General features: G+C 47.4%; 5 protein-coding genes across 30 annotated transcripts; 3 read left to right on the forward strand and 2 right to left on the reverse strand.

Moving 5' to 3' along the window:
* Positions 1-509: 509 nt before the first annotated feature.
* Positions 510-8,355, reverse strand: LOC135976534 (butyrophilin-like protein 1). Its single transcript, XM_065572683.1, has 4 exons — positions 8,209-8,355; positions 5,709-6,116; positions 3,303-3,587; positions 510-2,334 (listed from the first exon to the last, which is right to left on the reverse strand). Exons 1-4 carry the CDS (start codon positions 8,267-8,269, stop codon positions 2,300-2,302), a joined length of 789 nt encoding a protein of 262 aa, XP_065428755.1. The 5' UTR covers positions 8,270-8,355; the 3' UTR covers positions 510-2,299.
* Positions 8,356-19,549: 11,194 nt separating this feature from the next.
* Positions 19,550-38,415, forward strand: TRIM45 (tripartite motif containing 45). 9 transcript variants are annotated; one of them, XM_005292707.5, is made up of 7 exons: positions 19,612-20,035; positions 21,589-22,067; positions 25,214-25,947; positions 27,481-27,610; positions 32,875-32,989; positions 34,912-35,038; positions 37,999-38,333. In XM_005292707.5, exons 2-7 carry the CDS (start codon positions 21,592-21,594, stop codon positions 38,148-38,150), a joined length of 1,734 nt encoding a protein of 577 aa, XP_005292764.2. In that variant the 5' UTR covers positions 19,612-20,035; positions 21,589-21,591; the 3' UTR covers positions 38,151-38,333. The 9 variants fall into 9 exon arrangements, with proteins under 9 accessions (XP_065428784.1, XP_005292764.2, XP_065428777.1 ...); XM_065572698.1 differs by having other exon boundaries at positions 19,794-20,217; XM_065572724.1 differs by having other exon boundaries at positions 19,879-20,035; positions 21,592-22,067.
* A 7,018-nt stretch (positions 38,416-45,433) lies between these two features.
* VTCN1 (V-set domain containing T cell activation inhibitor 1) lies at positions 45,434-87,420 on the forward strand. The gene is made up of 6 exons (XM_005292751.4): positions 45,434-45,698; positions 74,051-74,115; positions 78,203-78,550; positions 84,849-85,127; positions 86,293-86,459; positions 87,112-87,420. The coding sequence occupies exons 1-5, from the start codon at positions 45,667-45,669 to the stop codon at positions 86,412-86,414; spliced, it is 846 nt and encodes a 281-aa protein (XP_005292808.3). The 5' UTR covers positions 45,434-45,666; the 3' UTR covers positions 86,415-86,459; positions 87,112-87,420.
* Positions 87,421-89,250: 1,830 nt separating this feature from the next.
* On the reverse strand, positions 89,251-116,566 carry CTC1 (CST telomere replication complex component 1). Of its 7 annotated transcripts, none has more exons than XM_005292706.4 (24): positions 116,408-116,566; positions 116,146-116,303; positions 113,955-114,204; positions 111,475-111,674; positions 106,607-106,751; positions 105,930-106,223; positions 105,619-105,747; positions 105,018-105,247; positions 100,058-100,232; positions 99,778-99,978; positions 99,368-99,494; positions 99,052-99,166; positions 97,575-98,037; positions 97,069-97,158; positions 96,350-96,493; positions 95,962-96,032; positions 94,124-94,233; positions 93,027-93,192; positions 92,578-92,664; positions 92,325-92,502; positions 91,739-91,803; positions 91,330-91,495; positions 91,072-91,198; positions 89,251-89,721 (listed from the first exon to the last, which is right to left on the reverse strand). In XM_005292706.4, the coding sequence occupies exons 1-24, from the start codon at positions 116,468-116,470 to the stop codon at positions 89,558-89,560; spliced, it is 3,918 nt and encodes a 1,305-aa protein (XP_005292763.2). In that variant the 5' UTR covers positions 116,471-116,566; the 3' UTR covers positions 89,251-89,557. The 7 variants fall into 7 exon arrangements, 6 of the variants coding, with proteins under 6 accessions (XP_005292763.2, XP_023965777.2, XP_065442769.1 ...); XM_024110009.3 differs by having other exon boundaries at positions 94,079-94,233; XM_065586697.1 differs by lacking the exon at positions 92,578-92,664.
* A 9,430-nt stretch (positions 116,567-125,996) lies between these two features.
* On the forward strand, positions 125,997-141,551 carry TNFRSF1A (TNF receptor superfamily member 1A). Of its 12 annotated transcripts, none has more exons than XM_065586735.1 (11): positions 125,997-126,131; positions 126,310-126,420; positions 134,278-134,452; positions 134,983-135,111; positions 135,473-135,619; positions 137,523-137,601; positions 137,834-137,916; positions 138,142-138,264; positions 138,571-138,608; positions 139,488-139,638; positions 140,213-141,551. In XM_065586735.1, exons 1-11 carry the CDS (start codon positions 126,051-126,053, stop codon positions 140,479-140,481), a joined length of 1,386 nt encoding a protein of 461 aa, XP_065442807.1. In that variant the 5' UTR covers positions 125,997-126,050; the 3' UTR covers positions 140,482-141,551. The 12 variants fall into 12 exon arrangements, with proteins under 12 accessions (XP_065442807.1, XP_065442798.1, XP_065442800.1 ...); XM_065586726.1 differs by having other exon boundaries at positions 125,998-126,131; positions 137,834-137,925; positions 138,571-138,617; XM_065586728.1 differs by having other exon boundaries at positions 126,000-126,131; positions 138,571-138,617.
* Positions 141,552-141,692: the final 141 nt, after the last annotated feature.

A 141,692-nucleotide genomic window follows, 5' to 3' on the forward strand; every position in this document is an offset into this window, starting at 1 on the left:
TAAAGTGCTTTTCTCCCACCCCCTCACTTTCAAACTATTTTATGTTCTCTTCCCCCTACTTTTCCAGTGGGGGATGTGAGGTGGGGAAAAAGAAGTGAAAGTAGGAGAGAGAGGCAGACCAGCAATCCTGAACCTGGGAAAGCCAGAACTCTTCAGTTTCTTTTTGACTTAATAGTATTTGGGTTTCTGGAAACTGAAGTTTTCATTATGGTTTGACATCTTGAAACAATTGTTTCCATTTTGTTTTAAAACCCTGATATTTTTCAGTTGAAAAACTTCAAGGGAACTTACCTATGAATCCTTTAGTGGTATAAATGGGCTTTCGGCTAAGGCAATGAGTTTCTGTCATTCATGTTGCCCAAGTACACATTATGCATTAGGGGTTTCACTGCAGCACTATCAAAAAAGTTGATATCCCCTTCTCACAAGTCCCAGTAGTGGCAGAGGCTTTTGTCAAGAGGCCAGGAACTTTCCCAGCTATAAAAGTAAAGGAACCAGGTCTTCTCCTACTGTAGTCTGAAGAACACAGACTAGGGTTTGCATATGCAGCGACACAGATGGGCAGGCAGAGATGTGGGGGACACACAAAGCAAGATCTAATCTGGGGAGTTTCTCCCTAATGCTGTTAACCTGTTATAAGAAGGGAGAGATCTCTCAAGTTCCACAATGTAGGAATAAATACAGGGAAGGGGAGATTTTGAATAAACTGCATTTTATAAATAGAAATGACAATTGCTTATCCCAAAAATCAGCACTATTGAATATTTTAAATTAGACACTAACTAGACAAAATACACTTAAAACGCTGCATTGGCGCAGCCGCACCACTGTAACGCTTTAATGGAGACGCTATAAGCCGACAGGAGAGCGCTCTCCTATCAGTGTAGTTAATCCACCTCCCTGAGAGGCAGTAGCTGTGTTGGTGGGAAAAGCTCCCCTGCCAACATAGCACTGTCTACACGGTGGGTTAGGTCGGTAGAACTACGTCACTCAGAGGTGTGTTTTTTTTTTCACACCCCTGAGTGATGGAGTTACACCAGTATAGGTCTGTAGTGTGGCCTGGACCTTAGGCTGGGATTTTCAGTGGAGTCTAAGGCAGGTCTACACTACAGAATTCCTTTCGTATAACTACATCGCTCAGAGCTGTGAAAAATCCACACCCTTGAACAACGTAGTTATACCAACGTAAGCACCAGTGTAGACAGTGCTATGTTGGCAGGAGAACTTTTCCCGTTGACACAGCTACCGCCTCTTCTGGAAGTGCATTAACTATGCCCATGGAAGAGCTCTCAGCTTAGAGTGTCTTCATTCAAATGCTACAACAGCGCAGCTGCATCGGTGCAGCGTTGTAAGTATAGACCTGCCCTCGGGTTGTTAAGTGCTTAAATCCCATTGCAGTTTAGTAGGAGCTGGATGCCTTGCTCGTTTGAACATCCCAGCCCCAGACAGGTCAACAAAAGGCATGTTGTAGATAATGATACACAACTAAACAGCCTTACTTGTAATGGTTGAACTCTCAGACATCAGTTTTGAACCTGCACCTTGAGTGCCCAAATCCTCTATTTGGATGTTGCAATCAGCAATTAGGTACCTAACTGCCATTTATATGCTACTTTGAGTACCCAGAGACAGGATTTAGACACTGTTACAGTAGCTATGTTTGAAAAATGTACACATGAACAAAGGTGAGTGTTCATCCACTGCTTCTTGTTTTGTGCCTCTGAAAGTTTTAACAGTCACTACTGCCAACACTGTGCATGTCTACAAATGAGGAGTTACACACACCAATACAAACGCTGGCTGTGTCATTCTGTAGACCATGTGTACTGTTTCAAGGCAACTAATTCATTTTTAAGCCTTTTGTTTCGTGACCAAGATGTTAACTTTGAACCTGACACAGACAGAGCTACACATGTGGGCGTGTATACACAGATAGACATGCTGATAAATATTTTCTAGCTATAGGTAAATTGTGCCAAATGGACACTTTTTAGACACATTGTTTTGTGACTATTTTATTTTGGGGTTTTACCTAAGGCTCTTTACGGTATTTCACTCAGAGAAACGGGGTGAAGATAGATTCAGTCTGTGCGCAGTAGGACCAAGAGAGAAGCTGGAAGATATTGTCTGGAACCTGCAAACCTCTGATGCCCAAGAAACCACTGTTTAAGGCTTCTCTTACTACCTTACTTACTGGCTAAGCCTGACTGTCTCATTTCCCTGCTCCTTAGACAGACAGGTGTAATGTAAAGCCATGGTGGCTCCTATTTGCAGATGACTGTTCTCTCCAGGCGTGTTTCTAGTAGTGGTCGGACATGTGACTGTATCTCCTCTCTGAAAAAGGAAAAGAGGAGAACAGTGGTTGAGTGTTTGGATGTGGCCTGTGAGCTGTGCCAAGATGCTGCAGTGCTAGGACCTGCAGGTAGGTAGCCAAGAAAGAGTTCCTATCCCCAGTGAATGTCCTGTTGTGGGTCAGGGACCTTGCTAGAAAAGTTTTGGCTTTTGCTGTGCACAGCTTGGGGAAGCACCTGAAAGTTGTAGACTCTGCTTCTTTTGTGCATACAACTTTCTAGCATTTCTGCTCTTAATACCGAGCCTGAGGCTCTGATGTATACCAAGTATGATGGATTTTGCTGCTTGAAGGCTGGAGTACCCAAACACCAGCTACACCAGCAACTACCCAGGAGCCTCAGAGCCATGTCTTATTGGTCAATTTGCATACAGAAAACTTCATTAAGGTGGGGACTGAGACTGCTGCTGCTCCACAACTGAGCCTCCTGCTCCCCCTGCCCTTCTGGGATATGCAAAACCCTTAACCATTAGAAAACCAGGACAGGCTCAGGGAAGGTCTTCTCACATATCCCATGTTATGGGGACGGAGGATAATATCTCATACGTGTATGGTGGAGGAGTCCACTCAGCTGGTAATTAATACTTAGGGCCCAAATCCACAAAGGTAAGTAGGCCCCTGACTTCCATTGATTTCAACAGAAGTGAGGAACCTAAGTATGTTTGTGGATCTGAACATAGCTCTTTATATAGCACTCTTTATCCACAGATCTCAAAGTGCTTTATAAAGGTGGGTCAGTATCATTATCCCATTTTTCAGCTGGGGAACTGAGGCACAGACAGCAGAGTACCTTCCCTGAAGTCCCACAACAGCTCAGTGGCGCAGCAAGGACTAGAATCCAGGTCTCCTGTGTCCCAGTGCAATGCCTTATCCATTGGACCACACTGTTTCTTACAGTGAGATCATTGGGTGAATCCCATTTTTACTGTCATTCCCCAGAAAAAGGACTCACTTGGGATCTTGTGGATGGATCTAACTGGCCGATTAAGCTCATCCTCCTCTTTAATGTGGCAGATGTAGATCTCATAGAGTTTCACAGGGTATTTCAGGATGGACAACACTCGGTGAGCGCCGTCCTTCTCCTCCTCCAGGATTTCCACTGTGGAGTAGCTGGTCAGATCCTCCTCCTTTCGGTTGTGCCATGTCACTTTGGGCATGTGATACCATCCCTCAGAGATACACTGGGCCACAATTTTATCATTGATTGTGCTGAACTGCACCTGTGGCTCTTCAGCATCTAATTATAGTGGAAAAACAAAACAATTAGTATGTTTCTAATGACGCCCCCAGTAGTAATTGCTCTGTTAGTGATCTAACAGAAATGTTGTTCTGTCTTAAAATTAAGCTGGAAATGTCTGTGATGAATGTCTGTAACATAATGGAAAGTGCAGCTAGCCAGTCATCCTCACTGTCCTCCAACCCCTGCCCTCTCCCAGGGTGGCTCTAATTTGCTGAGGGGAAGACTGAGCCATGTAACTGGGACAAAGCAGCTGGAATCGGAGCCTCACCATGGGTACGGATTTAGAGTTCACAGCAAATCTGAAGAATTAAAAATAGAAACTGATCAAAAAGAGGGAGGAATAACTTTAGAGGAGTCTGAGGGTATGGCAGGATCATACAAATGACTCCACTAATCTCTGAGAGCAGCTTGAGGAGCTCTTCATTTTTTCTGCACCTCCTTCCAAACTGCCTGGCCTGGGGGAAAGCACAGCAGGCACATTCTTGAGGGTTACTTCATGTAGGAAAGTGCCACTCAGTAATGGCCCCATATTTATGGGTGGATCCAGAGATCCATTATAAGCCCTATTTTAACCTCCCTCCCTCTGGGCTCAGAGACTGTACAATATAATTTGTAATGGTTAATATTAGCATAAAACTTGGAAGGGATATAAAAGCTCATGCTTCAGGGATTAAGCCAATCTCTAACTACTAGAGGTTAGGAGAAGACTTCCCCAGTGGGTTGGGTGGGTGGATTATCCCACATCTACCTACTGTGCGGGGGAGGGGAGGTCTTGTACCTTTCTCCGAAGCACCTGGTGCTGGCCATGGTTGGAGACAGGAAACTGGCCTGGCTGGACATTGGGTCTGATCCAGCGTGACAAATCCTACTATTTGGACTCTGAAGTGTGTGTGATCACTTTCACAGGACAGTAGACTTGTCAGGAAAGTTGAAGGAAATTGATCAGTATTTGAGAGATGTCTTTGGAAATCCCTCTTGTTTGAATTTTAAACTAAGTATATAATATTTTAATGGGGACCCCCTCTAACTTAAAAATGAATTAAATGTCCATGTTGTCCCATCAATCCCACTTCGAAGGCTCTGCGAGCCTCATTAGCCCAGCAATCTCCTTGTAAGTCTCATTGAAAGTTAATGGGACTTAGATGCCTCAGGGTGGGATTCACACAAGAGATTTAACTGCCACTGAAGGCACTTAGGCACCCATGTGGTTAAGTGTCTGCCATCCAGGGCCAGCTCCAGGCACCAGTCTGGCAAGCAGCTGCTTGGGGCAGCTGAGCCGGAGAGGGGTGGCAGGTCCAGCTATTCGGCGGCAATTTGGTGGATGGTCCCTCACTCCCGCTTGGAGCGAAGGGCCTCCCACCGAATTGCCACCGCAGATCGCGATCGCAGCTTTTTTTTTTTTTTTTTTTTGGCTGCTTGGGGCGGCCAAAACCCTGGAGCTGGCCCTGCTGCCATCAAAGTCCCCAAGGCACCTAAATCTCAGTGTTTGGGCCGGTATGCAGCTGCCTAAATCCTGACATCGCTCAGCAGCTCAGCACCCAACTCACATGTAAGACCCAGCGAGACTCACGAGCTAAATGTCTTGCCCCTGTCTATCTTGCCTGCCGGGCTGGTCAAGTAGGTGTGCTCAGAGCACACCTAACACCACACAAAAGATGCCAGAGAAGGTGATGATTTCCCCACCCCCCCAACCTTTAGCCCAGGGGTTAAGGCACACATCTGGAATGTGGGAAACTGAAGTTCAAGTTCCTGCCCCACATCAGGGAGAGGGGAGATATATCCAGGTCTTCTATATCCTCAGTGAGTCCTCTAACCACTGGGCCAGCATTTAGTGTACATTGGTGGCTTTAATCATCAGCTAGGGATCAACAATCAGCTATGCCCAGGTTAGGTTTCTGCCCCTTTCCTCAGAGCTGTTTATTGTCTTCACAAAGACAGAAAAGGGTGCAAAAAGTAACACAACTGTCTGTTTAGGTGTGCAGCCTCTGGTCCTCTAGCCTCCAGGTAGGCCCCATTTCGGCCCCACAAGGACCTGAACCAAGCTCTCAGGAAGTGAGAGGCTAGTGCTGATCAAAGACATACACTCTGAAGTAGAAATGGAGACAGAAACATTCTTACCATCCACGAGGAGCTTGATTATCCTTTCTCCCCTTCCCTTTAAGCTGGTAGCTGTGCATTTGTATATTGCCTGGTCAGGAAAATTCACATGTTCCAATAAGAGTGAAAGACTCCCCTGAGAAATGGCCTCCCAGTCTACCTGGACTCTCCCCTCGTACTGGGAACTTTGCTCTTCCAACTGCTCCTGGTTGTTGCTAAAACTGTAAACCACCTTCGAAGAAAACTCATAGAAATCATGCAGTGTTAAAAAATATTGATAATATTCCCGATCATCTTCCACCTCATATTCCTCCTTGATATCCTCCCTCTCCCAGGAGAAGAAAAGGTCATCTGTGCCATCCACGAAGGAGAAATAGCAGGGTAAGGTAACAGCGCTGTAGGGTCGTGCCCTTAATTCTTCCACAGCCTCTGGGAATGGCACACAGAGTTAGTAATCATTCAATCAGGCAGCGACCAACACTGTGCCCGGCTCTGGACTTCAGATTTACAGGACTGCTACTCCAGAGCTGCCCACCCGGCCTCTGTGTGGCAACTCCTTGTGCCACTGTTACCTGCTTCCCATTTCACATGGTCTATATTACTTATGCCAAAGGCCTGTGCCAATATTTCCCTAGACCCAAGGGACCACAGGCACCACAGACTTAGGGGGACCAGAGTTACTGGCATGAAAAACGTGGTGTCATAGGTGGTGGGAAGGGGTGAGCATAGGGTGAAGAAGTTCAGGACAGGGCGGGAACGTTCATAAGGGAGCAAGGTGCCTTTCCCCCCTGTAGCAGCGCAGCCGGGCTAAGAGTGGCTCTGACGCTGGTTGACAAACTAATGGGGTTTGTAAGCTGGTAAGAGGCTAGGCTGGGCCTCCAAAACTGGCAGCTTTCTGGTTTCTAAGGGCACCTCCTCACTGGGTTGGGAGTAGTGGGAAACAAGCACGATAAGAAGGGTGGGTAAGGGCTGGTCAAGTTCTCCAGCTCAGCATCTCCTTCAGGGCGCCAGTCTGCATCGGTTACCAAAATTGGCAAACACTTGGGGGGGGGGGATTCATTCATCCCAGTGCAGGGACAGAGGGGAGGCAGTTTGCATCTCCCCTGTTCAGGGCCCAGTGTGGTCCCTGATGCAGGTTAGGGCAGCCCAAGTTGCACTGCTGCTTCAGTAGCCCTTAGAAGGCTTTGCCAGGGCTATGAACCACAAGATGCTGGTCTGCTCTTGCCACCCACCCTTCCCATTTGCCTTCATCCCAGATCCAGAACACTCCCTGTGAATGAGGTTGCTATGGGGTATAGGAGCCACCTGTACCAGCAGTATTCCCTGGGGTAGATTTACACATCTTCTTGCCTACCTCAAGGGGGCTGCCAAGAATGAAGAATGAAGTGTCAGAGACAGACTCTGAAAACAGGGACAATTCTAGTTTCCAGACACACATGGTCACCCTACTCATAAAACAGCCTACTTTATCTACTGTGTTTATAGAAATCTCAAAACCACAGACAACCAGATACAAACTTGACTCTTCCCGCTCTCCAAACACTAGATGGAGGCTCACAAGTATCACAGGAGACAGGCTGACTCCAGATGCTTACCACTTGGAATGGGTGGAGGCAGAGGTACAGTTTTTTGTGATACTTTGGCCATAATTCCCATCATTTCATGCATTTAGATTTTTTTTTGACCATGCTCGTATTGTAGAATTGCCTGGCCTTCCAACACTGGGTTGTTAGAAAACTATAATGTTCTAAGTTGGTTTGTTTGTTAATTTATCAGTGCAACCTTATAATCTTAACTCCAGTTTAACAAAGTCTTTTCCTGGGCTAAGCAATTTGTAAGGTGAGTCATGGTAACAGCCTGCCGAAAGCATTTATTTATTATGATATTTATCGTGCATTTCTTAATTCCAAGTACTTTACAACATTTTAAAAACTAACAATAATTTAGAACTACTCATATTCCAATATATTCATAGAACTGTCCATTTGCCAGTAAACAACCCACCATGCTAGTAGGAAGGCGCAAACACTAAAAGGAAGTGAGATCATCTCTGGTGATATACAATGGTGTAACTAGGAGAAACTGGGTGAAATTAAACACAGCAAAATTTAGGCTGAATCTCAGGAAATGCTTTCTGACAGTGAGATGTCTGAGGCTGTAGAATAGTCTCCCTGGAAGAGGGGTGGAAGCCCCTTTGCTTGTTACATTGAAAACTAGACAGGACAAAGACTAAAAAAATATTCTATAGGGCATAATCTTGCCATGGTGCCCAGATGGGGACGGACTAGATATGACCTAATAGGTCTTTTACCTCACTAACATCTGTGATTCCAAGTGTCTGTGAAGATAATTTCATTTTCCCTCCTAACTTGGATGTGATCATTCAGCTGCACATTGAAATAGCAATGTCTCCATATATTTCAATGGTTAGACATTCAGGCAAATGCATAATTGCCTCATGAGCATTTCATCTGAACTCAGAAAACACAAAACACCCTTGTCTCTACCCTCATCCACTCACCTGAGGGAAAGCTCAGCAGCAGGAGCAGCGAGGCGTGGACGGACACCACAAGGAAGACCATCCTGAAACCTCAGAAAGAGGGTTTGTGCCTGGACTACTGCCCCAGCTCCCAAGTACTCTGTGCCTGCTAGAAGGTCTCAAGGGAAGAGGTTATACTGGGCAGACTTCCAGGATCTCTTGGCAGGCAGGACTGGCATTGACAGCTGCATCTCAGGCTTCTCTTCCCTGTGCTTCTAGAATAATGTTGTCATAAACATACAGATAAGGGTAGCATAAAATCCCTCTTTACCCTGTAAAGGGTTAATTCCTCTTTTACCTGTAAAGGGTTAAGAAGCTCAGATAACCTGGGTGGCACCTGACCAAAAGGACCAATAAGGGGAGAAGATACTTTCAAATCTGTGGGGGAAGGTTTTTTTTTTGTCTGTGTCTCCTGGAGTCAACAAGGAACCAAGGCAGGGAAAATACATCCCCCCTAAGCCATATCTAAACTAAGCATCTAATATTGCAGAAATAGTAAGTAATAGCAAAGAAATGTGTTAGATTATCTTTTGTTTTAGCTTGTGAATTTTCCCTCTGCTAAGAGGGAGGTTTATCCCTGTTTTTGTAATTTTAAAGTTTTGCCTAGAGGGGAAATCCTCTGTGTTTTTGAAACTTTTGTTATTCTGTAAAGTACTTACCATCCTGATTTTACAGAGGTGATTCTTTTACCTTTTCTTTAATTAAAATTCTTCTTTTAAGACCCCGATTGATTTTTTTCATTGTTCTTAAGAGCCAAGGGTTTGGGTCTGTGTTCACCTGTACCAATTGGTGAGGATATTATTCTCAAACCTTCCCCAGGAAAGGGGGTGCAGGGCTTGGGGGAATATTTTGGGGGAATAGGACTCCAAGTGGTCCTTAGGAGAAGGGGAACAGAGCTCATCTGTGGAGCCAGCTCCTTCAGCTGCCACCCCCTGATTTTTGGAACAAATTAGTCCACTATTAATAATAAAATTATTAGTCACAAGCCTACAGTCAGCAATCCGGACCAGCAGACTCCTCCTATGATTTCTTGCAAAAGGCTGAGACCAAGCCAAGGAGGAGGGCAGGGAACAAGCCAGTTCCCATCTCGAACCAGGTAGACATTTCTACTCTGGCCATCAGATGCTATTTCTGCATCTTTAGATAAATAAGAAAGAGGCACCTGTCTGGGTTAAAGCCAGTACTTACCTTTGGTCACTCCACATCCCTTGGTATAGGCAACCAAGTGCAGGTGAGGATGGTGAGAAAGAAGCAGGAAGTAAGGTGCTGGAGAGGAGACATCCCTCTGTGTGCCAAGAGGCACCCCCTAGGAGCCGTAAGGCAGGCTGAGCTCTTGCCGTGATGAACACGAAACAGGGCTTTCCACTCTTCATTAAAAATGAACCATTTTTCCTCTTTCCTGTTTTAAATTCAGTAGTGTTTAAAAGCAAATAAAACGAGCTGCCTTCTCCGACATGGAGCTAGTGTGCCCCTTGTTCTGGGCACATTGCACACGAAGGGACTCTGTGTTTCTTGGTCTTGGGGACCCCATGCATCTATGGGCTGGGTGAGGAGGCAGGAAACAGATCACATGTCCAGGGAATGAAGATCAAAAATCCCACCAGCAGCTGTGGACAGTCAGCCTATCTCATGTACATTGATGTAAATCAAGAGCAACTCCACAGAAACAATGGAAACATACCAGTGTAAAATGATGTGAGATTGGGGTCAGGACCTGGGCTTTCAGAAAGACACTTTCCTCACTTAAGACAAGAGAGTTTGGAATATTATTCCTGACCGACAGATTGCTGGTCACTGGAGAATTAGTAAAACAGGAGTAAGTGCAATGTACATTAGAGAATACCAAACAGGGTGCAGGGAAGGAGTTGGGTGAACGAGATGCTGGGGTTGGGTTTTGGCTCAAGTAATCAACTAGGCAGGAAGATTATGCTAGATTCTTTCAGCCAGGGCACAAAAATATGCAACCCAATTCACAGAAGATTTTCTGCCTGTTAATACATATGGCAAACAGTCTGATACTAGGAACGTGCCCATCTGGGAAATACTGCCTACAATAGGAAACTGAAAAATCTATGATTTTCTTCATAGTTGCTTCTCACCAGCCCTTCACCCTCACCTCCACCACAGGGCCTCTTGCTGCCATCACATTGTCAGGGTGAAGTACAGCACAGGCCAGAACCCATTTCTTCTGGGTCCTAGGATGTGACCCTAAACACAGGGTCATCTTTTCTTCTTCCTACAGCCACTGTTACCTTCACAGCATGCAGGCAGTACACTGAACAGGGGTAACTATTGCCCAGGGAAATTCAGCTGGGTCTCTCAGCATGCAGGCAACCAAAGCCAGAATTAAGAAAAAAGAGCCACAGTGGTTAAACAACAAAGTAAAAGAAGCAGTGAGAGGCAAAAAGGCATCCTTTAAAAAGTGGAAGACAAATCCTAATGAGGAAAATAGAAAAGAGCATAAACTCTGGCAAATGAAGTGTAAAAATATAATTAGAAAGACCAAAAAAGAATTTGAAAAACAGCTAGTCAAAGACTCCAAAAGTAATAGCAATTTTTTTAAAAATACATCAGAAACAGAAAGCCTGCTAAACAACCAGTGGGGCCACTGGACGATCAAGATGCTAAAGGAGCACTCAAAGACGATAAGTCCATTGCGGAGAAACTAAATTAATTCTTTGCATCGGTCTTCACTGTTGAGAATGTGAGGGAGATTCCCAAACCTGAGTCATTCTTTTTGGGTGATAGATCTGAGGAACTCTCCCAAATTGAGGTGTCATTAAAGGAGGTTTTGGAACAAATTGATAAACTAAACAGTAATAAGTCTCCAGGACCTGATGGTATTCACCCAAGAGTTCTGAAGGAACTCAAATGTGAAATTGCAGGACTACTAACTGTCATCTGTAACCTATCATTTAAATCAGCTTCTTTGCCAAATGACTGGAGGATAGCTAATGTGACGCCAATTTTTAAAAAGGGCTTCAGAGGTGACCCTGGCAACTACAGGCCAGTAAGTTTCACTTCAGTACTGGGCAAATTGGTTGAAACTATCATAAAGAACAAAATTGTCAGACACATAGATGAACGTAATTTTTGGGGAAATAGTCAACATGGTTTTTGTAAAGGGAAATCATGCCTCACCAATCTACTAGAATTCTTTGAGGGGGTCAACAAGCATGCAGACAAAGGAGATCCAGTGGATATAGTGTATTTAGATTTTCAGAAAGCCTTTGACAAGGTCCCTCACCAAAGGCTCTTAAGTAAAATAAGCAGTCATGGGATAAGAGGGAAGGTTCTCTCATGGATTGGTACCTGGTTAAAAGATAGGAAACAAAGGGTAGGAATAAATGGTCAGTTTTCAGAGAGGTAAATAGTGGTGTCCCCCAGGGATCTGTACTGGGCACAGTCCTAATTAACATATTATTAAACAATCTGGAAAAAGGGGTAAACAGTGAGGTGGAAAAATTTGCAGATGATACAAAACTATTCAAGATAGTTAAGTCCCAGGTAGACTGCAAAGAGTTACAAAGGGATCTCACAAAACTGGGTGACTGGGCAACAAAATGGCAGATGAAATTCAATGTTGATAAATGCAAAGTAATGCACATTGGAAAACAATTTCAACTATAAATACAAAATGATGGAGTCTGAATTAGCTGTTAACACTCAAGAAGGAGATCTTGGAGTCATTGTGGATAGTTCTCTGAAATCATCCACTCAATGTGTAGCGGCAGTCAAAAAAGCAAACAGAATGTTGGGAATCATCAAGAAAGGGATAGATAATCAGACAGAAAATATGATATTGCCTCTATGTAAATCCATGGTACACCCACAACTTGAATACTGCGTGCAGATATGGTCACCCCATCTCAAAAAAGATATATTGGAATTGGAAAACATTCAGAAAAGGGCAACAAAAGGAAATGTTATTTACTCCTTTTCATAATACAAGAACAAGGGGCCACCAAATGAAATTAATAGGTAGCAGATTTAAAACAAACACAAGAAAGTATTTTTTCACGCAACGCACTGTCAACCTCTGGAACTCCTTGCCAGAGGGTGTTGTGAAGGCCAATACTATAACGGGGTTAAAAGGGGAGCTAGATAGATACATGGAAGATAGGTCCATCAATGGCTATTAGCCAGGATGGGCAGGAATGGTGTCCCTAGCCTCTCTTTGCCAGAAGCTGGGATTGGGTGACAGCACATGGATCACTTGATGATAACCTGTCTGTTCATTCCCTTTGGGGCACCTGCCATTGGCCACTGTCAGAGGACAGGATACTGGGCTTGATGGACCTTTGGTCTGACCCAGTATGGCCGTTCTTATGTTCTAATTAGTACCTACGTTTCCAGAAGCAATATTGCTAAGTAAATGAGACTTGGTTTCTACTTATATTTGTGTCCTGGGTTCTATTCCCACCTTTAGCTGAACTGACTCACTTTCCTCATATATAAATTAGGGAGAGTGATAGATGTCTGTCTTGAAGAACAGGGATATGAGGCCTTGGTCAATACACGATTGCCTGGAAATTTGTAGGGCAGGTAAAAGAAGCATGAACTCCTTGTGGTGCCTAATCCAGTGCACAGGGGTGCTGGAACAATTTTTATAGCGAGGGTGCTGAGAATTATTGAACCAAACTGTAAACCCTGGATATGATGGGAACCACTTCAAGCCAGGGCGTGCGGCAGCACCCTAGTTCCAGCACAGGGGTGGGCAAACTACGGCCCACAGGCCGGATCCAGCCTGCCAGATGTTTTAATCCGGCCCTCGATCTCCTGCTAGGGAGCAGGCTTGGGGGCTGCTCCACACGGCTCCCAGAAGCAGCAGCATGCCCCCCTCCAGCTCCTATGCATATGGGCATCCAGGGGGTATGGGCATGGGTATATGGGCATGCCCCTGCTCCAAGAGCCACCCCCACAGCTCCCATTGGCCAGGAACCGTGGCCAATGGCAGCCGCAGGGGCAGTGCCTGTGGACGGGACAGCGCACAGAGCCATTTGGCCGTGCCTCTGCGTAGGAGCTGGAGAAGGGAGATGCCGCTGCTTCCGGGAGCTGCTTGGGGTAAGCGTCGCCCGGAGCCTGCACCCTTGCGCCTCCCCCTGCGCCCCAACTCCCTCTCCAGCCAAGATCCTCCTTTCACCCTCCGAACCCCTCAGTCCCAGCCCGGAGCACCCTCCTACACTCCAAACTCCTCATCCCCAGTCCCACCCCAGAGCCTGCACCCCCAGCCGGAGCCCTCACCCCCTCCTGCATCCCAACCCCAATTTTGTGAGTATTCATGGCCCACCATACAATTTCTATTCCCAGATGTGGCCCTCAGGCCAAAAAGTTTGCCCATCCCTGTTCCAACACCTATGCCAGTGCACTTTTCTCTAAGCTACAAGATACTGTGGGAGGGGTGTCTTTCTGGCCATTCTTTTTCAATTCTTGTGAGCCAGACTACACAGCTCTGAAACATGAGCAGCATAAGCTTGTGCAATTCAGTTCTGATGCTGAGCAGTTCCTCTACAAGCCAAGACTCGCTCACTCTCCAGAGCCAATCCAAATGTCTAATAAATTCTTATTAATAAATTTTTAGAGCTTGACCCTGATGCCTGACACCTGATCACAGCATAGGCAGTCTGGGGATATAGGTTGCATCTGGATTCTCCCCACAATTTTCTCTGTAGCTCGTCACAAAAAATATGTATAAAAAGTTTGAGATTTTAAAACCAGGAGAAGTGTTTCCTGCATACCCACAATCATAAAGCACATTGAGAGCCACGGGTGAATGAGCACTATGTAAATGTAAAGCATCAAATCAGATTATGCTTAACTTTAAATCTATGCTCAAGTGATTTGCTGAAGAGAGATGAATAACTGATGTGCTTAAAATTAGGCATATGCTTTTAAGTGCTTTGCTGAACTAGTGCTTTCAGGGGCGGTTTCAGGATAGGCTGATGTAAACAGATAAAGGTATTGGCTGGGTGTCTGGGGAATAGACAATACAAACCAGTTTGCATGGAAACAAGTAGTGAAGCTTCAGAGATTCTCAATGGGAAAGTAAACAGACTCCAATACGCAAGGGTGATTTGCTGAACTGAGACATTATAATAGCAGAACATATTGTCAAGATCAATAATTATGAAGCTTGAGATTTACAAACTGATGGCAATCCTGAGTTACTAGGGTTTAACATCTGGACTTTTCAAACTGAAAAGTATCACATTAGAATAATAGAAATGAAGGTCTGAAAAGGACCTCAAGAGGTCATCTAGTTCATCCCCCACTCTGAGACAGGACCAAGTAAACGAAACCAGTCCTGACAGGTGTTTGTTTAACCTGTTCTTCAAAACCTGCAATGACAGGGATTCCACAACTCCCTTGGTAACCTGTTCCAGTGCTTAACGACCCTTATGGGTAGAAAGTTTTTCCTAATATCTAACCTAAATATCACTTGCTGCAGATTAAACCGATTACTACTTGTCCTAACCTTAGTAGACATGAAGAACAATTGATCACAGTTCTCTTTATAACAACCTTTTACATATTTGGAAAGAGTTCAGAGGATGGCAACAAACATGCCAAGAGGTTTAGAAGAGCTGACCTATGAGGAAAGCTTGAAAGAACTGGCCATGATTAGTCTAGAGAAGGCTGAGGGGGGGGCATGATAACAGTCTTCAATTTGTTCACATCTTTCTTAAAGTGTGGCACCCAGAACAGGACACAGTACTCCAGATGAGGCCTCACCAGTGCTGAGAAGAACAGGACAATTTCCTGCCGTGTCTTGCATACAACTCTTCTGTTAATACACCCCAGAATGACATTTGCCTTTTTCACATTGTTAGCTACTATTCAATTTGTGATTTACTATAACCCCCAGATCCTTTTCTGCATTACTGCTGCTTAGCCAATTATTCCCCATTTTGTATTTGTGCATTTGATTTTTCCTTCCTAAATGTATGACTTTGCTCTTGTGTCAAAGAGAGAGACCAAGCAAGTAATCCAGCTCCTACTGAAATGATACATCTAATATTACAGAAATAGTAAGTAATAGCAAGGAAATGAGTTAGATTATCTTTTGTTTTAGCTTGTGAATTTTCCCTATGCTAAGAGGGAGGTTTATTCCTGTTTTTTGTAACTTTAAAGTTTTGCCTCGAGGGGGATCCTCGGTGTTTTATATCTTATTACCCTGTAAAATTACCTTCCATCCTGATTTTACAGAGGTGCTTCTTTTACTTTTTTCTTTATAATAAAGTTCTGTTTTTAAGAATCTGATTGGGTTTTTAGGGTCCTAAAAACCCAAGGGTCTGGTCTGTGCTCACCTTGTTTACCTATTTGGTTGGTATATTATTCTCAAGCCTCCCCAGGAAAGGGGGTGAAGGGACTTGGGGGGGGGATATTTTGGGGAAACAGGAACTCCAAGTGGTCCTTTTCCTGAATCTTTGTCTAACTCACTTGGTGGTGGCAGCGATACCATCCAAGGACAAGGAATTTGTGCCTTGGGGAAGTTTTTAACCTAAGCAGATTGAATATAAACTTAGGGGGTCTTTCATGCGGGTCCCTACATCCGTACCTCAGAGTTCAGAGTGGGGAGGGAACCTTGACATGGTGGCAGCACGGTGGGATCATTTTGAACCAGAAGCACAAACCTCAGGATATTAAAAGGACATTTCGTTTTTTCTTTTGGCTGCTTGAAAGCCAGGAAGGTTTTTTTTTTTTAAAGGACATTTTTTTTTTTTTTTTTTAGATGAGAACAGCTGGAGGGTTTTTTTCTTTGCCTGGAGGCAGATTAGTTAAGTCCTGCAAGAAAATTCATAAGCTAAAACAAAAGATAATCTAACGCATTTCCTTGCTATTACTTACTATTTCTGTAATATTAGATGTATCATTTCAGTAGGAACTGGAATACTTGCTTGGTCTCTCTCTTTGTCTCGGAGAGAACAACAACACACACAGCACAAAGCAAAAAACCTTCCCCCATAGATTTGAAAGTATCTTCTCCCCTTATTGGTCCTTTTGGTCAGGTGCCAACCAGGTTATTTGAGCTTCTTAACCCTTTACAGGTAAAGGAGGGATTTTATGCCACCCTTAGCTGTATGTTCATGACACCTTGTCTTTATTTAATTTCATTTTATTGATTTCAGACTAATTCTCCATTTATCAAGATCATTTGGATTCTAATCCAGTCCTCCAAAATGCTTGCAACTCCTCCCAGCTTGTTGTCACCTGCAACTTTTATAAGCAGATTCTCTACTCCATCATCCAAGCCATTAACGAAAATATGGAATAGTACCAGATCCAGGACAGACCCTTGTGGGACCCCACTTGATATGGCCTCCCAGTTTGATAGCGAACCAATGATAACTACTCTTTGAGTACTGTCTTCCAACCAGTTGTGCACCCATTTTGTAGTAATTTCATATAGGCCACATTTCCCTAATTTGCTTATGGAAATGCCACATGGAACTCAATCAAAAGTAAAATCAAGATATATCATGTCTATAGCTTCCCCACTATCTACTAGGCCAGTAAACCTGTCAAAAAAGGAAATCAGATTGGTTTGGCATGATTTGTTCCTGACAAATCCCTAGATGGAACTGCATCTACTCACCTGACATATGTTGGGTCAGTTCAGTACACAGCAACCCACATTCAGCATCATGTCAAGTCTTGCACAACTTTCCACACAGTCAGCACAGACAGTCACTGATCCATATTGGTCTTCGGCTACCAACTGTCACGAGCACAAAGCAGCAGCGGTGGAACCTGCACAAAGCCAACTGGGAGAAATACAGCAAGACACTAGAATGGAGTGTCGTAACAATACTGCCCCACCACATCCCAACAGAGCAGGCTTACTGGCGTTTCTGTAGAGCCATCTACAAAGCAGCCACCAGAGCCATTCCACCTGGCTATCACCCTGTGTACATCCCCTGCCTTGAAGAAGAGTGTGCCGCTCTACTCAAGCAGTATGAGTCAACCAGTGACCTGGACGCGGCCAACCACTTAGTCGAAGTTTTGAGCTGTGCTTGTCAAGCCAGATGGGAGGAAAAGACCAAGAACCTGGACTTTACTTGTTCCAGCCAAAAATGCTGGAGTTTACTTTGTCGCCTTGAAGTAGCCCAGCAACCACTGACACCAAGCTGATCATGTGTGAGCGCTAACCAAGTAGCCAGTCACCTCCTTCATATGGAAAAGACAACCCTGGAAAAAGAAGTGAAGAGTCGAGTCCAGAGCAAGTGAAGGGTCTTCTGCAAGCAGCACAAATCCAGAGCTTGCCCTGACCCTTTCACAGTGCCTGAGCTGGACAGAGTGCTACATAACATCAAATCTGGCACTTCTGCTGGCTATGACAACATCCTTCCAGAGCTCCTGAAACATCTTGGCCATGCGCCTGCTCTTGGCTGGCTCAGTTCTTCACAAGGGTCACCAATGAAGGAAGACTGCCGAAACTCTGGCGTATGTCAAAAGTCATCAGCCTGCCAAAACCTGGTAAAGACCGAAACCAGGTATCAAGCTACTGCCCAATATCGCTGCTTTCTGAGTGTCTCAAGGTTCTAGACCGCCTAATTTTACAGCGAATAACACCAGAAGTGGAGAACCGGTTGAATGTGGAGCAAGCAGGCGTTTCACAAGGTTGAAGCGCATGTGACAAAGTACTTACACTAACCCCATTTTTTAAAACAGTTTTCAAAGAAACCTGAAAAGAGGCACTATTTTCCTTGGCCTCACTGCAGCATATGATATGGTATGGCACACATGTCTACTTGTTAAAATGTCAAGAGTCCTCCCCCATGGGTTACGGATGCCATTGAACTGCTACTCCAAGACAGATGGTTCAGGATGCATGTGGGTGAGAAAACAAGTACTTGGAAAAAACAGATGAATGGGTTATCCCAGGGGTCTGTTCTAGCACCAAAATAAATGGTCAGGGCCTGAATGCATAAAAGGAGTTAGGTGCCTAAGTCCCATTTTTGGGACCAGTGTGATGCACAAAACTTCTACCAAGCCCTATAGGTGCCTAAAACTGACTTGCATCTGACGAAGTGGGTATTCACCCACGAAAGTTCATGCTCTATAAGGTGCCACAGGACTCTTTGCTGCTTTTACAGATCCAGACTAACACGGCTACCACTCTGATACTAAAAGTGACTTGGTGCCTATGTTTTTGCATTAAAAATTCCCTGGGTGCTTATGTTTCTGCATGTGGGCATGCACACTGCTGCCTCACTCCAGGTACCCAGGCACCTATCTTCCATCGAAGCCCCAGAGTCATTCACAAACCGGGAGAAGATAGGCATTCGACCCCCTAGATTACAGGTGAGCCTGATCCAATAGGCATGCTCAGATGGAGTTCACACAAAAGAGGTTGGGAGGTGGGGTGGTGAGGAAAGAGAAGGAGGGGCTTCCTCAAAACTTTTAGCCCAGTGGTTGGGGCACTCACCTGGGAGGTGGAAGACTCCCCAGTTCAAGTCTTCCCTCCACCTGAGGGGGAAAAGGGATTTGAACAGGGCTCTGCCACCGTTTGGGTGCGTGCCCTAGCTACAGGGCTATGAGATACTCCGATGTGAGGAAAAAGAATGAGTACTTGTGGCACCTTAGAGACTAACCAATTTATTTGAGCATAAGCTTTCGTGGGCTAAAACCCACTTCATCGGATGCATGCAGTGGAAAATACAGAAGGAAGATATATATACACAGAGAACATGAAAAAATGGGTGTTGCCATGCCACCTCTAACGAGACTAATCAATTAAGGTGGGCTGTTATCAGCAGGAGAAAAAAAACCTTCGTAGTGATAATCAGGATGGCCCATTTCAAACAGTTGACTAGAAGGTGTGAGTAACAGTAGGGGAAAAATTAGCATGGGGAAATAGGTTTTATTTTGTGTAATGACCCATCCACTCCCAGTCTTTATTCAGGCCTAATTTAATGGTGTCAAGTTTGTAAATTAATTCTAATTCTGCAGTTTCTCATTGGAGTCTGTTTTTGAAGTTTTTTTGTTGGAGTATTGCGACTTTGAGGTCTGTAATCGAGTGACCAGGGAGGTTGAAGTGTTCTCCGACTGGTTTTTGAATACTATAATTCTCGACGTCTGATTTGTGTCCATTTATTCACCCCCCCCTCCCATTTGTTAAATTTTGAATACCTTACAACACCCCAGGGGCGCTGGAACAATTAACCCAACTGTAAAGCCTGTATATGATGGGACCCACTTCAAGCCAGGGGGTGCACAGCAGTAACCCCAGCACCCCTAGTTCCAGCACCTATGCAGTACCCCGAGCCAGGCGCCCCGCAAGAGGTAGTCCTGGATTGCCTGCCCCTAAATCCCGCCCTGTATACAGCTCTGCAAAGCAGCCCCTGAACTGTGTTTGTGCTGTCAGCTCCTTGGGGAAGGACTGGCATCGGCCCAGCTTTAACCCAGCAACCCCGTGCCTGGGGTCTCCGGGGTACGGCTAATACCGATCTCCTGCTGGCCCGGCAGGGTGGCTCTGCCCTTGGCGCCCGGAGAAGCTGTGCCCGGGGAGGGCGGTATCTGCGTGGGGGTCCCTGGGTGTCTCCCCAGGGCAAATGTCGCTAGCTCGTGGGGCTGGCACCGAGCCGGCTCGCCCTGCAGGCAGCGCCGCTTCCCCTGGGAAGCTCCGCGCAGGTGCCAGCTTCCCGGAGAGCCCCCGGCCCGCCTCTCCCAGCTGAGCGGGCGGAGGCCCGCAGCGTCCCCATGACTTTGCTCAAGGTCCTGCCACAAGTGGGGCCGCGGCGCGATTTCCCCCGAGACTCCTGGGGCGGGCGCCTGAGGGGGCCCCAAGGGCTCCCGCTGCAGAGAGGTAAAGGGCGGGGGGGGGCATTGGGGCAGACACGGGGCTGGCGCTTCCCAGACCGGACAACGGCGGGCGGAGCAGGGACTGGCCCGGGGGCTGCGGGGTGGCTGAGTTGGGTTGCGCCGGGGCTGCGAGCGGAGACTGGACCCCCGGGCCCTGCTCATGCCGCGCGGCCTTGGCGCTGCTGGGTAAGTTGCGCTCCGGGGCTGGGGGTGGGCGGCCTGTGAGAGGGGCCCTGACCCAGCCACTGCCCCCCTCCCCCCCCCAGCTCACAGCGCGGGGCAGGCAGGAGCAGAGCACCCCCGGCACCCCCCGAGAGTGTCCCCGTGACCCTGAGAATGGCCCCCCTCCCCCGACAGCGCCTCGGCACCCCGCCCTCGGGAGCGCCCCTGTTCCTGCTCTGCGACGGCCCCATACCCCCTCCTGAGAGTGCATCATACCCCCACCCTAGAGTGCCCCCTGCCCAACAGCAACACCGTGAGAGCATCCTCTGTGCCTCCCCTAAGAAGGGCTCCATACCCCATGCCCAACTGGGACACTGGGAGATCCCCCCATACCGCCTCGCCTGACAGCACCACACCCAACAGCAATGCCACGATACAGTCCTTATACCCCCACCATCCAATAGCGATGCTGCAAGAGCAGCCCCATATCCTGGCTTGACAGTACCCTGGCTGTACCCCCCACCCAAGAGCACCTCCCATGCCCCCTTGGAGCATCCTCAACCCCCCTGCTGAGAACATCCCTATGCCTCCTGATAATGCTCCCCTAACCACCACCTGGTAGTGATGGCAGAGGAGTGCCCACTGAGAGCACCTCCTGTGCATTTGACAGTAACACAGTGAGAGCAACCCTGTACACTCGATAGTGACACTATGAGAGTGCTCCCCATAGCTCCCACCCAAAAACACCTCCCATACATCCTGCCCAAAAGTGCCCCCATATCCCCAGAGTGCTCCATGTACCCCCACCCAACAGCGATGCTGCGAGAGTGACCCCATATCCCCTACCTGACAGTGGCACCACGAGAGTGCCTGTCCCCCCTGAGAGCGACTCCATTTCCCCCACCTGGCGGAGATGCTGTGAAACCTTCGTAGTGATAATCAGGATGGCCCATTTCAAACAGTTGATTAGAAGGTGTGAGTAACAGTAGGGGAAAAATTAGCATGGGGAAATAGGTTTTACTTTGTGTAATGACCCATCCACTCCCAGTCTTTATTCAGGCCTAATTTAATGGTGTCAAGTTTGTAAATTAATTCTAATTCTGCAGTTTCTCATTGGAGTCTGTTTTTGAAGTTTTTTTGTTGGAGTATTGCAACTTTGAGGTCTGTAATCGAGTGACCAGGGAGGTTGAAGTGTTCTCCCTGGTCACTGGGAACAAGCTAGTGACCCTCACTTGCACTGGGATGCTTGGAAAGGGTCACTAGAGCAGGCCCCATCCATGCTGTAAGAGGGGTTCTCTCGGGGCCATGCTGGACCCTTTCATGGCAGCCCTGGCACTTTTTGTACATAAATTGCATGGATTGGATTTTATTTTCATTCCATAATTTGAATTTCAGAAGATGTCCGACCCACAAGAGCAGCAGCGGCAGTTTGGAATCATGTCCGAAATCCCTGGTGAAGTCAGGGGCCTAGCCAGAACTAGGTGCCCGTTGTGCACAGAGCTCTTCTTGGCCCCCAAAATCCTGCCCTGTCTACACACGTTTTGCATGGCCTGTCTTGAGCAGCTGGAATCCTTTTCAGTGCTCGGCTTCCAGGCGGAGGATTCAGACTCTACCTCAGATGGGTCGTGGCTCCAGGATCATCATCAACCACTGCTCAGCGTCCTTTGTCCTGTCTGTGACACAGAGGTGGATTTGCCACCAGGCGGCATTAATGACTTGACCACTGACCACCTGGCCATGAATGAGGTGTTACTGGAGACCCTGCAGGCGCAAGGCCCAGGAATGCTGTGTGACCTCTGTGTGGATGGGGAAGCCGTGAAGCACTGTCCCACCTGCAAAGCCAATCTCTGCCACTTCTGCTACCAGGCTCACAGGTATGGGAGGAAGCACCAGAGGCAGAGAGCAGATGTGTAACTAAGCCCTTCCAGGCATGAAAACTCCATTGCTGTTTCTGGTCTTACACAAGTATATGTACTATATATACGGAGCCACCTGTCCATGCATGCATGGTAACCAATTAGGCCAGAAGTGTCCACTTAGGTGTTCGGTGTCTGATTTGAGCCTGATTTTTGGAAGTGTTGAGCACCCACCACTCTAAAGGAAGTGAATGGGAGGTGTGGTTGCTCAGCATCCTTGGAAATCAGGCCGTGGATGTCTCAGGTGGGCCCCAAATATTGAAACACCCAAATTAGTGAACAACTGTGAAAATTGTACAGTGCCTCGCCCATTGTGGCCACGGCTGTCAGGAGCCTGCCCACACATTCTCTTCCTCCTCATAGCCCAGGTGGGGACAAACAACAGAGTGGACCGTGTGGGAGAGCTGCACTCATCTACCTAGGCTGATCTGGTCCAGAGACATCATCCACCGGTCAATAAGTCCAAACTTTGGTAGATGCTCCAACAGACATTTGTTTATTTTACATTTAAGTGAATGTAGTACAGCAGAAAAATAAGAGATTGACAGCCCTGGAGACTGAAACCTGCTGTTCCCAGAGCAGGTATAGCCCGGGCAGTGGCAGTGCAAACTCCCTGCTTATCCAGTCCTGTTCTGGAGGGACCCCAGCTCGAGAGGAGAGAGGGCAGTTCAGCCTCCATTGGGCCTTCAGCCCTTGGCCTGTCTACTGAGGTTGCCTGCAAAGAGGCAATTTTTAAAGCAATAATTGTTTGTGTGTATGTTTAAAAGTTACTTCTGGGTGAATTTGAGAACTGGTGTGGAAAATTTCAGCCCTAGAGAGAAAAGGGTAGTGTTGGACAAATCCTGATGTTAGCGTAACTACACGGCTTACTTCCAGTCAACTCTGTCCATGTATATACTGCTCCTGAAACTGTTCCATCTGAGTGTCCACAAACATTCATGAACGTATCCTCATAGCGCCCTGCAAGCCAGGCAGCCAGTAGCTGTAACACAAGCAAATTTCCCTTTGCTTTGCAGCATTTAAGGCAGTTGTAGAATGAAGCTGCAGTAGAGTGAGTGAAAATTGAAGAGGTGTCAGCGGGGGGAGGGGGGGGGTTTCCAGGTGAGGTTTGAAAAGAGCTGAAGAGATGATGAGGCAGAAGTACAGGGTGGCTGCTACAGATGTAGGTGCTGCAGAGGAGGTTCTTGCATCAATAGTGGTGTGACTGTGTGAGGAGACAAAGAAGTGCAGTGCTAGAGGAGAAAAGAGATGAGATCTGTGAGGCTAGCTGGAATATATACATGGTTGGTGGGGACTGGAAAAGGACTTGGTTTAGAGCCATTTTGGCAGTTCTAGACTGGCCAGGGAAGTCCCCTGGCTGGGGTAGTGCTCTGGGCCTGTTTCCTCCTTGTTTAGTGCCCTCCAACATTGCCAGAATGCTTCAAAGAGTCCTTTGCATTACCAAGAATCAGGCTAACTTCTCTACTGCCTCGCCCCTGTGTAGACACTTATACCTGTGCAACAGGGTCTTGATTCCCAGTCGCCCTGCACTTTGTACAATCAGTTACACCAGGGCAAAATGTTACTACTCTACCTGGGTAACCTCTTACACCAAATTTGACTACACAAGATGCTGGACAGCAAGGAATTGAGCCCCAGAACGGCAGCTTTTCATACTGATATAAATAGCCATCCAAGGACCAAGGTGCAAGGCAGTAAAGAATCCAGCCTAAGGGGCCTGAGTCCAGTCTCATCTACTGATATCACTTTTACACTGAGGTCACTCCATTATATCAGTGAAGCTGCTCCCGATCTATACTGGTGTGAGATCAGGCCCAAGGAGGACCACTGGGAACTGGGTCATCAGGAGCCAATGGAGTTTTGTGAACATGGGAGTGCTGTTGTCATGCTGCTTGGTGTACCGGTGTGGGATTTCAGCAGAGGTGACATCCAGGGAGTGTTACAGAAATGGCACAAGGTGGCTGTGCAGACATAACACAAGTGAGAGCACGAGAAGAGTTCAAAGAATGAGGCAAAAGGAGAAGTCTGAGAGCGCCCTGCTCTGCCCTGTGGCGGTTTTGTGCTGCTCAGGTGGTGTAAAGCAGCTCTTGAGCTATCTTACTGTCTCCTGCGGGATTTCCCCTGCATCGGAGAATCCTTGGCTGGTATAGAGCCATCTTAGCATATCCTGCCCCTCCTCAGACACTCACCCTTTGGTGTAGGGGGTATGGCCAGTGGAAGGAGGCATGGTTAGGAGTCCCTAATGCCCTGTGGATCCCCCAGCTGCTAAATGTCCCCTGGGGGCTGTTGGCAGGCAACGTAAAATAGAACAACCTTGAGACTGCTTTGCTGTGTGTTTGGTACTGGCCTGGCAGCTGGATGGCCCCAGGAGCTTTCTGCCCTGCCCCCACCTCAGCTGTGCTAAGCAGGAACAAGCCCTGAGTCTAGAAGAGAGATGGCATTTGGATTTAAGAATATTTAGTATCTTACCATAGGTCCTTGTTTGACTCTTGCCTGGTCCTGATCTCCCATCTTCCCTTCAAGGGTATACGAGTTTTTGTTCGAGTGAATAAAAGGCGGGTAAAAAGAGACAGATTGACAGGTAAGGAGCCTGACATCCCTTAGACATCCATGGAAGAGGCAGTGGCTGAGCAAACTTACTCCATGCTGCTGCCTGCCAGCCCTCACCTGGTGGCACCCACCATCTTCCTGCTGCACTCATCACAGTGGGCTCTGGGGTCCTTGCAGCTACCCTGCTTCTGGCAGGCTCTGTAAAGAGAGACTACCTGTACTAATAGTGTGACAGCTACCCCCCTGGTCCTTGTATAACATTCTCCCATCTGAGAACAGCATTGTCAGCATGCAGGGAGCCAGAGAGCAGCTGCTAATTAGCACAAAGTGGGGGCAGGTTGTAGATGATGTCATCTTTCATGTGGAGGTGTGACTCAAGGAGATTAAAGATCCCATCATGCAACATTGCCATCTATTGAATCAGTCTGGAGTATCATATGTTGTGGCTTGTGGTCCATGCAGGTCACAGTGTGTGAGGGGGTCATCGACAGCTCTGTAGGAATCTGCAGGTCACATGTTGCAAGCCCAGATTTATCTCTTATACTTCCTTCTAGGAGACAGAAGAAAACAGCTTCCCATGCTGTGGTGGATCTAGAGGACCTGAAGGGCTACAGCCGGACTGAGAAGTCCATTCTATGTCCTTCCCACCCTTCAGAAGACCTGACGCTGTTCTGTGAGCAGTGTGAGCAGCCTGTGTGCCGGGATTGTGTGGTGGGCGAGCACCGGCATCATCCATATGCCTTTACTGCCAATGTCATCCACAAACACGGAGATTCCATGCGGGACCTCCTCAAGAGCACCCAGCTGCACGTGGACACCCTAGAAGGGGCCCTACGCCATATTGAAGGAGTCAGCAATGCCATCTGCAGTCATGTGGAGGCAGTGGCTGGGGAGATCCGCACATTTGCAGACGGATACATAAGGGCTATTGAAGAACACCGGGACCGGCTGCTGAAGCAGCTGGAAGACTTGAAGGTGCAAAAGGAGACCCTGTTGCACTTACAGAAGGCACAGCTGGAGCAGCTGCTGATGGACATGAGGACTGGGGTGGAGTTCACTGAGCGCCTGCTGACCAGTGGCTCAGACTTGGAGATCCTTATCACCAAGGGGGTGGTGGCGAGCCGGCTGAGAAAGCTGAATAACGCAGATTATAGCATCCACCCTGGAGTGGAAGATGGGATCCAGTTCTCTCCCCATGAGAAGGCTGGCCAGTGCTGTGGCTATGAGGTTTTTGGGACCATTCTCAATAAGGCAGTTGATCCAGCCAAATGTGTCCTGCAAGGGGAAGGTATGGGGACAACTTGATTCTGATTGACCAATGATAAAATAAAAGTGGGAGGGATTGGGGTGAACCCTACAAAACCCTATTATAGATGTCATTCCTTAACTGAGGGTGTGCATAACCACCCTGGGGGCAGCCCTAGAGACCAAAGACCATAGTTAATCCAGAATAGGTACAGGGCATGCAATAGTAGGTAAAACTTCTTTCCCATTGCTTCTTGTCATTGTCCCTCATCTCTGAACTGGATAGACCAACTCTGTGGCTGAGCAAGTAGTTCAGTCTCCCTGATACATGTAGTCGTTGGCCTCTGCTGAAACTGACCACAGTGGGGACCAGTTAGTGCATATTGTAATGTAGACAACTGTCCACCAAGAACTTTGTGAGACTGTCAGATGCATTTCATGCAGGCCACTGAGCATCTGTCAGATAGCACTAACTTTGGGTCACTCATAGCCTGGGCTAGATTTAAGAAGGAAGGTTCCTTGTCCCATTCTGCCACTTCCATATTGACTACAATTGGAAGTGAGGCCTGCCAAGATGACAGCTCCCAGTATGCAATGCTCTGTCTTGATCGAAGTAGAAGGTCACATTGCACGATGGGACATATCATCTGCAGTCTCCACCTCCATGTTAAAGAGGAGGAAGGGGACTGTACTGGGCCCTGGACAGCAGTTAGGCTATCCCTATCCTATAGATTTATTTCACTGTACATCTCTAGTGTCACTGCTTTTTAAAAGAAGAAATAACTGCTATTTCTTTCCTGAAGCAGACTGGTGATCATTTTACACTGGTAAGTCCGGGGTTGTGTTCCTTAGTCTAGGATCCTCTCTTGCCTGTGAGCTGTAACATACGAACTCTGTCAGGGAAAGGGAGGGAAAGAACCATGGTTGTCCCAGCCCTTTGCAATCAAAAAGCCACTCGTGTGCAAGGCCAGCATCCTATAGAGGCAGCTCACACCAAAAGCCCTGGTCTCTGCTGCAGCCCCTTTACACCAACAGTGGCCCTAAGGGACTGGAAAACCAGTGGAACCAGCCCTTGGAGAATATCTCCATTTCACGGGGGAAATCCTGCTTCTGTAGAGCCAGTGGAATGGCTCTGTATCCGCAGGGTGTGTATTGGGGGTGTAGCTGGGTAAGGGGATAAAACTGGAGTGTCCTTGCACTCTGGCTCTTTTCAGCTGTCACCGTGTTCACTTCAGAGCTGAGCCTAAATTAGAGCAGCGCTTGTTCTGAGGACTGAAACAATCGCCAGCCGAACTCACAAAACAAGGGACTGCAAAGGAGCGTGCAGCCCACTTCTGAGCTGCACCTTCCAATCAAGGCACACTTGCCATCTGTGGGAGGACTTGGCCAGCAGGACACTAGCAATGTGTTTGGTTTTACTTTTCATGGAAGGGGCTCAGCGAAGGGGAACCTTATAAAATCCTGGTTAGACAGAGTGAAGTACAGTGCGGGTGTTGGAAAGCTGCTGGCTGATGTCAAGTGTGTCTCTCCTCAGTCCTGTCTGGAACAGTACGGGACAGTTTGCTCTGTCTTTCAGATCTCCACAGTGCCCGTCAGAAGCAGCTGGCCAGCTTTACTCTGCTGTGTAATGATGCATCGGGAGAGCAGATGGGGAAAGGAGGAGAGCCCATCCGGGTCATGATCATCCACAAAGACAAGAAGGACTGGTTGGTACCTTCCCTGGGATGGCCAGAATGGTTTTGTTTGCCTTCTGTCTTGCTTTAAAATCTCTGCTACAGGCTTCCTCATCTCTGTCTCTATGTACCTCCATGTTTGCAGTCCCCTGTAAGTAAAGAGCTTCCATGGGCAGGCCAGGACTTACAGGGAGAATAGCACAATGGTGCTTCACCCAAGAGCTGTGGGCCCAAGTGCAGCCCTTATGGAGCTCTAAAACAGAGCTACCACCTCATGATTTTATCATAATAGTTGGGCATTTTTAAAGGCATAGTGGGTGTAAATCACTCTGATCTGGCAGCATTTTACACCTGTTGCACACTGGGTGTCTGCACATGATCCAAGGTAACAGAGAACGAGGACTTTTGTTTCTGTTAACACCTATTTAAATTAAATGAGAGATTAACATTTTGTATAAAGGATGCCTTTGTTCAGGCATCAGTAATCTCTGTCCTTCAGTTAAGGTGACTGAGCTCAAAGGAAGCTTGAAAGCCTACCATGAAAACCAGAGAAACCCAAACTTGACATTCCAGGTATTACTAAGACAAAAACACAAGCAAAAAATTTATTTTGAAAGATGCTTTGAGGCCAGCTTTGGTATCAAAAAGCAGCAAGAAAGGGCACAAGTCCAATTTAAAAAAAGCTTTTGCGGGTCACCTTTAAGAATGTAATCTGCTCCATTTTATGCAAGTTAGGTACAAGCAAGGGCAAGTTGCCAACATGGCCATTGTTTGGGTGTAGAAGAGAATATAATGCTAAAACTCTCTGTTATAGGGAAGAATAAGATCAGTTAGCATTCAGGACTCCAGCTTTTGCCATATATAGTCTGTGATGGGGTTTATGCCTTGATACAGAGCAACACCACAACAGTTGCAGCATAGTCAAAAATCAGATAAAGGATAGGAAAACAACACTACATACGTAGCTATCTGTTGATCAAGGAGCACTGTCAGAGGACACGTCTCCAGTCCTTCCTCCTGCACTCTGCATCAATCAGGATGAATGAGATGTGTATACCACAATGCTTAGAGGGGAGAGAGGGGAGTAATTTTGTCTGGGGACAGAGGTGGCTGAAGTCACATTAGCGTGATTTTTCATTTCTGTGTATATATGATCACTTCATCCACTGCTGAAATCCAGTCACCCCTAGGGTGAGACATAGCAGCTATGTAGTAACATAAAGCAACACTTATAACACAGTTTATGACAGGAAGTGAGGTAGGCAACTGTATTCGGTCAAACCAATAGGGGAAAACCAAACCAGGATTTCGGAAAGATTATAAATGGTCATGCTTCAGGGCACAATCAATTCTAATTAATGGTGGTTAGGAAGAAATTTTCCCCTGAGCAGGCTGTTCCATAATTGCCTGCTGCTGGGTTTCTTGCATCTTCCTTTAAAGCAGAACAGTACTGGCCACCAGCAGAGGCAGGCTACTGGACTAGTTGGACCACAGGTGTGATTGCGTATGGCAATTCCTATATGACTACCTCATGATTTCACTGGGATTTTCGCCACCTTGGTTCCCTGTGAAACCAGTATTGGGTTAATTTCATAAAGGAACAACCTGCCAGTAATGATCAAAAATAGGGTCACAATGTTAAAGATAAGAGTCATAGGCCACATCTTGGTTCTTAAGTTAGATGACTCAGCCCTCTGCCCTTCTTGTGCCTGCTGCTTCCTAACTGGCTTTTCTGCAAGCAGCTACTCTCTGAGACTGAGGCCTGGTCTATACTACAGAGTTAAGTTGATGTAAGGTGGCTTACAGCAATCCAATTATGTCAGTGAATACACTGCAGCCTTGCTCCTGCCGATGTAAGTGCCCTACTACGCTGACATAATGACTCCACCTCCATGAGAGCCATAAGGCTTATGTCGTGTAGTTGGGGTGATGCAGTGTCTGTGTAGACATTGCCTTACTTACATGGCTGTTGGCTAAAATTCTTGTCAATTTCATAGCTCCATGCTGGTGCTATGAAATTGACAAGAAAATCGCTCACAGGGCTGTCACCCTGCGGCAGGTGGGGACTCCCCACTCCCAGCCGGGCTGCTGCCCAGACTCCCTGGGTCCCAACTCCCCATTCCCAGCCGGGCTGCTGCCTGGCTCCCCATGCCCGGCTCCTCACTTCCCGCCGGGAGCCCAGGCTCTGGGTTTGGAGCTCCCCATTGAGGTGGTGGGGCAGCTGTCCCACTCCCAGCAGGGAGCTGAGAGCCAGGATGGCTGCCCTACTCCCAGTGGGTAGCGGGGAGCTGAGAGCAGGGTGGAGACAGCCAGGCTCCTGGCAGGGAGCAGGAGCTGAGAGTGGGAGGAGAAGCTGGGAACTCCAAACAGAGCTGAGAGCCTGGGCTCTCAGCCCCCCACATTGCCTCTCTTAAATCAGTGGAAGTGCTCCTGGTGAGGACGCACACCACTGACAGAAGGAGGGCTGTGACTCACCACAGTGAGTGGTGGCTGTAAGTCGACAGCAATGTCAGAGCATCATCTGTAGGTCGACTTAATTTTGTAGTGTAGATATGCCCTGAGAAGTGACACTGTTTCCAATGCCTCTGACCTTATGGGATAAGATGTCTTTCCTTTTCTCTTGTATTTTTCCTCTGATCTCCTCTCCGTCTTTGTCCCCTCCCTTCCTTGGCTCCCTTCCCCAATTCTTCTCCCAGTTTCTCTCTTCCATGTTGAGATGGTAGTAGTAGTTGTAGAGTCTGATTTAAATGTTTACTCTGGCTGCTTTGTTGCCACTTCAGTGATTCAAAACAGCTGTAAAACCAGATTAACTGCAGAGTGTCACAAAGCAGCAAGAGTGTACCAGTTTAACTGGGCCCATATGTCTCATGAATGATGCACTGCCGTGCCACCACTCAGATATCAGATGCAAATAGAGTTGCTGGCAATCCCACTGAGACAGCATGTGCCTTGCTGTCCAAGGGACTGGGGGACAGTTCTGCAGAGTGAAATGATCCTTACAAGAGCATGGTCTGAGAAAATTAATAGATTCAGAGATTCCAAGACCAGAAGGGACCATTGTGATCATCTAGTCTGACCTCCTGTATAACACAGGCCATAGAACTTCCCTAAAATAATTCCTAGAGCAGATCTTTTGGAAAAATATCCAATCTTGATTTAAAAATTGTCAGTGATAGAGAATCGACCACAATCCTTGTTAAATTGACTAATTAGTCTCATTTAAAAATTTGCACCTTATTTCCAGTCAGATTTTGTCTAGCTTCAACTTCCAGCCATTGGATTGTGTTATTTCACTGCAAGATTGAAGTGTTCTTTATTAAATATTTGTTCCCCATGTAGATTCTTACAGACTGTAATTGAATCACGCCTTCACCTTCTCTTTGTTAAGATAAATAGATTGAGCTCTTCGAATCTGTTACTATCTGGCATTTTTTCTAATCCTCTAATCATTGTCAGGTCTCTTTTCTGAACTCTTTCCAGTTTAATTAACATCCTCCTTGAATTGGAGAGATCAGAACTGGATATAGTATTCCAGCAGCAATTGCACCAGTGCCAAATATAGAGGTAAAATAACCTCTACTCCTGCTCAATATTCCCCTGTTTATGCATTCAAAGATTGCATTAGCCCTTTTTGCCACAGTGGGAGCTCACGTTGAGCTGATTATCCACCACGACCCCCAAATCTTTTTCAGAGCCACTGCTTCCCCAGACAGAGTCCCCCATCAAGTAAGTATGGGCTACATTCTTTACATCCTTGATGTAGGATTTATATTTACATTTAGTTGTATTAAAACACATTGTTTGCTTGTGCCAGCTTACTAAGCAATGCAGAGCACTCTATATCAGTGACCTGTCCTCTTCCTTATTTACCACTCCCCCAATTTTTGTGTCATCTGCAAACTTTATCAGGGATAATTTTATGTTTTCCTCTGGGTTATTAATAAAAATGTTATAGCGTAGGGTCAAGAACTGATCGTGGCAGGACCTTGTTAGAAACACACCTGTTTGAGGATGATTCCCTGTTTATACATTTTGAGACCTATCAATTAGCCTGGTTTTAATCCATTTAATGTGTGCCATGTTCATTTTACATCTTTCCAGTTTTTGTTCAAAATGTCATGTTGTACCAAGTCAAATGCCTTACAGAAATCTAAATATATTACATCAACGCTATTACCTTTATCAACCAAACTTGTAATTTCATCAAAAAATATGTCAAGTTAATTTGACAGAATCTATTTTCCATAGATTCATGTTGGTTGGCATTAATTATATTACCCTCCTTTAATTCTTTATTAACCAAGTCCCATATCAGCTGTACCATTATCTTGCCTGAGATCGCTGTCATATTGAAAGGCTTATAATTAACCATGTCATCCTATTTACTCTTTTTAAATATTGGAACAACATTAGCTTTCTTCCAGTCTTCTGGACCTTCCCTGATATTCCAAGACTTATTGAAAATCAACGCTGATGGTCTAGCGAGCTCTTCGGCCAACTCTTTTAAACTCATGGATAGAGATTATCCAGACCTGCTGATTTAATGAGTAATGTCAGTGCTGATGTACATTACATCCATGACTGAGTGGAACAGTGAATGCTTGTCAGGGAGAAGAGTGGTGTGGTCTCCGCAATGAAAGCTTCAGCTTTTCCATACTGGCTGCAGGTGATGTCTCCATCCTCTCCTGTGTGGCCCATGTTTCCAAGCACTGTGATGATACAGCTCTGAGCAGAGTTTTTTATTGTGAGAACTTGCAGTGGATACAGCTTGCAAAATATGCACAATCTTTTGGACTGGCCCTGCTGCTTTCCAGGCTCACTAGTAAGAGTGAGAACTGGTCTTTAGCCTTTGCCCGTAGGAACTGAAAAAGCTCAAGTTTTCCTTCTTAAGGTCAAGAGCTTTGCCACTTCCTCTTGCATCCATGAAGTAGGAAAGAGAAGACTCCTGTCTGAAATCCAGAGGATGCTCTGACATTGCATCTGTCTTCCTCCCTCTGCTACAGTTTTTCTGCTTCTCCTCTTTCAGTACTCACAGGGTTGTTGCAAATCATTGCAGTATAACTGACTTTCTTTGATCTCCTTCGTATGGTACTGTGGCCTCTGATAGCAGGTATGTGTGTGAAATCTACGGCACATGCATCATCATTCAGGGGTCTTTTATACATGTACATTTTAGATCCCTGAACTGGGGCATGGGGTAAGAAGCTTCCTATAAATCTAATCCACAAAGTGATTACCAATTAGATCAGTTTTCTACAAGTTACTGACCTTGTTTCCCTCTCTTTTTGTATTTATAGTATAATCAAGCCCAGCGTGTGTGATAAGAGGGATGGGACTTACCACATTTCCTACATCCCTGAGGAGCTGGGCACATACACTGTCTGCATCTGTGTCAAAGGGCAGCATGTACAGGTAACCTTTCAACTCACTGTGATTGATGTAGCTCAGGGGTTCTCAAACTTCATTGCACCGCAACCTCCTTCTGACAACAAAAATTACTACATGACCCCAGGAGGGAAGACCAAAGCCTGAGCTTGCCCGAGCCCTGCTGCCCCTGGTGCGGGGGCCAAACTCCAAGCCCAAAGGCTTCTGCCCAGGTGGGGAGCCTGGACCCTGAGCCCTGCTGCCCAGGGCTGAAGCCAAAGCCTGAGCCCTGCCACTGAGGGCTGAAGCCCCTGGGTGGCAGGGCTTGGGCTTAGGCCCCGGGTGGTAGGGCTTGGGCTTAGGCCCCAGGCGGTGGGGCTTGGGCTTTGGCCCTGGGCCCCAGCAAGTCTAACACCAGCCCTGGCAACTCTATTAAAATGGGGTCACAACCCACTTTAGGGTCCCAACCCACAGTTTGAGAACTTGCATAAGGGGCAGGGCAATAGTGAGTCAAGCCCAGTGAGCTATTCCCATAGGTAACCCCTGCACCTCCTAGCTCCATCTGCTCTAATCACAGACACTTTCTTCCTTCTCTGTTATGTAATAGGTATTATTCCGTCGATACCCCATCTGCATGCCCTGTTCTTCCCAGTGGAACTGAGGAACTTGACTCATCCCTTGCACCAGCTTTTTTCCCAATTCCCACAGCACCTAGTTAAAATCATTCCCCCACCTGCTGGTCTCTCCCAGTAAAGGATCCTCCTGCAGCCTCCTGGAAAGCACTCCAATCCTGGCCCTTCCAACTTTGCTGCAGCCTGCTTTGGCCTCTCTCAAAACTTCCATGATACCCAAGCTCCCCGCTGATCTATTGCACCTCCCCGCTGCTGATTCCCTGGTCTGCCTCCTGCTGCCCACTCAGCCCTGGCTGATTCCCTTTCTAATTATCTACCCATTATCACTGCCAAGTTTTTAATTGCCTTTTGTGAGGGATTTTGTCAAAGGGATTTTGAAAGCCCAAACAAACGATCATCAGTTCTCCTTTATCTGCTATTTTGGCTTGCTCAAAAAAATCTAGTAGATTGCAGAAGCTGGGTTTTCGTTTGTGGAAGTCATGCTGGTTTTTCCCTTTCACATTTTGTTCCTCTGGCACAGTGGTTCTCATACTTTTTTTTTCGCGGACTGCTTGAAAATTGCTGAGGGTCTCAGCGGACCACTTAATGATCTTTCCAAATGTTGTTTGTACCATTAGCTAACTATTGTAAAGCTCTTTGGATAAAAGCTCTCTATAAAAAAACTTAATAATAAACTTTTTTTGTTCTACAAATAAAAGTACACAACACATATTTTCATATCAGTAGTCTTACCTTTCTAATGCGATGGATGTGCCCTCTCTCGCCCACCGCAGCTGCCCCTGAGCTGGGGTTGGGAAGGAGAGGAGGGTTTCCCCCGCCACAGCAGCCACAGAGCTGGGGCTGGGAAGGAGGGCCGTCTCTCCCCGGCAGCTGCAGCCGTGGAGCTGGGGAAAGTTGCCTCTTTCTGTGGCCGCCGCAGCCCTGCATGTCCCAAATTCCCCCCACCCCTCTTCTAACCCCACTGTACCCTCCCACCTGCCCCGTATTCCCCCCAAGGCCACCACCTCACCTGTGCGTCTTCTCCAGGATCCAGGTATCTAATTAGTGGAGCCATGCCTGTGCAGCTCCACTAATTAGGTGGGTGGCCCTTCATTCTCTCGTGCTCACACCTTAGAGGCAACTATCCACGGACCATCTGAATTGAGCTCACGGACCACAGTTTGAGAACCTCTGCTCTAGCAGATTTGGTATTAAAGTCAGGTTCACTGGTCTGTAATTGCTAGCATCACCCTAGTAATTTTTTTTAATTTGGGTACTTTTGACACCCTCCAGTGCCCTACTACAGTAGCAGGGTATGCTGGGCACACGATTGCCTCTCTGTTCTCTTCTGCTCTGCAGGGCTCACCATTCACTCTGACTGTGAAGAACAAATTCCGCAAACACCAGGGTGTGTTTCATTGTTGCACGTTCTGCTCTAGCGGAGGCCAGAAAGCTGCTCGCTGCGCTTGCGGTGGGACCATGCCAGGTGAGCACTAAGGCCCAGCTCCTCATAGATTCCAAGGCCAGAAGGGACCATTGTGGTCATCTAGTCTGACTTCCTGTGTAACACAGGCCATAGAGAAGATCCAAATAATTCCTAGAGCAGATCTTTTAGAAAAACATCCAATCTCATTTTAAAAATGGCCAATGATAGAGAATCCACCGTGACCCTTGGTAAATCGTTGTCAGGGACCACAGGTCTTGAACGTTGGTCCATAGGGCTCTTAGGCACCAGTAAGTTCAGACATGCCACCCAGTGACTGCTAACAGTCCTCAGAACTAGAAGCTGAACTCTGACAGAGGACTCCAGTCCTGGGATCTGACTGGCGGAACTCTGGGGGTCCTGACTGTGTCCTTGCTTGTATTTAAACAGCACAGGAACAGGAAGTTGTCCATGCAGCTGGATTGGCTCTGCTTAAGACTATTTCCCTTGTACTACCTGCTTCTACTGCCTGACTCTGATCTCCTGGTAACCTGACCCTGCCTGCCTCCTGGCACCTGTCAGTTTGCCCTCTCTCAGACTCTGATCTCCTAGTATCTGACCTTGCCTGGCTCCCGACTCCTGCTCTGACCACCAGGTCAGACCACCCATCGCCTGGTCATGACAGTTGTTCCAAATGTATGCTATATTTTCTATCTGAATTTGTCTAGCGTCAACTTCCAGCCACTGGACCATGTTATACTTTTCTCTGCTAGGCTGAAGAGTCCATTTTTGAATATTTGTTCCCCATGTAGATACTCAAAGGTATTCTGGTGCCTAACTCCCACTGAAATTCTTTCAGAGTTCAGCTTGGTCACTCATTTCATCAGCGCTGGTTTCCATGGCCCTGCACAAGACTCATGTTTGTCTTTGTAAGGTTTGCCTGTTGTAAAAGTAGAAATGACTTCTTCCATCCCCCATACTTGACATGTAGACAGCTCTGGCAGGAGCACACTCCCTGTCCGCGAGGTCCAGGGGGTGGTACAGGCTGGCACGGTGGGATTCAGCAGAGCTAAGATTCGTGATACATCGCAGGCAGTGCGAAGAGCATGAACAAGAAGGTGTACGTTTCTTAACAGTGGATGTCATCACGGTTCTACAGGCTCCAGCGCTCCTCTTCACTTCACTCACATCTTCACTCCCTCTTGCTCTGCTCAGCAAGTCCAGCTGAGATAGACTCCTGGAAAAGACTGGTACACACTTCAGGGACTAATGCACCACAGCCAGTATTTGCAGTCACACCCCAAACAGCGTTTTCAAAGCAGAATAGGATTTATTAGTCAGCTGGAACAAAGCACTGGAAGTCCTTAGGTTAGCACGGAGCAATAAAGTTTAAAGCATAATCCATTCAGGTCAAGCCAGAGCAATTGACCAACCAACCTGTAGTGAACTCCATTTCCAGGCTCTCGCTCTCGCTCTCACTTCCTCAGTCAGTTCCAGTAGAGTCCCAGCCTCTTCCAGAAGCTAGCTCTTTATTCCTGCTGGACACATCTGTCCTTTGTTCTCCAGGCAGGGCCACGCGCAGTTCACAGCCTTCCTGGCCAGAGCTTCCTGCTGGAGCTTCCTGCTGTTGAGTGTCAAATCATGAGTCACTGGAGCGTGCATTGTCTCTCTAGACGCCTCGTTGATCTGATCTGATCGGTTTCAGCCAGTGCCTTAATGACTCTTGGTATCCTGCTGTTAATTGATTTATTTCATTAGACTGATTTAACACTTGGTAAAGGTTTCAGAGTAGCAGCCGTGTTAGTCTGTATCCATAAAAAGAACAGGAGTACACAACACAAGTACTCCTGTTCTTTTAACACTTGGTAAAGCAACCCACATCCTTTCATGTATTTATACCTGCTCCTGTATTTTTTACTTCATACATCTGAAGAAGTGAGCTGTAGCCCACGAAAGCTTATGCCCAAATAAATTTGTTAGTCTCTAAGGTGCCACAAGGACTCCTCGTTTTTTTTGCTGATACAGACTAACACGGCTACCACTGAAATCTATTCCAGCAGTTCTCAAACTGTGGGTCGGGACCCCAAAGTGGGTCTGGAATCTGTTTTAATGAGGTCACCAGGGCTGGTGTTAGACTTGCTGGGGCCCGGGACTGAAGCCTGAGCCCCACTGCCCAGGGCCAAAGCCCACGACCCACCGCCCAGGGCCAAAGCCCACGACCCACTGCCCAGGGCGGTGGGGCTCAGGTTATAGGCCCCCCACCCGGGCTGAAACCCTTGGGCTTCGTCCCCCTCACCTGGGGCAATGGGACTCAGGCAGGCTCAGGTTTCAGTCCCCCCCTCCTGGGGTGGTGTAGTAATTTTTGTTGTCAGAAGGGGGTCGCACTGCAATGACGTTTGAGAACCGCTGCTCTATTCATTCCACCCGGACAGGGAGGTGACACACACGCCTTTGTCTCTTAATCTGCCCTGAAAACAAACTTCATCCTCTCCCTCCCACCCCCCAAGTGGGTAGCAATGCAACATATGGGGGGAAACTGGGGCATACATAGGCCTTATAAAAATATTTTTAAAAATTTCCCTTTAATTACAGGAGTAATAAACCACTGGAATAGTTTACAAGGGCCATGGTGGATTCTCCATCAATAGCAATTTTTACATCAAGAAAATCTGCTCTAGGAATTATTTGGGGGCAGTTCCATGGCCTGTGTTATACAGGAGGTCAGACTAGATGATCACAATGGTCCCTTCTGGCCTTGGACTCCATGAATCTATTAATAGCTTTTTGTTGGGGATTACTAAGGGGGTCAACCCGTGTTTTGTCCCTGTTTGGCTGAAGGATTCTGGCCCTGCCAGCCCAAAGCAGGAGCACCTCATTGTGTGTGCCATGCCCTCTCAACAGGGCTCTCTCCGGCTGGTCAGCCGGCTGGGGGCACACTCAGGAAGTCACTAGAAGCTGGAACTGTCTCTATGCTATTTTCAGCAATGCTAATGGTGTTTCTCCTCTATCCTTGTGACGGGTAGGTGGGTACCAAGGCTGTGGTCATGGTCACAAAGGTCACCCCGGCTGTCCCCACTGGTCCTGCTGTGGCAGAGCAATTGAAAACTCTGAATGCTCAGCTGTGCCGCCTGGTGAGAACTTGCAGAGAAGCCTGCTCAAAACTGTGGCGCTCTGACTGGCGGGTAGAGGCTCCTAGAGCTCGGGGGGTCTCCACTGGCTGGGACTCAGGCCTAAACCAACAGAAGTGCAGCGACTGTCACGTGGCCATCATTGCCAGGGAGCACCTTACCGAGATACAGAGCTGCTGTGTGGGCTGGAAAGGGAGACATGTTAAAATAAAAATGTGCCTTATATTCCATCCTGGGGCTGTGTGTGACAAGTTATTTCGTGTACCGTTGGGGGAGCCCTGGGAGTCACGTCACTGACTTCTGCTCAGTGAGGAGAGAATGAGGAATTCCATAGTCAGTCTCTAAACTCCATGCCTGGGAGAACAGACTCAGGGAGGAGATATCAGCACAAACAGCTTCCTCCTAAAAGAGGGTCAAGACGCATCTTGTTCTGTGGGGTCAACGTTCCCTTCCCCTGCTCCATTCTTAAAGGATGGTTACAGTGAGGCCAAAGATGCTGATTGTGTCACATTCCAAAAGGTGTTCTGCACATGTTTAGAAAAGCCTTGGCTGCTTACATATTTCTTATGCCTCTAGCCAGGGCTAGATCCTGATCGCAGATGGGTGCAATACTACACAATCTCACTCAACGGATCTGCTATTTTGTTTGCAATCTTTACTCTCCCTAGCATCTCCAGGTGTACTGGCTTGGGCTGTATCTTTTTAGATCGCACAAATGAAGCAGGATTGATCTAGAACTGGGGTGGGGAACCTCTGGCTCGTGAGCCAGATCCGGCCCCCTGCTTAATTTAATCCGGCCCATGACAAGTCTCTGCACTGTGGGCCGGGAGCCCTGAGCATCAGCGACCCCCCCATGGGGCTGGAGTTGCAAGCTCTGGCTTGCCCCGCTGTGGGGGGAAGTTAGGGTGCTAGGCCAGTCAGTCGGCTGCCCCTGTGGCCCCTAAGTACAGGGGCGATCAAGAAAGCTCCTAGTCCACATGGTCCTACCCCTGCCCGCAGGCGCCGCTCCTGCAGCTCCCATTTGCCGGGAACCGCGGGGGCAGCGCCTGCAGGGGCAGACAGCACGTACTGCGCAGAGTCACCTGGCCGCATTGTGGCTGCTTCTGAGAGCGGCGCGGGGCCAGGCCAAGTGGGGGAGCCTGCCTTAGCCTCACTGTGCTGCCAACCGGGAGCAGCCTGAGGTAAGCGGCGCCCAGCCAGAGCCTCCACCCCAACCCCCTGCCCCAGTCCTGAGCCCACTCCCGCACCCTGAATCCCTCATTTCTGGCCCCACCCCGGAGCCTAGGGGAAGCCCCAAGCCTCCGCACCCCCCCCCCCCACGGGGCTGTGTGTGGCCTGTGACTGATTTTTTCTGTGGGTCAGTGGCCCCTGATAGAAAAAAGGTTCCCCACCCATGGTCTAGAAAATACTTGGTTGAGGGGAATCCAAGGAAAACTCAAGGTGCTAGAGTAAGGGGTATTGATGGTTTGGTTTTGTTCAACATCTTCATTAATGATCTGGATGATGAGATGAATTGCACCCTCAGCAAGTTCACGGATGACACTAAGCTGGGGGGAGAGGTAGATATGCTGGAGGGTAGGGATAGGGTCCAGAGTGATCTAGACAGTTGAAGGATTGCGCCAAAAGAAATCAGATGGAGGTTCAACAAGGACAAGTGCAGAGTCCTGCACTTAGGACGGAAGAATCCCATGCACTGCTACAGGCTGGGGACTGACTGGCTAAGCAGCAGTTCTACAGAAAAGGACCTGGGGATTACAGTGGACAAGAAGCTGGATATGAGTCAACAGTGTGCTCTTGTTGCCAAGAAGGCTAATGGCATATTGGGCTGCATTAGTAGGAGCATTGCCAGCTGATCAAGGGAAGTGATTATTCCCCTCTGTTTGGCACTGGTGAGGCCACATCTGGAGTATTGCGTCCAGTTTGGGCCCCAGAAAGGATATGGACAAACTGGAGAGAGTCCAGTGGAGGGCAACAAAAATGATTAGGGGGCTGGGGCACATGACTTATGAGGAGAGGCTGAGGGAACTGGGCTTGTTTAGTCTGCAGAAGAGAAGAGTGAGGGGGGATTTGATCGCAGCCTTCAACTACCTGAAGGGGGGGTTCCAAAGAGGATGGAGCTCGGCTGTTTTCAATGGGGGCAGATGACAGAACAAGGAGCAATGGTCTCAAATTGCAGTGGGGGGAGGTCTAGGTTGGATATTAGGAAAAACTATTTCACTAGGAGGGTGGTGAAGCACTGGAATGGGCTGCCTAGGGAGGTGGTGGAATCTCCATCCTTAGATGTTTTTAAGGCCTGGTTTGACAAAGCCCTGCTTGGGATGATTTAGTTGGGGCTGGTCCTGCTTTGAGCAGGGGGTCGGACTAGCTGACCTCCTGAGGTCTCTTCCAACTCTAATCTTCTATGATTCTATGTTGGCATGTCCTTTCACCTGAATCAGTATAGAACCAAGTTCCCAGTGTGACAGTAGGGGACACTGTGCTGCTGGCAGTGAGATGAGATGCAGAAGTGCAGCCACCTGTTGCTTGCATTTATGAGGGTGAACTGGGAGCACCTTGCACATTGTGGGAAGCTAGAACCAAGTAGCTGGCATCTTCATGCTACTATTCTGCTATTCTTCACTGGCAGAGTCTCATTAGAAGTTACAGCGTTTTCCATACAAGAAGGGGTCTCAAACACTCTGCCCACAGACAGCTGGGGGAATTAGCCTGAGTGATATAGAATAGCAGATGTAACCTTTTTTTGTAGGTTATTGGTTCAAATGCAGCCCGGGTTGGCAGGGACAGAAAGTCATTATCACTTACACATGTGAGGCTGAGCTGTGAGTGTATTTGACTTTTATCTACTTTTCTTAACTGTTCACTAGCGGGCCGCTCTCCCCAACCGGCTGGAGTGCAGGGGGGAGGGCGGTGAGCCCGCCGCGGCTCTGCTGGCGGACAGAGTGCCGGGGGAGGGCGGCGAGCCTGCCGTGGCTCTGCTCTCCCCGGCAGCCAGAGCGCCGGGAGGAGGGCGGAGAGCCCGGCCGGGGCTCCGCTCTCCCCGGCACTCTGGCCACGCCGTGCCGTCCCCCTCCAGGTGCTGCCCAAAGCACAAGCTTGGTGGGCTGGTGCCTGGAGCCGGCCCTGGCTCTGGGAACCAGACTACTCAGGTTGTCTTAATCTGCAAGTTGCTGCCTCTGACATCTGTGAGCGAAGGTTGGGCGCGAGCACCTTCTTTACCCAAACTAAAAGCTATCTGTTTGTCTCCCTACCGAAGTAAGTACCCTGGCCTACAAAGGATAACCTCTCCCTGTGATGCATGTAGCCAGTTCTTATCAATTTAATAATATCTTTACATTTGTAAGCATCCTGTGTGACACTTTGTCCCCACCTTGTTACAGAGGAGACACCTGCACACTGGGCTCTCATCTGGAGACTTCACTTCTGTTTGAGCTTCAATTAATGCAGATAACAAGAACAAAGTCCTTGCAGACGGACAATGTATTTTCTTTTATTTGGTGTAGTGCATACACCTGTCACTGATGTTCTTCAAGGCACTGTTTGTGGGTGTTACCCCTGTGTATAAACCTCAGGATCTACAGTGAGTTTGGGTTTAGAGCTGGGTGTGGTACAGGGATTGCAATGCACTGCTCGCACTGGTGGATGAGCTGCTATCAGGGTCAAGTGCCCATGCCAATTCTTTCAGACTTGTCGGCTGCATTCAATGCCAGTGACTACAAGGAGTTGTTCTGCCTGGATACCCCGGCAGGGTGGATAGTGCTTCTACTCATGAGCAGCCCTATGTGCTGTACATTTATTTAATGAACGTAGTCCCTTTTTCTGTTCACAAATTATTTGCCAACAGACTTCAACTGGCATGCATTGTTCAAATGGTTCGACAAATACATGTTTTCTGCGAACATACTTCACCCAACAGGTTGTTCACAAACTCTTTGCCACTGCTATTGCTCCAAGTGGTCATTGTTCCTAATTAGCCATTTGGGCTGCATGGTTGGCCATGGCTTTGGCTGGATGGCTTTGTTCTGTTCCTGAGTGAATGACTCCCAAGCCCACTAAGAGATTTCAAAATGGCTGTGTGATACCGCAGAAGCAAATGCTCCAGTGGATACACATTCACACAGACAGTCATGACAGTTTCCCTTTCTGCAAACATTCTTGCTGACAAAATTTCACTGGCGCAAAAGTTTATGCAAAGTAAATAGAAGGCGGCAAATATGAGGATTGGGGCCAAACCTGGGAGGCCTTTGTGAGGTTTTGAGTAAATGTTCCTGAATAATTTCTAGCAGTACACAGCCATCTCCACTCCTTTCTTTGTTGAGATCCCAGGTTTCCCTTGGCTCCCCAAGGTCAGGACTCTCACTGCCTTCCTCCCTGCCTTCTGGTGCTGGTTGAGGCGGGGTGGAATCAGCAGGGAGTCTCTTCACGCACCCCTTACAGGTCTGGGGAGAGGAGCAGCTGGGATTCTCTTTACCCATAGGCCAGGGGTGTCAGCAGAGTCTCTCTCCACACACACCCAAGGCCTGGGGAGATAAGGCTGGGAGCCGAGGAGGAGATGCAGAGGTCTCCAACAACCTCCAATATTTCTAACAACCTCTTCCTGGCCAAACTTCAGGGCCAGTTCTCCATCCTCCTCCTCCTTGACCTATCGGATGCCCTGGACACTGCTGATCACATCTTGAAATCCTGCCATCTCTTGGCTTTTCATGACTACATCCTCTTCTGGTTCTCCTCCTACCTCTCACATTACTCCTTCAGCATCTCAGGAGAAAGTCATTGGCCCTGAGACATGGTAAAGCCTTGCCACAGAGATGAAGAAGTCTCCTGTGTTTCACTGATAACTCATAGGGGTTCTGTAACTAATAGTTCTGTATAAAGAGTGAGAACCCCTGATAGCAGAGCGTAGGAGGCATTCCACTGTGTTTGGGAAGTGGACTGTAACCTGCTCATTGAAGAGTCTGGCTTTGTGAAGTGATGTAATGTGTGCTGTAATCCTGACCACTGCTCCCCTCTCCTTCCCCAATTGTTTAATTAGCTCTGAAATGACAAACCTGGTCTGCATGCTTGGTCAAGTGGCAACTTTCATTCAGTTGTCGGTGAGAGCAACAGGATGTATCTTTAGGTTCATTTCACACTGGGTCACATCAACCTCAAGTTATTTGCTTCCACTGAAATCCTGATTGTTAGAATCACACCCATTTTTCATCAATGGAAAACTACCAAATAAATATAATATCCATTTTAAAATAAAAAAAATAATGTATGAGACAGTGTCCGTATAGGAAAGAAACACTTTATAATTTTAAATAATCATAATGATCAGACAGCCATAGTAATTGTATTGGTAAGAAAGCATGTATACCCTATGTTTTCATTAAGCTACTATAGGAAAAAGTTTAGAGCAAAGGACTGGCCACCGGGAGAATCAGGTTCTCCTCACAGCCCTACCACAGATTTTGGACAAGTCTTATAGCATTCTAGTCATCAGAATGTTCAAATCTGGGGATCTAAAGCTAGGACCTCAAATCTAGGGGGGAGGGATAACTCAGTGGTTTGAGCATTGGCCTGCTAAACCTAGGGTTGTAAATTCAATCCTTGAGGGGGCCATTTAGGGATCTGGGGCAAAACTCTGTTGGGGGATTAGTCCTGCTTTCAGCAGGGGGTTGGACTAGATGATCTGCTGAAGTCCCTTCCAACCCTCATATTCTATGATTCTACAGTGGCACCTAAATGAGTGGCTGGATTTGGAGAGGGGGTGACCCATTGAAGTCGATGGGAACAGCAGATGCTTAGCACCTCTGAAAATGAGACCATTGGATGGCAGCCATAGTCTTTTCCAAGCCAATCCTTGCTGTCCCATGGCCTTCATCCCCTCTGACCTGTCCTGCTTCCTGCACCACAGCTGGGCACGTTCTCTCGGTGGCTTCCCTAATGGGGAGCTCCTAATAGCTGCATAAATGGAGTGTTTTAGAAGCTGTACCATGGCCTGAAAAACAAACTACAAACTTCTGCACACCAGGAAATGCACAGTTAAGGTATTGCTGCATATAGAACACAAGCACATATCCTTAATTCTGACCCCTTTAGCCCCCTACCCCGAGCAGTCCCTGACATTCGTCTTTGTGCCTTTGTCTCTAGTGCCTTTGTGTCCAGTGTGATCTCTGCCAAGCAGCAGCAAGTACTCCCTGAATCAGTGGTGCTGCCCTAAGGATCATGTGTCATGGGGGACTGTATGAATAGGAGTCCCTATTTGGAGATGTGGTTGGCACAAAGAAAATGGCAATTTTTGTTAGGATGGGCAAGGTATTGGAATGTTCCCAGTTCCCTACCACAGCACAGGAAAGCCCTGTACAGACATTAACTAATTTATCATCACATCAGCCCAGAGCAGCATAGGAATAAGTGTTGTTATCCTCATTTTGCAGGCATTTGCAGGCTTCCTCCAAATCCAAACTCACACAGGCTCCCTCACCCCAATTCACACACAAGGGACAGGGCACAGAGTCCCCCACACAAATTCAGGCTCTCCTAACTCACACAAGCAGCTTGCACTCCTCTGCTCTCCACACAGGTCTTCTCTCTGTTCTCCTCTCCCCCTTTGCCTCTTAGAGCTGCCCCTCCATGTCAGTGCTGCAGGCTCTGTGCTTCCTGCTAGCCTTTGCGGGCTCTGCAGGCTGCAGCCTAGCAGACCTGGCACCAGTAGCCAGGATGGGGAGGGGATGGAAAACAGGAAATGGTTTGGTCCAGGGGCATTAAATGGAGAAAAGCAGCAATAAGAATGCATGTTTTAGGGGAAGAAGAAATGGCTGTTGCATTTTAAGTCCCCAGATGTAGGGTGGGCAGAGTTGGGAGAATCACCAGGGAGGAAAAAAGTTGGGTGCCAGAGAGGGAACGTGCACTACCCTCTACTGTGATAGAGCCTGTGGCTTCACGTGACTCCTTTGGTAGTAAGCATGGTATCGGGAGATGCTGGGGAGCATGCCCAGTTCAGATGGGGTCTGTGAGGAGGCTCAGTGGGGATGAGGAGCGTGCTCAGTGTAGATTGAAGGTCTGTTGATTTTAGCAGCAAGCCTCTAGCAAACTCTACTGAGTATAATACAGACCCCTAATGGTGATTTTTGCCATTTTCTAACTTGGCCATATCTGAATGGATTTGCATGGGACCAGCAAAAGGCCCCTCTCTGACCTAAGGACTATACCCCTTCCAATTTTCACATCCCTGCTGCAAATTTTGGAGGCTCTAAGAATTCCTCAAAAAAAAAAAAACGTTAGAAATGTTTTTATAATGGGACATGTTAGGCAACCTTAACATAGGAGTCAAGGCTACTGTCCTATAATACTGAAAAAGCTGTGCCTTGTGTATGATGGGAAACCTGATAATGTCCTGTTGGCTTCCTCATACCTCAACTTTCCCCACCTGGAGTCACCACTCCTTACCTGAGTTCAGCTATTTAAGCAGAGTAGATGGAACTTAGACGAATGTATTTCAAAGGGAAAGAGGCTGCACTGAATACTGCATTGAATTGTTATGCACCCTACGCTTCGCCTGTCTGAACCAATCCCATTACTATGGCTTCCCTGGGTCAGATCATTTTCTGGAGGTACCGTACAGTCTTTATCTGCTTTTGGAGATAAGGGAGGGAGGGAATTGTTCTGTGTTTATTTAATTATGGGAGGTCTGGGCTCCACTGCCACATCTGGCTATTGTGCTGTCCGCCCTTGGAGACTTTTGTTCAGCTTTGGCAAGGGAATTCTTTGCCGTTTGGCTCAATATCATGCTCTTGGGCTGCTTTTAGTGTTTGTATGTTTTGAGTTGTTGTGTGGAAAGTATGAATGCCAAGCCAGTCATTGATATAAGACATAGACTTAAACTGGTGTAGTCATGCTCCCAGATCCCAATGGGATATAGTTAGTGATTACAGCAAAAATGAAAACTTATTTCCAGTGAAATGAGTAAGTCTTGCTTACAACATTTCAGAGCTGCATGTTATTAGAAGGGAGGGATGTAAATGGCATTGGAGAGCCTCTATATTTCCTCTGTCAGCATTTGGAAAGGTGTGCAAATCTCCCCCAAATCAGTGTATTAAAGAGAGTAATCCACAATCCATACTGCAGTATATTTTCTGTGTCTCTCCGCACAACAGTTCATTCCTGTGTAAGAGCTATGCTGATGAGGAGGTGTCAGGAAAAGAAAAAGGATTTCATCTGTTTGTTCAATAACGCTTCTACCTTTTGATCTATTTGGCAAAGCCACAAATCAAAATCAAATACACACAGAGAATAGATATCCTGGGAGATTCATAACAGGATACAAAGTCTCACACCTAGGTCACCTCCAGGTCAGTAATGGCTTAAAATGATTTATATCAGACAGCAATTTGGTGGCTCCCATGTGAAAATGAATTGGAAGACTCAGTCGAGTTTCTAATGGACAGATGCCAGTCTCATAAAATCACTACCACAAATAGCGCTTTGCTGACTGTCTTTGCAGAGCATGGACATTGAACTCTTTTTCGTCTCCCTAAACATGGCTCTTCTAGGCTGGATTAAAGCGGGTTAGCACAGTGGCATGTAGGAAGCCTATACTAGTATTTATTCTGTTGATAGGACTTCAGTTCTCAAGGCTATCAGTCCAGCACTAAATTCCCCAGTGGCAGAATGCCCAGTGCATGAAACTCTTAGAACAACCTAGTTCCTGCGAACCTTGCCACATTTTCTTGAATTCCTTGTGTGAGGAATAGCCTCCACTTGCTACGAGATAAATAATCACTGTATATATAAAGCACCTAACCTGGCCTGCCAAGGTGCTCAGGTCACTGTACATCAATTTCATAATAAACTGTGAAAGCAACAATATAATACTCTGTAGTGATAGTAGTATAATGTAATAGCATAAATGTTGAGTGAACGTCTTATTTTCTGTGCATTTGGAACGCACATAACAAGCTGCTCTGTTATTAATGGGCGTGTAGTCCTGACTAACTACCTACAACCAGCCTGACTGGTTTTGTCAGAGGAACAAATGAGCCCTCATCCCTTAATTCTTTCAGAATAACCATACTGGCTGTGTTGGCTAATGTCTGCTTCCTATGGACAGTAATGTCCAGCTGAAGCAGCAGAAGGAGACACCGGAAACTTGCTTCTCAGAAAAGAAGGGCTTCTGAAGGTCCCTACCTCTTATCCAGGGCCGACTCCAGGGTTTTGGCTGCCCCAAGCAGCCAAACAAAACAAAACAAAAAAAGCCGCGATCGAGCTCTGTGGCGGCAATTCGGCGGGAGGTCCTTCGCTCGGAGCAGGAGTGAGGGACCGTCCGCCAAATTGCCGCCGAACAGCTGGACGTGCCGCCCCCCTCCAAAGTGGCCGCCCCAAGCACCTGCTTGGTAAGCTGGTGCCTGGAGCCGGCCCTGCTCTCATCACTAAGCTTGATGTTTCAGATGGTTAGAAATGGCTAGGGAGAGTTAACTCTTTGCATCCAGGTTAGAACTGGAGATGTAGGGGAATTAAAATCCCTGCTGTTTATCACAAGTCAACTGATCTTCTTTAATTATCAAATGTCCCAAAACTTCTTCAACATAGTTAAAATTGCCCAGCGCTGCCTGGTGCCCTTCCAGAAGGTGGAGAATGGCTAAATTTAAGCTTCTGAAAGCCAGGAAAGCCTTCAGTCACAACACCTTGTGCTCTGGTCCCATTAGAATGGATAACATGGTTTAGTGGGGATTGTGCTTGAATACCACACAGCATGAGGTCAGAAATTGAAAGCGTAGTCCACTTTCCCCATCTGGCTAGTAAGAAGTGTAAGGACAGAGCCAGAGATGTCCTATTCTGGCCAGTTACGAATACTGCCATGGAAGAGAAGATCCAAGAGTGGAGAAAGCAAACTGCAAAAGAACCGTTGAAACCATGTGAGATTCCTGATTGCCCTTGCTCATGTTTGGTTCAGATCCATTTGAAGTCAATAGAAAAGATTACCTCTTATTGTGGACTACTACACATTTTTAAAAAATTGAATTGTTGCAAAGCACATCAGGTAGCAGATTGTGAATCACACTTTGTAACACACTATGGGACTCCAGCTAAAATTAATAAAGGATCAGAGGCAAAAATTTCAAAAGTAACTAGGGATTTGGGGTGCTTTAATTTTTGGATGTTTTATTTAGGGTACCCAAAGGGACTGGCTTTTTCAGAGGGTGAGTACTCGATACTTTCTGAAAATCAGACCCTTTTAAAGGTGTTTCTAGCTGGGCTCCCAAAATTTGAGAAACCCCAAATCACTAGATGCTTTTGAAAATCTCAGCTGCAATTCACTAGAGGTTCTTTTGACAATCCTCTTTGCTATATCAGTTTGTGCCCTGGTGGATTAAGGATTCAGCTAAAACATCTCATCTCACTTACCCTTGGGAGCAGAAGGGTAAAAAGCTTAGTGCCAACATCTAACAAGCTTCTTGAGCTAAAGTCAATTAACCTTGAAGTAGTTGCAAAAGAGCTATTCACTCAGAAGCTGGAAGTCATATTACAACACTTATGCTAAAAAGATTTACCTCAACTGCAAGTAGTAGAATGATTCCAAACAGGGAGTGGTCCAAATTTTTAGAGGAGGATGGCAGGCCTGATTGTTTCTCCGGTATATCTAGGGCAGGGGCCGGTAAACTTTTTGGCCTGAGGGCCGCATTGGGTTTCGGAAATTGTATGGAGGGCCGATTAGTGGAGGGGGTCTGGCCTGGCCACCATCCCCTATCCGTCCCCCCAGGACTCCTGCCCCATCCAACCCCCCCCCCCGCTCCCTGTCCCCTGACCACCCCTGGAACTCCTGCCCCTGACTGCCCCCTGCCACCCCATCCAACCCCCCCTCTCATTCCTGACGGCCCCCCCAGACCCCTGCCCCATCTAACCATCCCTTCTCCCTGTCCCCTGACTGCCCCTGGAACCCCTGCCCCTGCCTGTCCCCTGCCACCCTATCCAAACCCCGCTCCTTCCTGACTGCCCCCCCAGGGACCCCTGCCCCATCCAACCACCCCTTCTCCCTGCCCCTGACTGCCCCCTGCCGCCCCATCCAACCCCTCCTCTCATTCCTAACTGCCCCCCCAGGACCCTGCCCCCATTCAACCCCCCTGTTCCCCACCTTCTGACCGCCCCGACCCCTATCCACACCTGCGCCCCCTGACCACCACCCCGAACTCCCCTGCCCTCTATCCAACCACCCCACTCCCTGCCCCCTTACCACACTGCCTGGAGCACAGGTGGCTGGTGGCACTACAGCCGCGCTGCCCGGCTGGAGCCAGCTACGCCGTCACTATCGCGCAGCACAGAGCACCGGGTCAGGCTGGGATCTGCAGCTGCACTGCCCCAGGAGCTCGCAGCCCTGCCGCCCAGAGCATTGTGCCAGTGGCAGAGCGAGCTGAGGCTGCGGGGGAGGAGGAACAGCAGGGGAGGGTCCGGGGGCAAGCCTCCTGGGCCAGGAGCTCAGGGGCTGGGCAGGAGGGTCCTGCGGGCCGGATGTGGCCCACAGGCTGTAGTTTGCCCACCTCTGATTTAAGGGAAATATCCCCTCCCTCACATCTATAGGGCCCCCGGCACTCACCTGTTGGAGCCCTAATACCCAGCAACCACCTATATTCCTTTAACTGCTGCTGTCCGCATGTTCTACTATATCAGACAGTATTGCTGCATACAGGGCTCATACAGCTTCAGGGATGGATGAAGACTAAATGTGGCTCCGATCAAAGTCATGGGGCCTATAATTTGCTCTTGTATTTTGAGGGTGGTGGTGACAGTCACACCACTTGTGAGCCCCTTCAGTTAAAGAATTTGGGAGCCCATTCGGAAGGAAGTTTGATTCTGCTTTAATCTGCTTCAATCTGATTACACCAGACTTCCTCACCAAGGGCTGGCAGGGAGGACTCTGTGGGGCACTGAATACTTGCCACACTAGTAACCCACCTAGGTCTGGTATCAGATGGGGGTGTGATGCTGACAGGCCAGGTGCCAGCTCATGCCAGAGCCTCAGACCGCATAAGATGGCTCCAAAGTAAGGGGCTCGGGTTTCCGGGACCGTTCTGGCAGAAGGACACTTTCCAGGATAGTAAAGCAGAGAAGAGCACATACTTGCCAGAAACGCAAGGACGAGCTGAAGTTCCAGAGACAGTCACAGGCAGTACTGTGAGACACCAAACTGAGAGGGTGGTGGGGCGGCAGGCCCCTTTATACCAGCACTATCAGTGCGTGACTCCAGGGCTGACCCGATGGATACCTCTGAGAGAGAACTTTCCGGCGGCTGTTCTCAGGGTGAGCACACACCTACTTTGGAATGGCCGTGAGCAACACATTTCAAAGAACAAGAGTTATGGAAGGTCAGTAACCGTTTTTTTCTGATGGCCTGCCCTGAAGTAGGCACCTCACAGTGGTGAGCCTCTCCAGACAGCATGACAGGAGGACACCATTTGGAAAAGTATGCCACTCTGCCCCCACTGGTGTGACCTTGTACCACATGTGCAAGGTCAGGCCGGTGGGGGATGGGGCGGGGCACGCTTGAGAATGGCATCCCCGGTGTGGCGTTGTGGGCCAGGGATTCGGTTTGTGGTTTGTATATGCTGGTTCAAGCTGGGACCAAATGACAAAGAAGGATTTTTGGTATAAATGGCTGAGTTTAAAGTGACACAGGGCCTTTTTTTCTGAGCAAGCAAATAGACAGGACCTTTTGTCCAAAGAAAGGTCAGCATCCCTTGGGCTACAGCCTATCGGATTCCCCATGTGGAAGATAGGTGACTTCTGCTATAATTAGTAGGAAGCCTGTAGGAACTCTTATTATTTTTTGTTTTCTCTGTAATGCGTTTGCCCTAAGAATAAATGTTTTTTGCTTTGTGAAGTCTGGTCGGTAATTGATATTCACTGTTGTAGCCCCTGGGGAAAGAATTAATGCCAGATGCTGAACCCTGGTCAGACTTGCTGGGAAAATTATTGTCAGGTACAGAGGGACTGCAAGTCTAAAATCCCAGTCTGGAGGGAGAGAGACATGGGTCTCTGCCCACGGGAGGTGGCAGCTGGAAGCCTGAAATCAAGGGATCTCAGAAAGGAAATCCAGGTGCAATTATCCTGAAATTGTGACAGGTTGATTTCTAAGGGCCAGATTCTGTCACTTACACTGAGTAGCACCTTACTCTTAAAGTACTCCCACTGCCCCACTGATTTCAGTGGGACAGTCACAGGGTGGCCGGCCCCTTTAAGGGGAGAGATCCAGCCCCACCTGTGATACATTTTGCTCTCCTCCTCAGGTAGGGAAAATGAAGGCTATGTGGCTGGTGGGTCATGTGACTCAATCAGGCTTTTACAATATCTAGCTCAGAGGCTGGGGAGAAAGGTGGAAGTGGTGGTTGACTTTTCCCTAGTCCAGGGGAGCTGTAGTCTGGCTCTAGAAGAGGGGAGGTTGCCACTGGGAGATAACCACTGGGAGTCATTGCTTTGGTAAAGAGTGAGACTTGCTTTAAATAGGGTGTGAGTCCCAGAGGAGATGTGAGACAACTTTGGTTTATGCTGTATTTGGACTGCCAGCAGGGAAGAGCCAGGAGGGTCAGCACTCTGGTCTGAGTGAGAAGAACTATGAGTTGAGCCCAGGAGGGGACAGAATACCTTTAGTTTATGTTAACTTGGGGCTGTTGTCAAAAGCGGTGTTTATTTTGGACTTTGAATACCCTGAAAGGGGATTGAACTCTGAGAGTGACCCAGCTGGAGGGCTGAGCCACATGAATCCCTAGGAGAGATGGAAAACTCTGAGGGGCAAATGAGGAAGGGGTGCTGCGGAGCCATCCTATGCCACAAACGGGTGTTCTGGAGGCAGCAACCTTGCTACAGTGACTGTTCATGGAGTGAGGAGTACTCAGTGTGAATAAGGTGGCAGAGGTTGAATGATGGGCAGTGAATGAAGCAAGGGTGCACCCATTGAATATTGAGAATCAAAAATGATTAAGACTTTTTTTAAAAAAATAATGAATCTAGCCCTCGTCTTAGTTGGCTGAGCAGGTGAGCAGGGCCGGCTCCAGGCACCAGCTGACCAAGCACGTGCTTGGGGCGGCACCTTAGAAGGGGCGACCAATGTTGGGGTGGCGGGGGGCGCTCGCGGTGTTTTGGGTTTTTTTTGTTCGGCAGGGCGGCGCTTGAGGGGTTTTGTTTCGGCCGGGCAGTGCGGGGAGTGTTTCGGTGGCGGCGTGGCGCTGGGGGCGGGGGGAGGGCTTCGGCGCTGCGGCCCGGCCCAGTGCTGAGCAGGGAGGGCGGGAGTTTGGGCAGCCCGGCCCAGCGCTCGGGGGTGGGGGGTTGGGCGGCCTGGCGCGGCGTTCGGGGCGGGGTTTTGGGCGGCCCGGCCCGGCGCTTCAGGGGGGGGGGCTTTGGGCGGTGCGGTGCTCGGGGGGGGGTTGGGCGGCCCAGCGCAGCACTTCGGGGGGGGGGTGTGTTACTGCGTGGTGGCGCTCTTCTTTTTTGCCTAGCGTGGCAAAAAAGTTAGAGCCGGCCCTGCAGGTGAGTAAGGGGGAGTATGGTCTACTTCACCCCTTGCTTAGCTAAGTAAGATCTAACCTGGGGTCTGGTGCAGCCCCTGGCCTCTGGATAATCCCCCTCTTTAGGCAAGTGGAGAGGTGCAAGGAAAGGGAGTCTTGGCTTCACCCACCCTGTACTCAATGGCCTAGCATAAGGGGAGAAGGAAGCTGCACCCTTCCAAGCGTTACAGTGACCTACTTTCCTCTCCTTGGAGCCAGAGGACCATAGAGGAAGAATTGTACCTCAGAAGATATAGAATAGATATAGAAAAGAATAGCTCTTTTGCTCATGATTTGTGTCAAGCTGAATTAGGATTGTCACTGGAATTTAATTAAACACACAAAATGGCATATCCAATTTATTTTTAATAAACAAAACAACCTTAAATGTTTTGGAAACATAAATTTAGCTTATCAAAGGATGTCCTTTACTCTTTTAAAACTAGTAGATCTTCCCTCGCCCCTCATTTTTATTCAGACTGGAAGAGAAAGACAAGTGTTCCTGCTTTTTCAACTGCAATCAATATCTCAGCTTTGAATGTACTAAGCCAAACGAAGAAAATATTTTTTTCTGGGCCTTTGGAAGATGCTATTTCTGTCAAAAGCTGAGTTAGCATTTCAACAAGCTCTGGTTCCAGGTGCTTAGCTAGTGACTTCCACCAGTTCAGTCACAGTGTTGTGACTTTTTGAAACATCATCAGCAAACATGTACTGCTTGAATGGTTCACCTCCAGCCCTGAAACTTATTATGGTTGGCATGATTGATGGGTGATTATCAGATGCCCATGTCACAGCAGCATCTTCTTCTTCAACAGTTAGGCATGTATCCCGGTACTTTGGGTTAAGAATATAGGCAAGAAAATGAGGTGGAGTAAGTGCTTGATCCATCCACTTCTTTACTGCTTGCCATTTAACTTTGTTGTTGGATATTTCTTTCTTCAGTGTCTCTAGAAGTTCTCTCCAAAGTTCACCAGCATCAGCACTACAGCAGCAATCTTTCTTCAGTTTGTCCAAGGTTATGAAATAGGTTTCAGTATATTGAGACTATCTCCTACATTTCTCTGTATCCAATGTTGACTACTTTAGCTATGATAGTGCCATCTATTTTGTTACAATTTTCTTCACAAATTGTCATCAGAATAGGCCAGTTCTTAATAAATATCTCAAAACAGTGAGCTACTGAATTCCATTGTACATCTTGCAGGAGAATTAGTTGGGATCTTCCTGCTCTCTTCAGTGAAGCTGAAGCAACGTGACTGTTGTAGAAGTATTTTTCAATTTCAGCATTTTCCTTTTTTTCTGGAGTTGTACTTAAGGCTTTGGCTAAATGGTGCATCATATGAACGTTGTACTCGTATGTTATACATCTCAGATTCTCTTCATTATCTTTGTCAGATTTCTAACCTTTGCTCACTTGCAGCATTATCTGTGACAAAGTTACGCACTTGACACTTGAATTTTTGTTCAGATTGTTACAGCTTTTACTTCTACTTCTCTATTCTGCTATATGGGCATTTCCTAATACATCAGTTGTCACACAAGCACATATTACTAAATCATTGTGTACATTGCTCCACTCATCAAGACTCAGATTAATGAATTTCCCTGTTTTTTACACACTGTTCAATTTCCTTCTCATACACTGTATTCAGTAACCTTCCAGCAATATCTGCCTTGTGGGGTGGAGGATAGCCTGATCATAATGACTGAACCATGTCAATGAAATGTTTATTCTGAACAAGACAAAAGGGAGAATGTGTTGCATAAATGAACCAATCAATCTTTGCATCTATGGAGTTTTGCTGGTCCTGATTACAAACTCATCCATGATTTTATTGGATAATGAAGAAAGTAAATAACCTGTATATAAAAAAAAGACTATCTGATATATGTTTAGTTGCAGCACTAGTGGTAGTACCAGCAGATGACTCTGAAATTGTGGACATGTAGATGATGTCAAAGCTGGACCATGAAACAAAATGGTAACAAAAAAAAGTCACTCTCACTCACTTAAAAAAAAGAAAACATTTCAGAAGTCCAGCAGTGACAGTAAAAATGTAGCTGATAAATACTCCCACAACAAACATCCCAATTACATTTTGAACACAAACATTTTGAAATTCGTAAGTAATCAATCCACTCAAAGCACAAATTTATGAGAATAATGTAAGTCATCACTTACTGTCATGTAAGACATGGCTAGCAGGCCACAAGAATGATGCAAAAATAAGTTTACTAACCTGTTGGTCCAGATATTTCAGTCATGTCCACATCATCATCGTCACACTCATTGCCTTCTGAAGAGCATTTTTCATAATATTGTTTCATTCTAATAACCCAAATCTCTCTGTTGCACTGTTTGAATCTCTCTGTTGCACTGTTTACATTTGCCACATATTCCTTTTATTACCAAGAGTTACAGGAGTTTCCTCAAAATATTCCCAAATAGCATCTTTCTTTTTTTATGACCTGCAGCCAGGGCAGGTTTTTCTTCCTCCAGTCCCCACATGTTGAAATCAACACTAGGGGCTGCACTCTGAAGAATGTTGTCTCTTCTTCCCAGTGTCCTGCTTTGACACCAGTGTTGCTTCTTTCTTGTTGCACACTCTGCTCCTTCTCCCTTGTTACCTAACTTCCCTGCCCCACCCTCACCCCCAGAAAAACAAAACAACTAACAATAATCCAAGATTTCTACTCCTGTAAACCACATGCTTTTTGCACTGCAGTATTTGAATTGTTTAGAGACAGAGAGGGAGGCAGTTGAGAAATTACTGGATTTCTGTTTCTTTGTATCTCTTTCTGTGTACACACACAAGGAGACAAAGCAAAGCCATTTACATGAAGTAACCAGAACTGTCCAGAGGCAAGGGTTGAGAGTTACTGGGCAGGTCAGTGTTTTTCCATGAGCTCGAGAGTAAATTTCCATGGTGGGTGGAGTAATAAATATTCATAATTTGAGAACTGCGCCAATCAGAACTCAGGTAGAGAGGCTATCACATAGGAATGTGAGACCACTCAGGTCAGCTCAGTGGATGGTCCTGATGATACATGATGGTGTCTCCTGGAGTCAGAGCCCAAGGTCCCAATGCCTGTAATGACTTTGACAGTCTCTTGAACTCAGTAGCACAGCCCCTGGTTTCCCCACAGAAGCAAGCTGTTAATACAGCACACAACCTATTGTGCCATATTTATGAAGCTGGACCTCAAAAGTTGGATGTTTTTCCGCTGGTTCTTTCTCTATATAGAAAAGCAGCCTTTAACTCCAAGTGTTTGATAGAGGCTCATGGATTCAGCACTTTTTTTTATTTAAATGCTTTACAAGATTATAATAATCGTGGGCCTTAACATATTTTTTATAAAATTCAGATTTCACTTAAAGCAGATTTATTTTTAATAAGAAAAACATGTTATAATTTAAATAACAACAAATCTGTTTTATTTTATTTTTTTTAAAGTAATTGAATCTTTACCCACCCTGATCTCCTATCTCCTATTTTGGGCACAGCTGGAGAGGTAGCAGGCATTAGCCAGGAGTCATTTACTGGGCCAGGGCATCCCTGACTGATGGGAAGGGTAATTAAAGAGGGACTCAGTGGCCTTGCCAGCCGAGGTGGCAGTTTCCATGTGTAGCATGTGGGCCACCCTGGCCAGGAGCTCCTGGAATTGTTTGTATTCATCATGTGGTAACACCACAAAGGAGTCTGCCACAGAGTGTCTGGCCCCTTAAGGGAAGATGGGGGGGTGGGGGTGGGCAGTGCACCTGTGACAATCTTAACTTACCTCCCCAGGAGGGAAAATGAATTTGGTTATGTGACTAACTCAGGCCAAGCCTAGAGATATAAGTGAGAGGATTGAGGGAGAGTAGAGAGTCCTTCAAAGAGGAACTGCTGAAGCCAGCTGCTGGAGGAACTGATGGGGGTGGGGGAAGAAGTTTGCTGGTTAGTAGTCCCAGGAAGGAGGGCTGTGTAACCCCTAAACTTAAGTGGGAAGTTACAGGCCATGGAGGCCAGGACTTAAAGTTATGGTCCCATGAAAGAGAACCATGAGACCCTAGACTTGAAGGATGAACTATGGGTTGGGGAGGCTAAAACTTAAAGCCAAAGTCCTGAGAAAGAGAGAATTGTGAGACCCTAACCCTGAGGAGAGACCAGAAAGGAACTTTGATGGGAGCTGAACAATGCTGAATAAATTAGACCCCAGGAGATGGGGAATATTCTTTCCAAGATTTGGCTGTGACTGGATTATGGTTATGAGGGGGCACCCAGGTATGGCACCTAGTTACAGAGCCAATGTTGTTGCCTGGAGAGTTACATCTCCCTCGGGAGATCCCTTTGGACCTGTCCTCGTGCTCAATCTGATGATCCCCAAAGTCATCTCACTGGGGGGTAGGAGGAGGTGGTGGAGCCTGCTCCTCATGTACTGGTAGTTGAGGCTGGACTACCTGGAGAGATACAAGAGATGAGGGGACAACTTCCAAAGCCATAGGGGGAGGTGTTTGTGTTACAGGTGGAAAGATAGTCCCTCTGTCCATGGCCTTGATATAGGGCTTCAAAAGTAGTTAGAGGAGCTCTTGCACAAAACCTTCTCATTTGCAGGGACAGAGGTGCAGCTACTCTGAGGAACAGTAGCAGGCAGCATTTTCCCTGTGCCAAGGACCCTCAAAGCCCACTTCACATGTAAGTGAGGGTGACTCCTGCCAGCCCCAGAACAAAGATACCCATGCCAGAGGGCATGGTGACAGTTCTGCGCTAGAGGAGGAGGCTTCCATCTCAAAGGGCAGATTGGCACAGAGTCTCAATGTGGAGGGAGTCAGTGGGATGCAAAATGGGGGAAGTGTGTACTGCAGGTGGTTCTGGGGACCCCTGCACCATCACTCAGGCTGGAGAGGTCAGTTCTGGTGCATCATCCCTAGAACAGTGCCGGCGCTGCTTTTTCTTTTGAGTGGCGGGAGCAGCTGGGTGAGGATAGTGATAGTGCCAAGTTACCAGTGTTGGGCTTCACTATTGGAGGAGACATTGATCCTTCCTGGGGGAACAGGAAGGTTGACACCACAGGAGTAGTCTGGAAGCTGTTTGGGGCTGATGGGATGATGTCCCAAACATGGGTGCCAAGTCTGAGGACTGGAAGGGTCTTGGCAGGGATCACTGGTGAATGTGGTCCCTGAGGCTTCCTGATCTTCTATGCCCCCACTGTGGACTTCATGGACTTCGATGACCCCATGCTCAAACTCCATGTAGAGTCCGGTGCAGATGTTGGAGCAGGAGCCAATAACTTGGCTCACTGGGTGGCTGTTTGCTTTGGTACCCTGGATTCCCCTTAAGGGCCCTGTGTGGAACCCTGGCCCCTGAAGTTTCAGCCTCTGTCTTCAAGACATCTCCAGTGAGGTGGCCCCAGAGCCAGAGCGCTATGTCCTGATGGGCTCAAGCTGTGCAGTGGGCTGGAGAGTGGGACACCCCTGGAGAGAAGAGGCCTATCACTTCATGAGGCATTAGGCTCTGGAAAGATCAAGGAACATGATTCACGTTGTGGCACTCTGGACTTTCTGGCACTCTGGACTGGGCATGACCTCAGCACTAAGCCAAACCCTGGTGGGGAGAAGAAAAGTTCTCTAAATTCTATCTAAACTCACTATCTATATCTAACTTAATTATCTTGACTTAGATTGAACTATCACTTAGATTGAACGATCTTTGGGGAAGGGACTGTTTTATTCTGTGTTTGCACAGCACCTAGCACAGTGGGGTTCTGGTCCATGGGTAGGGCTCCTAGGCTCTACCAGAATAGTAATAACAATTTTTAAAAACTAACTGTAGAAAGGGGCACTGGGTGAAGGTCTGTGGACACTGGCAGGGGTCGAGCTTATGATCTCTAACAGCATATTAACTATAAATGTTTCAATTGTCCAACTCTATCAGTGTCTAAACAACAAATTTGAGGGGAATTTTTGATAAAATAAAAACAAACAGTGATTTCCCAAACAAGACTTCATTGTATTACTTAGATTATTAAGAGCCACCGCTAATTCTTATGTTTGAGAAAAAAACATTTAGATTTACGTGCATAAGTGTCGACTCCATGGGTGCTCTGGGGCTGGAGCACCCACGGGGAAAAATTAGCGAGGGCTCTGCACCCACCAACAGCCAAGCTCCCCCTCCTCACTTCCTTCTCCCCCCCCAGCACGCCGCTCCTCCCCCGCTCCTCCCCCTCCCTCCCCTCCCTCTCCGCATAACAGCTGTTTGGCGGTGCTTATGACTTTTTGGGAGGGATGAGGAGGAGCAGGGACACGGCGCGCTCAGGGGAGAAGGCGGAGAAGAGGCAGGGCAGGGATGGGGACTTGGGGGAAGAGGGTGGGGCTGCGGTAGGAAAAGGCGGGGTGGGGCGGGGACTTTGGGGAAGGGGTGGAATGGGGGTGGGGCGAGGCCGGTGCAGGGGCAGGACCAGGGGTGAGCACCCACTGGGCAGAGGGGAAGTCAGCGCCTATGTTTACCTGTTGGAACATTTGAACTTGTGCTCAATAAGTAAAATATGGTTCTTATGTTACCACATTAGCAAATGTTAAAAGTTCAGTTATTTTGGGAAAAAATAAAAAACCTACCATTTCTGCAGTCCTCGTTGACTAGGGTAACATGATAACTGACATTAACTACAAAACTCAGCACATTGTGTTCAGTGATATTTGTAATCCATGTTGGATAAACATTTAATGTCCTCAGTTACAAAACATAATTTTCAATTATCTCATTAGTAGAGCTGAGCAAATAATGGATTTTTCAGTTTGCTGGCAAGTCTTAAAATATATAGATATTGTTTTCTGTTGAACTGAAAATGAAATTTTCAGTAAATTGAAATGTTCAAAATTGGTTTTAGGTCAAATGAAATGTTTCATTCTGATTTTGAGTATTTTAAAACCCTTTTTTATTTTTAAAAATTAAATTAAAGGAAATTTCCAAATGAAAAGTCATTTTGAATTGAAAAATGGAAACATTTCATTTAGAAAATATGGTAATGAAATGCTTCAAATGTTTTGGAATTTGTTTATTTTTTTTTTCAGACCAAAACAATTCAGTGAAATGTACATGAATTCTTGAAATGTTTTGGTGTTGCCAAATCTTCATCTTTCATAAAAAAACAAAAAGGTTGAAAAAAGTCACCCAGCTCTATTCATTAGCTGAAAGTTTCTACTGCTAGGATATTCATCTTTGAAAATCTATCATATTAAAGACAATATCAGCAGTGAACTTGCAAAAATATATTCTTACTTATATGTAGATGTGACTAAGTTTCAAAGTAAAAAAAACCCCAGTATCTGGATTCTACCATTCCAGCATAGACAGACACCATAAACATTTTGCAGCTCCAGAGGACAATCTATCCACTCAAGCCACTTCATAGCATGACTGAGGGAGGAATCAACATTATCAATACAATCAATTTGCAAACACCTAGAAGATAATGAGGTATAAGTAACAGTCAGCATGGATTTGTCAAGAACAAATCGTGTCAAACCAACCTAATAGCCTTTTTTGATAGGATAACAAGCCTTGTGGATAGTGGGGAAGCAGTAGATGCAGTATATATTGACTTTAGTAAGGCTTTTCATACTGTCTCACATGACCTTCTCATAAACAAACAAGGCAAATACAACCTACATGGAGCTACTGTAAGGTGGGTGCTTAACTGGTTGGAAAACCATTCCCAGAGAGTAGTTATCAGTGGTTCACATTCGTGCTGGAAGGGCATATCGAGTGGGGTCCTGCAGGGATCAGTTCTGGGTCCAGTTCTGTTCAATATCTTCATCAATAATTTAGATAACGGCATAGCGAGTACACTTACCAAGTTTACAGACAATACCAAGCTGGGAGGGGTTGCAAGTGCTTTGGAGGATAGGCTTAAAATTCAAAATGATCTGGAAAAACTGGAGAAATGGTCTGAAGTAAATAGGACGAAATTCAATAAGGATAAATGCAAAATACTCCACTTAGGAAGGAACAATCAGCTGCACACATGCAAAATGGGAAATGACTGCGTAGGAAGGAGTACTGAGTAGGAAGGGTCATAGTGGATCATATGCTAAATATGAGTCAACAGTGTAACACTTGCCAAAAAAGCGAACTTCGTTCTGGAATATATTAGCACAAGTGTTGTAAGCAAGACACAAGAAGTAATTCTTCTGCTCTACTCTGCACTGATTAGGCCTCAACTGGAATATAGTGTCCAGTTCTGGGCACTACGTTTTAGAAAGATGTGGACAAATAGGAGAAAATCCAGAGAAGAGCAACAAAAATGATTAAAGGTCTAGAAAACATGACCTATGAGGGAAGATTGAAAAAATTGGGTTTGTTTAGTCTGGAAAAGAGAAGACACAGAGGCGTCATGATAACAGTTTTCAAATTTGTAAAAGGTTGTTACAAGGAGGAGGGAGGTAAATTGTTCTCGTTAGCCTCTGAGGATAGGACAAGAAGCAATGGGTTTAAATTGCAGCAAGGGAGGTTTAGGTTGGACATTAGGAAAAACTTCTTAACTGTCAGGGTCATTAAGCACTGGAATAAATTACCTAGGGAGGTTGTCTGTCATTGGAGATTTTTAAGAGCAGATTGGACAAACACCTGTCAGGGATGGTCTAGATAATACTTAGTCATGCCATGAGTGCAGGAGACTGGACAAGATGACCTATTGAGGTCCCTTCCAGTACTATGATTATATATGGAAATAATGACAGCATCTAATTAATTTATGATTTTTGCTTACATACAATGCTTAAAGCCCTGCTGACAACAATGGCAAAGGAAAAATTGGTGTCTGGCACTTTTATGGTCACTGTGCCAGTAGATTTCAGAGTAACAGCCGTGTTAGTCTGTATCCACAAAAAGAAGAACAGGAGTACTTGTGGCACCTTAGAGACTAACAAATTTATTAGAGCATAAGCTTTCGTGGACTACAGCCCACTTCTTCGGATGCATCCGAAGAAGTGGGCTGTAGTCCACGAAAGCTTATGCTCTAATAAATTTGTTAGTCTCTAAGGTGCCACAAGTACTCCTGTTCTTCTTTTTGTGCCAGTAGAATGGACTTTCATAATTTAAGGTGTCCACAACCATAATCTGTGAATTTCTAAAAGCCCTTATTAAACTACTTGACCCCCAAATAAAACATTTGATAATATAGGGTCTTCATTTTGCCAACCTCAATCACTTGTGTAAATATTTATGGGATTAGGCTCAGAATATTGAAAGAATTCTAAAGAAAAGATTGGAGGCTGCCATTACTACAGAGGTACAGTTAGGTTTCGATCTGTAGCACCTGTAGCCATTGCTGAAAATTTCTGTGTTGTTAATGAATGGTGGCTATTTCCCAGGTGACTACTTCCATACCCTGTTTCCCCGAAAATAAGACATCCTCCGAAAATAAGGCCTACTTACAGTTTTGCCTCTCGTTGTAATATAAGGCATCCCCTCGATAATAAGACCTCCCCGATAATAAGGCAAAAAAATGTGTACCGTATTCTTCTTCATTGAAAAATAAGACATCCCCTGAAAATAAGACCTAGCGCATCTTTGGGAGCAAAAATTAATATAAGACACTGTCTTATTTTCGGGGAAACAGGGTAGTTTTTCTTACATTTTTAAGGCCAGAAGGAACATGATCATCTAGTCAGACCTCCTGCACAACACAGACTATAGAATTTCACCCAGTGATTTCTGCATAGAGCTCAGTAACTTGTGGTTGAACTAGAGTATCTCTGTTACAAAGATATCCAGTGTTACTTTAAGATTTCCTATTTTGTAATGTGTGAGTCTTTTTAACGACGGTACTTCTTGTTTGGAATTGCCATCTGCAACCTTACAAATGTACCTCAACAGAACTTTTAGTTTATGGTATCTACTCCACTATTCTGGTCAGGCCACTGCTTCTACTCTGATATCCTGCCTACCAGATCAGACCACTGAACCCTCCTGCTGTCATACTGGATGAAACCATTAGACTGGTATCTCAATTCCTGCCACTGGTCTGGGTCAGATCATTGGTCCATCTAATCTGGTTGTCTACAGCTGCCAGTCCAGATCAAACCACTGGTCCATCTAGTCCTTCCTTTTTGTTTCTAGCCATGGCCAGGGTCTGGCCTTCAGAGGAAGGTGGAAATCTGTATAATACTCCTGGCTCATTATTCTGTGCAAAGCATATAGGGATAGGGTGAGAGTTAAGGAAATTCTTCCCTGACCTCTACAACAATCATCTTAAAACATGATACAGGAAATTTGATTGCATAAAATCTGTTCCTGTTTTGAATGCTGCCTGTATGTCTTTAGTGCACCTGACTTGGGCCCCTTTCTACATCGAGGTCTGACTCTGTTTCAACTCTGTCTATATTTTCTGTATTCCAATGGGGTATCTCAATAGGTTTTCTTCATCTGCCAGGAAAACAATTACAGGTGAAACCAACTCCTGGTCTATTGACCAATCCCTGCTACCAGCATACAAATAGCACTGAGATAAATAGCTGGAGTCTATCAGAGCTCTTTGGCCCACAGCTAGTAGTCAGAAGCCTTTGATTTCACTAGCAGGAGGCTCTACATGGCTCGGTGCCATGAGGAGCTGAGCAGGAGAGTGATTTTAACTGACACTCAAGCAATTGCACTTTGGAGAGGGGTTCAACATGCACCAGTCTGCTGTGAGAGGAGGAATGTCACAGCCCAGTCTCCTGCACCAAAGGGGGGTCTACTGTGTAGGTACATTATTTGCCAGGCCCTGAAGGCCCCAGCAGGAGTGAAGTGTCCCCGGAAGTGGGAGTACAGAGATTGTGAAGGCAGTGAAGTGACTGTCCAGTCTCCCCTGAAGTGAAGAATGAATGAATGCAGAGGACAGCAGAGCAAAGGAGCCCTGTCACCAAGCAGTGGGGAGCCAGGTTCTGTGGGAGAGAATGGGGGAGTAGGAGGGTTGGACTGAATGGCATCAGGAGGGAGAAGAGGGCAAGCAACAAGTATGGACAATGCAAATATGTTTTGAAGAAGCATCCAAACATTTGAGTACTTCTCCGACATTAACCCCAGCTCTGAACCTTTTGAGGTTCCCCCATCATCAGCCAGTCTGCTCCCCACAACAGACTTCTGAAAGGCACAGGTGCGGGCCTGACACTGATGTCATTTTTGTGGCATTGAATAATAGCCACAATTCCTGGCAATTCCTGTCCTGACCGTTATCTCCATCACCTTCTCTACACTAGAACTGAGGCACTGTACACCAGTTGACTGGTTTGTCCCATTTGTTACACAAACAGGTCTGTGGAGCCACACGAGCCATCGCTGAACCAGTTAAGGATTTGCCTGGCATCTGAACTAGCCTAAGTTCCCTCTAAGCTGTGCGGCCGCCCAGCCGCACAGCTGCCTACTAAGCCCCACTCAGGGGCTCAGAGGCGCCCCCTCCTGCCAGCCCCAGCACGGACCTCCCCCAGCCTTGCCAGCCCAGGTCCACCGGAGCTGCTCAGCTGCTGCAGCCGGGGAGAGGTGCCTCTCCCCCTGCCCCGAGCTGCTGCAGCAAGAGAGGGGGGAGTCCTCTCTTCCCACCACAGCCCCCGGGCAGCCTGCACCTCCAAACCCTCATCCCCAGAGCCTGCACCCCCACACCCCAACACTCTGCCCCAGCCCTGAGCCCTCTCCCACACCCCAAACTCCTCATCCCTGGCCTCACCCCAGAGCCCTCACCCCCAGCCAGAGCCCTCACCCACCCCACCCCAACCAACCCTCTGCCCCAGCCCTGAGCCCCCTCCCACACTCCAAACCCTACGGCCCCATCCCCACCACATGAATTTTGTTTTGTGCACCAATATGAAGGTGATGTGTCACACCTCACCTCCATATTGGTGCACATAACAAAATTCATTCCGCACATGGACTTAAAAAATTAGAGGGGACACTGGCACTAGCCCATCTCTTAACCCATTCAGCTGCAGCAGGGTCTTCTCCCGGCAGGAGTGTGGGAGAACATGTCAGGAGAGGCGCTGCTAGCTCGGCTCCTCTGGAAGCTGCGTTGGCCAGTGACCCCAGCTTTAACTAGCTGGCCGTGACTGCTCTCTCTGTCCCCACACCACGTCGTATCCCAACCCCCAGAAATGCCTCAGCAGCTTGCAACAAATGAACTAGCTGTGGTTGGTTGGCTGAGGCACTGCATAGCTGGAGCCAAGGGTATTAGTGGAGACAGAGAGGGGAAGCACTTTTAGTGCTTTTAGGGGTGGTTAATGTGAGGGGCATTTCACAGGGAGGGATATGGCTGAAGGGGACAGGGGTGGGGGGCGGATAAGGGGATTCTCAGCCAACATTCATAGTTGAATGTCTATGCAACCAGAGGAGTGTGGCTGGGAGCTCCACTCTTTAAACTCCCCTGTGGTGGGAGGCTATATGTTAGTGACCTCCAGCTACAATGGCACATAAATAATTGGATGTCAGTTAATGTCAATCCTCCAGAAAGGGCTGGGCTGTGTAGCATGACTTGTAGCATGACTGAGTAATGACTAAGGAGCTTTTAAGTGTAGGTGCATAGATATTATAGTTGTCCAGGAGGAACAAAATATGTTAATATGATGTTGCACTCTATATTATTTTATGAAAATATGCTAATGAGTGTGAATATAATGTAACTGGAATATGCTGTATGCAAAAGGTCTCTTGTAAGGTATCATTACAAAGCTTATAATCTACTGAGTGTGATCATCCTATTTGTATAAATGTATCATTCTTGTATCTAAAACTAGAAATATAAAATATAACTCTGAGGGCCTATTGTAATTATGCAAAGTGTGAGCCATTAATGGTGGTTTGGAATCTTGATGGCTCCCATCAACCAGGACAATTGACGGTGGATGGCTCTGTTTGCTTGCAGGCCTTCCTGTGAGTCAGGCTGGGAGGAATGAAGGCTTGGGGTCTCACAGGACATGTGACCATGTCACCTGGTACTGAAATCCATCTTAAACCTGGTGCTTTTCCAGTTAGAAGGAGGGGTGAGGACCCAGAGAGACAAAAGATTCCCACCTTGTGCCAAAGCTATATAAGGAGGTGAAACAGAACAAAGGGGGCTGCAATCATGAAAAATCCTCTAGCTACCACCTGAGCTGGAACAAGGGCTGTACCAGGGGAAAGGATTGTGCCCAGACTAGGAAAGCATCCAGTCTGTGATAGAAGCTTATTGAAACATCTGAGGGTGAGGTTTTATCTGTATTCAGTTTTCTTACTGTACTAGGCTTAGACTTGTGTGTTTTATTTTATTTTGCTTGGTAATTCACTTTGTTCTGTCTGTTATTACTTGGAACCACTTAAATCCTACTTTTTGTATTTAATAAAATCACTTTTTACTTATTAATTAACCCAGAGTATGTATTAATACCTGGGGAGGGGGGGCAAACAGCTGTGCATATCTCTCTATCAGTGTTATAGAGGGCAAACAATTTATGTGTTTACCCTGTATAAACTTTATACAGGATAAAACGGATTTATTTGGAGTTTGGACCCCATTGAGAACTGGACATCTAAGTGCTGGAGACAGGAACACTTCTTAAGCTGTTTTCAGTTAAGCCTGCAGTTTGTGGGATGTAGTTCAGACCTAGGTCTGTGTTTGCTGCAGGCAAGCGTGTCTGGCTCAAACCAGGCAGGGCACTGAAGTCCTAAGCTGACAGTGAAAACAGACTCAGAGGTAGTCAAAGCTCATCGGGTGGCAGTCCCAAGGGGGTTTCTGTGATCCAACCCATCACAGTTAATCATGGCAAATTTTTCTCGTGTAGACTAGGCAACTGTGACAGATTGCACCCCTATATTCACGCCTTGCACACTATTGTAATAATCTTTGTGCAAAGTATGCCCTTGTGAGGCATCATTTAAAAATTTATAATTTGCTGGTCATTATTGTCCTGGTAAAATGTGTGTGGCAAAATTGTATGAAAAGTTATAAGATTCCACTGGGGAGTGGCCAAACCAGTTCCTCAGAGACAAGGGGCAAGCTAACGTCTCAGTCAATGGGCCATTATCTCCTAGATGGCTATTCATTGGCAGGAAAAGGGGCATGGGCAGAAAAATCTACATCTTAGCAAAGAAACAGCATGAGGTTCCTGTCCACCCAATCTGCCTGTCAACATGATCCCAGCTAGCGATGCTTCTTAATTTTGACTAGACATCCTGTTTTTAAAGGGACAGTCACATATTTAAGCCCTCCTGCAGGTGTCCTGACTTTTTCTTAAAGACAGGCAAATTGTCCCATATTTTCTGTCTTCCCCCTCCCTCCCCATCAGTACTGGTAGGTCTCTGCTCACCAGCTACCCACCCACCAGGTGAGTGGGGGATCCAGTGGCCGACGATGGAGGTGGGTGTGTGTGACATTATTGACATAAACTGACTGTATAGATCATTGTTGCAACCAGGGTCCTATGGTTGCACCAGTTCTTGTACAGAGGAAGCCAAGTGGGGTGTCTATGGAAAGGTCATAGTTAGCTGGTTATGATTATGCTGTCTGTATGTGTATATCATTTTTGTATTTGAAGTTATGAATATTGGTTATGTACTTGTTTGATTCTAAGTAGTCTCAGTGAAGCATTTGGTCAGCTTCTTGAGAAAGGACTATTCTCAGTAAGTGCCCAATCAAGAAACACTTAACTGACAATGGACTTTGGAAGACACCAATCCACATCTGAGCTTTCCTGGGAACGTTCAAACTAACATGTAAACAATGGCGTCGGCCTGCAAAAAGCTGAATCATTCATAGACATGTGACTTGCCCAGGTGGCTATAGACTCCATCTTGTTGCTGTGATTTTGCACAGGAGAACAAAGGGGTTTCTGCCCACAAGAGAGAGAATATAAAAGGCCCTGGAAACCCCTCCATTTTGTCTTCAGCTGGCTCAAAAGATAGCCTCTCCACCCTAAAGAGATGCCTGAAAGAAACTGGAACAAAGGACAGTAACTATGGGGGTGTGAGTGATTGCTGGACCCAGACTAGGAAGGAGTCTAGTCTGTGAAAGAAGCTTATTGGAACACCTCTGAGGGTGAGATTTGCCTGCATTTAGTTTCCTACTGTATTAGGCTTAGACTTGCATGTTTTTGTTTTATTTTGTGTGGTAATTTACTTTGTTCTGTCTGTTATTACTTGGAACCACTTAAATCCTACTTTTTATTCTTAATAAAATCACTTTTTGCTTATTAATTGACCCAGAGTAAGTAAGTAATTCCAGTGTTATAGAGGGCGGACAATTTATGAGTTTACCCTGTATAAGCTTTATACAGAGTAAAACAGATTTATTTGGGGTTTGAATCCCATTGGGAACTGAATATCTGGGTGCTAGAGACAGGATCACTTTCTAAGCCATCTTTAGTTAAGTCTGCAGTTTTTGGGGGACGTGGTTCAGACCCTGGGTCTGTGTTGGAGCAGACTGGCGTGTCCGGCTCAACAAGGCAGGGTTCTGAAGTCCTAAGTGCCAGGGAAAATGGGCTCAGAGGTAGCCTCAGCACATCAGGTGGCAGTCCCCAGGGGGTCTCTGTGACCCAACCCGTCACAGTGTGTATGGCCGGTGGCAGGGGGAAGATGCAGTGCGTGGGACCAGCCACTCCCCCTGCTGGCCCATCAACGCAGCCCTGCTGCGTGCCAGCTCTCAGCCAGCAGGGCCCCGCCCCCCATCCCATTTCCAGCCAGCGCTGACTGTGTGCTGTGAGCTGGTGAGTGCAGGTAGGCGCCAGGCGGCAGCCGGTTATGTGTCACCTCTGCTGCCCACCCATCAGCCCTTTACATGCTCCCCCTCTTGCTGTCCTCTTCCTGCTTTGCCCCTTCATCACCCCAGCCCCACTGCTCCTCCATATCCCCCTGGCAGGGCGCGTCCCGCTTCCAGCACTGTGTGAAGAAACAACCCCTGATCAGAGCACTCAGCTCACCAGCAGCCTGGCTGGCAGGCTTCTTCCTTCCTCCACTATCTCTGGCTGGGCTGGCACCCCGACCCTCTGGCCTGGGATGCTGGCCAGAAGGAGCCGAGCCCTGCATGCAGGGCTGGCTCCAGGCACCAACATAGCAAGCAAGTGCCTGGGGCGGCCAATGAAGAGGGGGGTGGCACGTCCAGCCGTTTGGCAGCAATTCGGCTGCGGGGCCGTCACTCCCTCTTGGAGCGAAGGACCTGCCACCGAATTGCCGCCGTAGAATGAAGCGGTGGTAGAGCTGCCGCCGATCATGATTGTGGCTTTTTATGTATTTTTTTTGTGTGCTTGGGGCGGCAAAAATACTAGAGCCGGCCCTGCCTGCATGTGCCAACACCCTGCACAGCACTGGCATGAGGAAACCTCTCTGCCCCTCAGCTAAACTCTGGAGTGGTGGGGGAGGGAAGCGATTTCCAGTCTGTTCATGCCCCAAACCTGCAGCCTCCAAAGCATCCCCCCAGGCAGGGGCTTAGCAACCCTCTTCAACCCTCCCCGCCCCGTCTTGGGTCCTGCCCCCAGGGAGTGCAGGGCTGCTCTGTCCTCTAGGTACCCTCCCCTGCTGAGCCACCTCTCTGGCCCGGTTCTCTGAAGCCCCTGCAGTCAGGTTCCCTGGGCTCTGGTGCACAATGCATCTTTAGGGATTAACCCCTTCCTGCCCATGCTGTAGCTGGAGGTGGTTGGTTTATGTCGGTGGCCAGCAGCAGCCTGGAGGTGTTAGCTGCCTTTCAACACTGTGTGGGCAGGAAGGGACAATCTATTTCCAGCCACACTGGGACCAGGGGAGGGAGAGAGAAACTCTGCAAAGACACTGGCCAGGTCATCCATTCCCTTTCCTCCTCCCCTGTGGCTGGAAGCAGCTCCCATCCTTTCTCTCCCACACAGTGCCGAAAGGCTGCTGCTGGCCACATTCCGGTGTGAACCCTGGCAGAAATCGGGGGGGGGGCATGTGACCCTGCGTCCTCCCGCATGTGTTGCCTCGGGAAGACACAGCACCAGGTACCAGGAGAGGCAGGTCTGTCCCGGGGGCCCAGACAGGCATGGAGGGCGGAGATTGCCGAGCAGGGAGGGGCAGGTCAGTCGGTTACCCCCCCTGTGTGAGAGAGGTGTACATAAATGTGTGTGTGTCACCCCTGCTTGTGCGAACCCTAAAGCCTTAAAGATAAGAAGGTAAATAAAAAGAATCCAACTACACAGTATTTCTGTTTAACAGGGGCTCAGTCAATGTGATTTTAATTTGAAAGTTTGTACTGCATAGTTCTGATTGATTGCTGTTGAACTCGCTTTAATAAGAGTAATTTTATCAGGTGTCCCATATTCAGCATAGGGAAATATGGTCACTCTATTCTTAAAGAGGGCAGAGGTCTATAAAAAGAAAGGGGAAACACCCTAAGGGACCCGTTCCTCTTTGCTCACTCTCTGTCCATCAATTCACTGCACTATAAGAAACAAAGGAAGCAGCCATTAAACACCAGAAGGGGTCTGTTGAGTGCATATGGTAAGATCATGTGGTGCATGGACATGCACAAGTCCATGGGTCCAGATCTAATGCACCTGAGGGTGCTGAGGGAGTTGGCTGATGTGATGCAGAGCCGTTGGCCATTATCTTTGAAAACTCATGGCGATCATGGGAGGACCCAGATGATTGGAAAAAGGCTAATGTAGTGCCCATCTTTAAAAAAGGGAAGAAGGAGAATCCGGGGAACTACAGACTCACTTCAGTCCCTGGAAAAATCATGGAGCAGGTCCTCAAGGAATCCATTTTGAAGCACTTGGAGGAGAGGAAAGTGATCAGGAACAGTCAACATGGATTCACCAAGGGCAAGTCATGCCTGATGGACCTGATTGCTTTCTATGATGAGATAACTGGCTATGTGAATATGGGGAAAGCAGTGAACGTGATATACCTTGATTTTAGCAAAGCTTTTGATAAGGCCTCCCACAGTAGTCTTGCCAGCAAGTTAAAAAAGTATGGATTGGATGAATGGACTATAAGGTGGATAGAAAGCTGGCTATATCGTCGGGCTCAGCAGGTAGTGATCAATGGCTCAATGTCTAGTTGGCAGCCAGTATCAAGCAGAGTGCCCCAGGTGTTGGTCCTGGGGCCAGTTTTGTTCAACATCTTCATTAATGATCTGGATGATTTGCACCCTCAGTGAGTTCACGGATGACACTAAGCTGGGGGGGAGAGGTAGATATGCTGGAGAGTAGGGATAGGGTCCAGAGTGACCTAGACAAATTGGAGGATTGGACTAAAAGAAATCTAATGAGGTTCAACAAGGAGAAGTGCAGAGTCCTGCACTTAGGAAGGAAGAATCCCTTGTACCACTACAGGCTGGGGACCGACTGGCTAAGCAGCAGTTCTGCAGAAAAGGACCTGGGGATTACAGTGGATGAGAAGCTGGATATGAGTCAACATTGTGCCCTTGTTGCCAAGAAGGCCAACTGCATACTGGGCTGCATTAGTAGGAGCATTGCCAGCCGATCGAGGGAAGTGATTATTCCCCTCTATTCGGCACTGATGAGGCCACATCTGGAGTATTGCGCCCAGTTTTGGGCCCCTCCACTACCAGGGGGGGCGGAGCAGCAGAAAAAAAAAAAAACACCTGTGGAGCGGCTGGAGTGGCAAAGCAGAAAAAAAAAAAAACCCTGCAGGGTGGCCAGAGCAGCAAAGCAAAGCAAAAAAAAAACCAAAACAAAACCTGCAGGGCGGCTGGAGCCAGGGTGCAGGGAGACTCCCTGTGCTGCAGACGTGCAGTGGAGTGCGTGCCCAGTCTAGCGGGGGGGGAGGGGGAGGAGGAGGGAGCGGGAGGGAGAGGGAGAAAGAGAAGGGGGGTGGCCAGGGCTTCAGCGGGGCACTCACCATGTGGCCCCTCCCACCACTCCACCTGCCGGGAGGGCTCTGCGCCGCTCTGGTCAGCTAGGGGGGAAGGACGCGGGCTGCCTTGCCGAGTTTGCTGCAGGGCGCTCCCCTCCTCCGTGCCGCCGCCCCCTACAGGGCGGCCGGAGCGGCAAACCAAAAAGAAAAAAAAAGGGTGGCCGGAATGCCGCCCCTTGGAATGTGCTGCCCCAAGCACGAGCTTGCTCGGCTGGTGCCTGGAGCCGGCCCTGCCCACCACAGAACGGATGTGGACAAATTGGAGAGTCCAGCAGAGGGCAACAAACATGATCAGGGGGCTGGGGCACATGACTTACGAGGAGAGGCTGAGGGAACTGGGCTTGTTTAGTCTACAGAAGAGAAGAGTGAGGGGGGATTTGATAGCAGCCTTCAACTACCTGAAGGGGGTTTCAAAGAGGATGGAGCTCATCTGTTCTCAGTGGTGGCAGATGACAGAACAAGGAGTAATGGTCTCAAGTTGCAGTGGAGGAGGTCTAGGTTGGTATTAGGAAACACTATTTCACTAGGAGGGTGGTGAAGCACTGGAATGGGTTACCTAGGGAGGTGGTGGAATCTCCATCCTTAGAGGTTTTTAAGGCCTGGGTTGACAAAGCCCTGGCTGGGATGTTTTAGTTGGGGTTGATCCTGCTTTGAGCAGGAGATTGGACTAGATGACCTCCTGAGGTCTTTTCCAACCCTAATCTTGTCTGATTCTAAAAACTCTACTTTGAATTTAACATAGTTTAAGATAGGCCCCAGTTGCATATTTTTATTTTTCTTGTATCCATTGCTGACTTTTATGCCTCAATACTTGTGTTCACTTAAAATCTCTCTCTTTGTAGTTAATAAATTTGTTTTATTGTTTTGTCTAATCCAGAGTGTTTACGTTGAAGTGTTTGGGGAAGCTCCATTTGAGGTGACAAAATCTGTGCACATTATTTCCACTGATGAACTAACAGACCTATATAAATCTGTATTGTCCCCCAGAGGGCTGGGCAGTACAGGACATATACCTCTGGGGGGAATTCTGGGACTGAAAGTTGGGGTCACCCTGCAGTATAACCAGGCTGGTAAAAGCCAACGTGTGGCTGGCTGCAGCACACAGAGACCAAGCTGGGAATGACTTGCATGCTGGAGGCTGTTTGTGAGCAGTCTGAGACAAACAACTGGGATAAACAACTTACATTCCACCTTACGTGTTTTATGACATTTGTTTGTTACCTCCCCTTGTACCTTGTTCCTGATATCCCAGACAAAACATCCCTATTCATTTTTTTGTTACACTCCGGTCTAGTACAAGATAAGATGGTTTATCTGTACAGACGCCCCCCCCCCCCCGACTTACGCAATCGTTCTGTTCCGGAAAGCTTTGCGTAACTCAAATTTTGCGTAAGTCAGAAACGTATACCCATACTTTACGCAAAAATTTCCGCAACTCGAAAATCCTGTTTCTGGCTTATGGAACTTTTTCCTGTAAGTGCGAATTTGCGTAAGTCGGGTCTTGCGAAACCCGGGGAGCGTCTGTACTAGCCTTCTGGAATGTATTTAGGTAAATATTTAGAGCCTGCTAATGCCTGTGTTTTAGCAATGCTAGCAGCAACTTTGCCAAGTTCATGTACTGGGCAGTGAACTTGTGAGCATCTGCTTTAATGCATGGCCTGACTCTGGTCACAGCTTCTGATTCATGTCTCAGGTCTTGCACCAGACCCAGTGTTCCAGGCTCTTTCTCTACTACACCTGCAAGGTGCTGAGCTCTCTGTTTTGACACAGCGAAACATGTGTGTGAGTAGTCCCATGGGTTTCAGCAGGACTCCTGGCATGCTTACAATTAAATGTGCGTAAGTGATTTTCTGCCCCAAGGACAGAGTGCTGAGTACCTTGCAGGATCAAGTCCCCAGAACTCAGGCTAAGGTGTCAGAGGGACCCTCAGAGTTGGAAGGGCTCTGTTTACTACACTCACTGAATATCTCACCGGTCTGAGACGGTGGAATGATCTTCCCCAAGAACCAGGGACCATCACAAACCTCATCCACCTCCCACTCCAAGGGCAAGGTGTAGTTCGTTGTCTTTGCCATCTCTGACATAAACATAGAACAACATGAGTATTAAAAACCAAACAAAAAAAACCAACCAGGAAACCCCTGCTAATACAAGACACTCCCTCCACTGCACATGCTTTTTCCCCCAGGGAAGGGATGAGAGAACAAACAACACGTGACAGATGTTAGTCATGTTGCTTAATGTACTACGGGAAAATGCTCAGATACTGCAGTGATCAGACCAGTATAAGAACCTATATAGAATAGATATGTCAACAAAGGGAAGAAATACTAATGAATGAGATGAGTCAGCCTTTCTCGCTGTAAAAGTCCTGACCTGACTGCCACCCCCAGCTCTGCTGGTGTACCGCATTCTTGGCCTGCACAGCTCACTGCTACTCCAATCCTGCAAATGTCACCACGATACTAATCCACCTCACTTTTAGACCTGCAGTTCCCCCTGTTATCCCAGCTCTGATTTTCTTCCATGAGCAGAGACTGAGAACTATGCCCAAGTGTGTGATAATGTTATGATTTAGAGGAGAGAGTCTGTTAAATAATTTTGTATTTTTTTTTAAAATAGCATGATCACCATCATCATAATCCTGGTAGCAGTGATTGTGCTGATCATCGGCTTTGGTGTTTCAGGTATGTGATTACTTGGATTACTTCCTTACTTCCTGGCAGCATTTTTTTCCCAATCTGTGCGTAGTTCTGTTATATCTTAGTTGGCGTTTTGGAAGCACATGCCACTGGGCAATTATCCTGCTGAAGGATGGACTCCCCGGCCCCCCGGCCCTGTGAGTTTGCTTCAACTGAAATTTTAGGCTTCTTGTTAATCTCAGAATATTTCAGTACTGGGATGAATCTGTGATAACTTTTTAAACTGAGTCTGGGGTCCTGCATTCTAATCCTAGCTCAGATCCTAGTATGCTTTTTAGTATCTGTCATAGAATCATAGAATAGTAGAGCTGGAAGAGACCTCAGGAGGTCATCTAGTCCAATCCCCTGCTCAAAGCAGGACCAACACCAACTAAATCAACCCAGCCAGGGCTTTGTCAAGCCAGCCCTTAAAAACCTCTAAGGATGGAGATTCCATCACCTCCCTAGGTAACCCACTCCAGTGCTTCACCATCCTCCTAGTGAAATAGTGTTTCCTAATATCCAACCTAGACCTCCCCCACTGCAACTTGAGACCATTGCTTCTTGTTCTGTCATCTGCCACATTGAGAACAGCCGAGCTCCATCCTTTTTGGAACCCCCCTTCAGGTAATTGAAGGCTGCTATCAAATCCCCCATCACTCTTCTCTTCTGCAGACTAAATAACACCAGTTCCCTCAGCCTCTCCTCGTAAGTCATGTGCTCCAGCCCTCTAATGTTTTTTGTTGCCCTCCGCCGGACTCTCTCCAATTTGTCCACATCCCTTCTGTAGTGGAGGGACCAAAACTGGACGCAATACTGGAAGCAGTGCCGAATAGAGGAAATAATTACTCCCCTCAATCTGCTGGCAATGCTCCTACTAATACAGCCCAAAATGTTGTTGGCCTTCTTGGCAACAAGGGCACTCTGCTGACTCATATCCAGCTTCTCATCCTCTGTTATCCCCAGGTCCTTTTCTGCAGAAGTCCTTTTCTGTCAAGTCACTTTGTTATGTCAGTTTTCCCCCTCTGTGGAAAGAAACAGTATGTGATCACGTAGTTAGAGACTGTCATAATGCGTACGCACAAGAGGGAAGAATTAAGGTTCCACAGGCCACTTTATTTCTGTCATTTCCTGCCTTCTGAGGGTTTCACTTTGGAATCTTAATAGCATTCTTTTAATGTAGTTTGTTTTGTATATAAGTTCCTAGGGTTTTAAAAAGGAAGAAACAAACTCTATTTATAAGCAATTATCATGACCACCTCTTACACATTATTATGAAGATTTGCACTCCTAACTTTCAACACTGCAGCACATTTGCAACTTGCGCTAACTGGGCAGCTCTTCTAGCTGGCAGCAGGCACAGGCTGCTATACTCTATGGGCCAGCTGCTACAGGATGCATAATACATTATAACAGTGGGTTACATATGCAAGGAAAATCCATTCTACAGTCAGCATAGCCAAGTACATAGAAGCAGTGTGGCTAAATAGACCTACCAAATTAGAGTGCTAGGTTCTGTTCCTAGTTCTGCTCTAATATCTCAGGGGTGTGTGAAGCCTTGTTTCATAATGTGCATTGTGAAAGACATGGTGAGTGGATGAAGTGAAACTTAATCTTATGATGTTTTGGCTCCTGGTCCAGTGCACCTTCCCCATGACCAGTGAGATCTGGTGGTGTGGGATGGAAGAGGGATAGAAGGATCCATTTTGTCTATGATTCTATTCGGCTTTTTATACAGCCCTCAGTACTGTAGTACTGTCTAAAAGTGCATAAGGTGAGATGACTAGCCATCTGTCATGTGTGACTGTTCTTTCTCTCTTCCTCTTCCCACGGAGTCTGTGTGTGCTTTATGCTTTACTTTGTTTCCAATAATATAATATGTACACTTTGCTATGTGTACTCAAGACAGCAGGTTGAAGCAATGCCCCTGGGAGTGGAAGGGGGTGAGTTTTTTGTGATGCTTCTTGGGTGAGTTTGTTACAGTTTTGGATCAGCCTCTGAGAAAGCTCTACAAAGATGAGCTCTAGCAGTGTGTGGACAATTCCATTGTGCCTGAGGAACGGAGTTGTCAACCAGCATCCTCATTGCAGAGCTCTAGGCAATCTTTTAGGTATCCTTGTACCAAACTGTTGAGGACTGAGGCCTTGAACTTGACTTGCTGTTCTGTAGGAAGCCAGTGTAAAGAGCAAGGGCAGGTTTGATATCCTTACGGTAGTTAGTGTTGCTGAGTAAACATGCTGCTGCATTCTAATCTAATTGGAGTTTCCTGGCAGCTGAGGGCTTCCTGACAAGCTATATGGCATTGCCATAGTCCAGATAGGAGAAGACAAAGGCATTTATTATGAGGCCAGGTCATCATCCACCAGGATGGACACAGTCTCCTGACTAGCTGTAGATGATAGAACATGTTACTTGCAGTTGTTGATAGAACAGGTTGTTTGTCTGTGTCCCATTCAGAGGTCCAGTTCTGTACAACCATAGGAAAGAACTAAGGGGAATCAGGAGGAAGAATTGTGTTTACAATTAATACAATTAAAATTGGGAGGCCAGATAGCCAGCCAGGATGGCCCTAAGCAAATGTCTATCTCCACTCTGACAGCACATTTGATCCCATCCCTTTTTCAAAAGTGTTATGAATATTATTGATTGTGTCATTTGGTATGTATATACTATCCATTATATAAACCCCTTTTAAATTGTCTTTGTTCACTTGCATTTATTCTTTCCCCATTTAATGCCCTTTAGTTGATTTTTTTCTCTTATTTCTGCTCCATATGTTATCTTTTCTTCCATCTTTTTCAGTCTATTTTCCTCTCCATATAACTGTTCTCTATTTCCTTCTCTTCCCTTCCTATTCTATGTTCTCTTCTTCCAAATTTCCCATCTCTCTGTTCTCTCCCACTATCAATTCTTTCTTTAACTTCTTTCTATGTGTATGTACAGCACCTAGCACAATGTGATCTCATTTGGGGGCCCTAGAAGCTAATGTAGTACAAATGAAAATAATAATAAAGGAAATAGAGGGGCTTAACTGCCTGACAGTGCTTGTGGTCTGTTACCTTATGTACTTGCCTCGTTAGTCATTGGCTAACATATTCCTCCTTTTTAAATTCAGTCTCCTTCCTTCTCTTATTTCTTTCATCTGGATACAGGATGACCCAACCTGACAGGTTGCCTTGGGTGTGAACCAAAGAGAATAGGAGAGTTCTGTTCTAGAAGGGAAAGACCCTGAGTTAGGGATTCACTGGGCTGCCAGGCCATCAATAGGCAAGGGAGATTCAGCCCTGCTTCTGAGCATAATGGGAAATAATCTCATTAAAAACCTCCTGCTGTCTCCCTAGGGTACTTTTGAGAGAGCCTATAGAGGAGTAATTGCACAGAAAGAGGATCTGGCTCAGGCAAGGAGTTTATTCCCAAGGTGATCTGCTAATACAAAAGCTGGAGACTCTGTGGAGATCTGTTCCTCTGTACTGGAGGCCAGTAGCCTGAAGAAGGCAAATGCTGATTTGCTAGATCCCACTACTGGTGGAATGTATGTTGGCCTTTTTATTTTTCTCTTGAATGTTACATCTCTGTAGAATGAGGAGTTTGCTGTTTGCAGTATCTTTTGTAAATACCTACACCTGTGGGAGGAATATAAAGAGACCCAGAGCAACAAAAGCTTTTATCAAAGCCATTTATATCTGAACTTTTGAAAAAAGAGGCAGTGAGAAAAATCCCCTAGAAAGGGAATCAAGCTAGTAGAGAACATGCTTTTATAACCTTTATAGAAACGACTTTCTCTTGTCCTTTTGGGAGGAACTGCTTTTCAGAGTGGGAAGGTACATTGTATAAACACCCCAAAATGCTTTGTAAAAAGTCTTTTTATGAAACACAACTCAAGAACCAGACTCCAGTAGCACTAACCACACCAGGATCTGCAGTAGCCAGCTGCTAGTGCCCTTCTGAGGTGGTTAAAGGCATTCTGCCTCTGCCTTTGCCATTCACATTGTAGCAAGAGCCTGGTAATGCCCAGGGTGTTCTGGCTTGCTGCTGTCCTTTACACATCACGTTGTCATGGCACTGGCACTGAACGTTTGCTCTTTCATTGCAGGGAGACGCTCCATTAGTGTCACCACACTAACCTCCGCTGGGAATATCGGGGAAGATGGCATCTTGGGCTGCACTTTTGAACCTGGCATCAAGCTCAGCAACATAGAGATTCGGTGGGCTAAAACTGGGGTCTCTGGGATGGTGCATGAGTTTAAAGGTGGCAAGGACCAACTAAATGACCAGGATGAAGTGTTCAAGGGCCGGACAGCGATATTCGCAGAGCAGGTGATTGGTGGGAATGCCTCCTTGATGCTGAGAGATGTGCAGCTCTCCGACGCTGGTGCTTACAGGTGCTCTGTCACTACATCCAAAGGGAATGGAGAAGCAGGGCTGGAATATAAGACCGGAGGTGAGGAAAACCTAGTGAGAGAGCCAAAAAACCAAACCCAACCCAGAAGGAGTTGTTTCCGGAATTCTGTTACTTGTGACAGGCCCGGCTAACGCAGATAGGCACCATGCAAACTGAGCAGCACGGCTCTGCTCATACACCAGAATCCTCACATTTAGCATCCTCTTCTATTCCAGTCTAGGGTCCCCCCCGAGCTCCGCCAACTCATTTCTGTCCAAACATGCAGCACCACCTTCTCTAACAGTCCTTGGACATTGTACACCTCTGTCAAGTCCCTCAGTCCTGACCTACAGCCCTACTGCTAATTCCCGTGCTGGGGCCACTCCACCACTACAGGTCTGCCAGTGCTCCTCAGTCCTAACCTGCATCAGCCACTGCTATTCCATTCCTGAGCCTCCTGCCACAAATCACTCTGTGATGTGGGCAAACACCCTCAAGCAATCAAAGACAGTGTGCTAAATCCCGTGAATTTGCAATGGTACCTGTAGGGCAATAAAATGAATCCAGGATTCTGGAGATAGATGGCAAGTCACACTACAGCCAACTCTGGAATTCAGCTTCCAGAGCTATGTGAGCTTCCATTTAAACATACGTGGGACCTCCCTGCATGAGAGTTTTTGATGAGCCCTTTGGAACTACAAGGGTAAATCTAGGCATATCTCCCAAATGTACCAGTCCTTTTCTGTGCTTCCTTCTGTCTCAACTGTTCCTGAGACTTGCTGCATCTTCCCTGTGGTTCTCTAGAAAAACATTTGAGTAAGGAGAAACGTGGGAGTAGCTAAGTAATTCACTGTGGGGAATCTGAGGTTTGTCTCTTGCTTCAGAAACTGGCAGGTGTTTGAGAACTGGGAGTTGACAGGTTACTCTGCTCCTAGTGGAAGCAATGCTGCCTGTCATGTGAGACTAGTGAAAGAGTTGCTTTCTTTTAACACTGCACAAGGAGCTTTATTAGGCCTTGTCTACCCTGTGATTTTTGCATGACACCTCCTGCAGATTCTCCCATGTCAAGGGTATTCTCAAAAAGGGAGTTACAACCAGGGCCGGCTCTGGCTTTTTTGCAACCCTAGGCAAAAAAGCCACCCGCCGCGCCCCCCCCGCCACGCCCCCCCCGCCACGTCCCCCCCCCCAGTGCGGAAGGGGAGGGCGCCAAGCCCTAGGCCGGAGCACCGGGGGGAGGGTGGTGAGCCCGGCCGGGGCTCTCCGCTCTCCCCGGCGGCCAGAGCGCTGGGGGGAGGGCGCCGAGCCCGGCCACAGGCCCGCAATCCCCGACCGGCCGGAGCGCCGGGGGAGGGCGGTGAGCCCAGTCGCGGCCCCGCTCTCGGGCCGGAGCGCCCCGCCACGCCGCCCCCCTCCAGGCGCCGCCTCCCTCCAGGCGCCGTCCATGCTTGGTGGGCTGGTGCCTGGAGCTGGCCCTGGTTACAACCAGTTTCCTCTCCCTTTGTGCTACTCAGGGACAGGGCCGGCTCCAGGCACCAGTGGAGGAAGCACGTGCCTGGAGCGGCACATACTAAGGGGTGGCATTCCATCCATTCTTGGGGCGGCACAGTCCGAGCGGCTTTTTTCTTTTTTTTTTTGTTTGCTTGGGGTGGCAAAAATGGTAGAGCCGGCCCTGCTCAGGGCAGATCAGGACAGAGAATCTGGCCTTCTGGCCTTAATTAGTCCTTCTCTGTGCTAACTGTTCAAATTCACAGGGCTTTGCTTTACTTTGTAGATCTGTAAAATCATACTAAGTTACAGTACTTGGAGCAAACTTCTTGTAGAGAAAATATTTCTTTCATCGGTGACATTCTTGCATTCCGCTGGGTATTCCTGACTCATAGACTCATAGATTTTAAGGTCAGAAGGGACCATTATGATCATCTAGTCTGACCTTCCGCATGATGCAGGCCACAAAAGCTGACCCACCCACTCCTGGAATAATCCTCTCCCTTGACTCAGCTGTTGAAGTCCCCAAATCATGATTTAAAGACTTCAAGTCGCAGAGAATCCTCCAGCAAGCGACCCCTTATCAGACATATCAGAATGAGTTTGTGCAGCAGTTTGCTGTCCCCTTTGTGCTCCCACTCAACTATATTATAGATCTCTAATGGATGATTTCACCCACTGTGATCTGTCCACACTTCCCCTTGCTTCCAGGAAAATTTGAAAGCATTGCAGCAACCTCCTTCCATTCTCTGCCAGAATGAGACATCTAGAATTATCCGTGGCCAGAAGTGTATTGCTATAGGTCAAAGGATAAGAGGCTAGGGAAAGTAAACAAGAGAAATGAATGTAGAAGAGTTTACTTGGAGCTTCCAAAGAAATTCAGGGACTTCCCCTCCCTTTCCATGTCTTTGCTCTGGGAAATAAAATTATTTTTAAATGCCCCATTTAGAAACATAATTTAACTTTTCCTCCATTGACTGTTTTTGCTTTTCTTGGTTGCGCAGCTGACTACATAAAGGGCCTGATTCTAACTTCAGACATGCACATTATTTATAGGATCAAACCATCTACCTGGTAGTGATGTCATAGGAATCCAGGTGGCTCTTGTGTAATAATAATTAGATTTTATTAATTATTGAGTGACTGCATTTTCTTTCCATAGCTCAGATCATAACTAGAGCAGAGTGAACTACTTCTAGCAAAGAATTTATTGTCACACCCGTAGCCCTTTTCTGTTTGCCAGTTTCCCACAAACTTTGATCTTTGCTAATTTGTTCATTATTCAAAAACAATAAGAAAAATATTTATTCTAACATTAGTGCTAATGGGTTGGTCATATCATGGCTATTATTCCAGATGTTTACGAGTGGATCCTTGTGATTGTTCACCTAGTGATACTATAGTTTCTGCTCCATGATTGGAGGCCTAAAACTTTTTTAAAAATAGGCTTTAAATTATTAAAACATTATCATGTTGAAGATGGTCATGCAGATTCTTCCAGGGCGAGCCTTTGCACTATCAAATATTCACATGAGTGTTTGTGACACTTTTTACTTTGTATGAAAATTTTAGTTACATTCATCCAAATCTTTGACACAGGCTGGTTGTGTTTAATCCAGCCACGTTTGCAGAAAGTGAATTAGCATGGTTGTGAATAGCATTGCAGCTAATCTGCAGGTTTAATCATACAAAAGTTCACAGTATTCACCTAGCAGTAGTTATAACTAGCTTTCCATTACTAGTTTGATAGGCTTGTTTGTTTGTTTTTAACCTTCCTCAGAAAACACACTTTCTAGCTAGAATTTCTTATGGGTGCTCTCCTGCTAGAGGAGACTTTTTCAGAGCTATTTCAAGCTAACCAGACACAATATTTTTGAAGACATGGCACTAGCATAATTGTATTTTCAAAATAAAAAAATCAGGGACACTGTGGTGACATTTTTAGGGTCACAAAATAGTTATAGAAAAGGCAAAAATGCACTTTACAAATGCGTGTTGGTGTTGCTATTGCCAGCTTGTGACTAAACAGTAGCACAAACATAATTCTTGGAGTGGAGAATATTTGTTCAGTACTTTAGTATTCTGAATTAGTTTATGGTGAAACACTACATTCACTTTGAGCAAAATAACAGCTTTGAGAGAGTCTACACTCATTTGACTTTTCTCTGCACTCCAGATACTGTTCATCACTTTGAACATGTATTCCACTTGACTTTGTTCCTGGTAACACACAGCAATGAAAAAACCCAGGACAGACTATGATTGGCATGGTAAATCTGGTATATATGTCTATTTTACATAAGACCACGCATTCAAAAGAGCTCAACACTCTCAATTACGGCTAAATTTTCAATTGTGGGTGCTGAGAGCTTCTGAAAATTCTGCCATAATAATCAAATCTATCGCTACTATAAATGAGCACAATGCCACTGAAGTCAATAGTATTTCACCTGCTTATATCATCTTTGAATTTGTTTTATGAGCTTATTTCACTAAAGAGTTATATGGATTGTACGTCACTGGATGTAGTTACCATGAGTCAGTACATGCACATGGCATCCATACATGTTTAATGTGCTTGCTGTTACACCCACACTAGTGCTGCCCTCAGCCATATGAGTGGCAATGTCTTCTGGGCATGCATGCCAGAGTTCCCAGACCCCAGCCACATTGCAGTGCTTTGAGGATGATTGTGAATGACCTTTGGGGACACCCTCATGAACAGCCAGGGGAATTGTGAGCGGAGAGGTCAAACTCTTGCAGCTTTCACAATTTGAGGACCCTTCCCCCACAACCACCCATCACTGTTGGGGGGGGGGGGTCCCCAATTCCTTGTGGTCTGGTGCTCCATGATAATCATGGGTCCAGAAGTCACCAACTTTTAAAAAAGTTCCAGCCCAACCACATGGGCCCCAGTTGCAGACCAACTTGTTTAGAGACTAATCTGCAAATGCTCTTTCTGGAGCATGGAGGCTGCACAACCCCAAAAGCTGTCACCTCCGGTATAGCAGGGGTGGCAGCATTACCAGCTGATAGCCCGACAATGGGGGACTGAGTAAGAAGAATGGGCCTGTCATAATTAGTTGAGTGAATGGCTGGATGGGCTTCTGGTGGGTGAAGTGCACGCAGGCAAGCAATATTATTAGACCAGGCCCAAGGGCACAGAATAGTGGGATTACATTGTTCTTCAGACCTAGACTGGGCAGCAGTGGTTCTGAACTCTCACTTAAGGAAGGACACTTTTCTGGAACTCTTTTGAAGAGCTCACACTGGCCCCGAAGCACCAGAGTATCAGGATGAGAGCCTTGTTGTCTGTGTAGAAGCTTGTGGCAATTGGCCTGGAGGAACTGGCTACCTCTGATTGGTGCAGGTCACTTGATAACCAGTTTGGGGTCAATAAATCCTCTGTGGATTCTGCAGTGGTGGAAATTTGTGATGCTATAAATCAGTGGTCCCCAAACTTTTTACCTTGCAACCCCTCCTTACCCCTGTCTGCACCCCCAGGAGCAGGCCCATGGTTCCAGGAAGGGGGGATGCAGACAGGGGTAAGGGGGTCAAAGCTGGGGCCACAGCTGGGGGCAGAGGAGGGAATGGACACTCAACCAGGCCCCTCAGTGTGGGGCTGGCAGCCACAGCCAGGAGCGGATCCCCAGGTGCGTGGCTGGCAGCTGCGGCCAGGAGCAGAGCTGGGTGGCGCTCTGTCCCTGCCCCCTGTGGGGCTGGTCCTGGCCCCAACCGAACATTACTCTGAACATTACTCAGTGCCCCCAGATTAAAGACCTCTGCTGTAAATGATATGCTGCAGGAATGCGTGGTGAGGGTGGCCAAAGTAGTTCTACAAGCACATTTGCCCATTTTTCTTGAATATATTTTCTCTCCCCTGTTGTTATGTGAAAGATTCTCAGAAGAGGGGAAAGTGGCCAGTTGACTAAAGGGGAAACAGTGACCCTGACTCTACACTTCAATCAAGTGCCAACTGGAAAACTAAGAAAAATATTTTCCCCTCTAATCTTTTGGGTACAATAATCATAGAAGTTCCTTGTCACAACAGTAAATAAAGCGTTCTGAAAGAAGTGCTTGGATGGCATTTTTAAAAGTGCCTGAGGTAAGAACACAGGGGAATTGGTGCTCCTAACTCATGTAAGCACCTCTGAAACTCCCACTTTTTTTTTTTTTAAGTTGACTATCTCTTTAATTGTTGTATGGAGTGTTGTAGCCCTGTTTTTCCTAGGATATGAGAGAGACAAGGTGGATGAGAACTTTTATTGGGCCCACTTCTGTTGGTGAGAGAGACAAGCTTTTTAGCTTATACAGAGCTCTTCTTCAGGTCTGGGAAAGGTCCTCCCAGTGTCATATACAAAATGTTACCCTCACAGCTCCCTCAGGCTGCAGCAATTTGTACACTTACTGCTTCCACAGTGGAGGTTACAAGCCTTGTGAACCTCCACAGAGAGCCCATTGCTGTCAGGGGCTAAGCACTTAGCTCCCACTGATTTCAGGGGGTGCTCAGTATCTCAGAGGGGATGCCTGGTTTCTCACAGGATCAGGTCCATATGTGGTAAGGTTCAGGGTTACTAGCACTGCAGGTGCCTGAGTGGAACTTGTTAACTATGTCTGGGACTGAATGTAGAATTTCTTATACCTGAGCAACTTGGTTCATCAAGCTAACTGCCTGGAATTCTGCCTGCCGTGGAAGGATGAAGACTGGTACTTGAATCTCTGGTTTCAGGGTAAGTAGGTACAGTGCTTGTATGTTACAGTGATAGTCACTCTAGAAATAAGATACAGAAGACAGGCACAGCAGGTATTTTATACCTGATGCCTAGAGGTTCCAGTTTTGTTCACCTGTCTTCTCTTTTAACTGATTCTACAGCCTTCAGCTCTCCAGAGATGCATGTGGATTACAACAGCAGCATGGACACCCTGCGGTGTGAGGCTCCCCGGTGGTTCCCTCAACCTGTCGTGATTTGGACCTCACACAATAACACAAGGGACAACTTATCTGAGGTCTCCAACACCAGCTTCAAGCTGAACTCTGAGAATGTGACTATGAATGTGGTATCTGTTCTGCACAACATTACAGCTAATACCACCTATACTTGTGTAATCAAGAATGACATTGCCAAAGCTACAGGAGACATCAAAGTGACAGGTACCGTACATTCCAGCACCACTTAAAGGCATTAGACGTGCAATGAAGATGTGTTAACTACTGAGTGTGGGCTCACATGTTGTGGAATTTGGAGTTAGCTACAGAGCCTTCCCAGTTGCTGGTTCTAATCCAGACCTCAGTTGGGGTCGGCTGGATGGCTCAGGGGGACTATGGGACCTTTCACCTCCCTGTTGCTTGTTCTAAATCTGGTCCTAGTGTAGGGCTTGTCTACACATACAGTGCTGCAACTGCGCAGTTGCACCGCTGAAGCACTTTAGTGAAGTTGCTACTATGCAGATGAGAGAGCTTCTTCCATCGGCGTAGTTAATCCACCTCCGTGATTACGGTGGTAGCTACGTTGATGGGAGAAGCTCTCTTGTCAGCATAGTGCTGTCTACACCAGGGTTAGGTCGGTGTAACTGCATCACCTGGGGAGACGGGGGGTTTCACACCTCTGAGTGATGTTGTCATACTGATGTAAGTTTGTGGTGTAGACCTGGTTTTAGTCAAAGAGAAATTTATCCAAGCATACTTGAAAATATTCTCACTGAGTAATAAAGTCCACAGATCCACTATGATGAGTCTTCAGCCTGCATGTAATTTGAGGGTAGAACTGGACCTGTCAGGCACTGACACTAGGGGAATGTACTAACAGTTGAGAATGTCCATAGCTGGGATCATTCCGTTTGACGGTCTCTCATTAGAGACCGTGTTCACTATAGCTTGACAAGTCAAACTCTCTCCCCTGCTGCAGAGCACGGGAATAGAGCTGATAGTGAAAACATTTTGAAATTTGAAACTGTTTGATGAGCTCTCCATGGGGATACTTTCGTCTAACAAAAAAGCAACTTTATCTGGCTGACTGCAGTTGTTCCGTTTGTTTCAAAAGTGGATTGCATCTTTTGAACCTTGTTGTTTTGAAGAAAGGAAATTTTCAGATAAACTCAGACAAATTTTCCTACTCTTCACCATGCTGAGGTCCACAGAACTGTCATAATGGGAATTTCACAGCAGTGTGCCTCCAGGGTGGGAAGCAGGATCATTCTTTACCTATGGACATTAAAGAAAGGAAACTCTGGATGCTCAACTTCCCCGTGGTGGGAACAAATACATGAATAAGATAATTGTGCCCTTCGTTCTGGCAGTCTTTTTTCTTCCTTTACAGATTCCAGCATCAAGAAGACAGTTCATTTGCAGCTATTGCCCATGAACATGGCATCAGCCTCCTTATCCCCTCTTGCCTTTTACTGGATACTTCTGCCTCTCCTGTACCTGATGGCTTTGTAGTGCTTGATCTCCATAAAGAAATGTGAAGAGAAGTTGGAACTGGAGGTAAGATTGGAAGAAGTGCAGAGGACACATCAGTGTGTGGAGACTGTCATTACTGAGCCTTATTAAAGCAACAGGTTGGATCCTAGACCTCTGTGGTTATGGTAATAGATCTTTTTGCTGGCTGAATCCTCCTCCTCCCCCCCCCCCCCGCTGCCTTCTGCTTTTGAAGCTAGCATTACAGATGTGTCCTTTCCTGGGTTCCCTCATTCCCCCACAGTCCTCCCCACTTTCTCTGATTCTTTCCCTATGTTCTCTCCCTTCTTCCCAAATGCTCATTCTTCCACTCAACCCTTTCTGCCACACATCCTTCCCTGCAGGGTCAGAGGCTTAACAGTGCAGCAGGGGATAGCAACAGGTAATCAACTAAAACAAAAAGCCCTTGGTCTCTCCCTACAGGACAGACACCACAGCTGTGCTGAGTCTGAAAAAACTGAAGTTTTTATTTTCCCCATTGGACTCAGAACTGTCATTATGGCCACCTCCAGGCCTGGGGGTATAGAGGGGAACCGACTAGCAGCAGCGTCAGATTAGTGTGGGCTTTGCTGCTGTTACTGGGTGGGTTGGTTGGTTGGTTCGTTCGTTCACGGACCTGGGTTTAAAAAAAAAAATCAGGTGTGATGGGATGTTAATTTATTTTTCTTGTATCTGAAAGATGAAGAATTCCACAAGGATACCAGGCAAGATTAAGTGGGAAGGAAGACGTCCTAACCAGAGGAATGGGATACATTTTCTTCCTTAGATAACATAGTGATCAAAACTTTGGTATTATCTATCTATGAAGGCTCTATCCATGATCACACAGCTGGAAAAAGGATTTGCCACATTGGATCAGATCATTGTTGCCTTGAGTTCAGCATATTATAATATGCAAATTGTGTATTTTTTCTTAAAATTACCTATAACATTTGATTACCCAGGCCTCACTAATCTATCAGAATTCTCTGAATGTGTCAATAAAACAGTGGATGAAAAAGAACTGGTTGACAATTTATTTGAACTTTGTCAAAGGCTTTTTAAAAGTCCCATACTAAAGAAGCTATATAGTTATGATGTGAGAAGCTGGCTAAGAGAGAAAACAAAGGCTGGGAACAAATGAATTTTCATCATGGCAAAGGGTGAATGGTGGGGTGCTATATTAGGATTTTGGTTGTTTAATATATATATTAATTTGGAAAATAGAGTGAGTTGTGAAGTAGCAATATTTTCAGATGACCCAAACTCTATTTAGGTTGCCAATACCAATAAGAACCAAGGGACCTAACGAAGCTGAGTGAGTAGGCAACATGCTGGCAGATAAAATTCAGGGTTGACAAATGGAAAGTAATGCATATTGGAGGTAATAATTGCCAATTCAGGGAAAAGGCCTGAGCATCACTGCAGACATCTCAATGAAAATCTCTGCTGAATGTGCAGAAGTGAACAAAATGTTAACATATAGAAAGGATGAGAAGGCAAATAATATGGAGAACATTATAATGCTATTATAAAAGTCATCTAGGATATTGTGTTGGGTTCTGGTCAGCCAATTCCAAAAAAGATGTAGGAGAAGTAAAGGGGGTTCACAGATGAAAACTGGTCAGGAACATTTTGACAACACACTTTTCCATCGGAAAATGCTGATTTATTGAAACAAACTTTTTGCAGAAATATCAGTTTTGATTAAACTTTGGTTGGAAGGTTTCTCAGATCCAGGGTGTGATTTCTGATCAAAAGCAGAGCATACCACACCAGAATAGCCTGGTGGTTAAGGGACACACCTTGGTTGTAGGAATCAGGCACAGCCAGGACTTGAACTTAGGGCTCCTACATCCCAGATCCACAAATGCTTTTATTGGTCATACAATTATTCAGGTATCATAACATCTCTCTAGTTTTAGGCTTTCTGACTGCCTTGGAGAGTGAATTGCAGATGCTGGCTATATGCTGCAGCCAGTAGCATTTTGAATTTTCTCCCTAACTTTACTAGTCAGTTTTATTGTGTGGACTTTTTTGTGTGTGGTTTTTATGTTTCTATATAACCCTTGAAAAGAGTCGTTCTTCTAAGATGATCCCTAAGTGGGTCTTTTTGCATTTTGTGGGCAGTGCTAATGTTAGCTTGAGGAGGGGTAAGAGACAGACACAGAGCCGCCATTTTGGATCATCTGACTGAATCTAGTGGGAAGAGCCAGAAGGCCATAGCATTCATTATGTGGACTTAAACTTGTATGACTGTTTGCTTCAATTCATGTTCATGTGCCTTTTTAAAACCTATTTCACTCTGGCCAACTGATATCACATCTCGCCTCTTTGTTCATTGATATAAATGAACTTCTTACTCTTCCCAGCTACGTGTCTCAGCAATATCTCCTCCAAACATGCAAGTGACAGGACCATAACCATGGGTCGAGGAAAGCAAGGCACCCAGCCAGTCCACCCTTCCTCTGCACTTCACTCCTGGCACCCTTACGCAGCTCCTGGCTCAGCTTGCTGAAAAGCCCTCCCTTAGGTGCTTCACTGCCCCATACAATGCAAGGGGAGCCTGTCTTGGGGCTCAGAATTCCACTGGGTAGCAGGGTGCCTATGATTGGCACTGCACTGCCTAAGTCCCCTTTGAATCTAGATCCAGATGCTTTTCAAACCACTTTCTATGGGGGCTGCTAATTTCAGTTTTGATTTTGTGCCCCTCCCTATTACTGCTCTTTGGTTTCTCAGGCAGGCAAGCCAATCTAGGCACCTCTGTGCCCAGCTCTCAAACCTGGTACAAATGCTCTTCTGCCCAAGTTCTCTACAAACTCCCATGGCACTCTTTAAATGTTGTTAAAAATACCTTTATTTACATTAGATATTATACTGTAAAATACACACAAACTGTATTGTGTCCAGCCCACAGCTGAGTGCTAAGAGGGGATGAGCACAGGTCACTCCCAGATTTTTAGCCCTCAATTGGCCGTGTCAAGAGTCTCAGAATGACCTCCCTCAAGAAACACACAATCAATTCCATCCCTCAGTCACTGACCCCAAAGCCCTAACAACAAACACTCCAGTCGCAGCCCACAGCCTGTAGACTCAGCCAGGGCTCTCTCATTCCTTCCCTATGGACAGAGGTGAGAGACCAGGCCTCAAGCTGAGTGACCGATCAATGTTTTGATCCTCTTGCTGCTCAGACCGCACAAGACTTTGGGATCTGCCTCCTGGATGTTCAGGCACGTCAGGCTCAGTCGAGCTCCCACTCGGGACACAAACTCCATCTCACCACACAGAAACCTTCTCAGCTGCTGTGAATCTAAGGAGAAAGAAAATACAAGTAGCTCACTGATAAACTCACATTCCATCCACTCACCCAGCACTGTATGGCAACATAAGACTCTGAGGTGGGCTGCAGCAGCTGTTTAACAGATGCTCAGCAGTGAAGGCCAAGAAGTGAACACTGCAGCCAACCAACTGCAGAGAGACTGAGGAAGGCAGAATGCTGGGCTATGGAAACCAGTGCTCTCATTCTGAGGGAAAGAGCATTTTTACTTTTTATGACTGAAGTCAGCATTAAGAGCTATGCACTGCTCACACGGCAGATGTACAGGGATAGGCACCTACTCCCACTAATGCCAGCACCAGCTTTACAAACAAGGAATTTACATCTCACGTGAAAGATGTTATCTCCAGCAGGACAGCACCCTCACTGAGTCACCCATACCACACACTGCAGCACAGTACCGCTTTGGCAGCATGCTAACGCCCTGGGGTCGGTGCCAACTGATAGAGGAGAGTCTCCCAGCAGCACAGCACCCCCTTGCACCAGTGTGGCATTGGGATCAATACTGATTGGTGGAAGATCTCCATGAGGTGCCAGCACTATGCACTCTGGGATCCTGCCAGCAAACTCCAATCCAAGTCTTGATTTGACCTGCTCTTGTCTGATGTCAGGATCTTACAGCTTCCTAAGAAGACAGATCTGTGTGTTAGGAACTTGTAGAAGTGGAAACTCATTCCAGGAGTGAGAATAAGCAGAAGTCACCACAAGAAGAAGCTCCAGTTCTCCAGAGAGCTCTCCAATAAGGAAAGGGAAGACAAGACTTGATGTTTCTCATGTAAACACACAATTCTCAGCAATAACCTTTTCAGTCTCTCTCTACATCAGAAAGAAGCCAACAAAGGCAGATACACTCCCCTCTTCTCCTTCCCCAGATCTTTAACCGAAGTTTAAGAGTGACAACTATCCTGCTAAAAATTTTAGCAGAAAAATCCCACTTTTTCTGGGATCATGGAGAGAACTTGAACATGGCAGCACCATATTCCTTCCCCCAGCAGTCTGACCTTTGAGAGACAGCATGGTCACTTTTCTAACCATAAATCCACCAAGCCATGCCATAGCCCTTCCCAAAGCACACGAATCAACATTCCACACAGCCTGGCTGAAGTCAGAAGACCTTGCTTTGTGGATACTGGCAGGACTGACAGCCTGGGTGATTTCCCCTGGGCTAGCTCAAGAGAGGTGGCCTGCACATCCTCCTCCTCCTCCTGGCTGCTGGGAGGATTCTTCCCCAGCCCTCTTCTGGTCATCTGGTAAGCTGACTCTTTTCTTGTCCAGTCAAGCAGCACTTGAGGCTGATGGTGAGAGCAGAGGGCACTTACGCACCTGGCTGGGAAATCTTTGAGGACTTCTTGTCGAGGCTGAAAGCCAGCAGGATGGGCCGGCAGATGGCATGGCTCCTACACAGACTCTTCAGGTAGCAGGTGACAAGATCTTCAGGCTCCTCCACACACTGAGGGAGGAACCAGAGTACTGTCAGTGAACGTGTGGAGTGAACCAGATGGCTACATAGGAGTCAGTGGACTCCTTCTCAACTAAGGCTCAGGCCCAGCACCGCAGCCACTGCCAGAATAAGCCACTTACCCCAGGCCTGGCATTGGCTCCTCCATGCTGAATGAAAATGCTGCCCCTTCTCTGCACATTGCTCTGCACAGCTTTCCACTCCACAGGGCTCAGGCCTAACACTGCAGCCACCTGCTGGTTCTTGCACAGCACCAGAGCCTCACCTGTTCCATCCTCCACCAGGATCCTGCAGGCCAAGCACAGATGGACAGAGACAATGGCAAGCGTGAAGAGCAGGCACATGTGAGCTCAGTGGGGGAAGGAGGGTTGTGCTCACACCAAAGGAAGTGACACAGAGTTTTAACTGGTTTTCCATTCATGTCATCTGTTATCAACCAGCCTTCACTGGATCAACTCTCACTCCCCTACCGTGGTGGTCTCTGCTTCCTCCCACCTACCTCTTCCCACTCCCTGCCCCCCCAGCACTTACTTGGCGCTGGCTTGACTCACTCCTGTTTGTGACGGGCAGGGTGGGCTGTGTCGGCTGCACCTCCCCTGAAGCAAGAGCAGAAGTCAGAGCTGGGACTGGAGGGAGGAGCCAATGCTCCCTGTGCCTCCCCAAGTTCAAGAGCTTGTTAAATACAGTCCCAGGGACAGTGTCTCAAGTGGAAGGAACCCCTCAGGGGCTGAAACCCTCCCGCAGGAATGGAGCATGCACTGGGAAGGCAGAGCACTGACACACTGCAGGATTTTCTCCTGCACAGCCCACCCACTCAGCCCAGAGCCAGCCCAGCCTGTGGCCACGCCAGACATCAGAGTCACATGCATCTCTGCAACTGGTGGTTTGGGCCCTTTTCTGTCGTGGCACTATTGTGTGAGAGGCATTAATGCTAGACACTGGGAAGGAGGCTCTGGCATTGGGAAAGGTCAGGAAGCATCAATTTCTCCTACACTGTATTTGACAAGGGCTACGTTCCCAGCGAGCAGAGGGCAGACTCAGTAAGACAGCTAACGGCATCTGAGTGGAAAGCACATGACTCCCAGGAGGACTCCTCCCCAGTGATCCCTGTGGGCACCTCTCTGAAGATGCTGCTGCAGACGGAGCAGATCCATTGCAGGGACAAAGCCAGGACACAGGATAAGTGGCAGAGGATCTGGCCCTGGGACAGGCTGTGAGGCTGAAGCAGCAGCTTGGACAGAAACACCAGCGAGGGGGATGTGGCTGCAGGAGACTTGGAGGCTATACCTGCAGGACTGGAAAAGAAGAATGAATAACTCGCCATGGGGAAAAACTCCCCTGGAGACGAGCGAGGCAGAGCCCAGACTCACTTGGAGGAAAGGAGCAAGCAGGGGGGTGGCAGAGCCAGGATGCTGATACAGCTGGAGGCAATGTACGTGCAATAAACATTATGGAACCTGCAACATAAAAAAGCAAACATTAGAGGCAGCTCTAGGAGGCCCCTTTGTCTAGGGCTGGGGTCTTCCTTTCGCCTTTGGCATGGTCCATGGGAATGGGAGTAGTAGCTGAACAGGAAGAAGGGAGAAAGGACAGTAGATCAGGAAGGAAGGAGGGGCATGAGATGAGGACAGGGAGCAGGATGCAGCCAATTAAGTCCAGGTCAGATCACAGGTCACAAGACCATGGGCCAAGGTGGATGGTGGCAGGGAGACGTGTACCTGTGTGGTTGGTGGCAGGGAGACGTGTACCTGTGTGGTTGGGGAAAGGGAGTATCTGGGTCTAGATCTGGGCTGATAAGCTGTTCAGGGACTAGACGTACCTGGAGATTTTGCGCTGCAGGTTCTGGAAGAGAATCTTGGCCCCGGGCAGCAAACCCCAGAGATGCTGAAGGTAGGCAACTGCTATGTAAACATCCAGCACAACAGAGGAGCCAGGAGCAGCTGAGACACTCAGCTTCACACTGTGATCCCAGGGCAGGAGGGTCCCTAGGCATGCAGAAGGCCAAGGACACAATGAGCTCACCAGCAGCTGCTCTATCCCGCTCCCAGCTTGCCCTGCTACAGGCTAGTTTCAGTAGCCCTGCCCCACACACCAGCCAGCACCCGGTCCCCACAATCATACATTAGTGTCCCCTGCTTCCTCCTGTACACATAGGCCCATGCACCTTCCCTCCCCCAAACTCACCTCAAGACCAAGGACCTTTTCACTTGCTCCCAACACACCCAAGGGACAGAGTCCTGGTCCCTCCATCCATAGGCGCCACAGGGAAAAATTACCGGCAGCTCCCTGACCTCCCTCCCCTCCCCCCCAGCTCACCTCCACTCCGCCTCCTCCCCTGAGTGCACCTGCTTCTCCCCCCTCTCTCCCAGCGCTTGCGCCGTGAAACAGCTGTTTCGTGCGGCAAGCGCTGGGAGGGAGGGGAGAGGAGGAGGAACGCGGCGCACTCGGGGAAGAGGCGGGGTCGGGGCGGGGATTTGGGAAGGGGTCCAGAGGGGCAGGGCGGGGGTGGAGTCGGGGCAGGGCGGGCGCGAGCACCCACCGGCGCCAAGGAATGTTGGCGCCTGTGCCTCCATCACACAAAATGGGACACGGTGCTCCAGCCCCACACATGTACCAGGGCAGAGCACCAGGATTGAACTCACAACCCTGGGTTTAGCAGGCCAATGCTCAAACCACTGAGCTATCCCTCCCAATGGGACATAGCAACACCGCCCCCCCCCAGGGCATGGTGTCCAACCCTGGCATGCACAAAGGCAGAGGGTGGAATTCTCTGGCCCTCTGACACATGGACAGGGCTGCAGCACCCTGGCACGCTCCCCCTCACCCCTAGCATATGCACACAGAATAGGGCTTAGTGTCTTATCTCCTCACAGTGCAGAGGGGACCAAGCATCACCAGAGGCAGGCACGTGCTGACCTTTCTGCCGCCGCTTGCTGCAGGGCGCAGAGAGCTTTTCATTCCCAGGGGAAGCACACAAGGTCCGCTCCACTATCTCACCAGAGAAAGAGACAAGGGAGCCTGTGAAACTGAGAGCAGAGCAAAGAATCAGGGGCTCTGTCCTGCCACAGAGACCAGAGGCAGAGCCTGATGGCTGAAGAGATGCCCCGTTCTGAGGTTCCAGCAACAGAGGAAACTTAAGGCGCAGCCGCTTCAGCACCTTCACCTGAGCTCATCTGTCCCAGGGCCCCCTGGACATTGTAAGGGCCACGACCACATCAGGGCATTATGTACACAGTCTGAATTCTGCCCCATGATTCTTTGGGCCTCTTGTTGATGTTTGTGTTGGTCCATGTTATGCGGAATGTTGTCTAGCCTAGGAAGTGATGTGGCAGAGCAATAGACAAGGGTGTGTGGCAGGATAAGAGCTGGGATAGGAGAGGTGAGGTCAGGGTTTTAAGTGGGGCAGGGAGGATTTATGACAGCCCTTTGCAGGGGAGGCATCACTGTTGTTCAACAACTGTACTTCATCTGCCTTCCATCAGGGGCCTATCCAACTCAGCTGTACTTTGCTCCTGCACCAGCCAGACAGTGGGCTAGGAACTCAAGCTTTCAGCATGTAAGATTCTTACCCACCTCTCCCCATGAGCTCTCCCATTCACAGGGAATCCCTGAGATGACAATGGGTGCGTATAGCACGTTTGAAGGTCAAGACAGAGTGGGAAGCATGTTCTGACGCCCAGCCCTGAGCAGATCATGCACCAGCCCCTTTGCAATAAACCTAGGAGAGGGCCATAAGGGACTCAAGACTGCAGCTGCCATGGTAGGAGTGGAAGGTCTTTAGCGGCCGATAGGGATAAACCCCACCAGGAGATGCCACAACTCTCAGCCATGTTATAGACAGTTTGTAGTGGGGCCAGTACACAGCAGGGCACAGTACACCTGGCTCCCACTGAGGGACTGACTCCTGTGGCCGCAGCATGTGGGCTGCAGACAGAACTTGGAATACAGGCTTCTGTGGAGCTAGCTCAGATCAATCCTACACCCACAAAAGCAGAGTACCTGGTTCCCGGCACACACTTCCTGTTGCTGGATCTGGAGAAGCAGGAGCAAAAGCAACAGGAAAGTAGGGGGAGAGAGGCATCAGAGCCTGGGGTGGTGTGAGTGAGGCAGGAGACATTCTAAAGGCAAGCCCTAGAAACTTACCTAAATAAGGTTTTGGAAAAGCAGAGGATTTATATACCCAAGTTAGAACCTGGTCAGGTGAGGAGATGGAAGGGGAATCAGCCTTATTGTAGGAGCCAGGTAAGGGCTTCATTGCACAAAGTCACTCCATTCATATTTAAACACACTTTGAAAATATTAGTTGCTTTTTACAGATCCAGACTAACACGGCTACCCGTCTGATATTTGAAAAGATCAGCATTCCAGGCCCATTCAATAGCCTTTGAATAGGCAGCAGAAGGTAGCACTCAGACTTTCTGAACAGGACACTCCCCACCCCGAATCTCTGAGAGGGATTCAGTGGAGACCTCTTGCACCCAATTCCACACCGCCAACAGCTCGAACTGTTTTGGGGTCCCATTCAGAAGGTATCTCACTTTTGATCTTGTCACATATTATACGCTAGATAGGGTCAGGCCAGGCCAGCACTTGCATGAGGGAGATTTCCAAAGAAACCCCACTGCACTGCAGGGGTTGGTGCAGGTGGCTGACTAAGGTGCATTCCTCACGAGGAGCCAGCGCTGACCCCATTTCCCAAGTGGTGGTCATGTCTCAGTGACCCTAACACCACAGCAGAGGAAGGACCAACATACCTGCTGCTTAGTAGCTCTGGAATGGAGAAGACTGTCTGCCTCATTCCTGCCCGCTCTGACCCTGGGATCACCTGGAAAAGGAGGAGATACGGACTTAACAGGATTATGATATGCACCCACCACCAATATGGACCAGCTCCACCCAAGGCCCATAACCACATCCATCCCTGAGGCCATGAAGCACAGAACTGTGCAATGCTGAGAGGCTACCACTCCCCAGCATTGGTTTCAGGGCAGGATGGCTTGGGGAGTGTTTTCTACACTTCTGTGAGAAGTGCCAAAGCCCCCCGTGGTGCCCATGGGTGTTTTGTATGGTCTCCTGAGCCAGATCCCCAGGGAAGAACTCCTAGTCACCCATGGAAACCCAGAGCTATAAGATGCTGCATACCTGGGGCTGAGCCAGGCAGGAGATCCAGGTCTCATGCTGTAGGTGCCAGGTAGCTGAAACTAGCAGGCACGAGGGGCAGCCCGACTGGTTCAGAAGCCTCCCTTGCAACGGCGAGAGACAGGGCTGCTCAAACACCCCAAAGTCCTGTGAGAATAACAGCGCAGGAGGCACATCAAGGGAGGCATGAGAAGAGATCAGCAGGGGAGAGGGCCTCAAGCGTAGATAGAAAAGGAGGGGCCCAGGGAGCAGTAGCAGACAAGCCCTTGCAGAGACTCCTGAGGATTTTGGTGTAACACAGAGGTGAAGCAGATTGACCCATGAGCAGGGTAGAGGCAGCAATATGAGCCCCAAAGCCAGAAGGTGCTTAGTCTCCTTTGCTATGACTCCTTGCCTTCCAGGGAGCCACTGCTGAGTCTGTAGGTGGCGCAAGGGACAGCACCATCCTGGCCATTCCATTTGTCATTCAGGGACGTGGATGTGTCACTAACAGCACAACACTGAGTCCAGCAGGACGTTGGCTTAATGGGCTTCCCTTAACCCTCTCATGGCCACAGGGAGAGCAGGATTTCAATTGCAGGAAATGCCTCTGGTGAGCCAAAGAGTGACAAGCGATTCTGAGAGTGATGAAGACGAGGTGAGGGTGAAGAGCAAGCCCCAGCCTGGAGTCCCACACTGTGGCAGGGGGCCCTGCAGGGGGCAGCACCAAGGCCCCTCCTTACCAAACACTGGGGCACAATAAGCCGGTACAGCCCATCCGGGTGCAGGAATGGGAACCATCGAAGTGATCTCCCCATAAAGAGCAGCAGCACCTGGAATAGGACAAGAGAAGCCGATGAGGGAGGGACACTGGTGAGGGAGGTGGGAGGCAGAGCTCACCATGGTGGGAGTTGGCAAAGGGAAGGGAGAGCACTGCCTTCTACCCACACCCAAGGGGGCTGAGTGCCCTGCAGGGAGAGGCTGGATTACAAAGTGACAGTGGGGTGTGCCCTGTGGGGGAGGGGAAGGGATGCACTTGCAGGGCAGAGAGAGAGGGTAAGTGGAGCTCTTCCTGGTGGGCTGGGAGGGAGCCCCTGGCATTCACAAACATCAGTGGTCAAGAGACAACCATCCTCCCATTCTCTATGGACCTGGCTCCCCTGACCCTCAGGCAGGCTCCCCATACCAACATCCAGCTCACACCCTAACCAGAAGGCCACCCCCATGGCTTCCTCCAGCCCTCCCTTACCCTCTGCTGGGCCTCGCTGTCCTCCCTCTGATGGTTGGTCTGCTCCAGCTCTGGCAGGTTCCCAATTTCCCTGGGATGCCCCCAGAGCTGAGGTTTGTCCACCCAGAGTATGGTGGCCTGGAAGCTGAGCTGCAGCTCCTGCCCCTCTCCATCTCCTTCTGCAGCCGGCAGGTAGTTGCGTGACATAAGCCCCTCTTTCTGGGTGACCAGGAATAGACGAGACATGCAGCTGGTTTCTCTGGCACTGCTCTGGCCTCTATCACAGCCCTCTTCAGAGCCAGCTCCTGGGCTGGTCCCCTCCAACTTTGGCAGCTTTGCCTCTGGAGATCCCAGCTCAACCTTTGAGCTGCGAACATCCTTTTTCCCCAATGAGGGACTGTCACTGCTTGTGGGACCCTCTTGGACTTGCACCTCAGGCGTATGAAGAATCTGCACATCTTCAAAGCAGAATTGCACATACAGCCTGGAGAGAAGAGGGGCCAAGGGGAGATATCAGTGCAGCTCCAACTTAGTAGGCAGGGAGGTTCCAAACTAGGTGGCCAGTAGAGAGAAGGAGCCTTGGCCAAAGGCTCAGACAGCAGGAACAGATGGAGTGGAGGCCTGCTGAAGACTGCTGGACCTAGTGTATCCAGGATAGACTGAGATGGTGGGTTTGTCCCAGATAGAGGAACCCTCCTCGTGCAGGCAGCATAGGAGATGCACTTAGGCACTGAGATATCACGTTAATGGGCAACTTTATAAATACCTATACAGACGTGGAACTGCAGGGGTATTTCACCACCCAGGGGCTTTGTGATGCAAGAAGCACAGACTCAGTGTCACTCTGGCTCTGCATTTGACAAGGATAGAGATGGACTAGATGAGAACAGGAACGGTCCCCTCAAAACAGCAGCCACCAGCAAGTTGAATTCCACAGAGAGAAACTGTGTGCGCAGAAGTTAGGTAGGGGTGTCTGTGTGTGTGTCTGTGTGTGTGTGTGTGTGTGTGTGTGTGTGTCTGTGTTTTAATGGGAGCACACGTTGGGGAACTCCAGAGCCTGGTGCCAGAGGAGGAAAAAAGAACAGCCAAGAGGTTCAACAGCATCAGGGGAGAACCTTCAAACACATCACCAGGGACCTGTCTGAACCATTGCATCTCAGGTAAAGGACAGTGGCAGACACACATTTCCATTACTCTGGGACCGAGCGAGTGAGGAGGAAACAGCAAGTGAGAGCACAAGCTGAGGAGCACTGGGCTGTTCCCACCTTTACCTCTACCTGCCCAAGGCTTCAGGGTGACTCTGCCTCCCAGCCAAGGGTCTGGAACTGTTCTCCAGGCTCTTGGGATTATTCCCCTTTGCCCCATGCACCTAGCTGTAGGCACATGTCACTGTGGCCCAGGCTAGGGGATCATTTCCCCACTTACATTTAACTTCTTTACTCCTCCCTTTGGGAGACCAAGGCCTTATGCTCCTGGGCACAGGCTAAGGGGCACTTGCCTTGTTTCTCTGCCCCTCACATGTTCCAGGGTCCACAGCTGCTCCCAGGAGGGAAAGTCACTTTGAAGGAATCGCTCCACCACAAGCTGGTAGGTTTCCACCTGCAAAAGGGACCCTGCAAACATATCAGAGAGAAGAGCTCAGCCAGCAGACAGGCAAAGCAGAGAGAGCAAGCTCAGTGTCCTTGCTCCCAAAGCCAGCAGGCAAGGCGGTGAGAGAGCTCAGCGCCCCCCACTTCCCTCCCACCTCCCGCCTGCCCCCTGGGGCCAGTAGGCAAAGCAGCCAGGATCTCCCACTTGAGTGGAGTGGGCCGCACCTATGAGAGCCGTGTCAGCGAAGGGGCTCCCATCCCTGCGGGAGATCACACAGGGGATCGAAGCACTCTTGTCCCGCAGCTGAAGGGAGCCGCTGCTGCAGGAAGCTCTCAACACCCCCAGCAACACCTGCAAAGGAAAGGAAGCTGTGAAGAGAATCAACCAGTCCCCAGCTTGAAGGACATGGGATTGAAGTGTCTGTAATAGAAACCATTTATTATACCCTCAGCAACCTGCCACCACCACCTCTTTCATTACATCACTGGCAGGGAAAGCAGGGTCCACCCCGACTGGAGGTACCCACATGTCAATCAAGAGGAGAGGAGCCCCAGCCCCACCCCCCCATGCATCAAGGTGGGAGGAAGGAGGGGAGCTCCTGTAGGTCAGATAGCAAGGGGAGTTTAGCACGTACCATTCGGGGTTGGAAGCTCTTTGCTGAGAATGTATCATAGGACCAAGCCAGTCTGCGATTCAGCTCTTGGGTGCCCATGTGCTGAGCCTCCAAGGGGGACAGCAGCTGCGATGGATTAAAGGCTTCCTTGCTTCTTTGCTCAGCCACAGAGCGCAGCAGAGAAAGAGGTGGGGCCTGGCATGGGGGCTCCAGGGGCTGATACTAAACAATACAAAAAGCAAGAAACAAAATGAGTCTCCTCCCCTCAGACAAACAGGGAGCTCAGGGAGCAGGACCCCACCTGCTGCAGGGGACAATGGTGCATTTCTGCTAGGATCTCATGATGAACATCTCTCACTCGCGCCTTAGAAGGCACCACAGCGTTCAGAATGGGGACAAGAAACTTCTCGGCTACTCCAGGGCCTTGAGGCACAGAGCGGATGAACAGCCGCCGGCGCCCAACAAAACAGCAAAACCTGAGGAGGAGGAATGATACAGGCGTTAGTAGCTCACCCGTAGTGAAGGAGGAATTTTGCATATAGAACAAGGATGTTACTGAGACACTTTCTTGGGGTGCCCAGGACCCCCCTGCCTCCAGCAAGAGGAAGATTTGCTCATGCTTAACAGGATGCCCGCTCCCTGACACCACCAGTTTGTTAGTCACCCAAACAATCTCCTCAGGGCTCTGCCAGCCTTCACTTTGTCATGAAGGTTAATCAATCAGTGCACCTCAATCCTCTTTGAAACGTTCCCCTGTGATATCCAGCTCCCGTCACTGGACACTCTCAGAAATGACTGGTTTGCTGTCCCCAAGGGAACAGTATACAACACACAAAGCTTGACTTGTAAAACTTCAGATCATCACAGCATTGAGATACATTTATAGTGAAAACAATCCTAAATTTATTATCAAAGACTAAGATTTAAGAGATAATAAGGATAATGGAAACAGAAATGGTTACATATAAAACAAAAACATAAAACGCAAACCTGGGTCCACACTTATCAATGGTTACTTTTCCTATTTAATAAAGCAGATTTCCTCCCAAAGATCCAGTCTTTTGCAGAGCTAGCTGGTTTTCAGTCATACCAGGATCCAAGCATCCAACCCACTCTTCAAGGGGTTTCCTCAGTGAATGAACAAAACGTCTCCTTGCATTCTATTTATTTAGGTTCTTCAAAGTTCATTCCTGCCATGACAGGACAACCCCCTGTGGTTTAGTCTCCAGTGTCTTCACATCCCCCTGTTTACTCTGTATGCAGATTTGGGTTCCATTGTATTGGCTTGCGGTGCTTAATTTACATAGCCACATGCAAGACAGGTGAATCAATGTCCATTGCCTGACTCAAAACCTGTTTGCCAATCCTGCCTTGATTTAGACTTTAAAACATATGTTTAGTACATATACATAACTTCTTAAATATAATCCATGCATATATCAAAGAATGTTTATGAGGATCAGTGCGATCCTGGCTTTTATATAAGATCTCATATGACACTCTTCATAGACAAATACTATGAGAACAATGTGCTAGGTATGGTGTTTGTCAGGCCTGATAGGAGTTGCTGTTACAGGACAATGAAGCCTTTGCAAGCTGGTGCCAAGGAGCCTTTGTGTCATAGTTATGTATGAATGCAAGGTGCAGGCATGAGACTAAGGAAAATATAGGAAGGAAATATGGTGGTAGAGAGGGAGGAGATGAGGAGCAGGCGTACTTAGGGGACACAAGAGGGAGCAGAGAGACAGTGAAGATGGAGATAATGGCAGCTCCCTAAAACCCAGGGGTTATGAGATGGCAGAGTGGAATCCCCCTCCAATCAGGGGACCTGTATTTTGTAAGGGCCTTTAAGGTTAATTTTTAACATGAAATGACCCATGTATAAGTTGGGTATGTGTGGCTCCCCTCTAAAGGCTCAAAAAATCAGAAGGCAAATTAAAAAATTCCATCTTTTCGTTATTGTTGTTTTTAAATACATGTTGTGATTTCATTGGGAGGTCTAATGTGAGTTTTGAATGCCTGGAGTTGGCAATATTGGCCATAACAAGATCCATTGACTGGAAGTTGAAATTAGATAAATTCAAAGGTGCAAGTTTTTAAACAGTGAAGGCAACTACCCAGTGGGACAGCTTACCAAGGATGCCTCATCACTTGAAATCTTTAGATCAAACTGGATGTCTTTCTAAAGGATATGCTATAGTGTTCAACCACAAATTATTGGCTTCAATGCAGGAATCTATAAATCAACCAACCACTCCTCTCAAGTTAATTTGTGCGCTGCAATTGCATTGGTTGGAATGAGTGAGCAGAATAGACTATACACGCGCTGTGACGCTCTGTACCTCGGGGGAACACCCTATACCCCCATGTTCATCCTTATAATATGGTTGTGTGGTATCAATGCAAAGTTTGTCATGTTGGGTGTCTTTGGAAGGCTCATGATGCACTGAGCATGGTTGTTATAGGTTGTAATTTTATGTATATAGTTATGAGGCTGAAAATGTATCCTCATGGCTTAAAACAAGCCCAGGCAAAAACTCTCCAAGAGCAGAGGGGCAGTTCACACCTCATCAGGGCATATATGGGACAAACCCAGCCCAGCCTCACAGGAACAAGGGACACTGGCCTAGGCAGCAACAAAGGATCTGTCGGACTCTCAAGTGAGTCACCTCCTTCCCTTGGTCAGTTTGGGACTACGATAAGGTAATGCTCACCTGACTCTGAAGGGCAGGGGGGCAAAGCCAAGAGGGAATATAGGACATGATAAAAGGGAGAGACATTTGCCATGTTCTCTCTCTTCTACCTCCATCTACAGACACCACCACCAAGCGACTGAAGCGCTGATCACAGGGGAGAGTCTGGCTGGCAACCTGCCAGCCTGTGGTGAGAAGCATCTAAGTTTGTAAGGGAACTGAAAGTGTTAAGATCAGCTGAGAATGTGTTTTGCTTTTATTTCATTTAACCAAATCTGACTTCTTGTACTTTGACTTACAATCACTTAAAATCTATCTTTTGTAGTCAATAAATCTGTTTGTTCATTCTACCTGAAGCAGTGTGTTTGGTTTGAAGCATGTCAGAGACTCCCTTTGGGATAACAAGCCTGGTACATATCAATTTCTTTGTTAAACTGACAAACTCATATGAGCTTGCAGCGTCCAGCGGGCATAACTGAACACTGCAAGATGGAGGTTCCTAGGGTTGTGTCTGGGACTGGAGATACTGGTTAGCATCATTCCGTTGCACAATCCAAGCAGCGGCTGGCCAAAAGTGCTCACTCACGTACCTGGGAGCAGCTTACATGCCAGAGGCTGTGCGTGAACTGCCCGGGAATGGGGGTTCTCACAGCAGAGCAGGGTAAGGCTGGCTCCCAGAGTCAAAGACTGGAGTGACCTAGCAGATCACCCGTCCAGCTAACACCAGGGGAACATCACATGCGCATCAAGAGTTCTTACTGGTAGATCACTCCATTATCCGCACACAGAAAGAACACTATGACTGGACTGGCTCCATGTTTGTGTCTGAGGCAACAGGACTCCCTCTCCCCCAGCCACCATTACCAACCCAAACATTAAAAAACTAGGAAATCCACATAAGTTATGTCAAACACACTACACAGCAACAAGTCCATTTGCACTTCGCCCTATTCATCCTCCATCACCTTCATAAACAAACACTCCACTAAGATAACCATAACTATGGCCCTGTAGTGATGCAAGCATAAGATCTGAAAAAGAGGAAATGTGAACCAGCCTTCTTCACCCATTAGAAACAATTTCAAGCCATCAGTGACCAAAACCCACTAGAATACTTTACTTTTGGTTGCAGTTCACAAAATTCTGGTCATCTCTAAATCTACACAAAAAGATAAACTTAAATTCATAAATAGACAAATAACATGCCAAAAGCCAACAGGAGAGGAAGGATGGGTCAATGGTTAGAACCCTAGCTTAGGACTTGGAAGAACTGAGACTTCTTGTGTGACTTTGAGCAAGTCACTTATCCACAAGTTCTGTAAAATGAGGGTAACAGTACTTCCCTACCACTCAGATACTACGGTAAAGGGAGACATATAGGTACAGTAGAACCTCAGCGTTACAAACACCTCAGGAATGGAGATTGTTCGAAATTTCGAACAAAACATTATAGTTGTTCTTTCAAAAGTTTACAACTGAACATTGACTTAATACAGCTTTGAAACTTTACTATGCTGAAGAAAAATACTGCTTTCCCTTTATATTTTTAGTAGTTTACATTTAACATGATACTGTATGGTATTTGTTTCTTTGTCTCTGCTGCTGCCTGATTGCGTACTTCTGGTTCCAAACGAGGTGTGTGGTTGACTGGTCAGTTCATAACTCTGGTGTTTATAACTCCGAGGTTCTACTGTCCCTAAAATAGATAGACTGTACACCACTGTTTGTTAATAAACCATGTACGACTACTTAAACACTTCATATACCAACAGTACGCATTGCTAACGTACATACAAACCTCAAAACACAGACTAAGAAATTACATGGAAAAAACAAAGGTTACTGAAAGAATGTCTCTTACTACATTTTAATATTACAGCTTCCATAAAGTACAATATAATTAGAGATCTTGAGAATACAGATGATGAAGGGAAGGTTGGGAATATCACAGTGGTATGTTTATTATACATACATAATCTTTTAGTTAAAGAGACCCTCAGCTATAATCTATGAACTTCTTATACCCCGCAAAATATCACTAAATTCAAAACCAACAAATCTTTAAAAATAAGGACAGGACCATGAACATCCTTAATTGTGTGAATGTTTTTTAAAACAAGACTCTAGGTAAGAAATGAACAAAGAACTGAAGATTGTAGCTAGCATCACTTATAAGGTTGTTTTAGCGGAAGATGTGATAGATATGTATTGAATGGGGACAGATGAAGACTGCACTTTCTGTAAATTGCTGTGGATTGGCTGCTGTGTAGGGTGTTTGACATAACTGCATGTCATATTTTTTAATATTTAGGTTGGCAGTTGTACTTGAGCAACCTTAACTTTTCCAGAACAAAAATCATGTTATGTAACAGAACCCAGTAGTGAATCACAGAAACCAACCTACAACTTCCCTGGGAGAGAAGAGTGAAGCAACCAGTGCGTAGGCAGAACCATCAAGGACACGAAGTGTGTGGGGTGGAAGGGAAGGGGGGCAGGGATTTATCTGGCAGAGCTCTGAATGGCCTACACAACCACTTCCCAATGGGACTGGGGAAGGTGCATCCTCACCTTTGCTCCAGCATCTCCAACAGGCTCACCAGCCACAGATAGAGTGGCAGGCCTAGGTTATACTGGAAGAGCAGTTGCATGTAGAGATTTCTAGAGGAGGCTACAGGCTGGTGGAAGGTGCTGAGCCTTGAGAAACCCTTGAGAAGGACAATGCTGTGCAGACAGGCACCAAGGACAACAGCAAAGGGGAAAGAAGCCAGGGGCTTCTGCAAGAGGTGGACGTCTCGGAGCTGAGAGACACAAACACATGACTTAATAGAGAGAAAGTGGCCACTCTGCTGGCCCTCCCATCCCGCACAAAGCCCTTTGTTATTCCATTACATTTCTCATCAACCCCAAGGGGCCTTCATTGATCTGCTGCCACCTATGTGGGAATCGGGGAGCAAATAGCTACTATCAGCCACCTCTGGCCAGGCCCAGGCACAACCATATCCCTGATTTAGCTGGGTTCTGGACTACCCCCCTGGTTGACCGAAAGATTTAGAGTACTCCTGCCCCCACCCTGCACACCAAGCTTGCTCCACACACCACCACCCACAGGCCTGTGTCTCAGCCACCTCTACTTCCTGGTGTGCTTCAACTCCCAGCTGCATCACCTCACCTCCACGCATGCTCCTGGTCGGAGTCCACGGGCAGAGTTCAACAGCTGCTGGTAAGCAAGGCACAGACAGATCTTGTTATCAAGCTCATAGAGGCCAGCCTGGGCGTTTAGTACTCGGGTGATGATCCCCTGGAGCAGGAGCACAGAGAAAAGTAGTGCGTTTACAAAGAGTGAAGAGGGCACTTGGGCCTGGGGGAAAATGTGATCCCATAGTGCAGATGGTGCCCATGGGCCCCGCAGGGCAGGAGCTGAAATTCAGGGGGACGTAGTTCTGAAAGCAGGAATAGGGTCAGGCAAGGGTAACTCCTTACCATGTATGACAGGATCTTGGACTCTTTAGCTGGCACTGGCAACTTCTCATCTGTCAGCTCCCGGGGGAGGTGCACAGCGGCCTCAGGGGAAACTGGCTGAATTGGTCCTCCCTGCCAGACAATTTCCAGAGGCTGCTCCTTCACCTGCTCTGCACAGTAGGGCAGGAGGCAGGAGGAGAAGCTGGTGACGAATACCTTGTGCCCCGATGCCTTCAGGCTGGACACACTCAATGCTGTCAGCACATAGCCATGGCCCAACTGGAGCATGTGGTGCCAAGCTAGCTGGGGAGGTTTCTAGAGCAGAGAAAGCATAGTCAGCATCAGCATCCAGTGCATTGGAGAAGAATCTTCCCTACAGCCAGTGTGTCCCTAGAAATGCAGACCAATATCTTCCCTGCTCCCAGGACTGCACCACACTCCAGCCCAAGCCCCTGAATCCTGCTGGGGCAGTGGAGCTGTGATCACCTCAACGGTGGCTGCATTTCTGCAGGTTGCAGTGACCCTTCTATGCAGTTTATCTAGTGCTACGAGACCCTTTGGGATGGAAGGTACCAGAAATATACAAGATCATTGTGAATAATAAAGGGATAAATAAGAATCAAAATGGGAAAAGGCTGACCTCAAGGCAGAGCCTGAAAAGCACCAGCACAGGGGTACACAAAGCCACCAGGACTCACCTGCACCAGCACTGGGACACAAGCAGCAGAGGTGAAGCACTTCAGAAAGAGGAAAAAAAACGTCTTGTGGTGGATGCACAGGAGGGTGCTGAGTCTGGCCAGCTCACCTGCCACATTCAGCTTTGCTCTTTTCTGACGTGGAACCCTATGGGAAGTTGGGGGCAGGGAAGTGAAGGGGGGAGGAGAAATGGAAGCAGAACTCAGAACTAGGCCAACAACTAAGCCAAGGCACACGTGTGGTGCAGCATGTACTACTCATGGAAGGAAAAGGTCCCAAAGGGGCAATGTGGACTCTCCCTCTTCCTAGGGACGGGGATGAGATTTTCAAAAACGACAAGCCACACAACTCTGTAATGGGTCTCAGGATACCCCAGACTGAGAGTCACCTTTTGTTACCCCCTGGCTCTAGCGAGAGGTAGCCTTGCTTGTGGTGGCTAGGCATTAGCTCCCTACCACCAGTAGCCTGTTATCCACTTAAGCACGCTCCTCCAGGCTATACCAGCCCTGTCTTCACCTTGCAGGTTAACAATAGGTGCACCCCGGTCCCTAAGTCCCCTTGAAACGTTCCCCTGTGATATCCAGCCCCTGACACTGGCAACTCACAGAAACCCAATCCTTTGCCCCTAAAAGAGCAGTGTGTCCCAGTTTACCTTAAATCATCGCTCTAATATACCATACAGCACTTGTAATAAAACAAGGTTTATTTAAGAAATAATAGAAACAAGAGAGAGTGAGGGATGCAAAACAAAATTATGATAAGGAGCTTAATTACATGATCACCTACAATTTTCCACAGGACTGCTGCCTCATTCAGTGCACAGGATGGGTGCTCAAAGGGGCTGAATTATAACTGCATAGGCATAAATCTGGCATTTCCTAACTTTCAAGTGCTTACTTTGCAACTGAAATAATGTTCTTTTAACAGTTTTTTTACATGTAATACACAGTGAGAATATTAAATTTTATATTCTGACAGAACAAAAGGAAAATTCCAGAGTCAGCAACAGAAGGATTATAGCAGAATTCTGGGTAAGAGATGTTATTCAAAGATGGAGATACACAGCAATAAGAAAAAGACTAAGAATACAGACAGGAGGACTCATAGAAACTTTTAAAAAGTTGTGTATGTTACATCTTTATTGTTACAAGATCAAAAGAGTCTAGATTATCGTAAAACAAATCTCTGCTACTTCAAAAGGTGACTTGACGCGAGAAGTGTGGCATGCACTCACACAGGAATTCTACAACAGGAAACAGTTATAAAGACAGGGCCGGCTCTAGGTTTTTTGCCGCCCCAAGCAAAAACATTCTTGGCTTCCCCCCCGCACCAGTGCCCTCCCTCACCCGCACCTCCTGCTTCCCCAGCCCTGGGCTCTCTCTTCCCCCCCCCACCCGCACCTCCTGCTTCCCCAGCCCTGGGCTCTCTCTCCCCCCCCCACCTGCACCCCCTGCCGCCCCAGCCTTGGTCCCCCCCCAAACGTGACCTCCTCGTTCACCACAGCAATCCCCATTTACACTTGCAGTGGGGATCAAACCGTTTCTCCTATTTTTATTTCACTTTAGTATAAATCTCGCCGCCCTCCCAGCCCCCCATCTTTAGTGCTCCAAATGCACATGGAAGGCATAGGGACTAACCCTCAACCCTTGTACCCAGAAAGGGACGGGGATCTAGTAAAGAGGGTTCAGGCAGAGGAGCAGGTGTGGGGGTGCTTGGGGGCTCTACACTGGCAGAGAAGCAAGGTGTGATGTACTCACGGAGGAGGGTGGAGGAGGAGAGGGGGTATCAGAAGGGTTGCGGGAGAAGAGGTGCAGGGGAAGGGGGAGGTGCGGGAGGAGAGGGCTGGGGGAGTGTACAAGGGGAGAGGTGCAGGTGAAGAGCGAGTACAAGGGGAAGGGGTGCGGCGAAGGAGCGATGGGGGGAGGTACAAGTGAAGAGGCTGCGAGTGGAATGGGGGGTGCAAGGGCTGAGAGGGGCAGGCGCTGCCAGCTGCTTCCCCAGCCCCGTGCAGGCAGAGCCGAGAAGACGGACACTGACCCCCAGGTGCCCAAGCCGCGGGGGTCCCCGCTGCCCTGCTTGGAGCCGGGCTCTGCCTCTCCCCACCCCTGGCGCTGTGGGGGCCCGGGGCAAGCAGGGCGGGGCTGAGGTGGGGGAGGTGCGTGGTGGGCTCGGTCCGGGGGCAGCACCCTGGCAGCTTGGGCTGCCCAGCCACTCACCCCATCAGCGCACGAGCCAGGATCACCGCCCTTGCCCAGCGGCGCCCTGCACAGCCCACTTGGGTGGGGAAACGCCACGTCGCCCTGGGGAGACTTAGAGCAGCAGCGCTGGTGGCAGTGGCAGCAGGACCCCTCCTCCATCCCGGTCCCTGCTTCCCTCCTTCCCCCGCTCCTCACACACTCCGGGAGCCCCTATTGCCGCCGCAGCTTGGGCTCGGCTCCAGAGAACGATGCTCTCCTTCTCCAGCGGCAGGGCTCTGGCCAGGGCCAGCTCCCATCTTTCTGCTGCCCCAAACAAATAAATAAAGGGGGGGCCGGAGTGCTGCCCCTTGGAAAGTGCCACCCCAAGCACATGCTTGGAGCGCTGGTGCCTAGAGCCGGCCCTGTATAAAGAACAGGAAGAATCTGGCAAGATGATCAGGTACCAGTGACCAGCAGATTAATTTAAAGCGGATATAGATAACAGATAAACATTTAAACATACAAATATTAGGTTTCTGATCGGACATTTTGAAAGTGATAGAGATAAATAACATTCTCTATTTATCAAGAGATCAGGTGTCTGAATGAGACAATGTGGTGATGTCAACTTGAAACTGGATAAGAGAAAGGATGGTCTTGCATTTAAATCACTGGACAGAGGCTCAGGACATCTGAGTTCAGTTCCCTACACTGCCACAGGCTTCCCATGGGACCTTGATCAAGTCACCTGATCTCCCTATTCCTCAATTCCCCATCTGTAAAGTGGCAAGCCATCTTACTACTTCCTTTTTCAGACTCTTTGCTTACCTTGTCTAGATAGCTCTTCAGAGCAGGGACTGTCTCCTACTAAATGTACATAGAGTGCTTAACACAATGGGACCTCAAATCTTGGTTGGTGACTCTAGGTGCTACTGAACTACCAAAATAAAGAAATAAATAAAATAAAATAAAATAAAATAAAATTGCAGATTTTGAGGAAGAAGAAATAAAAAAATCTGCAAAGAACATCACTTGGACAAAAGAGTTGGAAACTCAAATGGCTGGCCACCATCATGTCGCACTCCCAATCAGTACCTGGCCTGGGCTGGGAAAGCTAATGATCCAAGCAGTGGATCAAATTCGGTAATGAATTCTGGTCACGTGCCACCTGAGGAATGTTGTACATATGCTAAGAAGAATCAAAGAAATCTGAAAGATCCAGAATCAGGTAAACCCTAAAAAACTTGCCAAAGTTATGCATTGCCACTATCTTTTCTGAATACAAGAAAAGAAAAAAAGAAAGAACCCATGAGCAAGATCCAGAGAAGAAAGGATTGATAGCTGCCTACCATCTAAAGTATCACCATGAACCAAAGGCCACGGTGAACATGCACTCATCTTGAGAAGAACCATAACAAGTTGCTGGAAAATTTCATGCATCTTGGTGTTGTGTATCAAAGACTCCTTTTATGCATGTGCTTTTATGCAAATGACAAATGCTCGTGTTAAGCCAAGTTCTCAAGAGTACATTCTTTGGCTTATAAAACTTGTATATGACTTCAACGGACAATTTGTCTTAGTCACTACTAATACATTTCAACTTAATTGTTTAGAAATATTTTTAAATAATTATATGACTAAAGTAGCTAAGACACACTGGTATGCTCATTACAACCTCAATATAAAGATCTCCTGATAGCCTGCTCTGTTACAGCTGTAAAATCTATTAATGACTTATGCAAGCTTAAAGTAAACAGACATCAGAAGAAAAGCTAAGATTCACCCAGCCTACAGCTTTCTCTAAAATATAGAAAAGAAAATATGTCTTGTTGAATGACTAATCTTTTAGCTAAAAAGATTACCATTGCTTATAAAAAATGTTTAAACTAGCCTGATATAGAATATTTTAACTGTGATTCACTTACTGGTGAAAGTCAAAAGAAACTATAAGCTTTTGACTTATTCTGCATATCTGGTGTAATTAACCTATTTGTCTTTGTGAAAGAGATAAAAGGTTTCACAAATACATACCACTTATCTACAATGTAATCTGAAATTATAAACCTGAATTTGTGTTTACTAAATGTATTGCTTAGTTTCCAAGTTTATAAACTTTAAAGATTATTTGGGTTTAGATGACAGACATTCTGATTAGCTTAAATGGGCCTTTATCTTAATTAGCAATCTAATAAGGTTCTGAATTGTGATATATATTGTGATATATATTAGTTCAATATTTACATTTAGAATTACCTACCCATAACTTGTGACTTTGATTACTGTGGTTCACTACTCCATAAGAGCTACCTGTTTGTGTTAAATTCACTATTTTAAATGAGCTGTCACTTAAAATTAAATGCATATTTTGTCATCTTCATGTCTTTTCTATTATTTCCTAAGTTTTATTTTGGTTAATAAAATATATGGAGTCATGAAAGTTTGAATCTGTATCTTACCCAAGTTATGCAAACCCAACAAATTTTTGGAGTATAGCTTATTCATTGATTAAAATGATTTAATATATACATTTAGTTTTATATCCACTCACTTGTTCTCTCATGCATTCAGCATGGATCTGACCCAATCAACATCTCCCTGAACAGGCCAGGTTCTTGCTGCGATGCAGAGTGAACCTGTGACAAATGGCAGTAGCAACAGCTGCACACATTGAATTAAGAGCATTGAGTATTTACCTCATGCTGAGCAATTGTGCAGCTGTTGGTGGGTACAAGACAGGGATGGTGTCAACCACTCTCTCTGGTCGAGGATCCACTGGCACTGGGTCTGCCAGAATTTCCACATATCCAGCTGAGCCCTGATTCGTCTGTGGTATGTATGCCCAGCTGGGGAAGAGAAACAGTAGCTCCAGCCACTCAGATTCAAAATGCAGGAGCTAAACCAAAAGAGAAAAGGTGCTGCAATTTGAGATGTATTCACAATACAACTCCGCAACTAAGACACTTACAGCATTAGCCCAGCCTTCCCGTCGCACAGCACAAGTTCTCACAGCTCATTTTAGAGCAGGGATCAGAGTTCCTAGAAAGATGCACATTTTGTTGCTCCCCAAACAGTGGCAGTGACTGATCTGTAGAGAAATAAACCCCTTTTTGCTCCAAGAGAGAACCCCAAACTATACGAAGCCTTGTAAACTCCTATGCAATTTTACTTCTGAGGGAATTCTATGCCAAAAAAGTAAAAATTCTGTGCCAAAAAGTTGTTATTATTTTGGTAATTTATTTCAAAATATTTCCCAGCAAATAATTGAAAATGGTGTGATTATATTGTGTTATTTTGACAAATAAAATATGCAGAACTTTGAAGAATTTAAATTTTTTATTTTTTTTTGGTGTGGAATTCCCTCAAGAGTACCAGGGTTCTGTGTGGTGCAACATGGGTGTGGGCAGCTTGCTGGGGGTGTGTGGGTGGGATCTGGATACACAGGGGCTCATTGTGGGGTCCTGGGTGCAGGGAGAATGGGACTCTGCAGGGGAGTCCAGGTGAAAGGTGGTTAGGGTTCAGCGGGGGGAGTCTGGGTGTGGGGACTCAGTGGGGGAGTCTGGGTGCTGGAGGAGTGGGGCTTTGTGGGTGGGGGATCAGGGTGCAGCTGGTTGGGGCTCAGTGGGGTGTGAGTCCAGGTGTGGGGGGCTCCTGATGAAGGGGGTGAGGCTCGGGGGGGGGGGGAAGAGAGTTGGGTGCAGGAAGGCCCAGTGGGGGTTCAGGAGACTTGGGGGGGGGTGTCTGGGTGATCCTGAGATGGGGGGCTCAGTTGGGTAGGTGAGACTCAGTGAGGGAGGTTGGGTGTGGGGGTCCGGATGCATGGGGGCTGGGCAGACAGAAGGAGCTGCTCCCTGTACAGTGACACCCTCACCCCTCATGGCTGAGGAGCGATGGAGCCAGAAAGCGGGGGAAGGGGTAATTGTACGGGAAGCTGCTCTGCCTGTCTGCCCAACCCCTGTGCATCTAGGACCCCCACCCCACTAAGCCTCACATCCTGCACCCAGACCCCACCACCACCACCACCAAGCTTCCCTTCCCCCACAGTGCAGAGCTTCCTGTAGCCAGGGGAGGTTTCTGTGGGTTGATCTGACCAACCCCAGCAGCTCCGTTGGGAACTCCATCTCTGTCCTCCTCTTCCTCCACCCCCTCCCGGGCATCCCCAGACACACACCCCCTCTTTCCTGTGGTGACTTACTGCTCCCCCGGCTGCCCAAACAGACATGCCCATGCTGCCAGGAGGGGTGAGTGAGCACTGGTGCAGCTTCTCTTTACTTCCCCCACAAAAAACATTTTTCTATGGAAAGCAGAGAGAATCTATGGGGGGACGTGTTTCTGCACACGTGCAGTGGTGCAGAATTACACCAGGAGTAGCAATTTGCTGGGCACTAGGAATAGCATTCCCTGGGCCCACGTTTCTCCCCCTTCCAGGGTCTGGTAGGGATTCATTTATAGCCTCCTAAGTTTTGGCAGTGCTTGGTATTTCCAAACCATATTTCTAATCTTCTCTGTCTTCACCAATGTTTGAAGCTCATCCCAATGCGCATATATATATATATATATATATATATATATAATTAACGTGCTCTTCCCCCATTCTTAGATTACTGATAAGTGGCAAAACAGAGAGCCCTGGGCCTCCATCACTGGTGTCAACCTCCTGTCCCTAATTCCAGATGTTGCCATTTACCTAGACCTCTTTTATTCAAGATCCTCCAGGCAGGCCTCAGCACGGTAGCACCCCATCCAAGCCAAGATTTGATACACTGTATCACATGCTTCACCGAAAGCCCAGCATAATTCCCCTGTTGCAGTTATTTCAGCTCCATAGCCTGTAATTCAAGCAAGCTTACTGCTGTTGGTCCCATCAGTTTCTCAGAGTCTGGCTCTCAAAGTGTTTGCTCCATTACTTAATTAGTAACTGAAACGACACTTCACTGGTAATTGACAGGTTCCCTAGTCCAGTAAGTTTGATAGTTAACTCTTTAGAAATGAAAGGTTTGACATATTTCACCCTTCCTCCCTGGCATTTGAACTCACTGCCTTCCCCTCGCAAGACACATGTTTGATCTCCCAAGTTACACAATCTTTTGCAAATTGTTTCAATCCTCCTGCTGTCTGCAAGGTCCCTCAGAAATGTTACCAAGAGCAGGATCCCTCAAGCTGCCTGTTGGCATACCTCACAGGGAATTGAACCAGTGCTGTCTTGCACATACAGGTTGCCATCCATTAGCTTCTCTTTCCCCTTCTGCCTTCTTCCATCCGTCAGGTAGCCAATCAGGATCAGGTGAGTCCGTGGCAGAACACACTGTTTGGGCAAGATGACCTCACCTTGGTGAGCCCATTTCTTGAAGTCACTGGTGCTCCAGGTCATGTGACTACAGCAGGGTGTGCGTTGTTGGCACTGGAGGTCAGAGATGGAGATGAAGCTAGAGAAAAGGGAAAGAATGATCATATGAAGGGATGAGGCTGAAGCTGGGGAGGAAGAGGGACATTTAGACATTTTGCTGCAGCAGGTCAGGCACAGCATAGGTGCAGTTATGCAGCCTTAAATGTTGTCCCATGAAAGATTGTGCCACCATATGGGAAATCTTGGGGGTGAATGTACTCACTTCAATGGCATGACTCAGGGTTCAACACTGAAATGACCAGGGTGTCAGGAACACAATCTATTTCCACATTTACCCTGAGAGCACATTTACCCATGAATACCTCAGAGGAAGCACAACCCATTTTGGACTGTGGTCACATGGCTGGGCACACACAGGACTTGTGGAGAAATATTTGGGAACAGAGACTGAAAAACATATTCATCTGAACAACCTTTCTAGGAGATGTGGGAGGGCTTTATCCCACAGTTTAGGCAGAATATTAATGGGAGATTCCATGAGAAGACCAAGGAAACTGAGTGGAGTGAGTGATATGGATGACTCTGTACGGGGCACTCTCCTTTCTAAATCAATACTGATCCCATTTCCCCAGCTTGGAGGTGCTGACCTGTAGCTAGAAGAGTGGCTGACTGTAGTCTCTGTGCTGCTTATAGGGAGACAGATCAAAACAATGCTGCCAACCTTAGTGTTAAATCTTCATCTTAACAGGCCTTGCTTAAAGGATGTGAGGCTGAGAGATGCCAAATCAAAGAGGTCTCAGGCTCTTTTCTTCAACTGTAAGAATGCAGCCAAGCTTAATGTATCCAAGCTTAAAAAAGACTGGATAAAGAGAAATTTTGCACGCCATCAGGTACTGTTAATGAGCAAAGACGTGCCCAAGATTCTACAATGCTGAGACTGATCAAGGCACTAAGTATGAGAGACATGGGCAGCATTGTCAGTACATTCCCAACCCAGCTAATTTTAATATATGTGCCTAAAAATAACAATACCCACACCACAGGCATAGGCCCTGTCTACATTAGGGAATTTCAGAAAAAAAGTTCCCACCAGTGTCAACACCAGCATCCGCAACATTGTAAGCTCAAGTGTAGACAGCGCTCCAGCTGTCATTTTCAGGACTTGCACCTAGCAGTTAGTTGACAGGGTTTTGGAAAGGGTGGTGATGCTGGAATGTTGTTTATACTAGGGACCCCACTAAGTGCAGATGAAGTGCAGTTAGCAGCACCGTAGAGTCACAGGGACTTAGGACATGTCTACACAAGTGCTGCAATGGCACAACTGCAGGTACGCTACGTATCACTGTAGCACAGACACTCACTACAGCCATAAATCCACCCCCCTCTTCCATCCACTTAGCTGTGTGGGCCTAGGTCAAATTAACTACATTGTACAGGGTAGCAATGCACCTAGGCTGTCCTAACTTTCAGGTGTAGGTCAGCAGGCCTTAGTGGTGGGAGTCAACTAAGTCAAGAAGGCGTGTAGGGTTGTCCAAGAGAAGCCTACACTTTTGGAGTCTGACAAACCAAACAACTTCAGAGAAGCAAACTCTCCTGAAGGGCCAAGTGCTGTCACTGGCCAGTCAGCCAGACCCAGACCTGGTGAAATAGTCATTCCAGTTCAACTCTGTTACATCATGGCAGCAGGAGCAGGGCTGACGGGCCCTGGACCTGCAGTTCCCCACGTGTAGCAGGGAGTTGGGGGTGCTCCGCACTGAGGTGGGGGCAGAGCAGGGATCTGATTTCCGGGGGGAGGGGGGGCAGCAGTTTCAGGTGGCACAGACACGAGCCCGCCAGGGCACTTCATATAGTGGGGGAGCTCAGAGCCACTGAACCAAACTGTAAAGCCCGGATATGATGGAAACCGCTCCAAGCCCGAGGCTTCGGCAGCGCCCCCAGTTCCAGCCCCTGTGCCGGGGCAGGCGGCGCGGGCACCAGGGAGCGCAGCTGAGGCGGGCAGAGACCCGCTGCCACCTGTTACCTGTAGCCCAACGGCAGCTCCCCGCTCCGCCCACCCCACGTGCTCCGTAGGCACCGCATCACCGAGTCCGCCAGCTGCTCAGGGCCGCCGCCGCCCGGCCCCGCGGGGCAGAGGGTCTCGCGGACGAAGGCCCGGGCCGCCCGCGACCACCGCTGCTCCTGGGGGAGAGAAGGGGGAGCGTCAGGGCAGGGCGGGGGGAGGGGGAGAGAGCGCGCGCGCGAGCGGGGTAGGGAGGGGGAGAGAGCGCGCGTGGGTCACTTACAGCCCCACCAGGCTCCTCCATGCACACATCGCGGCTGCCGCCCGGCCGGCCGGGCGTCTCCATAGGAACGCGGGGGGCGGAAGCCGCGGGGCATCACGGGTGTGACGTTACAGGCAGTGCCGGCTCCCGGCCAATCAGACACACCCCCCCCTTCGCCCGCTCGCCCGCCAGCTGCCCCGTGAGCGCCGGACCGGATGTGGGGGGAGGTGCGGGGCCTGCCCGGCCGGCGCCGCCACTCAGGAGTTTCCTTCCGCCCGCGGGCAGCGACTGAGCGCTGCCAGATGGGGGGCGGGGGCAGGCTCCGGCTCCGGCTCCGGCTCCGCAGAGCTGCTTGAGGCTGCGAGGGGAGTTTCTCCCCCACCAGCGCGGCCCACGCGGGCAGGGGAGCGACGAGCGGGCTACACCGCTGTGTGGCTCCGCGCCCCCTGTGTCACTTGCCCGCAGCCGCGGGGCTACGATAGAAAATCCCAGCCCAGGCCGGACCAGGGTGCGCGAAGCAGGCCCGAGGGGGGAGATGGTGAGGGACTGGGAGGGTCTTGCAGCGCGTGAAGGAAGTTAAGGGGTAGAGCCTCTGCGTGGAGGATGGCTGGGGTAGATGGGATTCTTCACCTCACAGTGGTGAAAGCTAGTACCTGTAAACTAGTAAAGCTAGTACCTGTCTTCCAATAACATGGCAGCTGCACTGGTGCCAAGCTGCTAGTAGGGGCAGGCATTTTTATCTCACCTCAAAAACCTGCTTGTTCCTGCCCTACACGAGTACTTACATCCTTGCTATCATTGGTACAGCTGCACTGTGTCTGCTAGCTGCTGAAATGTGTGTACTAGTTTTGTTTCTATAGCAAAGGCCAGGAGGTCAAAATAAGAACTGCTGGGATCTCTGCCATGAAGGGGAGTGTCTTTCCCGGACCTGAAGACCAACTTCTGTTGGCGAAAAAGACAAGCTTTGAAGCTTATACAAAACTTTTCTTCGGGTCTGTGAAAAGTAGAATTCTGTGTGGCTCGAAAGCTTGTGTTTCTTACCAACAGAAGTGGGTCCAATAAAAGATATTACCTGACCTACCTTGTCTCTAATATGCTGGGACGGACACAGCTACAGCTGCACTGCATACATGAAAGGGGGCGGGGGAAGGTCAGATTGGGACTTGGACATCTGTGGAAGGTAAAATGAGAAATAGTGTCCCACAGCAGGCAGGTGAATTGGAGTAGGGCTAGATCTGTGGCCCATTTGGGAAGGGAGTGTGGGATTCTGGGACCATTCTGCCCATTGATGCCCTATACAGAGAGCTGGAATTGGAGAGAGAGAGAGAAAGGGCCAGGGGAGAGGTCTATGGAAAAGGTGTCTGATCTGGTGATTCTCCTGATGGTGCTTTAAAGTGGTGACTTTATTTTTAAATGCAAATGCTTAGCAGGAGGGAGAAGATATTTCTTTCCCAGGGGTCATGTGTTGGTCTCATTCCCCTCTGTGACGCTGTCCTCTGTTGCACCAAGCTGTCAGAAGACTCTGAAGGTCCAGCAGAGTCCATTCCATGGAGGGCTGGCAGCTGATCTAGGGAAGAGGCTGAGGGAGAAGGTGTGTTTTCCCTATCCAGTGGTAAATCTGGGAAGTTGGTGCATCTTGAGGCTGCATTAACAACTGTATGGAGGCCCCCTATGCCCTATTGTATAAGCAACCTCTAAAGGAGTTTCCAGTAACAGATACAATCAGGGAAAGCTAAAGCATGGGTGGGGCAGGGGGGAGGGACTGCTGATGTGAAGGCCTCTATGGCAGTGGTTCTTTCCGGATTACTTGTACCCCTTTCAGGAGTCTGATTTGCCTTATATACCCCAAGTTTCACCTCACTTAAAAACTCAGGCTTTGGGCTTCAGCTTTCTGCCCTGGGCCCCAGCTAGTCTAACGCTGGCCCTGGTGACCCCAATAAAGCAAAATCACAGTTTGAGAACTGCTGATATAGTATATAGAGCAGTATAAACAAGTCGTTGTATGAAATTTTAGTTTGTACTGACTTCACTTGTGCTTTTTATGTAGCCTGTTATAAAACTAGGTAAATATCTGGATGAGCTGATTTAACCCCTGGAAGACCTCTGCATAACCCCTGGTTTACAGGTATCCCTCGTTGAGAACCACTGCTCTAGAGAATCCTTTGAAATCTGCATGGATCTTGGGAAATCTATTGGTTCTGGAGGCTGACATCTAGGGCAGTAGGGGTAAACCTCATCCACTAACATAATGACTTGAGAAAAACTTGGTGATTTTTTTTCTTTATGAGGGTGTGACTTCGTCATCCACATGAGTTATTACATCAGTATATTGGAATTTTTTTCTGTGGGGAACAATCCTGTATCGGCCATGTTCAAAGAAGTAGATAAGCTAGACAAGACCTAACGTGCCTTTTCCATCTCTACTGTCAGCTGGGTGCAACCTGGGAAGAGCTTTCCCTGCTTTTTTCTTCCTGCTGAGCACATCATATGGGCCAAAAGAAATCTGATGAGGTTCAACAAGGACAAGTGCAGAGTCCTGCACTTAAGACTGAAGAATCCCATGCACTACTACAGACTAGGGACCGAATGGCTAGGCAGCAGTTCTGCAGAAAAGGACGTAGGGGGTTACAGTGGACGAGAAGCTGGATATGAGTCGACAGTGTGTCCTTGTTGCCAAGAAAGCTAATGGCATTTTGGGCTGTATAAGTAGGGGCACTGCCAGCAGATCGAGGGACGTGATCATTCCCCTCTATTCGACATTGGTGAGGCCTCATCTTGAGTACTGTGTCCCGTTTTGGGCCCCACTCTACAAGAAGGATGTGGAAAAATTAGAAAGAGTCCAGCGGAGGGCAACAAAAATGATTAGGGGACTGGAGCACATGACTTATGAGGAGAGGCTGAGGGAACTGGGATTGTTTAGTCTGCAGAAGAGAAGAATGAGGGGGGATTTGATAGCTGCTTTCAGCTACCTGAAAGGGGGTTCCAAAGAGGATGGATCTAGACTGTTCTCAGTGGTGGCAAATGACAGAACAAGGAGTAATGGTCTCAAGTTGCAGTGAGGGAGGTTTAGGTTGGCTATTAGGAAAAACTTTTTCACTAGGAGGGTGGTGAAGCACTGGAATGGGTTACCTAGGGAAGTGGTGGAATCTCCTTCCTTAGAGGTTTTTAAGGTCAGGCTTGACAAAGCCCTGGCTGGGATGATTTAGTTGGTCCCACTTTGAGCAGAGGGTTGGACTAGATGACCTCCTGAGGTCCCTTCCAACCCTGATATTCTGTGATAAACCTTGGGCCAAAGAAAGCATGATCCCAGTTTGGAGTAAAGAAAGGAACTTTTATACAAGAGCCTTGTCTCAAAGAACTTACAAACTGAAGGGACAACATCTAAATGAGGGAGTTCTTTATCATTTAGCCACTTAAACCATGCTGTTTTCATATTATTTTTTTACCACGTTTTTTTATTACTCTCTTTTAGTTCAGAGAGACAAGGTGGATGAGGTAATATCTTTTATCAGACCAACTTCTGTTGGTGAGCGAGACAAACTTTCAACATTACACAGAGCTCTTCTTCAGGTCATTTAGTTCATTCTCTTAAGGCACATTAAATAAAGCAGGAGATACTGTAAGTACAGTAAGCACAGAAACCGTGTTTCACGTTTAGCCATTTTTGCGTTTCCTTGCCAAATCGTTTAGGCAGATAGTGAAGAGACTTGTCAATTTTCTCTAGTTTCTGTTTTTAAATATAGCCATATGTAATTCCATACCAAAAATATATTAAAATAACATTGCCTAATGAAGCACCCAGAAGTCAAAATATGTCCCAGTTAAGATTTCATGGGAACCTTAAGTCTACCTCCTGGTGTTTCTGTTTTACAATAGTATTTGATTACTGGATCTCATACTAGTTTTTTCTGCAGGTCCTATCTCATTTCTTAATGGGAAAAAAATTAAAATAACTCTTGTTTGGATAAACAGCATAAAAACAACCAAAGTGAACCAGGGTTCGTGTACATCTTAGGCCTGGTCTACACTAGGAGTTTATCTCTAATTTAGCAGCGTTAAACCGAATTAACCCTGCACCCGTCCACACAACGAAGCCCTTTACTTCGATATAAAGGGCTCTTAATATCGATATCTGTACTCCTCCCTGACGAGGGGAGTAGTGCTGAAATTGGTATTGCCATGTCGGATTAGGGTTAGTGTGGCCGCAATTCGACGGTATTGGCTTCCGGGAGCTATCCCACAGTGCACCATTGTGACCTCTCTGGACAGCAATCTGAACTCGGATACACTGGTCAGGTAGACAGGAAAAGCCCCGCAAACTTTTGAATTACATTTCCTGTTTGCCCAGTATGCAGAGCACAGGTGACCATGCCGAGCTAATCAGCACAGGTAACCATGCAGTCCGAGAATCGGAAAAGAGCACCAGCATGGACTGTACGGGAGGTACTGGATCTGATTGCTATATGGGGAGAGGATTCAGTGCTAGCAGAACTACATTCCAAAAGACAAAATGCCAAAACATTTGAAAAAATCTCCAAGGGCATGCTGGAGAGAGGCCACAATAGGGACTCACTACAGTGCTGCGTGAAAGTTAAGGAGCTCAGAAAAGCCTATCAAAAAAACAAGGAGGCAAACGGTCGCTCCGGGTCAGAGCCGCAGACATGCCGCTTCTACGCTGAGCTGCATGCAATTCTAGGGGGGGCCGCCACCACTACCCCACCTCTGACCGTGGATTCCGAGGCGGGGGTAATCTCAGCCATGCCTGAGGATTCTGCGGACGGGGAAGATTAGGAGGAGGAGGATGACGACGAGCTTGCGGAGAGCACACAGCACTCTGTTCTCCCCAACAGGCAGGATCTTTTTCTCAGCCTGACTGAAGTACCCTCCCAAGGCATTATCCCAGACCATGAAGCCATGGAAGGGACCTCTGGTGAGTGTACCTTTGTAAATATAAAAAATGGTTTAAAAGCAAGCGTTTTTTAATGATTAATTTGCCCTGAGGACGTGGGATGCATTCGTGGCCAGTACAGCTACTGGAAAAGTCTGTTAACGTGTCTGGGGATGGAGCGGAAATCCTCCAGGGACATCTCCATGAAGCTCTCCTGGAGGTACTCCAAAAGCCTTTGCAGAAGGTTTCTGGGCAGTGCAGCCTTATTCCGTCCACCGTGGTAGGACACTTGACCATGCCATGCTAGTAGCAAGTAATCTGGTATTGCATGACAAAGCCTGGCAGCGTATGGTCCCGGTGTTTGCTGGCATTCCAGCAACATCCGTTCTTTATCTCGCTGTGTTATCCTCAGGAGAGTGATATCGTTCATGGTAACCTAGTTAAAATACAGGAATTTAATTAATGGGACAGAGGTGGCCGTTCCTACTGGGCTGTTTGCCTGTGGCTGAAAAGAAATCCTTCCCTGCAGTTAGCCATGCCGGGGGGGGGGGGGGGGGGAAGGGAGGGGAATCTTCCCTGATACCAGCCACGCGGTGGGGGGAGGGATAAAGTGATCATCCCAGAGAATTGGATGGGGAGGAGTTAGTTTGGTTTCTGCTGCTGCATGTTAACAGGAAAACCGCAGCACTTAAGGGGCTTTGCTTGGTATGTGGGAAAGGAGGGCGCTGCTTGTAGAAAAGCTGCAGAAGTCGAAAGACAATGGTTTACCATGGCCACATGCAAATTCTGTTGCCCGGACCTGCGTCTGTGCTCTCTAATACCAAAGCCGAAGGCACTCAATATTAAAAGATGCAAAATGCGACCTTGTACCGAAATCACATGCGCTATGTAATGTGAATAGTGTTGTTCACCGTGAAAGAGTATAAGCATTGTTCTGTAAAATGTAGCTTTTTAAATACTTCTCTCCCTTTTTTCCCTCCCTCCCGCAGCTGCAAATTTTTCAAGCCTCGCTCCTCGGTCCCGAAGGCTATCTCAGATAAGGTGTAAAAAAAAGAGGACGCGAGATGAAATGTTCTCGGAAATCATGGAATCCACCCGCAGTGAAAGAGCTCATCTGAATGAGTGGAAGGACACGGTATCGAAATAGAGGAAAGATGCCAGTGAACGTGAGGACAGGAGGGATGCTTGAGATGAGAGGTGGCAGGCTGCAACGCTGGGGCTGCTGTGTGATCAAATGGACATGCTCCGGCGTCTGGTGGAGCTTCAGGAACGGCAGCAGGAGCACAGAGTGCTGCTGCAGCCGCTGTATAACCTCTCTCCCCCCTCACCATGCTCCATTACCTCCTCACCCAGACGTGTAAGAACGTGGGGGGGGGGAGGCTCCATGCACCCTCCCAATCCACCCCAGTGGACAGCCCAACCAAAAGGCTGTCATTACTTTGAACTTTTTTAGTGGCCTTTTCCTTCCCTCCTATCCTCCTCCCAAACCCCACCCGGGCTACCTTCTCAGTTCTCTCCCTCTTTTTATAATCAATTAATAAAGAATGCATGATTTTTAAATTATAGTGACTTTATTTCCTTTGAAAGCAAGCTGGGATCGAAGGGGGAGGGTGGTTTGCTTACAGAGAATGAGTCAATAAAGGGGGTGGGTTTTCCTCAAGGAGAAACAAACAGAACGTTCACACGGTAGCCTGGCCAGTCATGAAACTGGTTTTCAAAGCTTCTCTGATGCGCAGTGCTTCCTGGTGTGCTCTTCTAATCGCCCTGGTGTCTGGCTGCGTGTAATCAGCAGCCAGGCGATTTGCCTCAGCCTCCCACCCCGCCATAAAGGTCTTCCCCTTACTCTCACAGAGATTGTGGAGCACACAGCAAGCAGCAATAACAATGGGGATATTGGTTTGGCTGAGGTCTGAGCGAGTCAGTAAAGACAGCCAGCGACCTTTTAAACGTCCAAATGCACATTCTACCACCATTCTGCACTTGCTCAACCTGTAGTTGAACGGCTCCTGACTACTGTCCAGGCTGCCTGTGTATGGCTTCATGAGCCATGGCATTAAGGGGTAGGTCTCCAAGGATAACTATAGGCATTTCAACATCCCCAACTGTTATTTTCTGGTCTGGGAAGTAAGTCCGTTGCTGCAGCCATTTAAACAGAGTAGTGTTCCTGAAGACGCGAGCGTCATGAACCCTTCCCGGCCATTCCACGTTGATGTTGGTGAAACATCCCTTGTGATCCACCAGTGCTTGCAGCACCATTGAAAAGTACCCCTTGCGGTTTACGTACTGGCTGCCCTGGTGCTCCGGTGCCAAGATAGGGATATGGGTTCCGTCTATCGCCCCACCACAGTTAGGGAATCCCATTGCAGCAAAGCCATCCACTATGACCTGCACATTTCCCAGAGTCACTACCTTTGGTAGCAGCAGCTCAGTGATTGCTTTGGCTACTTGCATCACAGCAGCCCCCACAGTAGATTTGCCAACTCCAAATTGATTCCCGACTGACCGGTATCTGTCTGGCGTTGCGAACTTCCACAGGGCTATCACCACTCGCGTCTCAACTGTGAGGGCTGCTCTCATCTTGGTATTCTGGCGCTTCAGGGCAGGGGAAAGCAAGTCACAAAGTTCCATGAAAGTGCCCTTACGCATGTGAAAGTTTCGCAGCCACTGGGAATTGTCCCACACCTGCAACACTATGCGATCCCACCAGTCTGTGCTTGTTTCCCAGGCCCAGAATCGGCGTTCCATGGCATGAACCTGCCCCATTAACAGCATGATCTGCAAAGCGCCAGGGCCCGCGGTTTGATAGAATTCCATGTCCATGTCCTCATCACTCTCGTCACGGCGCTGCCGTAGCCTACTCCTCGTTGCCTGGTTTTGCAGGTTCTGGTTCAGCATAAACTGCACGATAACGCGTGAGGTGTTTACAATGTTCATGACTGCTGTCTTGAGCTGAGCGGGCTCCATGCTTGCCACAGTATGGCATCTGCACTGTTCACCCAGGAAAAAGCCGCAAAATGGTTATCTGCCGTTGCTTTCCAGGAGGGAGGGGAGGTTGTACCCAGAACCACCCGCGACAATGTTTTTTGCCCCATCAGGCATTGGGATCTCAACCCAGAATTCCAATGGGCGGAGGAGACTGCGGGAACTAGGGGATAGCTATGGGATAGCTACCCACAGTGCAACACTCCAGAAATCGACACTAGCCCCGGTACATGGACGCACACCAACGAATTAATGTGCTTAGTGTGGCCGCATACATTTGACTTTATACAATCTGTTTTCAAAAAACGGTTTCTGTAAAATCGGAATAATCCCGTAGTGTAGTCATACCTTCAGTATAGCCCAGTAACTGAACACTCTGGAGTTCTGTGATCACAGCTGGAAAATTGTGACCTGCTCGTTAGTGCACTCCCCTTTCCACTACCAGAGGAGGTTTTCTTATTTGGTTTGTTTCTTGATTATTAATACAACCAAACCGTGGTTTAATGACGATTAACCCAAAATTTTAAAAGGGTGGAAATAAAAGTAAAAGGCCAGCATTTATTGCCATGTTCAGTGATGATAATACAGTGCATGTGGCATTCACTTCCATTGGCAACATACTCCATATACGTCCAACATACATCAAAGCAGTGTGCACCCCAAATTAATCAAACTTGCTTCCTGTCACAAAACCTTAACTCTGACTTCCTAATTAATTGTCTCAAGAAACTGGCACATCCTTAAAAATTTTATTAAAGCTAATGTTAAAAAAATTATATAATACATAGGTTGGGGAAAGAATGTTTTGTACATCTGGGTATAGTGCTTAGATTATCCACAAATACAAAGTTTGTTTTTAAAAGTCATATGCACTGGCATAGATTACATAATCAGCAATAACCTAAATTTAGGTGAATAGATTTAACAATACAGTTTAGTTATTAGAATCCGAATACTTGGTACATCACTCATGAAAAGTTATACAGAGATTTGGTTGTGGAAAGCAAAATATATCAATAAGTGAAGATTGTCCCTCAGTAATTGAGAATTAGGTTAGTTGTCCATTGAGAAAATACAGTCCTACTATCACACAGTCCAAACATGGGTAATGTTATATTTTGCCGTTGTTGAGTTTGCTCAGAAGGATTTTGCATTAGGATGCATTACACTTGCTTTATATTTTTGAAGGTCTTCTTTGTAACCATAAGAACTAGAAGACTTCTTGTTTTTAAATTGGGATTACGGAGAACAAGATAGCACCCTAAAAAACCCCACCAAAGTGCTGGCTCACTGATATGACTAGTGCAATTTAAACCCATGCCCCCTTGCCAGATTCCAAAGTCCTGCTGCAAATAATGGAGGTGTTAGAGCTGTTAAAAAAAAGTTGCAAGAATCTTTTATGGAAAGTGCAAAATAACCTAAATAACCTCTCCATTATAATAACACCTGTATATAAATATATATGTAGATAATATAAAGAGCACCAATTACTGGCATATATATATGTAGCAGTGTTCATAGTAGGTTTAATAAGAGTTTTACACTGCAAATGGCTTCTTGAATGCTGCTCTTAACAAACGGGTTAGCTGAGTCTCATGTCTAGAGAGACAAGGTGGGAAAGGTAATAGCTTTTACTGGACCAACTTCTGTTGGTGAGAGAGACAAGCTCTCAGTCTTGTGGAGGGTTTACTAGGAGGTTGGGGATTGATCTCTGGGTTTCTCTCTGACCCATGAGGTGGAAGGGGTGGGTCTGTCTTGTCCCACAAGAATGAGGAAGATTAGTAGGGAAGATGGATGTCTGCTACCCTGAGGGAAGGGTTGGCGTTAATGAGAACGACTGAGTTTTTGTCCCATGGGGAGGGGAGAGTGAATGGGGTAAGGGCTGAATCTCTTGATCTCTGTGCTGTGGGTAGGGGAGGGTTAACTTTACAGTTCCATGTTGCCTCCCTCGTCTGCCCCCCCCCCCCCCCTTTCCTGTTGCTTTCTCACCCTTTGCTGGCAGGAAGTTGCGGAACTTACTAGTTTCAGTTTGTCTTCGGTCTCTTCGTGCTAGATTCGCGCTGGCCTTGGGGGGCTTCTCTGTAGACGGGGGTCTTATCATGGGGACGTAGGGTACGACAGAACTATGGCCCATCCGGAGCCTTCCCCTGCCTTGGTGGCTACGGTGAGTAACACTTGGGGCGAGTGCCTAACTCCCAACAGTCAGTCACCAGGCTGGAGAGTCGGGTTAATGGGAGCACAGAGCTGGGAGTGGTGTGGGTCTGGTTGGTGACTGCAGGAAGACTGGGAGTCAAGTATCCTGGGTTGTATCCCCAGGTCTGGGAGGGCTGTGGGGTCTGGTGGGTTAAAATTGGGAGGAGAGTGAGAGTTAGGGAATCTGAGTTTTATTTTCTGATGTGCCTTTTGTGAGTCCCTTCCATTTTGCGGTCTCCTTTTCCCCTCTGTAGAAGTAGGCTGGTACTGATAACCTGCCTCCCCTCGTGAGCTGCTCTCTCCTCCACTGGTGTGACCCCGTAGAACAGTGGTCCCCACATTTTTTACTTTGCACCTCCCCCACCCCCCGCTGGGGCTGGGCCATGGCTCCTGGAGGGAGGGGCGTGGACAGGAGTAAGGGGGACAAGGCTGGGGCCACAGCTGGGGAGCGTTGCCTTGGGAGGGGGCCGAGGTCGGTAGCCAGGGCCCCTGTCGCGGGCCCACAGCCGGAATCCAGGGCGCAGGGCTGTGAGCGGGGCACCGGGCTGGCAGCTGGGGGCGGGCCAGGAGTGGAGCTGGGTGCCGCTCCCCCGTAGGGGCTATGGGCTCCAGCTGCGCCCCGCCCCCCAATGTTCCTCGGCAGCCCCTTAGGGGTGCACTCCACAGTTTGGGAACTTCTGCCCTAGAAAGACTGTGCTCCTGTCCTTGATAAGTTCTAGAGAGAGAAGGTTGTAGAGGTAATATATTTTTCTCTGTGGGTGAGAGAGAGAAACTTTCCAGCCACACAGAGCTCTTCTACCTTTCCCAGACCTGAAGAAGAGCTTTGTCTTGAAAGCTTGTCTCTTTCACTAACAGAAGTTGGTCCTTTAAAAGCTATTACCTCACCCATCTTATCTCTAATATCCTGGGACCAACATGGCTACAATAACACTGCATACACCTGATGGGAGTCCGTGAGCTTGCACTCCTCTGGTGGGGTTCCCTTACATAAGCTAGGCTGAAGGTTAGCCATATCCCACTTGGATTGGTGAGTGACCTGAGGCTGCTTTCTCCCACTGTCGCACCACAGGAAATAACACTTAACCCAACTATCAAGGAGATGCTTCTCCTGAGGTTCCCCAGTCACTTCCACAATCCTACAACATCTCTGCTTCCTCCTGCAAATGCAGTGCTCTAACAGTCCCTCCAGTCCTTCCACCATCTACATATCCAATACCCCCCAGTTCCACAAATTTGGATAATGGATGTTGTCTTGTGTTTCCTATGTATCTAATTCTCTTCAGTAATTCCTATTGCCCCATTTCCTGTGTCCAATTCTCCCCCAGGCACTCCCATTCCCAGGGGTGCCATTTGGGGGGGGGCACATGCCCCCCCCAGTTTCATACCCCATTATAATTTTACCAATAAGAGTGGAGCTATGGAGGGGGGGGGGCTTGTGGGTGGCTATTTTCCTTAGCCCTCTGTAACCACCCCTTCCAGAGCTAGGTGCCTGGCCAGCAGCTGCTGCTCTTCAGTCACTCAGCTCCTGCCACCATGGCCCTGGCAGTCTCACCTTCTTTGGGAAACTGATCCATGGCTGGCAAGGTGCTGGGGGACCTCAACCAATGCTAGAGGTGGCCGTGCTTGAGTGGGTCTCTGCTGAGCTGGTATGGGGGGAAAGGCAACCTGTCTGTGCTGGTGCCTCTGGCTCAGGAGTGGGAGCGTTCAGTCTCCTGAGTGCATGGCTTAGAGACAGCTCAGGTACATGCACACAGTCGCTCCCCTACAATCCTCCCCAACACACACATGCACAGTCTCTTACTCCCACTCTTTCACACACAGTCTACCCCCAGAGACACTAACACACAGTCTCCCCCAATGCGCGTGCACACTCTCTCACACACTTGTATTATTATTATCATTGTTGTTGTTATTACTTGGTACTTCCTGTTGAAATGCACAATACCCATATATTCTCTGTAATTTTATTCTCTGTTATTTTAGTTTTGTTGACTGGTCTGTGCATTTCATAACTATTTCTCTCTTATGCTTAAATTTAATTTTTTGAGTAGTGAGTTCTAAAATGCCTAACCTGTCCTGGGTTGAGAAATTATAATTATTACTTTTATTACCATATTGTGCTTTGTCATTCATTATTTAAAGTGGTACAATCAAATAATATCCTTCTAGAATGTAAATTTAGCTTGTACTCACATTAGCTGTGCCAGTTGTTTTTAAAATAAGCTAAACACATAACTTTAGACACTGTGCAGATGAAGGTCACTTATTTGCAAATTGTATTTTTAATTATATTTGTAAAATAACTTAAAATTTATATGAGAATAAATGTGGTTCCAAGTCTGATAGTAATGATGGAGTCAAATGTTAGTAAGTCACATACATGATTGTGATTGGTAAACATAAATGCCAAAATAATTAGAAAAATAAATTTGTATTCTTAATAAAAGAGGGGAAAAAAACTTAATTACATATGTTACTAATTAAGTAAATACCTTTTTAGTGGAGTGAAAAACAATTGACTAAAATAGAGTAGATAATAGCAGTAACACAGAGTGTGTCTGTTAGAGAAAGTAAGCAGATTTTATTTATTTTTATTTATCTCTACTAAAGATAGTGTACAAAGTATCAAACTTGTGTTTCTGATATCTGTGTTAAGGTTCCAAAACTGATACCTCAACGCTTGGGATTGGTAATATCTAGCTGTACTATCCTCTGATTGTTCTAAATTTACATATAAACTTAATATATGGCTTTAATTGGTGTTTGTATATATTTTTCTTTCTTTATAAAGAAATTAGATACAGTGGTCCTATCAGCTAATTTCTAGGTTATCTACAAAAAACAAGTAAAGTTGCCCCTCCCCCCCCAACCTGAAATGGCGCCCTCTGATCTTCCACCTTGTGTAGTCAATGCCCTTCAGCAACTCCAGTTTCCCCTGCCTCTCCAGTGCTCCCTGTCTGGCTTTATTCACCCTGACTCTTGGAGGGATAGTTCAATTTGAGAAATCTCCAGGGAACCTGAATTGGGTTCTCCATGGGGGCCTGTGAAGCTATGTTTTGTGGTTTTCACAGGGCTTTATATTCCAGGGGAGTATTCCTGGAGAAGGACTCTTTAGTATTCAGTGGCTCTAGGGGTTACTGTGTCATTCTGGTGTTCTCTCCCCAGGGCCCCAGGCAGCTGCCTCTCTTCCCTGTTCCTGACTTCCTGGCATAGCAGAAACAATTCATTTTTAATGAGCTGCCTCCCTAATCTGTCCCTGGCTCAGCAAGAGGTTGGATTTACAGGAATTGCAGTTGCTTTCCAGACTTGCCAGCCAGCCTGGAGACTTTAACTCCTCAGTTGCTGGGATTAGTCAGAAAGAAAGGAATCTCTCCTCTCCTAAGCAGCACTGGAGACCCACTGCCTTACTGAGGGAAGGATTAAGTGGCATTTACCCCCTAAAACCTATATATGAGAGTTAGTACTGACTCAAAGGAGAGAGTGCTCCCTTCTGACTCACCCATGGTTTTCTGTGCAGTATAGCACCCACTAACACCATGTTTGGGCAGTGGGGTGAGTACTGAGGGATATGTTCTTATTAAAGCATCATGACTCCTGCCCCCCAAAATCATAATATTTTTTAAAAAATACAAGTTGGGTTTCTTTATTTGATTTTTGGGTTTTGAGTCTTTAGGGAGCACTTGAGTCACGTTTTCAAGCTTTTTTCTCTGCAATTCTGAGGGCCAGTAACTTCCCTCTTTTAAAAAAGAAAGTTGAGATTCTCATGTAATTGCGTGACTCGTGGAGGTGGAAAAACACCAAACATCAAGAGATTTGTGAAATAGTCAATCGAGTTTGCGACACTGAAGCTTGCGTTCACCATATTTGTATTCTTGCTTTACAAACATTTAGCGCAGAGAAACTAGCCTGCAGCCAGTGGAATAAATTTAATCTAAAAGTGTAGGGGCACAAGCAGCTGGGTCCACAGATGAGCTTGAATTTCCCCTCCTCCCAAAAGTCCCCAGTAGCATCATGTGCTATATTTATACCATAAAAGCCGGTGTACTTGTACACATAAGGGCTTGTTTACACTTGAATTTTTAGTTGTTTTAACATGTTATTTAACACTGTAACGTGACCGTAAATTCTAGTGTAGATGCTACACAAATGTTTGTTCTAGAACACAAACATTAAAACACTGGAATTAATATGTCTGGGGGGAAAACTATTGTATAACACAGATGAATGACACATTAAAATACACAGAATAGAGGAAGTGAGCTTACCTATTCTTTACATTTTCATCTATGTTGTAAAATTTTGTTTTCCACTGAAATATTCACTCAAATGTTTCTTCCTGAAGGAGATAAAAACTCAGCAAACTGAGAATGATTAGCCTATGATTATTTCAGTACTTTAGCCACTGTCTTCTAATTCCAATACTGTAGCCAACTTGTCCTCACCAACAGCCCCTCTATTCCCCTCTGCAACTATTTATTTTCTTCCCCAATTTGCTCCCTCTTTTTCTTCTCTCTTGTTTTCTTCCTCACCTTGTTCCTCTTCCTTGCTCACATCCCCCTCACTTGCAGACATCTACAGTACTTTCAGGCTAGGCAGGAGTGCCTGTGAGGGTGTGAATTGCAGAGGTGGTGGCTTTGGGTTTTGCCAGGCTGAAGATGGCCAAGGAGGGGGACTCTCAACGCCTCCCTGCATCAACGTATAGCTGTGGTGGGTGAGGCTTGTGCATTGTATCACCACCAGCACATGCAGAGGATGGGCATATATATGTGCTCTCCCTCTCCATCCCAACTGACAGGCACTGCAACAGGTGCAGACAGCTACCTGAGGAGGCAGAGATGTGGAACAGAGAGCTAGAACTGGCTCCTTGATGAAACAGCAAAATGCAGTACAGTAGAGGGGGTCTGGCCTAGATAACTAAAATGATATGCAATGTGTAACTTTGGGTTTAATCCCCAGTATTTTACATATAGCTGCTATGGTCTCAGAAACATACAGGTCTGTCGCATCTTAGTGCATTTAACATGCGCGATTTCAGCTTTACGTGGTTGGCAAAAACCAAAAAAAAAAAAAAAAAACCCGAACAAAAAAGAGAAAAATACCAATTTTAATACTGTACCTGTAGTGCGGGCGATTCCACCCGCCATTCAACTCAATGTAATTTTGACTATACGTGGTTTTCGCTTTACGCGCTGACCGCGGAACGTAACCCCAGCGTAAGATAAGACAGACTTGTAGCTTGAACTGCTTTCTGATTCTTGTTCCCCAAGGTATGCCTCAGTGACTAAAAACATGATTCACCAGCACACATGCTGTGGTTTGGTGGTTTGAACTATTGTTTAATGTGGGGAATAAATTCTATCCATTTTGTAAACAAACAGGTGTTAGTTAGCATATACTTATCCCATCTTGATCTGTGGAATGGGTTCACTAAAGTCAAGTTGTAAATCTGACCATGAGAAAGCAATTTCTCTGGATTGCAAAGGATGTCTGAACCTTGTCCTGGTGAGTTGCTATTTATGGAGTGTAACAACCTCTTTCAAAATAGCTCATGCATGTCTTGCCAGTATGCTGCTTACTTCAGGGCTTGGTAGCTGTCATGGATACCTAAATGACTACTTCTATAGAAATCATTAACAAAAGTCCTTAATAGTTCTTGGGAACTAGTTATCATGGCATTTTGTGTGTGTAAAAGTCTTTTTAAAAGGCTGAGTCATTCGTTTTGGTTCATCTTTGGTTTATAGTTCTTTATTATTCCTCAGATCTTGATCAGTAATAAAACTTATTAGCCTTTTATGTATTTGTAAAACCTAGAAATGACTGTCTTGTAACTGCTTTCACAAAATCTGATTCATCCCTGTCTCTTTGTCTGTTATGCCTGAAGATGTGGTATCAGAGTAATCAACTTACATGACCTTGTATTCTGTATGCTTGGCCTGGGCTTTTCTAGTATTTCCTATATTTATACTATGTACTTTATTTACACCTTGGTTCATGTTTATAAATTCCCATGGTATCTTGTTGAAAGCTGCTTCTTTGGCTAGAACATCAGCTTCATAATTATCAGACCATCTGCATAAATGCTCTTCCACTTTCTTTCCAGCAAATAATCAATTGCTGCAATCAGTTCTTTTTGTCTAACTGGCTTACCCTTGGAACTGTGGAATCCATCTTGCTTCCATGTGAGTTGGTTAATGGCAACTGTCCATCTTGAAAGTTGATGATATGAGTGCCAAAGCAGTTCAGTTACTATGTGTCGTGCTACATCATTGTGGGTGGCTAAAAAGACCAATTCTTGAGTGACTATTCTTGCCACAGATAATGTGGGTATAAGGCACAGGGCAAGAAGATAAAGTTGGCGCACTACTAGCTCTTGAAGCCTGCTGTACTTTCCTCTCTCAACCACCTCTCTTCAGCCTCTTTGAGTCCCTGGTGCACTGTAGCACTCCAGTATGGCCTGTTGCTAGTTGCATCTTCCCAGCTTGCAGTGTTGATGTTGACAGTTTTCAAGTCCCTCTTGCAAACATCTCTGGACTTGAGCCTTGGAGCACCCACAAGCTGGTTCAATATATCACATAAATGTGCATTTAAATACATTCTTTATCTCTCTTTGACTGTTTTGTGGCAACTGAAAGAGCTGACAGTCTCTTATCTGTTATTTATAATTCATAGCTCTCTGACATTTTTGGAGAGAGGAGGTCCCCGTTTGCCAGAATTTCATTTTCCTACCATTTCTGTAGTTTTGAATGGCTTTCACATGTGTAACTTTCTCTTAAAAACTTCTAACTTTTGAGAGGGGAATAGGATGGCATACAGCTGTAATAGGCATCTTTGTATGCTTATCATTTCCTAAACCCACAACCACCACACTTTATTATCTTTATTGGTTTAGCTTTCACTTTGCTAGAGTTCTCACAGCAGAAAAAAAATCTGTTTCTTTGCAGCTGGTACTAATCCCTTTCACAAGAGTAAGTTAGGAAAACATTGCACTCAAATAAAATTACAAAGAACTTATAAAAACAAAGATCAAAACAATTTCACAGAAGCAAAGCAAAACAAGTACATTCTCACAGCACACTTCTCATTGAGAAGTCAGCCCACCCCAGGTACAAGGGAAAATGTTATTTAACTCATTATGCCTATATAAGTCACCGAAATATTAAGTGTTAGCTTTTAGATGTGTAGTGCATTAAAAACTTTTCACATAGGGTGTTCTTTCTTTTCTCACAGCCCAGTGCTTAACTTCTCAATAATCTGTGTGAGGTAACATACAAAGTAAAAAAGTTTTTAAATGAGGAAGGAAAATACAATTTTTCTTTACGGATGGAAATAGTAATAAGACTGCAGTCAAAAACATTCTCAGCTCACAGCTTTATAAATTATTTTGTTAAAGCAATTTCCCACAACCAAACACCGACAAAACAAAAACATTAAAATAAAGAGGTGGGGGAATACTCTTATAATTATAGATGAGTGAGTTGCTGTAATGATGTTACATTGCTCTGAAGCTTTCCAGACAGTTTTGAAAGTCTCAGGATGTCTGTCTTTGTAGTCCTGGAGCATATTAGTTTTTAAACAGTGAAATGTGTTACAAAAAAAGATTTCATCAGGAATCAGGTTGCCTTTTGCATGACTCAAGTGAAGGGATTTCAGTCCTTCCTTAAAATTCCATGTGGATCACATTAGTCCATAGACCTTATATCCATTACAGTCTCTCTTCAAACAGTAGGTCGGTTCAGTTGGTCTCATTGTCATGACAGGCTAGTGCTAGGCTCAGCTGTGAATTCTACCCAAGGAAATGTTTTCTCACAGTGGTCTTTTCCCTTTCCAGCTCATTCTAACTCTGGCCTGGGTGTGGGCTGAAGAATGCTTGGGAGTATCCCCAAACCCAGATACCCAACAAATCCATGGGACAGCCCTGGGGAGAAAGAAGAGGGAGCCAAAGTGTCAGATGGGAGAGTACCTACACTCCAACAGGACCCACTGCTGCATGAGATGCCATGCAGGTACAGTAGAGTGTAACACTGAGTCTTTACTGCTAAGGCCAGAGAGGCATTCCTGTTTCCTGAACTCTCAGTCCAAATATCTCTTGTTCCCCAGCTATCCCTGGTGAGAATGCCACATCCTGGAGTAAAGGAGACATGTACTTTTAGTCATGGGATCTCCTCTCTCCTTGTCCCCTCACCCTGGTGAGTGCATCCCCTGCTGGGGCTAAGGAAACATACCATTTACCTGCACTCTCAGCCAGATGCTGCTCAAGACAATCTGCTGCCTAGGCAAAACTTCAGTGTGCACCCCTCACCCCTGCCCCCTCCCACTACAAAATCACCCCACCCTTTAGCATGCCAGGTGGCAATGCTATGAGAGGCCACCCCCCAGAAAGCTGCCATCCTAGGCAACTGTCTAGTTTGCCTATAGCTAGAGCAGCCTCTCAGCTCTGGGTTCCCCTGTCCCCTACAGTGTCCCTGGCTCTCATTTGCCCTAGGGGAATGTCTCTTTATGCCTGTCAGATCCCTGTTTGGTGATTCTGTTTCAGGGACTTACTTGGCAGAAGACTGTCAGTCAGACAAACTTGTGACCATCTGCAACCGATGTCCTAAGGGCACGTTCACGGCTACGGATAACACTTTGAGGAAATGCATTAGTTGCCAACGGTGCCGTTCAGGTGAGTCTCACCCGTGGGATGATGGGGATGGGGGAAGCGGGTGGTGGTGGCGGGACAGGGACTGCAGGAGTGGACATGGAGATACGGCAGTGAGGAATGAGGATAGAGTGGAGGTGGGTGGATGGGGACAAGAACAGTGGAGGAAAAGGATAGGGACAGTGTTGGTAATTGCAATGGAGTGGTGGTGTTTTGATGAGGACATGAGCTTGTAGGGAGTGATTGTCAGGCTCTTTGGTACCAACTCTTAGTTGGGGAAATAGAGGATGATGATGTCTGTTTCCGGCCTGTGCTGTCACCATGAAGAGGACCCAGTGGTGGAAAGAGGGTGGAATCATCTCTCTCCCTCTCTGTCGCCTCTCAGAATTACAGCAGATAACACTGTCTGAGTGCACTGAAAAGAAGGATACAGTCTGTGGCTGTCTGCCCAACCAATTTCAGAGCGAACCCAATACTTTATTCAAATGTAAGAACTGCAACCCATGCCACAACGGGACCATCCGGAAAAACTGTGAGTGTAACACAGACAGCTGCTACTGCTGCCAGGGCAGGACATAGCACCCCTTCCTCCCACCCACTCGCCTTGGGGGAGCCATATCCCCTGCCTTGGTGTGATTTCTCTCCTGAAGCAATTTCTTGTTCCTTCCCTCCTACTGTATTTCCCTGAATCCAGGAATGATTTCACCTTCTACAGTCTTTGCTACTCCTCCTTGCCCCCATGCAATCTTTGCTCCCCCATCACAGATTATCTCTCTCTCCTGTACCACAGAGTGAACTTTTCCCCCCCTCCATATACCCAGAAGAAATTTCCTGCTTCATATTAATTCCTCCCACCCTGCCTATGCTGGAGCCAGTCCTCTCTGTCCTGAGTAAATTTTTCCTTCTGCTCTGGTGTGGATACTTCTCCCCTGCTGCTCTGAAGCAATGTCTTCCCACTCCCCTCAACAAGCCCTGGTAGGATCGTACTCTCACACACACTCTGGAGCAGTTTTACACCTCCTATGTCCTGGAGTGATGCACTCCCACACTATCGTAGAATCACTTTCTCCTCTGCTCCCCCTGTCCTTGATTGATTTCCCTCTCCCTTGCATGGGGCAGTTCTCTCCTCCAGCCTCTCCCTGACTTGGGAGTGATTTTTCCATACCCCTCTCCTTATGGAGAGACTTAGGGTCTGTCTACACTTGAAATGCTACAGTTGCACCACTGTAGCAATTCAGTATAGACACTACCTATGTTGATGGGAGAACGCCTCCCATTGTCATAGATAATCCACCTCCCTGAGAGATGGTAGCTAGATTGATTGAAGAATTCTTCCATCGACCTAGCACTGTCTACACAGAGACTTAAGTCAGCTTAACTATGCCACTCAGGCCAGGGGTGTGGATTTTTTACATCCCTGACCAACATAGTTAAACCGATCTAATTTTCTGGTGTAGACCAGGCCTTAGTTCTGCACCACCTCCCTCCTGACCTAGACTCACTTCCTCCTCCATTCCCTTTCTCCTGTAGTCTGTTTTCCTTCTTTTCCCATAGTACAGTTCCCTCCCCAATTGTTCTGAAGCTAGTCTCCCCCTCCTTGGCAATTTTCTCCTTCCACATCTCACACCTTCCCTGGTATGAATTTCCCTGCCCCTTAGGCGAGTCCCCTCCTCTGCCCTGCCCCTTCCCATTCCGGCTTGTCTCTCTCTCACACTTGCACACACTCACACTTGCCCTAGAATGACTTCCCTCCTCCCCCTGCCCTTGAGCAATTTCCTTCCCTCTCCTCTGACTTAGAGCTATTTCCCTCCCTCCTCCCCCTAGTGCTCTCCCCATCCCCCCTATGAGTTCTGGAGCCATTTTCCCTCCTTTCCTCAAGTGAGTTTTGCCTTTTTCCGCCCTGCCCGGCCTTTAGCTGGTTCCCTCCCTCCCACATCTAAAATGGTATGACTTCCCCTTGAGCAGTTTCCCTGACAACTACACTAGAGCATTTTTCCTTATAGATATTGCCCACACATGACATCCCACACCTCAGAGTTATTTCCCCCTCCGCCCTGTCCTGATTGGCTTCCTCACCCATGCCTGCTGCTCTGGAGCCACTTCTCCCTCTCCTTCCCCTCCTGCTTGCTCTGTAGTGAATATTTTCCCTTGTGTACTTCTCTATTTCCATCCTTCAACCCAGTTTCTGCTACACTGGAGCAGTTTCCCTCTGTCCTGTGCTCCCCCTGCTCTGGAACAGTTTTCCCCAACCACCAGCTACCAGGGAGTGTCACACCTGCCCCCATCTCCTCTCAAACACTCGTGCCATCGAGTGATTCACCTTCCTGACAACAATTTCCCTACCCCCAAAGAGAGATCATCCTCTCCCCACCCTAGAGGGATTTTCCTTCTCCGTCATCTCCCCTGGGGCTGACATTTCCCTCTTTTCTCTACAGGTGCAAAGGACAGTGACACGATCTGTGTATGTCACCATGGATACTTCCTGCACAAAAATAACTGCAACCCTTGCAGCAGGTTGGTGTCCTGTTCCTATGCTCCACCTACTTGTGCAACAGTGAGTGGACTCCATTAGACACTGACCTTCTGCAGGCAGATTGAATAACCTTATCTTCCAGGCTCAGGCTGCCCCCCAGTGCTGTCACCAGGCAGATTTGCAAGGAGCTGTGAAATGGGGCAGTCCCTGGGAATACTTGAAACATGGTGCCCTCACTCCCCACATCACTCAGATTTCTGCTTCCTCTTTCAGTTGTAATGAAGAAGAATGTAAGAAGGACTGTCCCGCAATGCCGAGTCCATCAGCGTTCCCCTCAGTGAAGAATGACTACTGGGGTACGCAGGGTATTGGCATTTCTCCAACATTTGCTTCTGCTTTCACTACCAACCCCATCACCCCTGCCCTAAGACAGCCCTATCCATCCTCCTCTCTCCCCACTTTTCCTCTGCTTTCACTCCCGTCCCCATCTTCACATGTTCCCTTTCCAGTCTTGCTCCTGTCCTTACTCCCACCCTCTCCCCTTCCTTCTGTTACTCACTCGATCTCTCTCCTTCATCTAGGTCATACCATCTTACTCATTGGCCTCGTCGTTGTGCTTGCAGCTAGCCTTGGGCTGCTCTTTGCAGTTAAATTGATCAAGCAATACCGTCAAAGAGTGACAACCGCTATTTTTTACTCATGTGGTGAGTACAACAGTCTCTGTGGTGATACCGGCTGGGCGGATTTTGGGGGCGTTGGGGGGGAGGGAGATATGGGGGTTGGCCAGAGTAGATGCGCTCATTGTCCTGATTTTGGCAGTTCTTACAGTCTTGCATCTATTCTCACGCCTGTGACGAGAATCCCTCCCATGAGCTTGTTGCTGGGATTTGTGCATTTCACCACAATCCCTCGAGTGAAGTCAGAGCTGTGGAGGTACCCATGGGCTTGAGCTGCTTTTTCTGTATATCTTGGAGGGAAGGAAGTGAAAACAATTTCTCCTTTTTTTTCAGTTTCTACGCAGCAGCCAAAGAAGGAGCCGGTATCTGAAGTAAGCAAGGTACTCAGTGCAGAAACCTACCTTCAGATTATCATTCCCCTCAGTCCCATTCCACCTGCCTGGGGCCCAGGGCAATATTCTTCCCCTCAGCCTGTTCTCAGGGTTCGTACTTCTGAACGTCCCGAGCATTAGGGCTCTGGGCTGTATATACAAAGAGACAACTTCTCAGTTTCACGGACCCCCCGCCCGACTAGTGAGGACTAGTTCCTGAGTTCCTATCCCCAGGCTTCATCTTGCCCCGTTCTCTCTCTCTCAGGATTCATGCTTCTCAGACACTTGCAGATGACTCTCATGTCCCACCCTGTCCCCCTACATACACATCCATCCTTTATGCCTGGCTTGGCCAAGCCTGGCAGATTTAGCTCATTGAATTTCTCCTCAGAACTTGATCCCTCCAGTTCCCTGAGCATTTCTGTGGCTCTTCTCTGAGCTCCTTCAATTTGTCGCTACCTCTCTGGGATTAAGGAGCTCAGAGCTGAGCACAGTATTGGGGTCTCCTCAAGACTGTATAAAGAGGGACTGTCCCCTCCCTCCTCTGGAACTCGTTTGAGGTCTCTGAGAGCATGGGGCCCTGAGCTGGGCTCCCGGCATGACTCAGTTCTGTAGATGTTTCCTCTTAGACCCCCATTTTCTGATGCCAAGAGAAAGTTTAACCCTCTTGCTGTGCGAGTAAGAAATGTTTGACTCCATCCTCACAAATAAGGTGTCTGTGGGGAGTTCCCCTCCCTCACGGGGAAGATTTAACTTCTGGGTCCCTGATCCACATCTCTCTTTACCCTGTTAAGTGTGCAGTGGCAGCTGTTCCCCTCAGATATAGTGGTGTTGGGCTGCCCCAGCGGTGATTCCGGAGTAAATACTTGTCTCTCACAGGTTGTGATAAATGAGAGGAAAGCTGCCACCTTTGCTCCGGTACCACCTCAGATCGAAAATATGTGGACAGCCAATTCTGTGCCAAGGTCAATGGTTGAACAGGAGTTACCAGATTGTGTCAGACCTGCTGGAAAGACTCAACTCCCAGACAGTGAGTGCAGCTTCCCCTGAGAAACAGGATTTCTGTGCGCACGGGGGGGTGGGATGTGCATGTGCCTGTGCAGCATGTGCACCTGTGTGCATATGTGCATGACAACTCTGTGCATCAGTTGCAGCCCTGTGCCCAAAACAGATCTAGTACATATGAGTTCACATGTGTTGGTGTTTGCCTGAGGCCAGCCAAGAGTGGCCTGTTGCATGTGTCCAGTCCTGGACAGTCTTGTTTTGGTGAGTTTATGGCTTGCTGTACTTTACTGTGTGAATGTATGGCAGTGACACAGTGCAAGCATCTTTACAAGAATGGCCTGGTATGTGTGTGCATGTGTACGCAAGACCATTCCTGTGAACAAGCTTGCGGGGTCCCCCATATTCATTTGTAGATAGGCTCAGACCCAGATGTGACGTGTCTGTGTGATCGCTCAGAGGGGTGCAAGACGTGATCTGGGGGAGGTGCTTCCCTACATGGCACCATCATGTTTCTCACCCCAGACTACACCGGCGCAATTTGCATCCCCCCTCCACTTCCCCAGACCCTGCTGCTGATGTCCCCTTGCTTGTTTCACCAGACCCTGTTGTTCTCTATACTGTGGCGGACCATGTGCTGCTGTCTCGGTGGAAGGAGTTTGTGCGACGCCTGGGGCTGAGTGACTATGAGATTGAGCGAATCGAGCTGGAGCAGCGGCGCGTGCGGGATGCCCAATACGAGATGCTGAGACAATGGAGGCTGCAGATGGGCCAGGGTGCCACAGTGGAGCGCATCAGCTACGTCCTCAACCAGATGGAGCTGAGTGGTTGCAGCGAGGCTATCCAGGAGGCGCTGGCCGGGCAGCCCTAACCCCCATTCATATCTCCTGCACAGGCAACTCTAACCTCTTCTGCTTTAGTGCTCCCTTCTCTAGCTCTGTCCCTCCTCTTCAGAGAGGATTCTAATCCACTCTTTCTTTCTTGTGCGTCTCCACCTCTTTTCCCCACCCCCTCTGGTATGTTTGTTGGGGTTGGCAGCAGGTGATGCTGGTGGAAGGTTAATGATCACTTTTCAGTGAACCACAAAGTCACTTATGCCTTCAAACCAAGAGAAAGTCCTACAGCAACTGCCACAGGGGAGCACTTCCAAAAGGACAAAACAGACTGATTCTGTGACCAAAACGTGGAGGCCAACCTATAACACAGAACCCAAACTCCCAGCCCTGGAAAGGGAACACTGATTGGGGCCCAGTCATGGGTGTTCAGGGGTTGGATGGTGCCACCACAAGAAAGAGGGAGAAGTTAGCTTCCTGTTCCTCTATTGCTCAAGGGGAGTAATGGGGTTTCTCAGGTGCTGATAAGTCAGGTGAGATTGGTGCTATTTCTATAGCTCTTTTCTGTACCTAAAACGCATGTAAAAGAGCATTAACAAAGTACATGTATGTGTGTCACTGTGTGTGTGTGTGCATGGACAAGAGCAAGTGTGCATGGATGGGAGTGAGTGTGGCTTTGAATGTGTTTGCCTGTGTGCGAACATGAATGACTGGTTGAGAATGGAAAAGTGCATGCACATATGGTGGCATGAGTGCATTTGCATATCTCTGCTTACACTCAGACAAGGCAGGCATGCGTGACTGTGGCCTCATATGTGTATCTGCCTCTGGATGATTTGCTTAATCTGATTTAACTGCAAATATGATGGCATATATTTTGTTAGGGACTTCTGAATAATTTCACACTACTTCCCAGGCTCCATCCCATGAGCGCTCACTGTTACATTCTTCCAAGTGTTAGCCCTTGTTAGGTATGGAGTAGCTAAGGGCTCAAATTATCCTCACACCTTTTGAGCGTGCATCCTCTGTCTCTTGCAGAGGATCAGGAGAATTTTTTTAAACTCTTGTAAATACACTAAACGCTCTGAAATAAAAGCCCCGTTTGTAACCCTGCTTCCAGTCTGCATTTGTCCATTTAGTCCTCTCTTGCATACCACTGGAAGAGAAAGACAGGAGCAAGGGGGACCCCAGAAGCAACCAGCATGGGCCATAGCCAGAGATGGAACATTGGATTTGTGGAATCAAGGAT

This window comes from Chrysemys picta, chromosome 1, assembly GCF_011386835.1.
Source record: "Chrysemys picta bellii isolate R12L10 chromosome 1, ASM1138683v2, whole genome shotgun sequence".
NCBI classification, from domain to species: Eukaryota; Metazoa; Chordata; order Testudines; family Emydidae; genus Chrysemys; species Chrysemys picta.

Coding starts and splice junctions, on each gene's coding strand:
- CTC1 (XM_024110009.3), bottom strand. CDS start 116,470: ATGGAGACGCCCGGCCGGCCGGGCGGCAGCCGCGATGTGTGCATGGAG. Junction 99,979..100,057: donor ACCATTGTCCCCTGCAGCAG/GTGGGGTCCTGC, acceptor TGTATTGTTTAG/TATCAGCCCCTGGAGCCCCC. Junction 91,804..92,324: donor GCAGCAGCATCTTCAGAGAG/GTGCCCACAGGG, acceptor CTCTTGCTTCAG/GGGAGGTGCAGCCGACACAG.
- LOC135976534 (XM_065572683.1), bottom strand. CDS start 8,269: ATGGTCTTCCTTGTGGTGTCCGTCCACGCCTCGCTGCTCCTGCTGCTG. Junction 6,117..8,208: donor GCTGCTGAGCTTTCCCTCAG/GTGAGTGGATGA, acceptor TGCCATTCCCAG/AGGCTGTGGAAGAATTAAGG. Junction 2,335..3,302: donor ATCCATCCACAAGATCCCAA/GTGAGTCCTTTT, acceptor TTCCTTTTTCAG/AGAGGAGATACAGTCACATG.
- TNFRSF1A (XM_065586726.1), top strand. CDS start 126,051: ATGTCTGCTACCCTGAGGGAAGGGTTGGCGTTAATGAGAACGACTGAG. Junction 126,421..134,277: donor CCCCTGCCTTGGTGGCTACG/GTGAGTAACACT, acceptor TTCCCTTTCCAG/CTCATTCTAACTCTGGCCTG. Junction 135,620..137,522: donor CGGGACCATCCGGAAAAACT/GTGAGTGTAACA, acceptor TTTTCTCTACAG/GTGCAAAGGACAGTGACACG.
- TRIM45 (XM_065572694.1), top strand. CDS start 19,930: ATGACTTTGCTCAAGGTCCTGCCACAAGTGGGGCCGCGGCGCGATTTC. Junction 22,068..25,213: donor TTCTGCTACCAGGCTCACAG/GTATGGGAGGAA, acceptor ACTTCCTTCTAG/GAGACAGAAGAAAACAGCTT. Junction 27,611..32,874: donor CACAAAGACAAGAAGGACTG/GTTGGTACCTTC, acceptor TTGTATTTATAG/TATAATCAAGCCCAGCGTGT.
- VTCN1 (XM_005292751.4), top strand. CDS start 45,667: ATGGCTTCCCTGGGTCAGATCATTTTCTGGAG. Junction 45,699..74,050: donor GGTCAGATCATTTTCTGGAG/GTACCGTACAGT, acceptor TTTTTAAAATAG/CATGATCACCATCATCATAA. Junction 78,551..84,848: donor GCTGGAATATAAGACCGGAG/GTGAGGAAAACC, acceptor CTGATTCTACAG/CCTTCAGCTCTCCAGAGATG.